The 144,179-nt window shown below is 45.0% G+C and overlaps 3 protein-coding genes and 1 pseudogene across 3 annotated transcripts; all 4 read left to right on the top strand.

The window, feature by feature from the left end:
- Positions 1 to 5,532: 5,532 nt before the first annotated feature.
- Positions 5,533 to 17,899, top strand: ZNF425 (zinc finger protein 425). The gene is given in 4 exon segments (XM_057550584.1): positions 5,533 to 5,667; positions 9,256 to 9,382; positions 12,559 to 12,669; positions 14,918 to 17,899. Coding segments are annotated over 4 exon segments (2,181 nt in total). The 5' UTR covers positions 5,533 to 5,601; the 3' UTR covers positions 16,795 to 17,899.
- Positions 17,900 to 25,952: 8,053 nt separating this feature from the next.
- On the top strand, positions 25,953 to 51,383 carry ZNF786 (zinc finger protein 786). Its single transcript, XM_057550230.1, has 4 exons — positions 25,953 to 26,101; positions 35,419 to 35,545; positions 39,928 to 40,080; positions 41,425 to 51,383. Exons 1-4 carry the CDS (start codon positions 26,084 to 26,086, stop codon positions 43,242 to 43,244), a joined length of 2,118 nt encoding a protein of 705 aa, XP_057406213.1. The 5' UTR covers positions 25,953 to 26,083; the 3' UTR covers positions 43,245 to 51,383.
- Positions 51,384 to 55,074: 3,691 nt separating this feature from the next.
- LOC114238221 (activator of 90 kDa heat shock protein ATPase homolog 2-like) lies at positions 55,075 to 57,483 on the top strand (annotated as a pseudogene).
- Positions 57,484 to 66,214: 8,731 nt separating this feature from the next.
- Positions 66,215 to 84,917, top strand: PDIA4 (protein disulfide isomerase family A member 4). Its single transcript, XM_007184658.2, has 10 exons — positions 66,215 to 66,594; positions 72,721 to 72,904; positions 74,110 to 74,315; positions 76,064 to 76,202; positions 77,148 to 77,353; positions 77,478 to 77,636; positions 80,169 to 80,320; positions 82,282 to 82,438; positions 82,735 to 82,968; positions 83,686 to 84,917. The coding sequence occupies exons 1-10, from the start codon at positions 66,507 to 66,509 to the stop codon at positions 84,099 to 84,101; spliced, it is 1,941 nt and encodes a 646-aa protein (XP_007184720.2). The 5' UTR covers positions 66,215 to 66,506; the 3' UTR covers positions 84,102 to 84,917.
- The last annotated feature ends 59,262 nt before the right edge of the window (positions 84,918 to 144,179 follow it).

Below are 144,179 nucleotides of genomic sequence, written 5' to 3' on the forward strand. Positions count from 1 at the left end.
ACGCCCCCAATACAGGGGGCCAGTGTTCAATCCCTGGTCGGGGAACTAGATCCCACATGCATGCCACAACTAAGAGTCCAAATGCTGCAACTAAGACCTGGAGCAGCCTAAATAAATAAATAGATGTTAAAAAATAAATAAATAAATAATAACTCAAAACTTCAGCCTCGCTTTCTGTGCATTTTGCTATCATCTCTGGGGGACTTTTGGTTCATTGACACTTTCTTTTTTTTTTTTTTAACCTGGGTGGTATGACTTTATTTTCTTTATACTTTTGCATTTATTTACAGAGACCTTCTTTTTTATGATAAAAAATATTTTTTTGTGTGTGGGATATACAGAGTTTTCTGACACACAAAAAACTTTCCTTCTTATATTGTTCCCAAGCAAATTTGCAGACAATTGTAATGCTCTCGGATTAAAGCTTTTGGTAAAACTCATTATGGAAAGTGTCAGTGGTAATCCAGACCCCAAGTCATTTAAAGAGAAGAGTTTTACTTATTCTTTCTAGTCTTGCTTAAAGTGCCAATGTATTTTGATTTTAATATTCTTTCATACAACAAAGATGTGTGTACCTACTCTGTATCAGGTTTTGTACCCTGGCAGTACAGCAGGGAACAAAACAAATTCCTGTCCCTATGGAGAAGGACATCTACATTGATCTCTCTCTTTTTTTTTTATTGGGGTATAGTTGCTTTACAATGTTGTGTTAGTTTCTACTGTACATCAAAGTGAAGTAGCGTTCCCTGTGCTATACAGCAGGTTGACACTTTCACAGCACAAAGCACTTACTAACTTGGCACACTTGTGGGATTCCTCAGCATGGACACTGCAGAGACTACTTTGAGATGCATCAGAGGAAACTCTTGACGTATGTCTGGGGTGCTGCAAGTCCCAGGGGAGCTCACTCTATCATTTCCAAAGTGAGACTATGACACTGGATTTCTCCAGGTTTCATTCCCGAAGAGATAGAAATGGTCACCATCACCAAAACACAGTATAACTGCAACCACAGAACATTTAATTTTGACAAGACAATGAGTAAGCAACAGTGTCCCAAGACTTCCCCATGGCTAGTTCCCCTGAATCCACATTTTATAAATTTATAGATGCCTCCTGGGGATTTATTTCAGGAACTCCCCATCTGTGTCATTGTTACACTTTCTCCAGCTGTTATGGGGGTAGAGAGCCTCGAACATATATTTTTTCCTCAGTTCACTACAGCTCATAGAAACGTTTCCTCAGTGTAAGACTAGGAGGGCCAGATCCTTAGAATGGAAAGGGTGGACTTCCCTGGTGGCACAGTGGTTAAGAATCCGCCTGCCAATGCAGGACACATGGGTTCGAGCCCTGGTCCGGGAAGATCCCACATGCCATGGAGCAACTAAGCCCGTGTGCCACAACTACTGAGCCTGCGCTCTAGAGCCCGTGAACCACAACTACTGAGCTCACGTGCTACAACTACTGGAGCCTGCGCCCCTAGAGCCCACGCTCTGCAACAAGAGAAGCCACTGCAATGAGAAGCCTGCGCACCACAAAGAACAGTAGCTCCTGCTCGCCGCAATCAGAAAAAAGCCCGCGTGCAGCAATGAAGACCCAATGCAGCCAAAAATAAAATAAATAAAATAAAATAAATAAATTTTAAAAAAAAGAAGGGAAAGGGTAATCTGTTAGGTGATGCATTTTGCCCCATACGGCAGGTGGGAGTGGCTAATATGATTCCTAAACAAAATTCTATGCCAGGCATCTGTTAATATGCAGCTGGGGACCAGACTGCCACATTCTCCCGGAATTCCTAGGTTCAATACAGCCTCCCCCATTCATTCTTGCTTGAAAAACAAGATTTTTTTCTCCTGTTTATTAAGGAGGAAACATCAGCGTTTGCTTGTAAATAGTGATTCAAATCAGAGTTCAAACTTGACAAATGCAACTTTACAATCTAAGCTGCAGGTTAGGATATGGTTTCTCTTTGGGGGTTGACAGGCACCTTCCTCCTCATTTCCAGCACCATACCAGAAAAAGAACAGTGAACAGTGAATCCCAGTAATTTAAACAGATCCTGGCTTAGCCCCAGAAAAGAAAAAGTAAAAATAAAACAGAATATTATAGGTAACGTTCTTCTTCCGTGTGTGTGTGTGTGTGATTTTTCAGAATCTTGGGTTTCTCTAACCAGATATTTTAAAAGAGCTGGTTCATATATTTTCATTTAAGTGTATATGATGTTTCTCAGTGAAATGAGAAAGGCAGTTTTCCAGCTGGTTCTGGGATTTTTAGATCTTTTATCTGCTCCTTTTAAAGAAGGTAATAAAAACAGCTGACTTACGTTGCGTGCTTACTATACACCAAGCGCTGCTGGAATAAGCACATCGTAGCTTTTAGTCCTCACAGCGCCCCCATGTGGCAGATACTTCACATCTTGTGTGCCTCCAGTATGTGCTTAGCGGAATGATGGCACTCAACAAGCCTATTGACTGGGGAAAGGTTATAGAGGTTTAATATTAAAGAGGACTAGAGGAGTCCCAACAGTCATGCAGCAATGCTTTCCATTTCCCCACTCATTGCTTCTCCACCTTCAGAGATTCGATGATGATCTCAGAGACAGGATGGTTTGAATGTGCAGACATCTATAACTGGACTTTCCTTTCCTTCCTGCCTCTGGTCTAAGTCACTGGTTCTGAAACATTAGTGTGTATAAGAACTGCTGTACAGAGTTGTATAAAACCATGTGTACAACAATTAGGAGCAAATTGGAAGATGTTTGGGGTAATTTTGACTATATCTGATTTTTGCCTAATATGCTGGCTTTTATGCTGAATTGTTAGCAGGGAAATAACACAGGACTGGGAGATTCAGGCTAGGAGAGAAAAATAAGACTCGAGAGAAGAGAGCCAAGGAGACTTCCAGGTAGGGTGAAGGATGTGCCTCTCCGCATACCAGACAATCTGAGGCCGAGGGAAGTGGGAGAGGGGCGAGGCCAGGAGGAATGACTGCCAGGTACTGTGGTAAAACTGCTTTATTTATGTTCTCTCACTTAGTTTTTTTTTTCCATTTTTATTTTTTAATTTTTTGCTTACATATATTTTATTTTATTTTATTTATTAAAAAAATTTTATTTATTTATTTATTTATTTATGGCTGTGTTGAGTCTTCGTTTCTGTGTGAGGGCTTTCTCTAGTTGCGGCAAGTGGGGACCACTCTTCATCGCGGTGCGCGGGCCTCTCACTATCGCGGCCTCTCTTGTTGCGGAGGACAGGCTCCAGACGCGCAGGCTCAGCAATTGTGGCTCACGGGCTTAATTGCTCTGCGGCATGTGGGATCTTCCCAGACCAGGGCTCGAACCCGTGTTCCCTGCATTGGCAGGCAGATTCTCAACCACTGCACCACCAGGGAAGCCCATATTTTATTTTTTATTTGATTGAAGTATAGTTGATTTACAATGTTGTGTTAGTTTCAGGGGTACAGCAAAGTGATTCAGTTATACATATACATATATTCATTCTTTTTCAGATTCTTCTCCCATATAGGTTATTACAGAATATTGAGTAAAGTTCCCTGTGCTATACAGTACTTCCTTGTTGGTTACCTATTTTATATATAGTAGTGTGTGTATGTTAATCCCAAACTCATAATTTATCCCTATCCAACCCCCCCCCAACATTGCCCCTTTGGTAACCATAAGTTTGTTTTTGAAATCTGTGAGTCTGTTTCTGTTTTGTAAATAAGTTCATTTATATCATTTTAAAAATTGGATTCCACATATGAGTGATATCATATGTTATTTGTCTTTCTCTGACTTACTTTACTTAGTATGGTAATCTTGAGGTCCATCCATGTTGCTGCAAATGGCATTATTTTGTTCTTTTTTTTTATGGCTGAGTAATATTCGATTTTATGTATGTACCACATTTTCTTTATTCATTCCTCTGTCAATGAACATTTAAGTTGCTTCCCACTTAATTATTACAGCAACCCTTCAGATATGGAAACTAAGGTTCCAAGTGTCAAGTGACTTCCTTGGTGTCACAAAGATGGCGGACGGTATAGCCTATATCCAAAGCCAGGTCTTTCTCACTTTAAACTCAAGCTCCTTCCACCATAGCTGGCTTCCTTGTGGAATAGGACTCCCTAAAGTCAGCCAGAAAGAACTCTGGGGAAAATGGAGATGTGCAAAGTTGGTTTGGTATGGCCTAAATCTTGGGGCAGGATTCTTGTGAGCCCATGTATGGAAATACCTTCCTCATTCATGGAGAACAGAAGGGCTGACCTGGTACCAATGGTTTAGGAAGCTAAGCAGAATTTTACAAAAATAGCTGTATTCATGCCTATTTGTGATTTCTTTCCTTCCGTGTAAGAGACATCCAGAGACTGGGCTGCCATTTACACACTAAGTGTGTAATAGATGGGGATGTCCTTCAGGTGCTCACCTTTCTGGTCTCCTGGGAATATCATTTGAATGTCCCAGTAAAAGACATTGTAATCCCAGAAACTTAATTAGGCTGAAAACTGGAATCACTTGAGGAAAATCCATACCCCCAACTTTGAGGCCCCAGCAGCAGCTTTAGGAGAAATAATCACTGCCTAGCACCACAACAGTGACGTGCTCATTGGCAGCAGCAGAGGGACAACAGTGGAGACACTATAAGAGTCACTAAGGAAGTTTGTGAGCCCTCCAGACACACATAAAGAGGAAGGGGTTCCAGTGGCTTTGAAGTCTCAGGAACACTACTAGTTAAGGGCATAAAGCAAATTTCACTGTGATAGAGCAAAGGCTGTCCAAGTAGTACAGATGGATATTAGAATAATAAGAACTACTTTAGATCCATATCTAACACCATAAACTGGATAGTTTTACATAGTTAAAGGGTTTATCAAAATAAATTTGTATTTACTACTCACTGTATATACAGAGAAATTCTAAATACTGAAGTATCAGATTGCATCAAAGACAAAAATAAGTGAATTTTAAAATATACATTTGAAAAATCTGATAAGTCAAGCTACTGAATAAGAAATGTATGAGAAACACCACTGGATTATGTGATGTGACCGTGATGTGATATGGAATTTATATAATTATGTAAGATCATTTTCTAGGATCAAATAGGGAATGAAGAAAGCGTTACAAAGGAGGAAAAACAAATTAATGCCTAGAAAAGCCTATAGCCTCATGGAACTAAATACCCACACACACAAATTAATAGAAGTGAAACATGGGACCTCTCTGCATTATTTCTTATAACTGCATATACAACTACAATTATTTCAATAAATTTTTCAATTAAAAAAGTCTATAGCGTCAATAGTAATTAAAGAAATGTAAATCAGAACAAAGTTAAAATAAGACTATTTGACGTGAAGAGATATTTCACCGAAGAGGGTCTGTGGGTGAAAATGAGGCACATGAAAATGTGCTCGAGGTCCACTGCTGCGGCCGGCACAGCGCGGGCGGCTCCCGCGGCCGGCGTTCGCTCCTCCCAGCCGCAGGGGGCGCTGTGGGGGCGGAGCGGCCGCCAGTCCCAGCGTGCACCGCGCCCGGGCCGGGCCGGCTGGTCTGGGCGGAGCGCGGGACTGCCGTAGGGGAGGTGCCGCGGCGTCGCCTGGATGCCGGGGTGGCTGGGGGGCCGGGGTCGGGCGGGACCGCGAGCGGACATGGCCGAGCCGGCTCCGGTAAGAGGGGCCGTGGAAGATGCGGGCCCCTTCGCGATCTGGAGTGGGCTCCTGGTTCAGGGAGCGAGGCGGTGGGAGCCCCGGCCGGGGATTGTCTGTAAGCAGGACTGCGCTCCGACCCCGGGCCGGAGAAGGCTCGGTCTAGGTGCTCGAGTTGTTGTGAGGTTGATCTGGGAGAAAGGGGCCCCGTGGAGAAACCCAGGGTCTCGCTCGTGGTCCGTTCAGTTCCCCTGCTGTTCCCGTCCTGTGCGGGGGTCTCTGAACGTCCTGGTTTCTCTTGGGCTCACATTCCGAGCTCTGCTGACAAATGGAGTTTCAGAGAAGCACATGTTCATCAGCAAATGAGGAAAAGTTGGAAGAAGACTGGAGACTGCTTCCTCTAGGAAAAGACGGAAAACTTAACCAGTTTGGGTGGTTATCCTAATTCAGATTTACCACGAATACTCTAGTGATTTAATGGAAAATTTGAACACTGGGTTTAGAGTTTGAAAGACATATCCTAAGCCTAATCCAGGAAACTCTACATTCAATTAAGTATAACCTGCCTAAGTATGCAAGTTCTCCTTGTATCTCCACTGAGATTTCCTATCTAATAATCTCACTAATGTAGAGGGCTTCTCACCCCTTTCCCGCAGCATTCCTTGGCAGGTACCAATTCTGTTCAGATTTCTTCAGGCCGCCTCTCTTCAACGTCCTGGAATATATCTCTCAGTTCTGTGAAACTTGGTGGTTTGTAATAGTTCTTCTTTGGCTATAAGTTTGAGTCCACAGAGAAAGCTCAAGTGATGTCAGCTTCTTGGCTGTTGTATTATTGGGGGTAGGCAGGGAGAAATCAGCATTTTCTGGTTGATTTTCCTTTTCACTGGAGCAGTTCAGTGCTAATTGTGAGAATGCTCACAGAAAAGTCTTTTGTAAGTGGAAAGCACGTGGGTGAGTTGCAAGTAAACAGTAGAGGAATTTCTTTGAAAGTCTCACCTTAAATGCAACACCAAGTTTAAAGTTGTTTGTTATACTAGCTGATACTTCAGCTTTGGGCGCCTGTAATAGTTTTGATGATGGAATTTTATCTCTGCAACTCTTCTCTTCAGAAAGTGTCAAGTGGCCCTGGTTGTGGAGTTTCCTAGATTCCTTTATTGGGAGAGTTTACTTTGTAGCATTTGGGACCAACATTTTTCATATGCTTGGGAAGAGCCCGAGCTGTCTTGTGAGTTGCCCAGCACTTGCCTTGGTAGGCTCTCATCTACATTTGTAGCACAGAATTTGAAAGGAGTGAAATGGAATCTTCACAAGCTAAATTATGTATCTTCTTTTCCTTCCCTGTCGTCACAGTGCATCTGTCCTTCGAACCTCCAGGAAGAGCAGTCCTGGTTAGTCAGTCCATACCAGAGGTTGTAGATTAAACGTCCATGAACAAATTGTGGCTCGCAGCTGTGTGTTTTGGGTGTTTGTTTGTTTTTAACCATTCCTTGTTAAAATTGTGAATTTTAGTTGCCAAAATGTAAAAATCAGGAGAGTTCACATAAAACTGTCACATCCAGGGACTTCCCTAGTGGCAGTGGTTAAGACTCCACACTCCCAATGCAGGGGGCCCAGGTTCGATCCCTGGTCAGGGAACTAGATCCCACATGCATGCCACAACTAAGAGTTTGCATGCCACAACGAAGGAGCCCACGTGCCGCAACTAAGGAGCCCTCAAGCCACAACGAAGGAGACTTCGAGCCGCAACTAAAGGAGCCTGTTTGCCACAACTAAGACCCAGCGCAACCAAAATAAATAAATAAATAAATATATATATATATATATATATATATATATATGAACTGTCACATCCAAATGTAAAATGTTAAGCTCTAAGATGACATTGGAGAAAATCTTTGGGACCTAGGGCTTGGTGAAAAGTTCATAGATGTGGCACCAAAAGCACAATCTGCAAAAGAAAAAAATGATGAGTTGGATGTCATCAAAATTAAAAACTTTTGCTCTGGGAAAAATTCTGTTAAGAGGGTGAAAAGACAAGCTACGGATGGAGGAGGGCATATTTGCAAACCACATACCTGACAAAGGACTTATATCTAGAATATATAAAGAACTCTCAAAATTCAACAACAACAACAAAAAAACAGTCCAATTAGAAAATGCGCAAAATACATGAAGAGACAGTTCACCAAAGAGGATATGTGGATGAGAAATAAGCACATGAAAAGATGCTCATCATCATTATTCATTAGAGAAGTGCAAACTCAAATCACAATGAGATCACTGCACAACTATTAGAATAATGAAAATAAAAAATAGCAACATTGGGACTTCCCTAGCAGTCCAGTGGCTAAGACTCCGCCCTTCCAAGGCAGGGGGTGCTGGTTTGATCCCCGGTCGGGGAACAAAGACCCCACATGCTGCACAGTGCGGCCAAAAAAAAAAAAAAGCAACATTACCAAATGCTGGTGAGGATGCTGAGAAATGATCTCTCGTGCATTGCTCGTAGGAATGTAAAAGGGTTCAGCCACTCTGGAAAATAGTTTCTTAGTAAACTAAACATATAATTTCCATATGACCCTGCAGTTGTAGACCTCGGCACTTATCCCAGAAAAATGGAATGCATCCCCACCAAAAACTTGTACATGATTATTTATAGCAGTTTTTTTGGTAACAGCCCAAAACTGGAAACAACTACATTGTCCCTCATTAGGTAAGTGGTTAACCAAACTGTGGTATACCCATACCATTGCCTACTGCTCAGCAATAGAAAGAAATGAAATATTGATAAACAATAAACACAACTTGGATGGATCTCAAGAGCATTATGATGGCTGAAAAATGTCAATTTCAAAAAGTTGCATACTATGACTTTTTTTTTTTTTTTTTTTTTTTGGCCACGTTACATGGCATGCAGTATCCCAGTTCCCTGACCAGGAATCGAACCCGTGCCCCCTGCAGTGGATGCACGGAGTCCTAACCACTGGACCGCCAGTGAATTCCCTGACTTCATGTTTGTAACAGTCTTGAAATGACAAAGTTACAGAGATGGATAATAGATTAGTGGGTGTGATTATGAAAGGGTAGCCCAAAGGAGATCTCTGGCCATGGAATAGTTTTGTTCATGATTGCAGGGTGGTCCTATGAGTCAGCACATGTGATGAAATCACGTAGAATTACACACACACTACCAATGTCAGTTTCACGGTTTTGACAGTGTACTATAATAACGTACCATGTGACCATTGGGGTAAACTGAAGGGTACAAGGAACGCTTCTGTACTACCTTTGAATCTATAATCATTTCAAAATTAAAAAGTTACTTTAAAAATTGACATATCTGGCAACACTGGCCCAGTCTTACGTTGCAGTAGTTGTTTGCTGCTATGTTAAGTATCCTCCTTTAGATGGTACATGTGCTCAAAGGCCTGCTATTCATTCATTCACTTTACTTAGTTCCAGTAGACCTCTGTGACCCCTTTATTATGTTCATGGTACCATCCAGAGATAACTACCTTAATACTGTTCCTCCCTGTCTCTTAAAGACATGGATGTTGAAAAGCACAGTAGCCTTGAAATGAAAATATATGTATGTACTGTTTATGATTTCAGTTACCCATGGCATTTGATGAAGTGGCCTTATACTTTTTGGAGCAAGAGTGGGAAATCCTGGAGAAGTGGCAGAAGGAAATGTATCAGCAAGAAATGAAGACCAATTATGAGACCCTTGATTCCCTGGGTAAGATGGGTTTCTAAGGAATCGCTTTTTGGGACCCAACCTAATACTAATAGGCTTTCTTCCCTTTATTGGCTGTTGGCTGTTGGCTGGTTGAATATGATACTGTGCCCAATTCACATTCAGAATGTCTCTTTAACTTCCTGTAATGGCCTGGGAATTTTGTCTCTTTTTATCCAGTGATATCTGTGCCCCTCAGCCTTGTTAACACTCTGAATTCTCTATCTCCCACTCCAACCCTCCCCCATTTCTCCCACAGTTAGAATTACAAAATAATCTAATTGCCTCTCTCTTTTTTAAGTGTGTTGTTTTATTTCTTTAACTGATACTTTAGTGCCTGCTTATGTTGCCTGAATGAGATACATGCTTATAAGAACTAAGGCTCTCATGAAGGGGACATAGTTATTATATTAGAATAAGCTGAGGACCCAACACATTGCAGAATGTGGATACAACAGGGAAGAAAGTTTCCCTGGTAAAAGGAGAGAGAAGAAAGCAGGGGGATGGGATACTTAGATATCTTCAGGGAAGTACTCAGGAAGTGGATTGGAAGAGAAATTTGGGGAGATTGTACCTCACTGCTTACTCATCTTGCTCTAACTCAGTCTTGTATCATTAAGAATATTTCTCCTCTTATCAATGTAATAGGTGATCTCAGTATACCTGAAGAATTCTTTCTCTCTTTGGGGGTTTATAACTTATTCTGTCTGAGATATGAATGACAAGAGCGAGTCAACCATGTGAAATCAGGGGGAAGAAAATTCTAAGCAGAGAAAGAACTAGTGCAAAGGCCCACAGGTTGGAGTGAATGAGCTCAGTACATTGTGGGAACCTCAGTGAGGCTGTTGTGGCATATGCACGGAGAGTTAGCACAAGAGTGATGGGAGAAGAGGACGGCAAGGGCAGCGATGCCGAATTGTGAAGGGCCTCTAGGCTGAGCTGCAGGGTTGGATTTTATTCTAAAGATAAAGGGAAGATGATAGGGGATTTTTTTTTTTTCTGCCGCACCACACAGCTTGTGGGCTTTTAGTTCCCTCACCAGGGATTGAACCTGCGCCCTCGGTAGTGAAAGCACAGAGTCCTAACCACTGGGCCACCAGGGAATTCCCATAGGGGGATTTAAATAGAGAAGTAATATGATATCTTTTTTTTTTTAATGATTACTTGGGTTGCTATGTGGAAAATAAATTGTAGTGCGTAGAAATAAAGGAGAGAGACCAACCAGGAGCCTTGGCAGTACTGGTGAATCTTTGTGGCAGCTGAACCAGGTATGTAGTAATGAAGACAGAGAGCAGGAGGCAGTCTCCAGATATGTTTTGGAGGTAGCAGCCCAGATTTTGCCAGTTGCTTGCAGAGGAGTCCAGTGAAAGAAGAACCAACTTCTAGATTTTTGGCTTGAGTATCTTGACGGCAGTGTTTTTTGTTTTGTTTTAAAGAGCAATGCCTTTTGTTTTTTAAAATTTATTTTATTTAATTTATTTATTTTTGACTGCGTTGGGTCTTTGTTGCTGCACACAGGCTTTCTCTAGTTGTGGTGAGTGGGGGCTACTCTTCGTTGCGATGCGCAGGCTTCTTATTGCGGTGGCTTCTCTTGTTGCAGAGCATGGCCGCTAGGCACGTGGGCTTCAGTAGTTGTGGCACGCAGGCTCAGTAGTTGTGGCTCGCGGGCTCTAGAGCACAGGCTCAGTTGCTCCACGGCATGTGGGATCTTCCTGGAACAGGGCTTGAACCCATGTCCCCGGCATTAGCAATGCTGATTCCCAACCACTGCACCACCAGGGAAGCCCCGATGGCAGTGGTTTTATTCACTGACATGAGGAAGGCTTGGGAGAGAGCAGGTTTTGGCCACATTAAGTGTGAGATGCTTATTAAACATTTATATGGAAATATAAAGTAGATAATTGAGTATGCGAGACTGGAATTCCAGTGAAGATCAGGACTGGATTCACACATTTGGGGTCATTGTATAAATGACATTTAAACCACAGGGCTAGTTGGGATCATCTAGGGAGAATATGTCAATAGGACAGGACACCCCAGCTGTCCCCAGGACACCCCAACAGTTAGGGTCAAGCTAAGGAGACTGAGGCCAGTAGGGTAGGAGAAACTACAGCCCTGTGCTGATCCAGTGTTGAGTTTTGAGTTATCACAATCCTTGGGCTTGGAGAATCCAGTCTGATTTTCCCAAATTTTAAAAACCAAACAGTATTATTTGCAAATGATTTTCTTTACAGGATGTCCAGATCCTAACTCCAGAGATTAGGATTTAGCAGGTCCAGGCTCAGGCCCAGGAATCTATGTTTTTAACAAGTACTTCAGGTGCTGCTAATGCTGGTGGTAACTAGGTCACTTCGAGAAACACTGATCCAAGGGCTGAGCCATAGGTGACACCACTGCAGGGTATCTGATGCATCTTCTAAAATCCCTCCACTACTTTGTAACAACCCCTCTTCCCTTCAGGCTGATGTCATTAGACACATTACTCTCCATCTCTTCATAATCACTGTCATTTAACAGCCTCCTGGTTCCTTCATTACATTGATCAAGAAAGAATGTGGGCGGGACTTCCCTGGTGGCACAGTGGTAAAGAATCCTCCTTCCAATGCAGGAGGCCCGGGTTCGATCCCTGGTCAGGGAACTAGATCCCACATGCATGCTGCAATTAAGAGTTCGAATGCCACAACTAAGAAACTGGTGAGCCACAACTAAGGAGCCCGCAAGCGGCAACTAAGGAGTCCGCCTGCTGCAACTAAGATGTGTCACAACCAAATAAATAAATAAAATATTAGAAGGAATGTGGGCACCTCAGTAATTAGTTCCTTAGATGTGCAGAGTCTAATCAGAAAAGTTTAGTCATCTGGGTTCCCTTCTTGACCCCCTCTGACTGCTTTTTATTCTACTCACATTGTTCTCATAATGATCCCTTTTGAATACTTTCTGCCTGGATCCTCATCATCCCCAACCTCTCTGTTTCCTTTAATTTTGTGAAATATTGTCGGGAACATTTAACAGTTATTCATGTAATTTCAAGGGTTTCCATTTTTTTTAACGTAACATTGATCTCATGTCTCCAGGAATCAAGGTCAGCCATGAAACTAAAATTAAAATTAAAAACTGAAATTGTTTTTAGTCAAGTACTCAGGAAACCCAGACTGAGTCTGTGTGGACTCTCTCTGCAGGCTGTATTTCTTCAAAGCCAGATTTGATCACCTGGATGGAACAAGGAAGAATGCTGTTAATCAGAGACCAAGGACACTTAGAGAAAACACAAATGACACTTGGCCTTTCTGGTGAGTAGATGGATTTGAGGGCCTGGCTCATTTATTCTCCTAGCCTTGTTTGCTAATCTTTCTGCAGAGTCAGCAGGACGTAGTGAATAAGAAATATTATTTTGATGGAGAATGTTATTTTTTTTCACTCAAGTTGGTAGCAAATATAAGAATGTCTTACTTTTATAAAGAAGGAAGTTGTATATATTTCATTAAAAAAAAAAAAAACAACAGAAAATGAGAACTGCCTTTAAGAGAACAGTAAAGGATCCACTTGTCCAGTCCTGAGGAAAAACCGTCTTCCCCATCACATCATCATGTCCATTTGTGTACAGAGAAATGAGAAGTCTTCCAATTTTGTACAGTATATTCTTTTATTGTTCAGATTTTTAGAACTTGGGATTTTTTTATTCCTTTTGAAGGATTACTTTTTAATTCCTTGTATCATAAGGAAAACATTTTAAATATATTAATACTTTTAAGTATTTAAGAGAATGTGTCATTTTTTAGAGTATGTTAATGCTTTACTAAATGGAGATCTACTAAGTCTCTGGGTATCAAGGACTCTCCTGAAAAAGAGGGAATTTAAACCCAGGGAGTGTGTGACTAGCTCCATCAGAGGATAAAAGAATTCCCCAGGGCTTCATTTCACTGCTACCATCTATTAATTCACCCATCTAATCAGTATTGTCCCTACCATGTTCATAGGACTATGTCACATATTACATAGGCCAGGGGTTGGGAGAAATATATATATATATATTTTTTCCCACTCTAAGAGTTTATTGTCTGTCTTACTGACCTACTGACATGGCAGTTAGGTTAGTCAATTATATTGAACTATTGGATTAGTCTACTATAAAATAAGACCGTATACAACTTATAAATAGTAAGTGGCAATGATAATAAAGCGCTATAGGGATTTAGAGGAGAAAGCAGAGGAGAGACAGCAATATCCCAGAAGGACTTCTAAAGGAATTAGGATTTAAATAGCATAGAATGGGCATATTTGGTAAGGCAAAGAAGATTCAACAGGGGTCATACATGAGCTGAGGCTTAGAGGTGAGAACAAGCCTGTTATATTTAGAAAATGGAAGGCGCTGAGTATAGCTGAATGTTATTTGTGGGACATAGTGGAAGATGGGGGGAGTGGCAGTGGTGGCACATAATTGGTATCAGAGACCAAAAATGCCATGGTGGGAGTTTAATTTCATCCTTTAGAAAGGGCCTGGAAAGGTTTTTGAGTACCAAAGAATGAACGACGTTGGTGGCTGTCCCTAAAAACAAATGTTTCCTTTGTACCAGGTGGTACTCACCCAGTAACACAACTACTCCCCTGCCTGGGATAAACAGTAAGTGATGAGAAATAGGATTCAAGGAGACAGGCAAGTATGCTTTTCTCATGGTCCAGGCAAAAGCTGTGGGTGCTAACTTAGTAAATGATGTCATCTAGTTGGAAACATCTGTGTTGTTGTTGAGATGACCTCAGAGCAGAATCAGAGTCCTGCTCTGGGGCAAGCCTGATAGGTGAGGTTTGCTCCCAGGTTAAGAGATTTTAAAAAGGAGAGCTATGTGACCCACTGCAACAGGATGAGGGAGAAAAAGATGTTCTGGAATATAGCAGCTCAGGTGATTGTCGGGAATTGTCCTCTCCAGGTGTGGCGGGTGAGAATAAGGTGCCAACTCAGCTCCCTCTGTTCCCTGTCATCATGGCTTTTACTTTGGGAACAGCAGTGACTTTCTTATAATTCGGAGTTCCTTGGGAAAGGGAATTACTTCCACAGTGTTCTTTGTGAATTCAGTAAATTGCCATTTGACATTCCTAAGAAAGATACTTCCTATTAGCATTTCTTCAGAAAACTTTTCCTGAAATCTGTGGTGGAAGGGTGCAAGAATACGACCCAAAGCCTTCCTACTTAAATATTGTGCTATTTATTTCACAGATTTAAAGAAATATTATAATGAAATGGTCAGATTCTCAGAGTAACTCATTTTTATTTTCTTCCAAGTTCTGCTTAGCCTCTGAGGGTCCTCATAGGCTCACAAAATGTATTTGCCTGCCATTTTTTTCACGTTAAGCCTTCTGTTAACAAATGATGAAAGGATTTGCACATCCAAGTTAAACTTCAATATAATTCACCTGTGGTAGGCAGATTCACAAAGTCATGGGGACAACGGGAGTCCCTTTCCCACGTTGTCAGTGATGTGAAGACAGTCCTTGACTCCGCAGACCGATCACTGATGAGGGTGGGCCTTTTTGTCTTTCCAGGTGACCAGGAAACTCTCCGGGCAAAAGAGGAGGAATGCCATTTAAATGGTCTCCAAGAGCAGGGCTTCTGTGCTCCCTTATCCAAGGAGGAAAGAAAGATTTTATCAGATCAAAGAGCCGCCTTACAACACCCAAGTCTCCAAGAAACAGAGATTCTAAATAAAAACCTCGACATCACAGCATCTAATCAGGACAAGAATGATCCACGGCATAAGCCAATAGGAACCCCAGATCACCTGGAAATTCCACCAGGGCTGAGACTTTATTCCTGCTTTGTCTGTAGGAATGTCTTCCAGATAAAGAGAGACTTTGTGAAGCACAAAAGGAACCACCGCGAAGGCCAGTCCTGTCAATATCCGAAGCACAAAAACAAGTCCAGGGGGAAGGCGGAGCTCAGGTGGCCCCGGCCGGTCCCGTGTAAGCAGCAGCCTTTCCGGCGCGGCGTGTGCGAGCAGAGCGGCTGTGTCAGGTGCAGCCTGGCCCCGCACCAGGTGGCTCGCCCGGGCCCCGAGTGTGGCAGGCCCTTCCGGTCCAAAACCGCCCTGAACAAGCATGTGTGTTCGCCCAGAGGGGAAAGGCCGTTTTCCTGCCGGGAGTGTGGCCGGGGGTTCACCCAGCAGGACGAGCTGGCCGAGCACCTGCGGGTGCACAGCGGGAGGACGCCCTTCCAGGGTCCGCAGGGCGGCAGAGGACCCTCGGGGGAGGCGGCCGCGGGGACCCACCGGCGGGCACACCGCGGGGAGAAGTCGTTCTCCTGTGACGACTGTGACCGGAAGTTCACCCACCGGAGCAAGCTCACCGAACACGTCTGAGTTCACACGGGGGAGAAGCCCTTCCGGTGTCCCGAGTGCCAGAGAAGCTTCCGCCTCAAGAGCAGCCTGCGGGCCCATCTCTGTCGGCACAGCGGGAGGAAGCCCTTCCGGTGCCCCGAGTGCGGCCGGAGCTTCTGCTGGAGGAACGCCATGAAGGCGCACCAGCGTCTGCACAGCCAAGAGAAGCCCTTCTCCTGCGGGCAGTGCGGCCGGGGGTTCACCCGGCCCTCGAAGCTCGCGCGCCACCGCCGCGTCCACGCCAGGCAGACGGCGTTCCCCTGCGAGCGGTGCGGGAGGACCTTCCCCCGGCGCTCGGGGCTCACGCGGCACCTCCAGGTCCACACCGAGGAGAAGCCCTTCTCCTGCGCCCAGTGCGGCCGGGGCTTCCGCCGCCGCGCGCACCTCGCCGAGCACCGGCGACTCCACGGCGGGGCCGAGCCCTTCAGGTGCCCCGAGTGCAGCCGGAGCTTCTCCTGGAAGGCCTCCCTGAAGCTGCACCGGCGGCGGCACGCGGGCGAGCGGCCCTTCGCGTGCGGCGAGTGCGGCAAGGCCTACGCTCAGCCGTCCCAGCTCGCCGAGCACGCGAGGGTCCACAGCGGGGAGAAGCCCTTCCGATGCCCCGAGTGCGACAGGGGCTTCCGGCTCAGAGGGAACCTGAAGAGCCACCTGCTCCAGCACAGCGGCCGGAAGCCCTTCCCCTGTGCGACGTGTGGCCGAAGCTTCGCTCAGCGGTACAGGCTTACGGAGCACGTGCGCGTCCACAGCGGCGAGAAGCCCTTCCGGTGCCCCGAGTGCGGCAAGAGCTACTGCCTCCGGGGAAGCTTGAAGGCGCACCTGCACACGCACAGCGGCGAGAAGCCCTTCGGGTGTCCCGAGTGCGGCAAGAGCTTCCTACAGAAGAGAAGCCTGGAGACCCATCTGCACCGTCACCGCGGGGAGAGGCCTTTTTCTTGTGCGGAGTGTGGAAGGGGCTTCACCTACCTGGGGGCGCTCAACACCCACATTGCCGTGCACGCCAGGGAGCAGCCCTTCAGTCTCGAGGTCACGCCACTCCAAAAGCAGTGACAGCTCTGCGGTGGGGCCAGTGGCTCTGTTGGCTCTGGCTGAGGCAGGACAAAAAACTCACCCAACATGCTTCAGCCACACTGGCCAGCACGGAGCAGGCGGTCGTGAGGGCTGCTTGACGAAGGTTCCAGATAATCCAGGCACAGCGTCTAGAGACTGGAGGAAAGCAGGCTTTTTGTGAAAGGCACTAGTCATCCTGAGGTGAGAGTCAGGTTAGAGCTCCTCTTTTAGCCTTTTTCTCCTCTTTTTTGTAATAAAGTTTCTTGTGACAAAAGTTCCTTACATCATGGGTGTTTTAGTCTGCTGGGGCTGCCATAGGAAAATGCCACAGACTGGGTGGCTTAAACCACAGAAATTTATTTTCTTATAGTTCTACAGGCTGGAAGTCCAAGATCAAGGTGCCAGCAAGGTTGGTGTCTGGTGAGGGCCTCTTTTCCTGGCTTGCAGATGTCACTTTCCCCGTGTGTCCTCACGTGGCTTTTTTCTGGGCGGGGGTGGGATATCTCTGGTATTTCTTCCTTTAATAAGGACACCAGTCCTATTGGATTAGTGCCCCAACCCTGTGACCTCATTTAACCATAATGAATTAATTTTGGAGAACCTGACCGTGTAGCCCTAGACCTGAACAAAGTGAATGAGGAGGCAGAGACTAGGAATGATGTGCTGGTGGAGCCTCCTCTAAATGGAAAGAAATGCCAAGAATGGGGAAGAAGCGTGCCCCCCACCAAATCCAACAGCCAGCTGTACCTGTCCATTCGCCTGTCTGCCTGGCTCTCCTGAGCCACACCTTGTGCAGCAGTTTCCTCTGTTCTCTGTGAGGTGTTGATGACTTTTAAATCTTTAAATCCATGTTCACATTTCCAGCTTCCTCCTGATTATTTCTGACTTCCACAGACATCTCAAACACAAAATGCCCAGAATAATACTCCTCATCAGTACCAGCCCTCACTCTATACCTCTTTTCTTTACAGTCCCCTGTTTTTCTCACCTCAAAATTATAACTAATCTCCAGAGCTGTAAACTTGATCATGATCCTAGATTTTCCTACACCCAATCTACTAAATTTCTCCCAAATAAAAGCCCTTCTCTATCTCTGCTGCCACCATTTAAGCTCACTTTTGAAAAACTTTTTTTTTTTTTTTTTAGGATTTTCTTATTTATTTATTTATTTATTTATTTATTTATTTTTGGCTGTGTTGGGTCTTCGGTTCGTGCGAGGGCTTTCTCCAGTTGCGGCAAGCGGGGGCCACTCTTCATCGCGGTGCGGGGACCGCTCTTCATCGCGGTGCGCGGGCCTTTCTCTATCGCGGCCCCTCCCGTCACGGGGCACAGGCTCCAGACGCGCAGGCTCAGCAATTGTGGCTCACGGGCCCAGCTGCTCCGCGGCATGTGGGATCTTCCCAGACCAGGGCTCGAACCCGTGTCCCCTGCATTAGCAGGCAGATTCTCAACCACTGCGCCACCAGGGAAGCCCGAAAAACTTTTTTTTTTCAAGTGTTTTTCCTAACAGATTTCCCTGCCTCTGGCTTTTTCCAGTAATACATTATCACTCTTGTGACAAATCGGTTTTTCTAAAATGCAACTCTAATGTTATTCTCAAAAGACATTTTTAAGAAGTTTCCAATTTTGTTGTAAGTGAAAACTCATTTCTCCAAAGAAGACAGGATGGCACATGAAAAGATGCTCAACATTGCTAATTATTAAGAGAAATGCACATCAAAACTATCATGAGGTACCACCTCACACCAGTCAGAATGGCCATAATCAAAAAGTCTACAAATAAATGCTGGAGAGGGTGTGGAGAAAAAGAAACCCTCCTACACTGTTGGTGGGAATGTAAATTGGTGCAGCCACTACGGAGAACAGTATAGAAGTTCCTTAAAGAACTAAAAATAGAGTTATGTGATCCAGGGATCCCACTCCTGGGCGTATATCCAGAGAACACTGTAATTTGAAAAGATACACGCACCCCAGTGTTCATAGCAGCACTACTTACAATAGCCAAGACATGGAAGCCACCTAAGTGTACATCAACAGATGAATGGATAAAGAAAATGTGGTATATATACACAATGGACTGTTACTCAGCCATAAAAAAGAATGAAGTAATGCCATTTGCAGCAACATTGATGGACCTAGAGATTATCATGAAGTAAGTCAGACAGAGAAAGACAACATATGATATTGCTTATATGTGGAATCTAAAAAATGATACAAATGAACTTATTTAAAAAACAGAAATAGACTCACAGACATAGAAAACAAACTTACGCTTACCAAAGGGGGAGGATAAATTTGGAGTTTGGGATTAAAATATAAAATAGATAACCAACAAGGACCTACTGTATAGCACAGGGAAGTACACTAATAAGTATCTTGTAATAACCTATAATGGAAAAGAATATTATATATTTATATTGAGATATATATATCTGAATCACTTTGCTGTACACCTGAAACTAACACATTGTAAACCAACTATTTCAATAAATTTTTTTAAAAATTAAAAATAAATTAGGGACTTCCAGTGATTGGGACTCTGCACTTACACTGCTGGGGCGGGGCATGGGTTCCATCCTTGTTCGGGGAACTAGGATCCCATGTGCCTCGCAGTGCAGCCAAAAAATAAATAAAAATTTAAAAATAAGTGCAAACTCATTAACATGACGTAAAAGAACCTCTGAGCTGAACTGGACCTGCCTTTTCAGCCTAATCTTGTTACCTATTCACAGTATGAATTTCACTCATACCAGATGACTTTCATCTTTCCCAAACGCATCATATCCTCATGACTGCTTCCTCTGGCATGCCTTTCCTCTCTCTTCTTCTGAACTTCTTCATATCCACCATTCACTCTCAACACCAGGAACATTTTAGGCACGTGCTCATCTCTTCATAGCATCCTCTAAATACCTCTCTCTAATAGCACTCCCCACATTCAACTGAAGCCTGCCTGCTTCCCCCACAGACTGAACCCCCGGAGGGCATGGATTTGATCTTGGTTTTGCATTTTCTCCAACCAAACCAAGACATTCTCTGGCTTAATGCGTGGATCTGTGATATACCCAACAACACCGTGGTGGAGAAGCACTGAACCGCTGACAGTACTTGATTGTGGATTTGAGGGTCCCAGGAGAGGACACTGCAAAACAGCTGGACAGGAATAGTTAGCTGTGCACACATCTCACACATACACGGAACTGACTCCCCCCATTCAGAATGATCCTGTAAACCAAAACTGCAAAGACCATGAAGAGATCCAAGTCTGTACAAACCAACAGCAACCAAATCAAGAATTTACTCCAGATAAATTTAAAATAATAGAGAAGTCTGCAAAGTATCTTTAAAACAGTATTTTTTCATGTCCTTTTTATGTTTTAATTATAAAACACTGTCTTTTTAAAGTATAGTTGATGTACAATATTATATTAATTTCAGGTATACAACATGGTGATTAAATATTTTTTTAAAAACTTTTTGATTCACTACAATATAATGAATTGTAACTTTTTTAAAAATTTATTTATTTATTTTTGGCTGTGTTGGGTCTTCGTTTCTGTGCAAGGGCTTTCTCCAGTTGCAGAGAGCGGGGGCCACTCTTCATCGCGGTGCGTGGGCCTCTCACTGTAGCGGCCTCTCCCGTTGCGGAGCACAGGCTCCAGACGCACAGGCTCAGTAGTTGTGGCTCCCGGGCCCAGTTGCTCTGCAGCACGTGGGATCTTCCCAGACCAGGGCGCGAACCCGTGTCCCCTGCATTGGCAGGCGGATTCTCAACCACTGCGCCACCAGGGAAGCCCTGAATTGTAACATTCTAAAATATTAGGAAGGACCTCCCTGGTGACACAGTGGTTAAGAATCCGCCTGCCAATGCAGGGGATGTGGGTTGGATCCCTGGTCCGGGAAGATCCCACACACAGTGGAGCAACTAAGCCTGTGTGCTACAACTACGGAGCCTGCGCTCTAGAGCCCAGGAGCCACAACTACTGAGACCGTGAGCCGCAACTGCTGAAGGCTGTGTGCTGCAACTACTGAAGCCCACGCACCTAGAGCCCTTGCTCCGCAACAAGAGAAGCCACCGCAATGGGAAGCCCGCCTGCCGCCACAAAGAGTAGCCCCCGCTCGCCGCAACTAGAGAAAGCCTGCGGGCAGCAATGAAGACCCAACACAGCAAAAAAAAAAAATAAAAAGGAAATCTTGGAAACTTTAAAAATATACTAAATATCTCGATAGTTTGAAGACAACTCACGATGCAATTTTAGAACTGAAAGGCATTGACATTTCTATATTTCAAATATGTGAGATGAAGTTAGAATGACAGAGATAAATCATATTATGTGTGTATATATGTATATTTTAAAATACATAGTGAAAAAATGAGATTCATGATCAAAAAAAGCTAGGTCAAGGGGAGTTTTTCAGTGAACTTTTCCTCTAGAGGTAGGTAGCCAGTCCTGGCTCTGATGCTCCTATAGCATTTGTATTTTCCTCTGTTAATAGCAATTATCAAATATTATTTTGACATTGTTTCTGTTTACAAGCCTGTGTCCTCCCCGCAAGATAGCAAATAGTGATGACTTGATTAGTTTATTTAAATGTGTCTTGAAACATTCAAACTATTTAAAGGGTGTAAAGGATGTTCACCTGTGTGCCCTTGGCTCAACTTGAGTCGTAAGGCATTAGTAATACTGATGGAGCACCTGTGTGGCCAGCCCTGGTTTCTGTCATCTCCTCTTCACCACTCCTCCCCCACCCCAGTTCCCAGTGGTCACCGCTATCCCAAGTTGGGTGTTTATTCCTGAACATTTCATTATCATTTTCCTGCATATGTATTACTACTAAATAATGTGTAGTGTTGTTTTATATGTCCTAAAGTTTCTATAAATGGTACCATACTGTGTGTAATCTGCAGTATGCTTTTTCACTCAGCATTGTGTTAGTTCTATTCATTCATGCTGCCTTTAGCTCTAGTTCATTAATCTTTACTGCTAGTTTTCAGTGTATATGGAAAAAACCCACAAGATATCCATCCTCTGGGTGATTGGACATTTAAATTATTTTCCTGTTTTTACTTTTAAAACGGTGCTGCTTTAGAGATTCTAGGATATGGCTCTTTGATATGCAAAATAGCTCTGAGATAAGAATTGCTGGATAATAGGGTATGCGCATCTTCATAAACAGATATTGCATTTGCCTGACTAACAATGAGATGGAACATTGTCGTGTGTTTATCGCCTATTCAGTTTTTTTTTTTCCTTTATGTGAATTCATAATTTTGCACATTTTCCTCTAGGGTAGTCTATGATTTTTAGCAGTTATTTATGTTTATTTATATGCTATTCCTTGTTGTAAATATTTTTTCCCAATCTGTGACCTAGTTTTGGCTATTCTATCATGTCTTTTGATCTCAAGTTTTAAATCTTGTTGTTAAATTGAAGTACAGTTGATTTACAATATTATATTAGTTTCAGGTGCACAACATAGTGATTCAATATTTTTATAGGTTATACTCCATTTAAGGTTATTGCAAATTAATGGCTATATTTCCCTGTGCTGTACAATATATACTTGTTGCTTATTTATTTTATACATAGTAGTTTGTACCTCTTAATCCCATTCCCTTATCGTGCCCCTCCCCTCTCCCCTCTTCACACTGGTAACCACTAGTTTGTTCCCTATATCTGTGAGTCCGTTTCTGTTTTGTTATATCGTTCACTTATTTTATTTTTTAGATTCCACATATGACTGATAATATAGAGAGTATTCGTCTTTCTCTGTCTGACTTATTTCACTAAGCATAATACCCGCTAGGCCCATCCACATTGCTGCAAATGGCATATTTTCATTCTTTTTTATGGCTGAGTAACATTACAGTGTGTGTGTGGGGGTGTGGGTGTGGGTGTGTATCACTTCTTCTTTATCCATTTTTCTGTTGATGGACACTTACACTGCTTCCGTATCTTGGCTATTGTAAATAGTGCTGCTGTGAATATTGGGGTTCATGTATCTTCTCCAATTAGTGTTTTCATTTTCTTCTGATACATACCCAATAGTGGAACTGCTGGATTATATGGTAGTTCTATTTTTAGTTTTTTTGAGGAATCTCCATACTGTTTTCCACAGTGGCTGCACCGATTTACATTCCTACCAACAGCGTAAAAGGTTTTCCTTTTTTCCACATCCTCACCAACATTTGCTATTTGTAGACTTTTGGATGATAGCCATTCTGACAGGTGTGAGGTGATATCTCATTGTGGTTTTGATTTGCCTGTCTCTAATAATTAGCGATGTTGAGCATCTCCAGATTTTCTGTCTGGATGATCTGTCCATTGATGCAAGTGGGGTGTTAAAATCCCCTACTATTATTGTATTACTGTCAATTTCTCCCTCTCTGTCTGTTAATATTTGCTTTATATATTTAGGTGCTCCTGTATTGGGTGCATATATGTTAACAAGTATCATATCCTCTTCTTGTATTGATCCCTTTATCATTATATAATATCCTTCTTTGTCTTTTGTTACAGACTTTGTTTGAAAGTATATTTTTTCTGATATTGTTATTGCTACCCCTGCTTTCTTGTCATTTCCATTTGTTTAAAATATCTTTTTCCATCTCCTCACTTTCAGTCTGTGTGTTTCTTTAGCTTTGAGGTTAGTCTCTTGTAAGCAGCATATAGATGGGTCTTGTTTTTTTTGTCCAATCAGCTACCCGATGTCTTTTGATTGGAGCATTTAGTCCATTGACATTTAAAGTAATTATTGATAAGTATGTACTTATTGCCATTTGTTACTTGTTTTACAGTTGTTTCTGTAGTTCTTCTCTGTTCTTCCCTTCTCCTTTTAGTTTCTTCCCTTGTGGTTTGATGATTTTCTTTAGTGGTATGCTTGTGTTCCTTTCTCTCTCCTTTTTTGTGTATCGTAGGTTTTTGATTTGTGGTTACACAGGAGTCATATATGTTTACCTATAATAATATCTATTTGTTTTAACCAGGTAGTTGTTTAAGTTCAAACACATTCTAAAAGATCTCCATTTTTCCTCCCCCCCCCACATTGTGTGGTTTTGATGTCACCTTCTACATCTTCATGTTTATCCCTTTACTGATTATTGTAGTTATAGTCAATTTTACAATTTTTTGTCTTTTAATCTTCATACTAGCTTAAGTGGTTGATCCTCAGCCTGTACTATATATTTGTCTTTACTGGTGGGATTTTTTCTTTCCTCTAGATTCTTGCTTCTTGTTATAGACTCTTCTTTTCCACTTAAAGAGGACCCTTTAACATTTCTTTTAGGGTAGGTTTAGTACTGATGAACTCAGTTTTTGCTTGTCTGAGAAGTTCTTTAACTTTCTTTCAATTCTAAAGGATAATCTTGCTGGGTAGAGTATGCTACGTTGCAGGTTTTTTCCCTTTCAGCAAAGTTTTAAATTTTAATCTAATTTAATGTATTGGTCTATCCTTTGCACTTTGTACTTTTTGTATCTTAAGACTGTGTGTATAAAAATATTCAAGCAATATTATTTACAGCCACAAAATTTTTTAACTGCCACTAAATACTTCACACTACCCTACCTGTTATGGGCTTAATTGTGTTTCCAAAAATTCTTTAAAAATTTTTTTTATTTATTTGACTGCACCAGTTCTTAGTTGCAGCACGCGGGATCTTTGCTGCAGCATGTGGGATCTTTTAGTTGTGGTATGAGGAATCTTTTTAGTTGTGGCACGTGGGATCTAGTTCCTTGACCAGGAATCAAGCCTGAGGCCCCCTGCATTGGGAGCGCAGAGTCTTAGCCACTGGACCACCAGGAAGTCCCCCAAAATTCATTTGTTGAAGTCCTGACCCCCCAGTACCTCAGAATGTGACTATAGAGATAGGACCTTTAAAAAGGTAAGTAAGGTAAAACGAGGTCTTATGGGTGAGCCCTAATCCAATGTGACAGGTGTCCTTATAAGAGGAGATTGGGACCGAGAACACCCAGACCAAGGGACAAACATGGGAGGACGCAGGGAGAAGCGCAGCCATCTGCAAGCCGAGGAGAGAGTCCTCAGAGGAAACAAACACTGCTGACACCTTGATCTTGGACTTCTGGCCTCCAGAACTGTGAGAAAATTAATTTCTGTTGTTTAACCTGCCCAGTCCGTGGTACTTTGGAATGGCAGCCCTAGCAGATTAATATACTACCTTAAATTGCAGCCATTTAAAAGTATAATTATGAGATTATGAGAAATATGGAAAACTTTGATATGGTAAGTGAAAGACAAAAGAAAAAGACAAAAAATTATGTGTGTCTCCGAACCATATAAAAAGAACATGTCTGTGGACAGAGACGAAGTCTATATGAAACAAAATCGAGCATTTACATTAGAATACCAGAATTATGGACAACTTTCACTTCTTTTAAAATTTGCTTTATTGTTGCTAAATTGTATATGTACAATATTGTTCGTTAAAAAAACCTTTAAGTTAGGGATAGCAATTACATATATCTAAGCAGTTCAACCATACTGGCTGCTTAAGAGTGAAAGGCAGAGTAAATTTAAGATCCATTTCATATTTAGGTTATAGACCATTTCTTGAATTTTATAGACTATGAGTCATGTTCCTAATGTAAGTCCATGGGGCCAGCGATGTCATGACTCTGCCTGACTTCCTGAGGATGAATACCCAGCCTCCTCACCCTTGGCAGGACCATTCTGAGGGATGATCTGCACCCTCTGAGTCCCCAGCAGAATGGACTCCCAGTTGCCGACGGGGGGACCTGCTCGTTAATGCTTAATGCCCCTTGATTTCTCACCTCCCTCACTTGGTTCCTGAGATCACCTCACAGATGACCCCTTGAACCTAATCCTTGACTGGGATTGGCTTTGGGGAGGAATCAAACCCCTGCACTCCCTCTCATTGTTTCTATCTCAGTAAATAGCGAGTATCCTATCCATCCATTTGCAGTTGACGCTGCATTTCCCCCCTCTTTCCGTCTGCATCTCCGTCTCCCTCTTCTGGGTCCCCCAAGAGAGTGCGAGGATCGGTCACCCCCGGGCGGCTGCGGCTTGCGACTGACGCCGGTCTGCAAGGCGCGGGCTGCCCCGGCGGACAGCGCTCGCTCCTCCCGGCCGCAGGGGGCGCTGTGGGGCGGAGCGGCCGCGAGTCCCAGCGTGCACCGCGCCTGGGCTGGGCCTGCAGGTCGGCGGGGAGCGAGAGTAGGGGAGCTGCCGCCGCAGGGAAGGTGCCGCGGGCAGCCGGGACGCCTGGCTTGGCCGTAACCCGGTGCGGGGCCTGGTGGGACTGTGAGGGCCCATGGCCGAGCCGGCTCCGGTAAGAGGGGCTCCCCGCGCGGACGTCCGGCTCGGGGATCTGGGCGGGTCCTCGGGTTCCGGCTCGGCGGGCCGGCATCCTGGGGTCCTCCCGGGGCGGAGGCGAACGGGTGGGGCGGGGTCTGAGGGTCGCGCTGAGCGCCTGGTGTGGGGTCTGGACCCTGGACGGAGCCGGTGACCGCCGCCCCTGGGGCTCGTAGATGTCCAAAGCCCTAAACAAAGCCGAGCGTGGAACTGGCGGAGTCTGGGCCGCGGGCGCCTGTGCGTGAGGCGGGCGGATGAGGGAAAGGATCGAAATTGGTCTGGGGCCGGCAATGCGTGTTAACTAGTTCAGCTAGTTTTACATTATAGTTACTGAATTTAGAACAAGTGTTTTAAAAGATTTAAGATTCTGAATTGTTGAAATGATGGTTGGTAGGGACTTAAATGGCAGAATTTAACGCTAACGTGTTGAAGTTTGTGTTGAGTGGGAGGACACGTTGGAAGGAAGGGGGTATAAAAACCTAAGTAGGGTACACATTATTTGATTTTTTAGTGTTTTGTTGAAATTGAGGTTTTATGTTTTTCTCTATTTTATAAGCTTACATATTGAGCACTTTTTCAGATTACTAAGTGAATTCATGAGATTATTACTTTTAATATACCGTTAACAATCTCAACAAAAACCATAATTCCTAGGACTAAATATGTAAAAGATATGTAACACCTTTATAGCAAAAATTATAAATAACAGGCATACCTTGGGGATATTTTGGGTTTGGTTTCAGACTGCTGCAATAAAGCAAGTATCACCGTAAAGGAAGTCACGATTTTTTTTGGTTTCTCAGTGCATATTAAAGTTATGTTTATACTGTACTGTAGCGTGTTAAGTGTGCAGTAGCATTATGTCTTAAAAAACAATGTACAGGGCTTCCCTGGTGGCGCAGTGGTTGAGAATCTGCCTGCCGATGCAGGGGACACGGGTTCGAGCCCTGGTCTGGGAAGATCCCACGTGCCGTGGAGCAACTGGGCCCGTGAGCCACAATTACTGAGCCTGCGCGTCTGGAGCCTGTGCTCCGCAACGAGAGAGGCCGCGATGGTGAGAGGCCCGCGCACCGCGATGAAGAGTGGCCCCCGCTTGCCACAACTGGAGAGAGCCCTCGTACAGAAACGAAGACCCAACACAGCCAAAAAAAAAAAAAAACTAAAATAAATAAACTAAAAATAAAATTAAAAAAAAAAAAAAAAAACAATGTACAAACCTTAATTAAAAATACTCTGGCTAAAAATGCTAATCATTGTCTGAGCCTGGAGCAAGTTGTAATCTTTTTGCTGGTGGAGGGTCTTGGCTCCTTGTTGATGGTTGCTGACTGATCAGGGTGGTGGTTACTGAAGATTGGCATGTGGCAATTTCTTAAAATAAGACAACAGTGCAGTTTGCGGCATCAGTTGACTCTTCAGGAGTTATTTCTCTGTAGCATGCAATGCTGTTTAATAGCATTTTACCCACAGTAGCACTTCTTTCAAAATTGGAGTCAGTCCTCTTGAACCCTGCCACTGCTTTATCAACCAAGTTTATGTAATATTCTAAATCCTTTGTTGTCATTTCAACAATCTAAATGGCATCAGCAGGAGTAGATTCCATCTGGAGAAACCACTGTCTTTGCTCATCCATAAGAAGCAACTCCTCATCTGTTAAAGTTTTATCATGGGGTTACAGCAATTCAATCACACCCTCAGGCTCTGCTTCGAATTCTAGTTCTCTTGCTGTTTCCACCACATCTGCAGTTACTTCCTCTACTGAAGTCTTGACCCCCTCAAAGTCATCCATGAAGGTTGGAATCAACTTCTTCCAAACTCCTGTTAACATTGATATTTCAGCTTCATCCCATGAATGATGAATGTTCTTCGTGGCATCTAGAAGGATAAATCCTTTCCAAAAGATTTTCAATTTACTTTGCCCAGATCCATCAGAGGAATCACTATGTATAGCAGCTATAGTCTTATGAAAGGTATTTCTTTTCTTTTTTTTTTTTTTTAGGATTGTTGTGAGGATCAAATCAGATAAATGTATTGGGTTTTTTTTGTTTGTTTTTTGTTTTTTAAACAGAAACCACCAGGTATTTCGGAGGGAATTTATTTATTTATATTTTTTGGCTCTGTTGGGTCTTCGTTTCTGTGCGAGGGCTTTCTCTAGTTGCGGCAAGCGGGGACCACTCTTCATCGCGGTGCGCGGGCCTCTCACTATCGCGGCCTCTCGTTGCGGAGCACAGGCTCCAGACGCGCGGGCTCAGTAGTTGGGGCTCACGGGCCCAGTTGCTCCGCGGCATGTGGGATCTTCCCAGACCAGGGCTCGAACCCGTGTCCCCTGCATTGGCAGGCAGATTCTCAACCACTGCGCCACCAGGGAAGCCCGAAAGGTATTTCTTAAATAATAAGACTTAAAAGTCGAAATTACTTCTTGGTCCATAGGCTGCAAAATGGATATTGTGTTAGCAGGCGTGAAAACAACATTAATCTTGTACATCTCCTTCAGAGCTCTTGGGTGGTCAAGTGCATTGTCAATGAGCAGTAATATTTTGAAAGGAATCTTTTTCTGAGCAGTAGGTCTCAAGAGTGGGCTTAAAATATTTGGTAAATCATGTTGTAAACAGCTGTGCTGTCACCCAGGCTTTGTTGTTCCATTTCTAGAGCACAGGCAGAGTTGATTTAGCATAATTGTTAAGGGCCCTAGGATTTTTGGAATGGTAAATGAACAGGGGTTTCAACTTATAGTCACCAGCTGCATTTAGCTCCCAACAGAGACTCAGCTTGTCCTTTGAAACTTTGATGCCAGGCATTGATTTTCCTCTCTAGCTATGAAAGTCCTAGAAGATATCTTTCCCCAATATTAGGCTGTTTTGTCTATACTGAAAATCTGTTGTTTAGTATAGCCACCTTCATTAATTATCTTAGCTAGGTCTGGAGAACTTGCTGCAGCTTCTACACCATCACTTGCTGATGCACCTTGCACATTTATGTTTAGGAGATGGCTTCTTTCCTTCAGCCTCATAAACTGTGCTCTGCTGGCTTCACACTTCTTCCGCAGCTTCCTCACACCTCTCAGGCTTCATAGCATTGAAAAGAGTTAGGACCTTGCTCTGCATTAGGCTTTGGATTAGGGCGATGTTGTGGCTGGTTTAATCTTCTCTCTAGACCACTAAAACTTGTTTTGTATCAGCAGTAAGGCTGTTTTGCTTATCATTTGTGTGCTCACCGGAGTAGCACTTTAATTTCCTTCAAGAACTTTTCCTTTGCATTCACAACTTGGCTAACTGACACAAGGGGCTTAGCTTTTGAGCCTGTTTCAGCTTTCCACGTGCCTTCCTCACTAAGCTTAATCATTTCTAGCTTTTGATTTAAAGTGAGAAATGTGTGACTCTTCCTTTTACTTGAACACTTAGAGGCCATTAAGTGTTCACTTGAACACTTAATAATGTAGGGTTATTAAGCGGCCTAATTTCAATATTGTTCTGTCTCAGGGAATAAGGAGGCCCGAGGAGAGGGAGAGAGATGGGCCAGTCCGTGGGGCAGTCAGAACACACACATTTTTTTTAATAACTTTTTTTTAAATAAATGTATTTATTTTTGGCTGTGTTGGGTCTTTGTTGCTGCGCGCAGGCTTTCTCTAGTTGCAGCGAGCAGGGGCTACTCTTGGTTGCAGTGCGTGGGCTTCTCATTAAGGTGGCTTCTCTTATTGCGGAGCATGGGCTCTAGGTGCGTGGGCTTCAGTAGTTGCAGCACACGGGCTCAGTAGTTGTGGCTCATGGGCTCTAGAGCACAGGCTCAGTAGTTGTGGCGCACGGGCTTAGTTGCTCCACAGCATGTGGGATCTTCCCGGACCAGGGCTTGAACCTATGTGCCCTGCATTGGCAGGTGGACTCTTAACCACTGCACCACCAGGGAAGTCCCAGAACACATACATGGATTGATTAAGTTTGCCATCTTACGTGGGCATGGCTCATGGCGCCCAAACACAATTAAAATGGTAACATCAGGGCTTCCATGGTAGCGCAGTGGAGCAGCTAAGCCCGTGCACCACAACTACTGAGCCTGCGCTCTAGAGCCCGCGAGCCACAACCACTGAGCCCACGTGCCACAACTACTGAAGCCTGCGCACCTAGAGCCCGTGCTCCGCAACAAGAGAGGCCAGCACAATGAGAAGCCCACGCACTGCAACCAAGAGTAGCCCCCGCTCGCCACAACTAGGAAAGCCCGCACGCAGCAACGAAGACCCAACACAGTCAAAACTAAATAAATAAATAAATTTTTAAAAAATGGTAACATCAAAGATCACTGATCACAAATCACCATAACAAATACAATAATAATGAAAAACTTTGAAATATTGTGAGAATTACCAAAAAGTGACACGGAGACATGAAGTGAGCAAATGCTGTTGGAAAAATGGCGCCAATAGGCTTGTTCGACACAGGGCTGCCACAGACCTTCAGTTTGTAAAAAATGCAGTATCTGCATTTTTTACAAAGCACAAAGCACAGTAAGATGAGATATGCCTGTAAACAGGAGGTAAATCATGCCCATAAATGGGAAGACTAAATATAATAAAGATGATACTTTCCTTCCAAGTTAATATATAAATTTACTGCAACTTCATCAGAATGGCAGTAAGAGTTTTGTAAATTATATAAACGGATTCTAAATTTCGTTTGGAAAAATATAGGTCAAAATATGATGCTGAAAAAAAGAATAACAGGGGGACTTGCCCTAGCAGATAATAAAATTTACAGTAAATCCATAGAATTAATACAGTACTGTTTTGTGCAGGGGTAGACACATGGAGCAGAGGAAACCCAAAGAGGACCCCAGAGCAGACTGCTGAGTTAAATAGTGTCTCCCCCAATACATGTCCTTCCCAGAACCTCAGATTGTGACCTAAATAGGAGTAGGGTTGCTGCAGATGAAACTCGTTAAGATGAGATCAGACTGGAGTAGGACAGGTTCGTAATCCATCATGAGTGGTGTCTTTATAAGAAGAGGAGCAGAGTCACAGAGACCCAGACACACAAAGGGAGAAGGCCCTGTGACAGTGGAGGCAGAGATGGAACTATGCAGCTTCAAGCTGAGAAATGCCAAGTATCAACAACCACCACCAGAAGCGAAGGGAAAGGCATGGAACAGATTCTCCCCTAAAGGCTTCAGAGAGAGCATAGCTCTGCTGACACTTTGATTTCAGACTTCTAACTACCAGAACTATGAGAGAATAAATATTTATTGTTTAAAGCCGCCAAGTTTGTGGTACTTTGTGACAGCAGCCCTAGGAATCTAATTCGGAGAACTTCAGAAGTGGTGTTGGGACAACTGACTTTTCCATTTGGAAAAAAACACAAAGGTAGATCATTGCTGTATGCCATAAAAAAATTACGTTCCAGATAAATTAAAAATCTAAACATGAAAAGTAAAACTTCAGTCTTTTGGAAGGAAATGTAGGATATCTTCATAATCTTAGTGTAGAAGAAAATTTCTCAAACCACAAAGGGCAAAATGAACTAAGAAAAGATTGATATATTGCATTACAATTGAAAATTTATGTACAGTATAAGACAGCTTAAGTAAAAATAAAAGGTAAGAGATACACTAGGAGAAAGTATTTGTAAACTAATGTAGTCAACAGTTAATACACAAATTATATAAAGAAATCTTAGACATGAAAGGACAAATAACCCAGTAAAAATACAGGCAAAGGATATGAACAGGCAGTTCACAACAGAACTAAAAGCAAATGGTCAATGGATAAAAGAATGAATTAAAAATTGTGACATTCAGACAATGGAACACTATACAAAATTAAATCAGTTCTATGTATATCAAGATGGACAGATCTCAAAATGTTGCATGAAAAATGCAAGTTGCAGTACAATAAAGCATTTGTGTATAAAAGACAAAGCAATACTATATTATTCATAGATACATATGTGTATTAAAAAAAGTAAAAACATGAGCTGAAAACTTACCACATGCATCATCATGTTTGTGTGTCAGAAGGGAGGTGAATAGGACTGAGTAAGAATAAGATTGAAGTGGGGACCAAGGGGGCTTTGAGTTTTACCTGTCAAATTCTATTTCTTTAGAAGGAAATCTGAAGAAAAAATGTTAAATTTGTTAAATCAGTGGTAAATACTCAGATGGTTGTTATAATGTACTCTGTAATTTTCTGGATCTTTCAAACTCCTGAAGATTAAAGAAATAAACAATGAAGGCTTTTTGAGCATTTTTGAAAAACATTTTAAAAGTAATGAATTTAATCAGAAGAGGACAATAAGTATATTTAACACTGAAATTAAAACATGCATTCAGTTCTGCCATCATACATCATATGCATTTCTAAAACTCACAGTGCAATGCAAAATCATGCAGTAAAAACCACAGAGCTTATGGGAGAAATGGGGTTAGGTACACAACACTCAAAAAGTTTGTCAGTGACAAGTTAAAAAGAAAAGATAGAAACATAATAAAAACAGCTCAGTTTTATGCATGTTAAATGATTAAGAAATAATTACCTTAAAAACAGTCTGAAATTTGCTTGTGGAAGTGGGTGTAAGAAGGGATGGAGCTTTTGAGTTATTGTGAAGTAGTGGAAGGAACAGTATCTGAAATTAGATGGAAAGCTGTAACACCAGGTGTGAATAGGTAGGGCTCACCACAGGGTGATCTGAGGCAGCTGGTGCTTGAAGGGTATGCATGTGTGTGCTTTGTATATTCCTATTCAGTTCAGTTCTCATAGTAGCGACCAGAACTCTAAAATCCCTAGGAATGAATCTGTCAAGAATTATATAAGCTCTATATGAAGAAAACAAATTTTACTAAAGAAAATTTAAAAATCTAGGTAAATAAAAGATGTTTCTGGATGGAAAGATCCCATAATTCAGAGACCCACTTCTCTCAAAATTAATTCATATACTTAGTATATTCCTATCAGAATCCCAATAGAATTTATATAAATTTGACAAAATATTTTTCCTGTTTATTTAGAAGAGAAAATAGACAAGGAAGGTCAAGACAGTTTCCTTTAAAAAAATGATCAAGGTGGTGGTAGATGGCCATATCCTCTTAAATAGCAAATCATTTGGTAAAACTTAAGAATTAAACAGTCCAGTATTGGAGCAAGAATAGACAAAATCACCAGTGGAACAAAAATATAACCAAGTATAAATGGAAAACTAGTTTATGAAAAAGCGATCCCAACACAATGGTAAAAGAATAGTCAATAAGTTTTGTGATAATTTAATATCTCTTTGGAAAAAGAATTATGTCCCTTATTGTTATAATATACCAGAATCTTTTATAATTTTAGAATAGGGAAAGTCTTCCAAATCAAGGTACTAAACCCTGAAGCCACAAAAGAGGTTCTAGTAAGTACAACACTATGAGATAAAAGCAGTGTACGTACTTTGAAAAGAGATGGGGAAATTATCTGAGAATTATGATTGTTTCCACCAAAAACTTAATACTATTAGAATTGATAAACAAACATGGTACATTAATTGGATATAAGATAAGTTTACAAAAATCAATTTTTAAAAAATTCTAGTAGGAATGATTTGAAGTGGCAGAGGTGGTCCCATTTATAATTGTTGGGAAAACTACACAATACTAGAAATAAAGTTCATAGAAAAGATTCAGAACATTTATGAAGAAAATCATTAAGTTTATTAAAGGATAGGAAGCAAGATCAAATAAATGGAATGGTAGAACATGTTCCTAGATGAGCTCAATCTTTCCTAAATACACATATAAATTTAATTAAAATTGAATCCCAATGTACTTTTTTTTTTAACTGGACAAAATTATTTTAGAATTTGTAAGGAAGAATAAATATTCCAGAAATTAACAGCAGTAGCTTGACAAAGAATGGGCGTGGGGGGGCACTTATAACATTGCATAGGTACTGTAATCAGATAGGTACAGATAGTATAACAATATGTAGATTCACATACATATGAAAATCTAATATATGCAAAAGTGAAGGTCAGGATTTTAATCTAAGAAAGAGTGGTGCATTTATTAGTGTTCTGTGATTGGCTGTCCATATGTACATAAATAAAGATAAGAATATCATCTGTAGAATTAAGCTGCAAATCTAATTGTGAAAGAAATTCAGTAGAATATTTGTATAATTTTTTGATTGTGACAAATATAAAAAATGAAAGTAAAAGCTGGAAACAATATGGAAAAGACTCAGGTTTTAACTAAATAAAAGGGTCAAAAATGTTCTCTTTGGCAGAAGAGAAAGTCAAAATACAAATGATAAACTAGAAGAAAATGTTTGTTAACTAGTCAAAGGATTATTAACCCTAACGTAAGAAAGTTAATTCAAATTATAGGAGCCCACTAAAACGTTGAACAAAGGATGTGAACAGGCATGCACAAAGATAAGTGGAACCCCCCCTCCCCGCCAAATATGAAAATGTTACTAAGCCTCACAAATGAATGCAAATTAAAATAAGTACAAGGGACTTCCCTGGCGGTCCAGTGGTTAAGACTCCGCGTTCCCAATGCAGGGGGCACAGGTTCAATCCCTGGTGGGGGAACTAAGATCCCACGTGGCTCACAGAGAAGCCTAAAAAATAAATAAATAAAACAGTGAAATAGAATTTTTTACCTATCATGTTGGCCAATAAGCAAACAAATAAATAAGGTTTCAGAACATCCTGTGCTGGCAAAGGTGTAAAGAAATGTCTCTTCTTATTAGCAAGGGTAAAAGTGCTGGATTCTTTTTGGAAGGCAATCTAGGGGTATCTCATGAACTGAAGATGTTTCTATCCTTTGATTTAGTAGTTCTCCTTTTTAGCCTTTTCCTGCAGAAGTAAAACCACTAATATATAAGGAAGCATATCAGAGCATTGTTGGTAATTTATAAAGGAAATGGAAACAATATATGTGTCATCAGTGGAGTATGTGTACCCATGGAATATAATGCAGTTAAGAAAAAAACGATTTTGCCTATGTAAATTGACCTGGAAAGATGACATGTTAAGTGAAAGAAGTTACACAGTGATTTGTTCCCATTTTTGTTTAAAAAAAGAAGAAGAAAAATGAAAGAGTTCCATGCTATACATATGCATATGTAGTTGGAACAGGCATAGAGAAACAAGTGGAAGGGGGTGGTCATGGTCACCAACAGAACCACATGATGGGAGTCAGGGAAGGAGCAGTTCCCAAGGAAGAAGCTGCCTAACGCACAAAAACACTGTCCACTGCAAAACTCTTAAATTGATGAAAAGGAACTGGAGTTTTGAAGCCATTATAACTGTATATGTATTATGCCTATAATTTCAGTTACCTCTGACTTTTGAGGATGTGGCCGTTTATTTCTCCGAGCAAGAATGGCAGAATCTAGAGGCATGGCAGAAGGAGCTTTACAAGCAAGTAATGAGAACCAATTATGAGATTCTTGTTTCTCTAGGTAAGAAGTGTTTAACTGGCTCGGGCATGGAACTGGGTCCTGTTAGGGGTTTCAGTCACTCCATACTCCTGTCTGTCAGGTAGCCAGATTTCTCAGAAATTAACTCAGAAAGGCATTTTTATGCAGAGTCTTTTGTTAATATCTGTAAGCATTGCTAATCCTTACTCAAGGGTAGACGTTGCTACATAAGAATATTTGTGACAGCATGTAATGTAACATGGTCAGAGATGACTAAATATATGTCAGGGCTTTTAATCACTATATACTTACTCACAGGTTGCCATGATTTTTCAACATGGATACATACCTTGCCCATATCCATAAAGTACCCTGTATCTTTAACCTAGGATGTTCCTACCTGTCAGCTTTTACAGTGGTGTCCATATACCTCAAAAAAGCTAATGTTATTTTTCCCTGCAATGAGATTTCGGAAGGCTATACACAGGTGTTTAACCGCAGTTGTTTCTGCATGGTTACGGTAATGGTGTTCTTTTTAGTCTTTTTGCTTAGTCTTTGTATTTTACTACTGAATATGATTTTTAAAAAATCAGTCTGTTTGGAGAAGCATCAAAATGAATGATAAAAGTCTCTTGCCTCACCCCTCACTCAGTTAATTCCCCAAAGGCAACCATGTTAATTATTTCTGTTTTAGTTTTTACTGCAGTTTACTTCAGTCTATTGTGCTTACACCTGTATTTCTTGGTTTATCGAGTTTAACTCCTTACTGTGAAAAATGAGGGTTTCACTCACTTATACTATCCCTCTTCTATCTCCTTTTTCCCCCTTCTTCCGAAATTTTGATAGTTTTTTAAAAATTTTTTTAACTTTAAAAAAAAAATTTTATTATCTGTGTTACAAATATTTCTTTCCAATTTGTTCCATACACACACACACACACACACAGACACATATATTTGTTGTTGTTGTTTTATCTTTTGGCCGCACTGCGTGGCTTGTGGGATCCCAGTTCCCCGACCAGGGATCAAATGCATGCCCCCTGCATTGGCAGTGTGGAGTCTTAACCACTGGACTGCCAGGGAAGCCCCTGATAGTTTTTTAATGCCTCTGTTGGCCACCTTTATAATTTAAATAATAAACTAGATCTAGAAGATCATGTTTCATGAACTTTATATTATATCTCTTTATTCTTTCAGTCTATGAAGGTAATTAGTTCTCCTATATTCCCTCCACTTCTCTTGCCAGCGTCTGACAGCCAAACCACTTCTTTTATATTGCAATGTTTCTAATAATTATGTTCTGTTCCATTACCATAATTAAGATTTCCAGTTTCTATACAGTGTTTCTAAAATATTAATACAAGATATTACATTTTTTTCATTGTTAGCGAAGAACCAATTAAAGTAATTGAATCTATAGAGAAAAGAAAAATAATCTTGTGTCATGAACCCTGTGCCACCCAAAAAGAATGTTCCAAGCATGAAGATCAAATGGATGTGGACTTCAATGGTGGCGCAGTGGTTAAGATTCTGCCTGCCAGTGCAGGGGCCATGGGTATGATCCCTGGTTCAGGAAGATCCCACATGTCGTGGAGCAACTAAGCCCATGCTTCACAACTACTGAGCCTGCACTCTAGAGCCCACGAGCCACAACTACTGAGCCCGCGTGCCACAGCTACTGAAGCCCATGCTGCTAGAGCCCGTGCTCCACAACAAGAGAAGCCACTGCAATGAGAAGCCCGCACACCACAGTGAAGAGTAGCCCCTGCTCGACACAACTAGAGAAAGCCCACGCACAGCAATGAAGACCCAACAAAAGATCAAATAGACGTGAAGTGGTGTATCAATGTGGGTTTGGTTTGCATTTCCTTAATGGCTAATCATGTTGAGCATCTTTTCATTTGTGTATCTTCTTTGGAGAAATGTCTATTCAAATACTTTGCCCATTTTTATAGTGGGCTATTTGTCTTTTTATTGTTGGGTTATAAGTGTTCTCTATTTGTTCTGAATACTGAACCCTTATCAGATACATGATTTGCAGATATTTTCTCCGTTTCTTGGGTTACCTGTTCCCTTTTTGATGGAGTCCTTTGAAGCACAAAAGTTTTAAGTTTTGATGAATTCCAGTTTATTTTTTCTTTTGTTTCTTGAGCTTTTGGTGTCATATCTAAGAAGCCATTGCCTAATTCAGTGTCACAAAGATCCACTCCTATGTTTTCTTCTAAGAGTTTTATAGTTTTAGTGCGTATATTTAGGTCTTTGATCCTTTTTTTTCCTTCTTTGATCCATTTTGAGTTAATTTTTTCACACTGTGTGATATAGGGATCCAGCCTCTTTTGCATATGGATATCCAGTTGTCCCTACACCATTTGTGGAAAAGACTGTTCTTTCCCCCATTGAATTATCTTGGCACCCTTTTGGAAAACCAATTAACCGTAAATGTCGGAGTTTATTTCTGGATTCTCGAGTCTGTTTCATGGATCTATATGTCTAGTCTTATGCCAGTACCACACTGTTTTAATTACCATTGCTTTAGGATCAGTTTGTCAATTTCTGCCAAAAAAAAAAAACAGGCAGATGGGGTTTGGGGAATATTGTCATCTTAATAGTACTAAGTCTTCCAATTCATGAACATGGGATATCATTTCATTTATTTAATACTTTTTTTTTAGGACTTCTAAAATTACTTTCAACAACATTTTATGATTTGTATTGTGCAAGTCTTATGTTTCTTTTATTAAATTTATTCCTAAGTATTTTACTCCTTTTGATGTTCTTATAAATGGACTTGTTTTCTTAATTTTTTTTTGAAAAATAGTTTTATTTTATTTTATTTTATTTATTTTATTTTTTTTTAAATTTTATAGCTACTTTATTTATTTATTTCTTTATTTTTGGCTGTGTTGGGTCTTCGGTTCGTGCGAGGGCTTTCTCTGGTTACGGCAAGTGGGGGCCACTCTTCATCGCGGTGCAGGGACCGCTCTTCATCGCGGTGCGCGGGCCTCTCACTATCGCGGCCCCTCCCGTTGCGGGGCACAGGCTCCAGACGCGCAGGCTCAGTAGTTGTGGCTCACGGGCCCAGCTGCTCCGTGGCATGTGGGATCTTCCCAGACCAGGGCTCGAACCCGTGTCCCCTGCATTAGCAGGCAGATTCTCAACCACTGCGCCACCAGGGAAGCCCTGAAAAATAGTTTTATTTTAAAAGATGCTGAGAGTTCAACCCAGATGAAGACTGAGAATAGGTGTATGGATTTATTTTTTTAATTAATTTTTATTGGAGTATAGTTGCTTTACAGTGTTGTGTTAGTTTCTGCTGTACAGCAAAGTGAATCAGTTATATGTATACATATATCCCCTCTTTTTTAGATTTCCTTCCCATTTAGGTCACCACAGAGCACTGAGTAGAGTTCCCTGTGTTATACAGTAGGTTCTCATTAGTTATCTATTTTATATATAGTAGTGTATATATGTCAATCCCAATATCCCAATTCATCTCACCCCCCCTTCCCCCCTTGGTATCCACATGTTTGTTCTCTACATTTGTGTCTCTATTTCTGCTTTGCAAGTAAGTTCATCTGTACCTTTTTTCTACATTCCATATATAAGCGATATTATATGATATTTGTTTTAGGTGTATGGATTTAAATAAAAGATAGTGATTCCTTTTTTCATGAGAGCAGGCTTGGAATTCTTTTGGGGTTGAAGTCAGATTTCAGAGGGCTAATGTACTATGTCACTCTGACATTTTATCCCTAAAATCCCTCAGCATTGCCCAGCTTATCCTCTTTCTCTGATTTGGACCATCTGCTAATCTCCCTTTAGCAATCCATGAAGCATACTTTTGGTTCTCTTAAATATATATATTACTGAAAGAAAGTTATACTTGAAAATACACAGAGTAAACATTTTTTACAGGGAAATGGGAATCTTGTAATATTTTAATTTGTTCATTTCATTCAGTGCAACCCCCTTCTATTCTAGCAGAACTCAACTGTGTTTTAGGTTGTGATTAGCACTGTCACTGGAAGTACTTCTCAGAATATTTTAGCTGAAGCTCCAGTTCTTATTTTCATATACCCCCTATTCCCAAGATATCTCCAGTTGTCTCAGGGGTTGTCCCACAATTCTCAAAGCACAATACTGGTGCATTTTAAGAAACCTATGACAAAATGCAGCATTGCTAGATATATTGGGACCAAGACAAAATCAAACACAGAGTCATCTAACAGGTCCAGGTAGATTAGGAACCACTGTTATAATATGTGGGCAGTTCTGCTTTTCTTTGTGTAAACCTATAATCTATTTAAAAAAATCTCTTCTCATACATTTTCCCAGGAGTAAATTTGAGAATTTAAAAACAGCTCATTGTGCTTTAAATTTAGTGCTCAAGGAAACCAAACTACCCTGTTTGACTTCTCTGTACAGATGATGGACTTCCCAAACCAGAACTAATATCCTGGCTTGAACAGGGGAGAGAACTCTTCAGGAACTGGGGAGAATCACAGAAATCAGGAAACATAATTTGCTCCTCTGCTGATTTGCATTTGGATCCAGTTATTGAGGGACAACTATTTGGGGGTGAGTATTAAGAAATCAGCGCCCTGTCCTTAAGACATCCCATTCAGGTTTCTTAGTTCCAATTCTCTGACCTTGACTTCCCTGTTTGACTGGACTGAGGCTTAACACCTGGTATATTCTAGAGAAAGGCAGTAAAGCATAGTAGTTAGGATTGTGGGTTCTGGATCCTGAGTCTGGATCTTGCCTTTTCCAGGTGACCTTGGGCAAGTTATTCAACCTCATAGTATTTCAATTTCCTGACCTATAAAATGAAGATAATAAAAGTACCTAAATTATAGGATTAAATGGGTTAATGTATGTAAACTGTTACAAAGATACCTGGCAACACAGTAGGAGTTCAGCAAATATGAAGTATTCTTAGTAGTGGGGGGGGGGGAGGAATAGAGACTCCTCTTTTGTTTCTTGTCATGATGGGAGAGTCTGAGATTTTTGGATTCTTAAGGGTCAGTATTAAAGTATGAAAAAAAGTCAAATGGGAGCATCATTCCAAGAAATGTTGTCAGTAGTTTATTTAATTTTTAGCTGCTTCTTTCAGGAGAGAAAGAGTTTTTCTTCACAAATTATTTCACTTTTTCTGTCTGTTAGCAATTCTTCCAAGAAACCTTTTTACAACGTTGGTAGGAATAGAGACGAGGAGGGAGGAACATCTGGTCTTAGGACAGCTCCTGGAGTATATGGAATCATAGCGTTAGCCAGGGCCTGTCAGTAACACTGCCATCATTATTTTATTTTATCTTTTTTAAAGTCTTTATTGAATTTGTTACATTATTGCTTCTGTTTTTTGTTTTGGTTTTTTGGCGAGGAGGCATGTGAGATCTTAGCTCCCTGACCAGGGATTGAACCCACACCCCCTGCATTGGAAGGTGAAGTCTTAACCACTGGACCACCAGGGAAGTCCCTGTCATTATTTTTTGACTCCAGGAATGTCTGCGCATCCAAATGGGACAAGTCTGGTGGCCCTGTTAACTCATACAGTTCTCACAACAATCTTATGTACTGTTTCCATTTGTACAGGAGAAGGAACTGAAGCCAAAGATGAGTTTGACAAAGTTTGCACAGTGGACAAATGGGATTCGAACCCAGTCTGATTCCAAAGCTTAGGCCCTACATTTGTGACTTACATGTTCTCTTTTCAGTATTATTCTAAGATAGGTCTGTTCAGTTTAGTTTCAGCAGACTCTCACCAAACTCCTGGTCATGAAACTGACCCCCACTGAAAGGAGCTGCCGGTTTAGTTCAGCGGAAGCTGGGCTTCCAGCCCACCTCAGGTCACTGCTACGGCCACATAAGCCTTGGTCATGTCATAGGCTGGGATACTGACTGAAGTTTTCTTTTCAATTTCAGGAAGCCAGCAAGCTGTGAAACCAGGAGAAGCCCACTGCCATTTCCAAGTAGATCCTCTTCAGAGCCAGCGTTCCTCTGAACCCTTTTTAGGAAAAAGTGAAGCTGTTTCCTTCAGGCCTGACCAAGTCGTCGCCCTCCTGAACCCACACAGACATGATACTCGGGCTCTAGGTCCACTAGTCCACAGCTCCAGGGAACCCACCCGAAGAGACAGAATCGTAAGTCCCAGGACCCTCGGTCTCCCAGGCTTCCAGGAAACCTCCGGGGAGGGCCCCCAGCAACCTTGCCCCGTCTGTGGAGAAGGCTTTTGGAAGAACCTCTCAGAGCAGCACCAGGGGAGCCACTCGAAGGACCCGCCACACAGGGCTTGGAATCAATTCCGCAACCAAACCCAGGTACAACAGCCCCTGAGCATCCCTCGGGGACAGAGGCACTTCCGCTGTCCAGGATGTGGGCGGGGCTTCCGCCGGAAGTCGTGTTTGCTTAGACCCCTGGCGATCCACCCCGAGAGCCAGCTGCCGGGCAGCGAGTGTGAAATGTACGCCCACCACCTGCGCGCGGGGCCGAGGCCTTCCCAGTGCCCCGGCTGCGACGAGAGAGGCCCCCGGGGCCCTCCCGGCGTGGAGAGGCCAGGCTCCCGGAGAGAGGGCGCCAGGGCCGCCTCCGAGCAGGCTGAGCTCCCGCGCTCGGGAGAGAAGCCAGGCCTGAGCCCGGCTGGCGAGGAGCGCCCGGAATCTCTCGAGCCCGGTCCCGGCGCGGAGAGGCCGGCCTCCTGCGGCCCGTGCGGCCGGCGCTCCTCCCCGCAGTGCGGGCTTCCAGACCACACCCACGTGCCCAGCGCGGAGCGGCCCTTCCGGTGCGCCGAGTGCGGCCGGGCCTCCCGCCAGCGCGGGCGGCTGCGGCTCCACCGGCAGCTGCATTCAGACGAGCAGCCTTTCGCGTGCCCGGAGTGCGGCCTGGGCTTCCGGCTGAGGAGGCACGGCGGCGAGAGGCCGCTCTCCTGCGGCGAGTGCGGCCGCGGCTTCGCCCACCCGTGCAAGCTGCGCGAGCACCTGCGGGTGCACAGCGGAGAGCGGCCCTTCGGCTGCCCCGAGTGCGGCAAGAGCTTCCGCCTGAAGGGCATCCTGAAGGCGCATGAGCGCACGCACAGCCGCGAGCGGCCCTTCCAGTGCGCGGAGTGCGGCAAGGGCTTCACGCGGCCATCCAAGCTGGCCGAGCACTTCCGCGTGCACAGCGGCGAGCGGCCCTTCGGCTGCCCCGACTGCAGCCGCCGCTTCCGTCTCAAGGGGCAGCTGCGGAGTCACCAGCGCCTGCACACGGGCGAGAGGCCCTTCCCGTGCCCCGACTGCGGCAAGAGCTACCGCGTGAAGGCCGACATGAAGGCGCACCGGCTGCTGCACGGCGGCCGGATGCCCTTCTCCTGCGAGTGTGGCAAAGGCTTCGCCAAGCAGTCCAAGCTCGTGGAGCACATCAGGACGCACACGGGCGAGAAGCCCTTTCAGTGTCCCCAGTGCGACAAGAGCTTCCGCTTGAAGGCGCAGCTGCTCAGCCACCAGGGCCTGCACACCGGTGAGAGGCCTTTCCGCTGTCCCGAGTGCAATAAAAACTTCCGGGAAAGGGGCCACATGCTTCGGCACCAGCGCATCCACAGGCCCGACAGGCCGTTCGCCTGTGCAGACTGCGGCAAGGGCTTCATTTATAAGTCGAAACTCGCCGAACACATCAGAGTGCACACGAAGTCCTGTCGTGCCCCCAGTGAGCCTGACGTTAAGCAAAGGCTCAGCCAACTGTTTGCAATGATCGAGGCCGACTGGAGTTGAGACCGAGTAGGGCGCCCAAAGCGGTCAGCAGAGTCGGTATTGCCAGGGAGTCCACAGCCAGCGCAGCCAAACCCAAAATCTGGTAAGACAGATGGAACAGGGGCCCTTTTTTGAGCAAGAATATAATACAAGTTAGGAATATGAGAAACCACAAAGATTCTCATTTAAAACATCACCAGCTATGTTTTCTATACATTGATAGAAAACAGTGGATAGAAACAATAGATAGGTTTGTTCTTCCCACCATCTTAACGGGTGATTTTCCCCAGCGTGCTAATAAGCTAACTCTGAAATCCCAGCTTGAATTTAGACAGCAGGAAATCCCTCCAGTACTGTTCTCAAAGCTAAAAGGATGGGGTGACTTAAATGTCAACTCTTCTTTTTTTCATAGTATGATGATAAGCAGGGGGTTTAACCCAGCGACTTTTGTTGCAGGCCTGATATGATAGGATTTGGTTTTGACTTACTTGAAGCTAATAGCAACAAAATGAGTTCTCCGACTCATGGTTTGTCTGTGTGAATGCTGAAGTTTCACAGCAGGTTTCATAGTGATTATGCATGGTTACCCTTAAGGAAAAGCGGATAATTCAAGCAAAATTTGATTAATCTGGGTTGAAGAAAATAAAAGCGAAGGTGCTAAGTTGTATGGGACTAGAGTTTTGTTTTTTTAAATTGAAGTATAGTTGATTTACAATGTGTTAGTTTTAGGTGTACAGCAAAGTGATTCAGTTATACATACATATATACATATTTTTTTTCAGATTCTTTTCCCATACAGGTTATTATAAAATACTGAGTATAGTTCCCTGTGCTATACAGTAGGTCCTTGTTGATTATCTATTTTACATATAGTGTCCCAAACTCCTAATTTATCCCACCCCACGGAGGGGGGTAGCTAGAGTTTAGATAAGAGATTGGGACAGGAGGTAGATTTGGGCGTTCCAGAACACAGGTGCTGTTTGCAACTAAGAGAGTGAATGAGATTCCCAAGAGTGACTTTCTAGGCAGATGACTAAAGTCTGAGTTAAGACAAAATAACAAAGCTAAACAGCTTTATTAGGGAGCCTGACAGGCAACAACAGTTTCGTGTAGAGAGTTTTCAAGCAAACGTTCAAAGTAAACATACAAAGAGAAGTCAAGGAAAATACCCCATTTGTTACACTAGGTGAAGGCTGTGTGAGCACAGAATGTTTATACCCCAGGGACAGAGTTGTACTCCATCCAGAGAATTCCTGACTTTCAGAGGGTTTATGCTTCATTTAAAAGAATGGCTGACCTGAAATTCTAGGGATGATAGAAAATGAGATGTCAGTAAACTGTAATAGACATTACTATGAAGCAATAGTTCACAGATGATTTTCTCTGGAACACTAGCTTCAAATAAATAAGTTAAACAGTTCCCCCCCCTACACACACACAGAGTCTATGACTCTCAAGAGGAAGACATAATAGTATATTCTGAATATATTTGACCTTTTTTGACCTTGGGATTCCTTTCTGTCTTCCCCTCCCCCCCAAAAAAAACCACTATGATCTTGTGGACATCAATAGAATTCTACAGGACTCATTCTGGAAAATATTACCGAAGAATAGTCCTGGCTCCAGCCAAGTAGCCCTTAGTCTAAGACAGAATATCAGGGGATGAACGCCCTCAGTTTTAGGTGACAAAACAGAACTTTAAGTCAGAATAAATCTTTAATTGGTTTTAGAGCACCCCTTTTTCTCATGTGATAGGACACTAACAGAGGTGACTGATGGTATTAAGAGGTGATATGATTTAGGCAGGTTTATAATCACTAGACACACATGGTTATGTCTGCTGCGTTCACGAGGCAGCTGACCTCACAATGCATGAGGAAAGAAGGGGCAGCGGCCCCTGCTGCAGATGAGGGCCCGTGGTGAGGGAGCAGGAGGACGAGGAGGAGCTGGAGGAGAAGGGGGTCTGTGGTGGGGGAAGGGGAGGAGGAGGAGGTGGCAGTGAATCATGTAGAGGCTTTGAGGGAGACTGAAGGCCCGGGCCTCTAGTTCGGTGTTCTCACATATTTCCTGTTATAATTGGAGGATCTCAGAGATAGTAAAAGATCCAGAGTGTTTGAATTTTGTTAGAAACTGGAAGGGTTTTGGAGGAAGTTGAGAAAAAGGGCACGACCCAACTAAACCCCAGTACCCTAGGCTGCCCACACTACAAATGAAAAAGATACCAGAGTGGTGTTTAACAAGTAGAGGGATTTCTGGGAAAGAAGGTATTATAAGCACAGGTTCCTAAAACTTCTCTTCCTTTCCTGCCCAAAATTCCTAAAAAAAAAAAAAAATCACTGCTGAGATATCCTGGTGAAATCCCTGAACTTCCAAAAAAAAAGAAGGAAAAAAAAATGTATCCTGTCACCTACAAAGGAATAAGAACTCTGATTGGTGCAACAATGAAGATCATATTAAAGGGACAGAATGGTTTAAAAAAGAAATCCATTTAAGTCAAGAAGACAAGGTCTCTGCTGAGCCATTATTTAACATTATAGAATACATCATATTACTGTGTACCTGGAACATCCAAGAGAATCAGCTAGGTAACTACTATGAGTAAGAAAAATGACCCTATTCACAAAAGTCCAGTTACTGTCTTGATTCAAGATAGGAATTAAGCACACTCTTATGTTTGTGTCTTCTGCCTCTCAGTATCCCATTGAAATTATAGTAAAGGGATTTTTCTTCAAAGGCTGTAAATCCACCACAAAGAACAGAATTCCGAGGAGACCATCACCAGATGAGAAATTTCAAGAGATTTCAGAAAGTTATTAAAGAATGGTATCTAATGAAGAGGATCAGAGGACTGAGCTGAGGGGACTATTGATTTGCTCAGAAGCAGCTCAACCTGGGGAGCCAGGCAGGATGGAGGCTGGAAACCAGAGCGTTAACTGAAAGTCTGTTACAGTGAATAGTCCAGCCCCACTCCATCCCTACCACTACCAACACCAGAAGCAGGAAGTATGTCTGGCAGCGAGGTATTTACCTTGTAAGGGAAAAAAGGAAATGAACAAAGCATCTGGGGATAACTAGAATATGGATGTTGTCTGAGATAAAAGCCCTCCTCATTCTAGCATGACTCCTAAGCAGTCAGTCACCTTGGAGTAAACTGTCATACAAGACCCACCCATGGACACAAAGATCCTAATTGACTTGTCTACTGTTGCATTCTCAAATATGGACAGGCAAGATTATCAAACATTTGGAAAAAACTTTTACATGAAAGAGAAAGACCAAGACAAGCAAGAAAAAAAGTACGTCAGACAAACCATAGCCAATTCAGGAACTAAAAGCTATATTTTAAAATCTCTAATAAAAATATTCAGAAAAATTGGAGAACACTTATTATAAAACAAGAACATAATGTTATGAAAAGGGAAGCATCTGAAAAACAAATTCTAGGAAGTTTAAAAAAAAGTGATTGCTAAAATAAAAAGATCTCAGGAATTCCCTGGCAGTCCTGTGGTTAGGACTCGGCACTTTCACTGCCAGGGCCCCGGGGTTCAATCCCTGGTCGGGGAATTAAGATCCCGCAAGCTGGGCAGCACAGCCAAAACAAAACCCAAAACAAAACAAAACAAAACAAAATCTCATAGTAGTATTAAAGAAATCTCAGAGAAAACAGAACCAAGTTTCAACAGATAGAAAATAAGAGTAATGGGAGAAAATGAATTGTGCAAATACTAGCCTCTGCCCATTTTTCTGTAGAAGAAAATGCATATCTATACATATTATCTTAATCATATATACATATATGACATAGAGGTAGGAGGGGAAGAGAGTGGGAGAAAGAAGCAAATAAAGGGGGGAAAGTACACCAAAAAGCCCCTCATGTGTGATTATCTTCACGCATCTATATAAAAATGTATGTGATTACAAGGAAACTTCGAAATTTTAAAAAGTAGTAATATGAAAATAAAATATAAAACTCAGTCCTAAAGGAGGGCTGGACACTCCTTTTAATTCTTTTTAGAATTTTAGAGTTTTAAATTTCCAATCTCTAATATTACAGGGAAGGAAACCAAAGCCACAGTAAGTGTCTAATCCACAATCTCATACCTATTTAGTGGCAGGGCTGAGACCTTGTGGGTCTCTTGAGTCCAGGGCAGGGATCCTTCCACCACACTTAATTGGAAATCCAGGAAATGCATGTTCTGTGGATAAGAAATACTAACTGCTTAAACAAACAAAACCAGCACAGTTACCTAAAACAGGGAAGGAAGATTACAGAGAAAGAGAACAGAGAAAACCACAGGTATTCAGTGTAAAAAATCACATAGGCAAAGGGAGATTATTAGCAGCATCTTGGAAAAGACCAAAAGATTAATGAAAGGGATTCTTTTTTTAAATAGGGAAGAAAAGCCATCGGAATGAATGGAAACCCTTTATGATTTTAGGGACAAAGAGATTATTTAGGAATAAAATAGAATCTTCTTTCTGACAACGTAATTCACTACTTCACTCTTGACCAAGATAGTTCTGGGGGGAGGTTTCCATCAACCTAAAATGTGAAGCTTGGAGTTATTAAATAACTAAAAATCCAGAAACTTTTAGTTATAATTGACAAAATAAAGGGGAGTTTGTCATCAGAAGTTTTAAAATAAGTTAGGAACAAACCAATCACTCTCATGGCAACTAGAGGGCTTTTTAACTGTGACCCCACTCTATAACCTCCCCCCCACCTGGAAACCAGTGTGATTATATCCTGATGAGAGTCACCTGGTAAAAAGTACAGAAAAGGATGCGCTCACCAAACACTTAAGTTGTTGAGGGAGAGGCAACAGTTTCTATTATGCCTGTGTGGTGTATCAAGGGAATAAAAGGATAGCTTCTCACGACATCCACTTGGATGTCTAAAAGACTTCTCAAATTCGACATTTCCAAAACCAAACTTCTAATTTTCCTCCCTTATCCTGTTCCTTCTGTAGTCCTTTCCATCTCAGTAAATGGAAACTCCACCTTCTAGTTTCTTAGGTAAAAAATCTTGATATTGTCTTTGACTTCTCTCTCTCAAAAATCTCACCTAATCCATCAACATGTCCTGAGAGTTCCATCTTCAAAATAAATCTAGACTCTTAAGTCTTCTCACCACCTCCTCTAAGACAACCTGGCTCAAGCTGCCATCACCTGGTGCCTGATTATTTCAATAGCCTCCTCACTGATCTTCCTGTTTCCACCATTGCCTGCCCAGTCTGTTCTCCAGAGAGCAGCCAGAGTGATCCTTTAAAAATAAAAGTCAGATCATGTCATTTTCCTGGTTAAAACCCCCAATAATTTGAGGGTCAACAGATTTGAAGAAGCAAGAGAGACCAAAAAGGAGAGAACAGTGAGGTGAGAGGGATCCCATGAGAACATGGTGTCTCACTAGCCAAGCAAGGAGAGTGTTCCAAGAAGCAGGTCTGCTGCTAAGGAGTACAATGAGAACAGGGAAATGGCCAGTAGAATTGGCAACATTGAGATAAATGTTGACCTAATCAAGAACAGTTTCATTGGGAGCTGTTGGGGCAGAAAGGCAAAACTTGGTTGATTGGTGCAGGAGTGTGAATAAGGAATTGGAGACAGGCTACACAGAAAACTCAAGTTTGAAAGAAGTTTGGTCATGAAGGGGAAAAGAGAATTTGGCCGTAGTGGGAAAAGTTATTGATACTGGAGCATGTTTGCATGCTAATGGAGGAGGATTCTGAAAGAGGAGGAAATTGATGTCGAGGGGAAAGATAATAGAGGAAGTGGAGGAATTGGCTTTTGATGAGGGAGGGACATTTTCCCCACAGTAACTGGAGGATAGGAAAAGAGGAGGAGAGGGACTCTGTCCCTTTGAACCACTACCGTCTCCCTTTTAGTGTGCATTGTGCATCTGCATTACATATACATTAACTATATCCTCTTAGAAGACACAGTAATGCCTACTCGCCAAAAAAAAACCACCTCACCCAATTTCCTCCTGGCACCGGCAGGGTAACTGCTTAGAAGTTAATATTCCTTTCTCAATCCTGTAAGAGGTCACAATAACGCACTACTTGCCTCGTTGGACTATGTAAACTGTCAATACAGTACTTTGATGTATAACCCTTTGTCTCAAAAATCTATATAACTGTGCTTTGCCTTCTGATAGGTGGAACAGTCTTCAGAGCTTTCTGCAAGACTGTCTCCCCTGTAATAATCCTCAGGTTGGCTCAAATAACAATTTCCATATCTTTATGAGACTGACTATTAATTTTTTTCACTGTCGAGGAGAAGTTTGGTGTACCAAAAATTCAGGCAAAAAAAGGCAACCTTACACATGATCCAATTCCCTGATTTATATGCCCATCAATTTTAGGTCCAACCTTGTGTAACCCCCAAAAGAGGAAGGGGCGGGACTTCCCTGGTGGTCCAGCGGTAAGGAATCCGCCTTCCAATGCAGGGGACTCAGGTTCGATCCCTGGTCGGGGAACTGGGATCCCACGTGCCACGGGGCAACTAATCCTCCGCACCACAACTACTGAGCTCGCATGCCTCAACTAGAGAGCCCGCGTGCCACAACTACAGAGCCCACACGCCCTGGAGCCAGCGTGCCACAACTAGAGAAGAGAAAACCCACAGGCCACAACTGGAGAGGAGACTGCGCACCACAACGAAGAGCCCACGTGCCTCAACGAGAGGCCACATGCCCCAACAAAGATCCCGTGTGCCACAAGTAAGATGTGACGTAGCCATTAAAAAAAAACGGTTGGGGGGGCAGAGTTTAAATTCCAGTCCTCCCAGAGCCTGGGAGATATGGACCGGATGCGCAGCGCTACGACCTGCCTCTGGAGACTCTTGGCTCCTCCTGCCTGCAGGCGGCGCCGTAGGAGCCCAGTCCCCGCGCCAGAAAGGCAACGTTCCCAGGATGCCTTGCGTGTCCCCATGGCAACGGCCCCCGCTGAGCGGGGCTGACGGGCGCAGGCCCCACCCCTGAGCGGCCAGTAAGATTGTCTGGTCGTCCGCCGCAGCACCAGCGGGGCATTCGAAAAGGGTACCCCGCGCCCAACCGAGGCCTGGAATCCGGCCGGGGACCATCCCGGGGGTGGGCTCAGCGGCCGCGCCCCGGGTCTCGGGCTACGCAGACTCTGCAAGTGTCAGCGGTGACCTCTCGGCCCGGCAGAGGGGGCGGTCCGCGGTGGCATGAAGAAAAGCCTGCTCGGGCGGTAGCCGGGCCTGGAGGAGGCGCGGTCCGGGATGCTCGGACTGACTGTGAAATCTGCAGCCCTAGCCCAGCAGTCTAACCCGAGCTCGCGCGTTGGAGTCCAGAGGGGGCCGTGCAGGGAAATCGTGCTCTCAGCCGTGGATACTAAGTTCCTCGAAGCAGTGACTGATGTTTTTCTTAATCTTTGTTACCCATGCAGAGTGTTTCCCCAGTGGGCGCTCTACAAACACTTGTTGAATCAGTGAATTAACGAATGAAAGAGATCTACACATAGCCACTGATTTTACAGTCAGCCCAGGGCTTTCTGAGTGTTCCTGTTTCTCTGAAGCTCAGCTTGTGTGCTGGGAGTACTGTTAGTAAGGTACAGAGTGGGAGAAAGAACAGGGAATTACGGCTGAGAAAAGGAAAGGAGTCCCATAGGGGAACATAGAGTATAATACTAAATTACAATGATAGGGACTGTCACTTTAACATGTAGTTCTTTAGAAAATGATAATGACGGTTGCAACTCTTATTTTAGTTTCATGTCTTTCAGAGATTCTCAGGGGTGACAGTAACTCAGTTTCCTGATACTTAGCTTAAATTGAAACAATGTTTCCCAAGAAACATGACAATTAATTTCTTACTGCCTTTTCCCTAACACACTCACACAAAATGGTATTCAGAATAGAATCTTTAGGGGTCATAATCCAACTCCCTCACTTTACAGATGAGTAAAGTGAGTTACAGAGAGGTTGAAGTGACTTGCTCTAGGTCATATAGCTAGTGACTGAGAATACCGCCTAGGTTTCTTGAGTTCCAGTTCTATGCTCTCCCTCCTTCCTTTCAACACATATTTATTGGAACTTCTTCAATAAATATTAATACAGTATTGTTTCTCTTGGGTTGTGGCTGCTTAGTCAAGCTTCTGTTCTACATATTCCAAGTTATCAGGAAGCTATAGGGCATTTCCTTATTCCCCTTTGTCATCTTCTACAGAAAGTGGTTTGTTTTTCTGGTGCAAATGGTCTTGAAAAAGATCACTGATGATTTATCATTTCCGACATTTGTAACATGATCTTGGGGCAAATAGTTTTCATTTCAATGGAGTCAAACTACCAATTGTAGAAGTCTCTGTAAATGCAACTTTGTGTTTCTTTCTTAAAAACACATGAATGGGTTTAAAGATATCTCACAGGAAATGCTGAAGACAGTTCTATGCATACTTTATCACACAGTATTTTAACACATTTAAACGACTGTGTCCTACGGTAGGTACTTCCATGACTGTGTCTTATGCTATGTGCTCAAATGGCTTTTTATTTTTATTTTTGACTGCGTCACGCGGCTTGTAGGATCTTAGTTCCCCAACCATGGATCGAACGTGGGCCCCTGGCAGTGAGAGCGCTGAGTCCTAACCACCGGACTGCCAGGGAATTCCCTCAAATGTCCTTTTAATTGAATCAAACTATTTGTTTCAGGTCAAGTTTCTTCAGTTAGAAATGAGTGTCTGTGGCAGTTTCAATGACTGACTTCTTTATGAGCTCCCCTCACCCCCGCTACTGTTCCTGTAAAACAAGGGCCTGTACATTCAGTATTCCACTTTTGTCAGGGTATAAATCTGCTTTGTTGCCAGCAACTGTTGTTTTGGAAAGAGGACCAGCAAAACCATCACAAGCTCTTCTTGGAATTATATCATCCAAACCTTGCCCATTTTACACATTGAAAAGTCTGGCTTTTCAAGATCCATGTCGTAACTTCTCGCCTGATACGAACAAAGGTAGGAGGCTTTTAAACATTACTGATGAGAAGTGTGAAGCCATCCTGAGACAGAAGGAAATGCGTTTGGGGGTCCAGATGGCAGTGCCCTTTGATGACGTGGTCATCTGTTTCTGAGCCCAGGAGTAGGAGAATCCGGGTAAGCATCAGAACGAATGCTTGTGGTGCACGTGCTTTACATGCCAGTGATGAGGGGTATGGATGAGCCTGCTCTCTCTAGGCATGAGATGTTTCTGTTGAAAATTTGAGAGGAATTCATGAAATCAAAGGCTAAGCAAGTCTCAGCAGGTCATCCGTACTTTGTTTGCTACTTGGTCAGCCTTTAACGAGACAGCAAACTTGACATACCCATCCAGTCTCTTTTAAAGTCACAGATACTTATATTTAAGTCACTTTTGCAGTTGAAGATTCAGCAGTGATTCAGCGAGTCATCCACATAGTGGTGAAAGTGTAACTGGATAGAAAATCATGCCCTTGGAGTGTTCATGCTGACGGTGCTGATGCTGAAAAGTAGTAGAGGGCGTCCCTGGTGGCGCAGTGGTTGAGAATCTGCCTGCCAATGCAGGGGACACGGGTTCGAGCCCTGGTCTGGGAAGATCCCACATGCCGCGGAGCAACTAGGCCCGTGAGCCACAATTACTGAGCCTGTGCGTCTGGAGCCTGTGCTCCGCAACAAGAGAGGCCACGATAATGAGAGGCCCGCGCACCGCGATGAAGAGTGGCCTCCGCCTGCCGGAACTAGAGAAAGCCCTCGCACAGAAACGAAGACCCAACACAGCCAAAAATAAATAAATAAAAATTTAAAAAGATACTCGCATTATTAAAAAAAAAAAAGAAATGAAGACCCAACACAGCCATAAATAAATAAATAAAATTTTTTAAAAAACCAGAAAAGTAGTAGAAAATGCCACCTATGAGAGAAGAAAACTACCTGTACTTTTGCCATTTGAAAATTATGTCGTAACTTCCTTATTCTATGAGAATGACTTACAGAGGGGAAAGAAACACACTCCTTCCTGATGGATATGAATGAGGAAGGATGCAACCCTAAGAAATGCTAAACCAACACATAGAAGCGAAACCTTGTCCTGGTAACATTGTTTGAACCCCGCATTAAGCGGTCCCTGAACTTATCCTACACGACTCTTCACGTATGTGAACCAGTAACATTTTCTTACTGTTTAAAATGTTTTGGAATTGCATTTCCTCTTACAAAACAGAGTCCTAAAAGACATAGAAATTGTTAACAGAATGAGGGTTTGTGAGTAACAGATCCTAAGGCATGAAATTGGCTGCACAGAAAAAGTAGAATGGGAGGAGTAATGACTGTCCTGGTCTGAGAAGGTGACAGTCTTTGTTAGGCAGTAACTGTCACCTCTTGTATCTTGGGATTCAGACCGTGTACATACTAATATGAAGCATTAGGGACTTGGTAGGGAGAAAAAAATTCAGATGTTGCAGCTTGCTTGTTTTCAGCCCTCAATAAGTTTCTAAAAAACAGAAACCGTCTTAGGCTGTCAAGACCTTGATACTTTTCAAGGTTACAGGGCAGTTATTTTGTAGAACGTCCCTCAATCTAGCTGTACCTGATGTGTCTTCATGAGTAGGCTCAGTTTATTTGCCTTCAGAGGGTTAGCCAAGATGTGGTGCTGTGGTTATCTCATTGCATCTTATCGGGTGGCACATGATTTCAATTCGCTCCATTACTGAGGATGGTCATGGTGATCACTTCAGGTAGTGTCTGCCAGACTTCACTATGAAGTTGCTTTCCCCCTCTTTGTAATTAACAAGCATTTCATGATTTTGTGGGAAGGTACTTTGAAGTCATGTAAATATCCCATTCCTCATCAAATTTTCCATTCGTTTAGCCACATATTTTGTATCTGTATAGACTCATAATAGTTTCCTATTTTTATGCCTATTTTGTCCAGTGGGTTATAATTCTATCAGTATTTATTTTGATGCTCTCATTGTCCTAAATTTGACCAGTGGGAGCCCCCTTACACAGACAGGCTTCTGTGTCCTTTTGACTTGTTCTCATCATTCTTGAGCAACTTCCTTGCTATCTCTGTCACAAGTTGTTCCAGGTGTGTCTTCTATTTACCCTGTTCCAGCGCTGCAGTTGGTCATTTCTCCCAGGACCCTTGGTTCCTTGTAACGGAGAGTGGGTTAGAAGCCAAGATCTGGCACTAGTTGTGCCCTTTGCTATTTGAGGATTGCTACTCCCAGACCCTCTCAGTGGACAGAGCTAGGACATACATACATATAACACGTACACATGTTTACATTTACACTTATTTCCATATCTATTTTTATGAATGATTCCACACCAATACCACTACCATACCAGTGTCCGTTCTAGTTTTGTCCCTTCCCATATCGGCAATTCTCATCTCCAGCAGTGAGCTTTGCTCCCATTATCTGTAATATATTTATTTATCTGATCAGTCCTCCTGTGAGTAAGCCACCTCATGGGGCCACTGCCACCCCTTCCCCCGAGCAGAGCCCCACTGGGGCTCTGACATACTGCTCTGGGCCACCCCACCCCCTCCCATCCCCACCTGGTGTAGATGCTTACCTTACTCAGCTCTACTTAATGATTTTGGAACTGAATTGTTCAGGAAAGGAAGGGAGGAGAAAGAGGAAGGAAAAGAAAGAGGAGAAGGGAAGGAAAAGATGGTGACACTATTAATGGAAATGGTTTAGTTGACAAAATGAATCAGTGTAGAAGTGAAAAAGATCAACAGAGGTGATAAATTTAATATGTGAGTGGTTGGTTATATGACTGATATTAACCCCCAAACTGAATCTAGTACAGATTTGAAAGTCATTTAAATAAAAGTGATTCTAATGCTATAAAATTAGGAGTAATTTACTAAGATCATAAACATCAACAGCCAATTGCAGATGGCCATGGGCTGAGGTTTGGAAAGCACACCCAATCCAAGGGCAGCACCAGGAGGAAGAGCAGTCCCAGTCATTCAGCAAATGTCAATGTGGCTGGGTATTGTCCCTGCCCTCGAGAAGCTCACAGTCAAATGGAGAGAAAGACGAATAATGGGCAGGTATAGGAAAGTGGAATAAGTGCCAGGCGAGAGGGAAAGCAGACGCGTGAGGATAGCACCCAGGAAGGGCACTTAACCCACATTCAAGGGGTCAGGGAAGTTGTCCCAGAGAAATGACACCTCAACTCAGTCTTGACCAATGAGAAGCAGGTTGCACCTGCCCAAGAGGTAAACTTGAAGTTGATTAAAATGCAGGTTAGATAGTCTAACGAGAACCAAGGAGCAAAGAAATGCATGTTTTTGATGAAAGGGCTTCATGTGTGGTCTATGATAGAAGGCAGATTCCAGTCATTGGAAGGAGGCAATTAAGACTAACACATGTTGAGAACATCCAGCCCTTGGATGATAGGAGATGTTGCCCACAGTCCTACAGAGGGAAGCCAGGAGGGGAACAAGAGGAGAAGCAGGTTCAGGGATGTGGCAGTGAGCCAGGGCTTGACAGAGCGGGATGCCACCAGCTGGTCCAAGGGGAAGCTCTGTGAGCTCCTGGTGGGCATCGCTGTGGAGAATGAGGCTGGCGGTTGCGAGATCAGTGAGCTGAGCCAGGTGGAAGGTGAGGCTTCCTGCAGCCGCCGCAAAGGAAAGCTGATTTTCTTCTATGAGTGGAACATCAAATTGGGCTGGAAAGGTATAATTAAAGAATCTGGTGCGAAGCACAAGGGGTTGATTGAAATACCCAACCTGTCTTAAGAAAATGAAGTAGATGACACTGAAGTGAACGTGAGTAAAAAGAAAGGAGATGGGGATATACTTGAAAGATCTTATGAAAACTGCAGACACCGCCAAGGTCAGGGAAGCCCTTGGAGATTACCTGAAGGCACTTAAGATGGAATTTACAATGGGAATGATTTTACCAACCAAAGCTATGGCAACCCAGGAATTGACTGTTAAAAGGAAACTGAGTGAGAATACCTTGCAGATTCAGGCCTCCTCTCCAGTGGCACTGGGTGTAGGGATTCCCACTGCGGCACTGTACATGATGGAACTGTTTGACACAGCTATCGAGCAGCTGTACAGAATCTTCACTGTGAAAGATTTGGTGCAAAATTTTTCTAAATCTCCTGCTGTATTAGAAGCTGAAAAGGGAGGGAAACTCCAAATGTTTGATAGGAACATCACCGGTAAATATATAGAATTGTTAACACATAAAAAGATCATCATGGGGGCTTCCCTGGTGGCGCAGTGGTTGAGAATCTGCCTGCCAATGCAGGGGACACGGGTTCGAGCCCTGGTCTGGGAAGATCCCACATGCTGCGGAGCAACTAAGCCCGTGTGCCACAACTACTGAGCCTGCGCATCTGGAGCCTGTGCTCCGCAACAAGAGAGGCCGCAATAGTGAGAGACCCGTGCACCGCGATGAAGAGTGGCCCCCACTTGCCGCAACTAGAGAAAGCCCTCGCACAGAAACGAAGACCCAACACAGCCAAAAATAAATAAATAAATAAATTAATTAAAAAAAAATCATGCCTCAGGGTAGCATCAGGGACTGTAGTTTGTCCAACCAACCTCCCTGTTGTACATCTTTGAAGATAAAAAAAAAAAAGATCATCATGGAATGGAGATGCAGGAACTGGCCAGAAGAACACTATGCAATAGTTGCACTGAATTTTGTGCCTACTCTAGGGCAGACGGAATTACAATTGGAACTGTGAAGGAGCTCCTGTCTGTGAAGAAGAGAAATTGAAATTCTGTTGGCAGAAGAAGCATTTTGAAGAAATAAAAGGTTTACTGCAGCTGAGAAGATTTTATAAGGGCATTACTTTTTGTAAGCAGAAAAAGTGTAACATTTACCTCTTCCCTCTATCATTCCTTTAAAAAAAGAAAACAAATACTCTTAATTTATACTGGATTAAATCCATGAATTTATAACAGAATAGAGAAAAAAACACTACCATGTGGGACAGCTATACCCCTCCAACCGCCCCGCTCCCGGACCACATGCCAGGTTCCCCGCTGTCTTCTGGCATCTGCTTCCTAAACTACAACCAGCCACCTGCTCTGCTTTTTTCTTGGACCATGTTGTCCAGGCCCTTAGAGAACAGTTGGAACAGCCCTTTGGTTCTGAGCAGCCCAGCCCTATTATCTGGGTTAGATGCTGATGAGAACTCTTACCTGCAATATTCCTGACATCGTTTCTCCTGGAGTACTGTTTCTACTACTATCAGAAAATAGACACCTCACTGGGCTTTTTAGTCATGTGAGAAGTGTGGTAAGATGGGTACCCCAGTTCCAAATAAAGCTTACAGTGCTGGAGTGGGGATGGTTTTATTTCCCCTTCCTGGCATTGAAGGGTCCTCAGGTTTTTTGGGTTTTGTTTTGATTTTCTCTCTCCCAGTATCTTGTACCTTTAGTAAAATATGGGAATTTTGGCACCCCTGGACGTGCTTTCAGACATAAAGCTCAAGGAAACGAATCCACCTCATTGTGACCTTTCTAGGTGAGAAAACGACACTATTCCCAAACCAGGCTCAATATCCCAGATTGAAATGGGACAAGAGCTGCTCACTCTTCCAGGACAGAGGGGAAAGGGAGAAGACAGAAAGGGCAGTTACCCCCGTGCTGGGAGGCTTGGATTTGAAGAGCATCAAAGTGTGGCTGTTTTAGGGTAAGAAAGAGTTGGAGCACTGACATTTGAGTCTGCGCATTGAGATTACATAAATTCCTTTTCTTAAGTCTTGTCATAGTGGCAGCATGTAGAATTCTGTAATTCCAGCCTGTAAGACGAGGCCCTTCTTTAATAAAAATTCAGCAAGTTCCAGAAGAGCCACGATAATAGCACAGATCACTTGCTACTTCAACATCTAACTCAGTTTCACCTCTCTTTTTTTAAATGTTGTTTTCATCTCTTGACATCTGTTAGTCTGAGAATGCCCCTGGCTGTATCCAGATATCACGTGCCTCAGCCAATACTGGCTTCCTTGGGAAGTGGAGCAGTTTCTCAGTGAACTCCCTTCACTCAAGAAGCTCCTTTACCCTTTTACTAGACTCCTCTCCCTCAGTTCTGTCCTCTCTTAAGAAAACTTTCTTGTGTTCGGTTATGAAATGTAGAATGAACCTGATCCCACAGTCTCCCTTTGACACCTTTAAAAAGAAGATTTTTTTCCTATTTTTCTCTAAAATGGGTTTCCTTTCCAAAAAAAGAAAATAATATCTTGTCTCTATTTTTGTATTTTATCCAATTATTTTAAAGTACCTACAAAAGTGGGAAAATGCTTCAAATATGTTAATGGAAAAAGAAAAACAAACAGCACCCAAGACTGGGTACATAGTATCTCAGTTTGTAAAAGAAAATGTGGGTGTATGTACTGCATATGCACACTGATAGAAAAAAAGATTGGAAGGCGATGAACTACAACATTCACAGTAGTAATCTTTGGGATTTTTTTCCTTCTTATATTTCTTTAGACCTTTCTGTACTTTCCAAATATTCCACAAATAACATTAAACTCTTTTTAACAATAAAAAAAACCTATTTTTAAGTACGTCATGGAAAGCGCATATTATTCTCTGTTGATAAATCTAATATACATTGTTGTTGTTCCTTGTCTTCTTGTTCTCTCTTCCATGAAATTTTTCTCATTTGCAGCAAAGTGATCACTCTTACCTCTCTTGTATCCTCTGACAATCCCTAAAATGTTGCTTTCCAAACTTTCATCCTCTACTTTCTTCTCACTCAACACCCTCTCCATGGGTGATTTCATCCATTCACAGCTCACTTACCCATCACATACTGGCATTTCTCCTAAGCTCAAAACCCACGTTTACACCTGCCTACTGTAGCTCTCTTCTTGGATGCTTCACAGGCATCATAAACTCAACACACCCCAAACTGAAATCATTCCCGGCTTCACTCCTCCTCTCGTCCCTGCCTGACAGTAACATGTTCCTCCTTGTCTGTTCCCCATCTCATTGAAAGGCACTACTAGCTGCCCTACTGACCCTTCATTCCTCTTCCCCATATGTCTTGGTCAATCACCAATTTTTACACTGATTCCAGTTCCTTATTATCACTTTAATATTCCTGTGTTGCTTCATCCCCACTATCACCACCACCTCTCACCTGGATTAGCACGAGACCATCTCCTCATGGATAGAGCGTCTCCTCATGGATAGAGCGTCTCCTCATGGATAGAGCGTCTCCTCATGGATAGAGCGTCTCCTCATGGATAGACCGTCTCCTCATGGATAGAGCGTCTCCTCATGGATAGACCGTCTCCTCATGGATAGAGCGTCTCCACATGGATAGAGCGTCTCCTCATGGATAGACCGTCTCCTCATGGATAGAGCGTCTCCTCATGGATAGAGCGTCTCCTCATGGATAGACCGTCTCCTCATGGATAGAGCGTCTCCTCATGGATAGACCGTCTCCTCATGGATAGAGCGTCTCCTCATGGATAGACCGTCTCCTCATGGATAGACTGTCTCCTCATGGATAGACCGTCTCCTCATGGATAGACCGTCTCCTCATGGATAGACCATCTCCTCTCCAGTGTTCCTGACTCCAGTCAACTTCCACTGCCACATGCCCACCAGAGTGATCTTTATAAAATGCAAATAATTCCATGCCACTCCCCTACTTAAAATTTTTCACTGCCTTCTTATTGCCCTCAGGCTAAAGGCTTTTATTTTCTGGGCCCCTGTCTCCAGCTTCATCCCTTGTTGCACCTCCTCCCACTATATCTCAGGTTTACTAAATAACCTGCCTTTCTCCAAATTCTCCATGTTTTGGTTATTTGCATGGGCCTCCCTTACATAGAATATCTCTCACTATAGATTCAAGCTATATTATGTTTTCCATCCTTCATGTTCCAATTCTTTGCATGGACTCCCCTATATCCACCATCTCCACCTGTCTAATTCAAGGTATAAAGCCACACTTAGGGGGAAGTTTATGCCTACATTAGAAGATAAGAAAGGTCACAAATCAATTACCTCAGCTTCCATTTTAAGAAACTAGGGGAAAAAAGAGTAAGTGAAACCTAAAGTAATCAGAAGGGACATCCGTGGTGGCACAGTGGTTAGGAATCCGCCTGCCAGTGCAGGGGACATGGGTTCGATCCCTGGTCCGGGAGGATCCCACATGCCGTGGAGGAACTGACCCCATGTGCCACAACGACTGAGCCTGTGCTCTAGAGCCCGCAAGCCACAACTACTGAGCCTGCGTGCTGCAACTACTGAAGTCTGCGCACCTAGAGCCTGTGCTCCGCAGCAGGAGAAGCCAATGCAATGAGAAGCCCACGCACAGCAACAAATAGTAGACCCTGCTTGACACAACCAGAGAAAACCTGTGTGCAGCAACAAACACCCAATGCAGCCAAAAATAAATAATTAATAAATAAATTTATTTTTTAAAAAAAGTAATCAGAAGAAAGGAAATAAAGATTAGAGTTGAAATCAATGAAATAGAAAACAGAAAAACAATAAGGAAAATCAATGAAACCAAAAGCTGGCTCTTTGACCAGTTAAAAAAAAATGATAAACCTCTAGCCAGACTAATCATAAAAAAGAAAAGACAAAAATCGTCAATATTATGCTTCTCTGGTGGTGCAGTGGTTAAGAATCCTCTTGCCAATGCAGGGGACACAGGTTTTTTTTTTTTTTTTTTAATTTTATTTATTTATTTATTTTATGGCTGTGTTGGGTCTTCGTTTCTGTGCGAGGGCCCTCTCCAGTTGCGACAAGCGGGGGCCACTCTTCATCGCGGTGCGCGGGCCCCCCACTATCGCGGCCTCTCTCGCTGTGGAGCACAGGCTCCAGACGCGCAGGCTCAGTAATTGTGGCTCACGGGCCCAGCCGCTCCACGGCATGTGGGATCCTCCCAGACCAGGGCCCGAACCCGTGTTCCCCGCATTAGCAGGCAGACTCTCAACCACTGCGCCACCAGGGAAGCCCGGGACACAGGTTTGAGCCCTGATCCGGGAATCCCACATGCCACAGAGCAACTAAGCCCGTGCGCCACAACTACTGAGCCTGTGCTCTAGAGCCTGCGAGCCACATCTACTGAGCCTGCGTGCCACAACTACTGAAGCCCACGCACCTACAGCCTGTGCTCTGCAACAGGAGAAGCCACCACAATGAGAAGCCCGCGCACTGCAAGGAAGAGTAGCCCCCGCTTGCAGCAACTAGAGAAAGCCTGCGTGCAGCAATGAAGACCCAACGCAGCCTAAATAAATAAATAAATAAATAAATAAATAAATAAATAAAATTTATTTTTTAAAAAATTATCAATATCAGCAGTAAGAGAAGTGACCTCACTACAGAGTCTACAGTTATTTAAAACATAAAAAAGAATATTATTAACAACTTTATGACAATGAATTTGACAACTTATGGGAAATGGACAAATTCCCACTAATTACCAAAGCTCCCTTGAGAAGAAGTAGATAAACTGAATAGCCTTAATATTTATTAAAGAAATTGAATTTATAGTTAAGATCTTTCCCACAAAGAAAATTTCACTAGAGAATTTTACCAATTCTCTAGTGAATTGGTAAACTATTCCAGAAAACTGAGAAAGAGAGGATACTTCCCAACTCATTCTGTGAGGTCAGCATTACTGATTTATCAAAGCCAGATAAAAATATAACAAGAGAAGAAAATTAAAGACCAATATTTTTATACATAGATATATAAACTCTTAACAAAATTTTGGTAAATCAAATCCAACAATATATAAAAATGATAATACGTCATGACCAAGTGCAGTTTGTCTCAGGAATGCAAGGTTGGTTTAACTTTTAAAAACCAACCAATATATTAATCTATATGAACAAACTAAAAAAGAAAAACAATATGATGTATTCATGATTTAAAAAAAAAAATCTCTCAGAAAACTATGAATTAGAAGGGAACCTCCTCAACCTCAAAAGTGCATCTGCTAAAAACCTGTAGCTAACATCAAATAATGGGAAAGACTGAATTCTTCCCCTGATATCTAGAACAAAGCAAGGATATCTTCTCTCACGACTTCTCTTCAGCATTGTACTGGAGATTCTGGCCAGTGAAATAAGGAAAGTAAAAGAAGTGAAGGGCATCCGTAACAAAAAGGAAGTAAACTGTCTTTATTTGCAGATGACATGATTTATGTAGAAGATCCAATGGAATCTAAACAAAGCTACGAAAACTGCTGTGAGTTTAGTAAGGTTGCAGCAGACAAGGTCAATATACAAAAATCAATTGTATTCTACATACTTTCAATGAACAATAGGAATTTGAAATTTCTAATTTCAAGTGAAATTTAAAGAGTCACTTAAAATAGGATAAAATAGGGACTTCCCTGGTGGTCCAGTAGTAAAGAATCCGCCTTACAATGCAGGGGACACAGGTTTGACCCCTGGTTGGGGGAACTAAGATCCCAGATGCCACGGGGCAACTAAGCCCGCACAAGCCAAAACTACTGAGCTTGTGTGCCTCAACTAGAGAAGAGAAAACCCGCACACCCCAACTGGAGAGAAGCCCGCCCACTACAATGAAGAGCCCACGTGCCACAGTGAAAAATCCCATGTGCCTCAATGAAGATCCCGTGTGCCTCAATGAAGATCCTGTGTGCCACAACTAAGACCCAATGCAGCCAAAAATAAATTAAATAAATAAAAAATAAATCTTTTAAAAAATAGCAAAAATACGTCAAAATATATGCAAGATTGCACACTGAAAATCACTAGTCACATAGTAGGTACCCAATAAATACTGAATGAGTAAAAAGTTGGTAGGGTCTAAACTCAAGGCTGTGAAGTCTCACTCCAGAGCCTCTCCTCTTAACCTTTCACAGCAAACACAGTAAATATTTTTTGTTTGTAATATAAAAGTATTCTGTCTTTAAGTTTTACTATTTAATTTCCACAAGGGCATTGGTCTCTTTCGTAACAGCTACCAAATGTCTGGAACCTAGCATTTGGTGACAATAATACTAAAATAACCTCAGTTTGAGTCTTAAAACATCTTCTTAAGAATTCTTTCACCGTAGAACAATGAGAAATGGTGGCCAAGACCACTGGCTTAACAAACAAACAAAATGGCTGTGCAAGTTACCTATATTTGCAAACTTGGAAAGAATGTCTTATCACAGACAATCTCCTGCAAAAATGCTGGCTTAGTCTTACTCTCAATGTTTGGCCACATCTGTAGTGTGAACATTTTGCTGTTTTGAATCACATCAAAGGCAGTAAATACTCCAAGCTATTGGAAGATTCCATAAAAGTTGCAGTAGCTGAATATCATTACATCCTAAAAGGTAAGGATAGAGTCTGAGTACCATGTCTCAGCTATGAACAGGATGGAGTTAACGAACATGGTAGGCATTCTCAGGCAGCTGCCTGAGCAGCTAAAGGAGGTCTGAGTGTGAGTGTGTGCATGGGACCTCATTTCAGTCTCTCATCTTCATGAGTCAAGGTGGACCCTTCAAGGGAGAGCTCAATTCCTTCAGAAGACAATGTAAGAGCGTGAGAAAATGAGTATGATGTGATTTTAAGTTAAAAATGTAAGCTAGAAAAGTACATGCAGATTGTATCTCTGGCTACAATAATGTTTGCCTGAAGAGGCAGAGTTTTTTTGTTTTTTGTTTTTGGCTGCGTGGCTCTTCGTTGCTGTGCGCGGGCTTTCTCTAGTTTGGGTGAGCGGGGGCTACTCTTTGTTGCGGTGTGCGGGCTTCTCATTGCGGTGGCTTCTCTTTGTTGCTGAGCACGGGGTCTAGGTGTGTGGGCTTCAGTAGTTGTGGCTCACGGGCTCTAGAGCGCAGGCTCAGTAATTGTGGCGCACGGTCTTAGTTGCTCCGTGGCATGTGGGATCTTCCTCGACCAGGACTCAAACCCGTGTCCCTTGCACTGGCAGGCGGATTCTTAAACCACTGCACCACCAGGGAAGCCCCGAGGCAGAGATTTCTGGAAACGAATCCCTTTATTTCCGAAAACTTCAGCTTTTCCTTCCCCTTTCTACTGAAGGGGACTATATCAGAACCATGGGAAAGACAGTCAGGACCATTCCTGAGTTCTCCAGCACATAGAAGAAATGGTTTCATCCCACAGGGTTTACTTCCCCAAAAAGATTGATCATAAGCCTCAGGCATTCAGGGCATGCAGATGTGCAGCTGCCCGGTTTCAGTTTACAGTTTTCTGACCATATATTGTTGGCTTGTGAAAATTGACATAAGTGCCAAGATGGGTAATGATATTGTCACAGATCTACCTGGAGACTATCTAAATGGGGAAGATTATTTCCCCGTAGGCTGCTTCTCTAGAGAGTGCTGTTTGGGAGAAGAGGGAAGCACATGTTCAAATTGATCTATAAACATAACCTAACAGTGTTAAATGGCAGCCCTGAGGACTAGCCAGGGGCCAGTTCTGTCTTAAAGGCAGCGTCCTATGTTCACAACTAGTTATGAAGATCTTGGAGATAATCACAAACATATCTCTCTCCATTCTGACCCTGAACACAGTGGTCTCCAGCCTACTTGTACCCATATAACCAAATCTGGTGATATTTGGGGATAAAGAAAAAATGAGGAGCTTTTCAACTTGATAAAACTAATGTTTTGCTGTTGAATGAACTGTTCATTCATTGTTCATTGCTCTAAATGTTTTTTAAAAAGAAAATATTACTTTAATTTCACAATATGATACTGATTTCATATATATGTGTGTGTATACATACATATATACTGCATTTTGAGAGGTTTCCTCTCATACCTTGGATCAACAAAGGGTCTTAGTGAAATTGGTTGTACTTGTCCCACATTTGGGCAAATGGTATTCTCAATCCTCAGTTTAATAAGGATTCAGAGGAAACTACCAAGAAAGATAAAAATTTTGGCTGGGCACACTATCTTTTTGAAGAGTTTCTTAAAATGATATTCAACTGTTTGATATTCTACATTCAGAGCATTCTGATAAATCACTTAGTGCATACTCACCCTGTCGTTACAGTTAATTGAATAATGTCTTCCTGCCCTACAGAACTGAGGGGAGTACCATCAGATTCAGTAGTTCAATAGAAATTTATTAAATTTAATAAATCAAATAAAAAACTTTCTAATTACTAAAGCCTGTGAGTAGTTAGCTTTCTTTCTTCCTGACAATCTGTATACACAGAAAAATACTTCTGGACCCTCGAGTTTTGTTAATTTGACCTATATGTCCTCCGTAGCTCTTTAGGCATACGAATCCCCAGGTGTTAAAGAAATCTCAAACCCTAAGACACATCACGGCTTGACGTACAAAAATCATTATCTATCTTAACCTAGTTTTTTTCCTCCTAAATTGTCAAGAGGGAAAACCTCAAGCCTATATTTAGACTTGTGTAAACCTTTAGATTGCGTGATATTTCACTTTTGCAGAAAATCAGGAGAAATTGATAACATGAAGCAAAGTTTAGACACGCACCTGATGGCCTGCTCACAGATGAAACCCTAGAGAGAAGCTTCCCCAAATCCTAGTTCTAGATTCACTTTTACTGCATGAGACCCCCGTCCCCAAGGCCAATTTGTGTTTTAATCCAGGAAAGAAACGCCAACTTTCATTCGCGCAGGCAGAAACCAAAAAGACCACGAACATGAAGCCGAGTCGGGAGTCCCGTTCTCTCTCTTTCCCACCAACAGACTAGTTCGGGCCCCTCCGCCGCTTCGCTCTTGAGCCCCCCCCAGCGTCCCCCAAGGGCTGCGCACACGTACCCTCTCACCAACGTTCTGCTAAGGACACGTGTTCTTCCTGCCCAGATCAGCAGCCTGGAGCCCCGCCCGCCTCGCATTTCCAAGGCCCCGCCCACCGCTCCACCGGCCAATCGCTCCCGAGGCGTAGCCCGACCCCGCCCCTCTGGCCCCTGCCCGCCGCCTTTGTTCTCCCCCGCTCCCTCTCTCAGCCTGTGCGCTCCAGGCAAACCGAGTGGCAGCCGCTGATTGGAGACCGCGGCGCAGCCAATCAGAAGGGGGCACCTCACGTTAGCGCTCTGATCTTTAAACGCCGGAGCCGCGGGGCCTGCGGAGGAGGCCAGGGAGGAGGGTCTGCGCGGCGGCTCTCGGTGCTGCGGTGCTCGGTGCTGCGGAGCTCGGACGCGCACTTCGGCGCACGCGGCCCGCGCCCCCGGTCGGGCTGGGATTGGCCGGTCCGCGGCTTCCCCCGCCCCCAGTCAATTGCCGGCTAGGTCTTCCGGGAGGGGCGGTTTCTTTCCTTACCTCTCGTTTCCCTTCGCGAGACCGGAGCCTGAGGTTCGGGATCGCCCAGCGGCCGCCGGCGCGAGGAGACCAAGCTCCGCACAGCCGTGATGAGGCCCCGGAAAGCCTGGCTGCTCGTTCTGCTCTTAGCCCTGGCGCAGTTGCTGGCAGCGGCGAGCGCCGAGGGCCCGGATGAAGGTGAGCGGCGGCGGGCCGGGCCTGTGGGCCGGGGGCGCCGCGCGGACCGCCGACGTGCTGCAGTTTGAGGGCGGTAGCGGGGGACAGGATCGCTTGGGAGATCCGGGAGAGGAGGGCAGCGAAGCGGCCGGGGCTGCCACCGAGGCTTGAACGCGGAGAGGATGTAAAGTGCCTTCTTTGCATGCTGGCTCCTTCGCCCTGATTCTGCTCAGATTTTCCACGAGTCCAGGCTGACTGCCCGCTCCTGGGAAGGGGAGCTTGGGAACTGGTTCAGCATTTGAGGCTAACACGCCCAGGGAGTGTGAAGGGAGAGGGGCCTCTGGTTTCAAAACAGATTTTAGAGAAGGGGTGAGGGCATGAAGCCCCAAGTAGGAGCTCTCGGGACAACCGCGGGCAGCAAGCATTTTACGTCTCAAAACTGTAGTTTGTAGGTTTGGATATAAGTAACTCAAGGGTTCTGGTCTGAGGGAGAAAGTGATGGATTGGTTTGCATCTTTTGGAAACCGGAGATAGCATTCCTTGTGCGAGCATTTATTCAGCACCTACTGTGTGTGTCAGTCACTGCGCTGGGTTGTGGGCGTTCAGGATGAGTGTGGCCCCTGCCCATAAAGCGCCCGCTCTGGGAGGAAGGTTCGCAGCTACTAGTCATCACTCCTGCATTTTTCTTTGAAATCGGCTAGCTAAAAACAAATGGTGTAAGAGAACTTGGAAAATTAGAAAGTTTTAGTCAAGAAAAGAATGCTAATTTCTAGAGAACAAGGCATCTCATTACTGGTCTTAAACTTCTTTCTCTCTGGCTTTTCTCTAGGTGACTAGAGTTTTTTCCTGTTGAGTTTGTTCCAATATAAATAAACCCCTTTTTCTAATGTTAGTGTGTAAAGGAACTGTGAACTTTATACTCTTTTAAACAGCTTGAGTAACTTTGATGCAAGTCAGTGATTCAAGAGTCTTTACCCACATAGAAAGGGAAGTTTAAAACCAGCGATTGGTGAGAAGAACACCTACCTGCCAACAGGAACTAGAGAGTAGTGTCACCTACAAGTGTCTTAGGACCTTTATCCAAATCACCTGGTGCTTATTTAAATACAGAGTCCCAAAATACACTCAAGCGGACTGCAGCGGTGGGCCCTCAAATCTGCATGTTAAACATTTCATTGATTCGTGGGCAAAGTAAACTTTGGGAGGCACATTAAAGTTTGAGGACCAGTGGAGATGGAGGGTAGTTTTTGGAACGTAGCCAAAGAGCAAACTAGCTTTGTCTTGGTTCTGATCCAGTGATTCTGTTTTGCGGGGATTCTTAAGAGGCCTGGAAGGGTGGCAAACATGGGTGGACACCAAGGGCTATTAGGAAGAGTGAGTCTGTCATTTGGGTTCCAGGTCACTAATGCACTGGAGACCCTGGGAAGCAGTCGCCTCTGGGGTGAGCCCGGGAATCTCTGCGGTTGGGTAGGGTGGGGCTTCTAGTAGTTACCTTGACTCTTTCCCATCCCTGGCTCTTCACGTTCAGCTTCTATCACAGATAACCCATCCCGTGGATTTATTTTAGGGCCACACTTCCCTCTACCCCAGATGGTCCCAGTCCTTAGGGGGTTTTCCCCTTTTTTGCCTCTCGTGCTTTTTACCATTTTTTTTTTTTTTTTTGCCGCACTGCGGGGCATGCGGGATCTTAGTTATTTTATTATTTATTTATTTATTTGTTTGGCTGCACCGGGTCTTAGTTGCAGCATGCGGGATCTTCGTTGCGGCCTGTGAGCTCTTGTAGTTGCGGCATGTGGACTCTTAGTTGCAGCATGCGGGATGGAGCCCGGGGCCCCCTGCATTGGGAGTGCAGAATCTTAACCGCTGGACCACCAGGGAAGTCCCTTGCTTGCTTTTATTTGGGATTGGTTTAGATTTTAAAGTAAGTGGAAATTCACTTGGGTACAGTGCTGAGGAACTGTCCAGTTGCCCCTCTCTTTTCGTTTCTGGGAAGTAATTATCAAACGAGTCCATGTAAAACTTGGGGCATCCTGGGAAGAAAATCCTATGTGTCAACATGGCATAGCAGCTGAGCGGTCAGGACCCTCCACTCAGTAGCCTTGTGCCTTTGGGCAGGTGACTAAAGCTCTCTGTTTCTTCCTCTGTAAAGTGCATGTAATGTGTTTCCCTCGGGGGTTGAGATAGTGTGCTTACGTGCTCAGCACGGTGCCTGGAACATAAACAATATCAGTTAAATGATGTTATATCTGATAACAAATTTCTTTTTTTCTATTCAGTATTGACCTAATGGTAAGATTTACCCAACTTTTGGGCTTCCCTGGTGGCGCAGTGGTTGGGAGTCTGCCTGCCAATGCAGGGGACACGGGTTCGAGCCCTGGTCTGGGAGGATCCCACATGCCACAGAGCAGCTGGGCCCGTGAGCCACAGCTACGGAGCCTACGCGTCTGGAGCCTGTGCTCTGAAACAAGAGAGGCCGCGACAGTGAGAGGCCCGCGCACCGCGATGAAGAGTGGCCCCTGCTTGCCGCAACTAGAGAAAGCCCTCGCATAGAAACGAAGACCCAACACAGCCATAAATAAATAAATACTTAAAAAAAAAAAGGTTTTTTTTTTAAAAAAGATTTACCCCACTTTTATGGGCACCTCCCTGGTGGGGACTGGAAGACCGGCCAGCTGAGGAGGCAGATGAGGACGTGCTGTAGGAGCCGCTGGTGTCCAGCCTGGGCAGCATCCCGTGTTGTCACATGTCCTGCTGGGAGTGGGCAGGGGTTGCAGTGACCTGGTTAGAGGAGGGGCCTACATTTCAGGAGTGGCCTTACTGGGTGGGCTAAGCAGTGTGTGGAGATGATGCAAGAGGCTTCACTGACTACACGCTAAGGAGGATGGCACCCTTCCAGAAGGTGCTGGAAGGCTTTGGATATATTCCTATCCTAGAATGTCCAACTTTAAAAGTGAAGCCCAGTGAAGAGTGGTCTCCCTATTAAACTGAGATATTTTCCTTGTCCGGATGTGTGGGGTTTTAGTCCGTGGGAATATAGAGCCAGCACCTTCTCCAACTGCAGAGGAGTCAACCCTGGGGATTGTCTGCAACTTGGGGAGGAATGGAAAGGGGGAGGCCATGCCTTAATGCTGTTGAGGATCCTTAATTATGTAGGGAATGTTCTGCCATTTTGTTGATCCTTAAAAATATAAACTCAAAGTCAGTTTTTTAAAAAGTATCAAGAAATGAGTTCCCTGTTAGGAGCTCTGTCCCAGGATAACTCACGGACCCCCATTTAATCGTGAGAGCCCATCACGAGTAGTGCTTACAGACCACTTCGGGCTGGATGTAGGTAGGAAAGCATCTCTGCGTTTCCGTTTTGTAAAATTCACCTTATCCCTGTGTATTGAGCAGACAGCCGAGTCCCGCTTCCTCCCCGAGCTGTGTTTCCTAGCCTGAAGAGAGCATGGAGCTCTCCCGAGCCTTCTTCCCAACCTTCCTCCAGTCTTTCCGTCCGCCCGCAAGTGAACTTGATTCCTGGATTGAGCCGAGCAGGCAGGCGGTGAGAGTGGAGATGCCCTGCCTGGGGCCTACCCGCCTGCCCACAGCAGGCCTCTGGGCCGTGGGAGCAGCCAGAGCTGGGGCAAGGCGTGTGGCGTTTCCTAGGCCCCCGACAGGAGAAGAGGACCTGCACGACATCCCCACATTAAGCCCCCGGGTTTGCAGCCCCGATGTGGGTCATTTTGGGTGGGACTTTCAAGTGAGGGGCGGTCAGACTAGCCTTTTGAAAGCCACTGTGACCAGGGTTCTGCAGGCCGGCATGGGTCAGCTAGTACTTGTCCTGCAAGTTTGTTGTAGGCAATGTTCCTAGAAGTACCGGGAGCCCCTAGCCGGCCGGTGTAAACACGGAGGTTCTCAAGCGGCGTTAGGTCCTAGGCTTCCCGAGGACCTGGGTGTACAGTGTTGGCTGCCAGTCACCAGTGGAAGGGGATTCAGTGTGACGTGAGTGTAAGGAAACGAGCTGAGGCCACAGCCCTGAGCGGCGGCACTGGGGTTGAGCCCAGGTTGTCTTCCTCTGGGTCCTGCCCCCTCTGCGTCCAGGGAGCCTGGCTCTCACCGCTCTCCCCAAGCCTCCTGCTGACTGTGCTGGGGGCCTGGGGCTTCTGCAGGCCCTCCCACCCCGCAGGGTCCCTGACGTGGAGCAGGGAGGTGGCGAGGTGGCTGGGGAGCTCGGGGAGGGCGGGAGGATAACCGCGGGCAGGGCCGGTAACCTGCCCCAAGAAACATGGGAGCTTGCTGGGTATGTACTCCTCAAATTGCTGGGTGTTCTTTTTGGATTTTAGAGCCGTTTCTCCTGCCCGCGCAATGGAGGAACTTCTGCCTTAAGTTGGAGAGGGGGATGTGAAAGGAAAAAGCAGTGGGTGTTTGAAGGGACAAGTGTGGAGGAAAGTGGGGCTCAGCGGGGTGGGGTGGGTTTTTGGTTTGCTTTTAACAATTAGTGTGCAGATTGGTAGATTTTCATGATAACGAGCAAAGCTGCCACCCTGCCCAGACCAGCTCCTGGCTTTTCTGAGCGGCTGCAGAGCCAGCACTGGATCAGTTCAGGGGCGGCGAAGATTGGGCAAGTCCCGGGGGTTTCCGGGTCCCGAGGGCAGGTTTTCAAGCCCTGACCTCAGTCCCTCTGTCATTGTTGGTTTCTCTCCTGGGAAGCATCTCCAGAAATAAATAATTGGCCCTGAAACATTCTGCCTTTGGAGTTGATGAAATCGTGCTGGCTGCACTTCTGTTTACTGACTTGGTAGCAGCTGGGGAACCTGGGTAATGAGAACTGCCATTCAGGATTTCTGGTACCTGTAGTTCAGCAACAAATTCAGTTGAACCTTGATAACAAGATGTGCTCATATTCTTGCGTTCTGGAAAGAGTACTTTGCTTCCAGGCAGCGTGTCCTACAAAGGTACGAACAGGAAACAAGTACTGGTTCTCAACTTTTCATTCTGGAGGATGGAATCCTAATCCATTTCTGAAAGGGGTGGCATTTTTACCTCATACACATAAAAAATAGCCCCACAGGTGTTATAATCCTTCAGCAAAAGGTTGAAATGTGAAGGGAAGAGTGTGGGGAATCATATTTTACTTATAAAGTCAGCCCGAGTAACCTCCAGGGTGGAAAAGTTGAGAACCAGTACTTGTTTCCTGTTTGTACTGATCTGGGGACCAGGCAGTCAGTCATTCATTCCGGGGGGCGGGTTGGGATTAGATGCAGTCCTTCCTGCCTGTGGAAGCAGAGAGGGTGAGGAAGAGGAACACGTCTGTGAAAGTTAGCCTGGCCCTTGCGCACAGACATGGGGGACCCACAAAGTGAGGAGCCTGAAACGCACAGCATGGATGTGTGGGTGAGGAGCCTTGCCGCGGGGCAGCCCCGAGGGGTGGGTCAGATCTGTGCGTGGGGAGCAGGAGGGACGGTTCTCTGTGCCTGGGCTGGAGGCATGCAGAGCAAGGCTGCGGAGGGAGTGCTTCATCTGGAGAGGGGGCTGGTCCTGCCCTCCGAGTCCTGCTGCAGTTTTTAGACTTTAAATTCTAGGCCTGTAGTTAGTTTTCAACCATCTTTTAGGCATGACCTCCCTTTAAGTGAAATCTTAAGTGGCCACCCAATATGCAAATTCCTGGGGTCCGGGAGGCCCGAGGTCGCGTGATGGTGGCCCCCAGGGACCACGCAGGACTCATGACCATTTTGAGGGTTTTCGGTTCTAGGGAGTTTTTTGTTTTTTTTTTTTAAATGAATTTATTTATTTGTTTGTTTATGGCTGCGTTGGGTCTTCGTTGCTGCGCGTGGGCTTTCTCTAGTTGCGGCGAGCGGGGGCTACTCTTCATGGCGGTGCGCGGGCTTCTCATTGCAGTGGCTTCTCTTGTTGCAGAGCACAGGCTCTAGGTGCGCGGACTCCAGTAGTTGTGGTTCTCGGACTCTAGAGCACAGGCTCAGTAGTTGTGGTGCATGGGCTTAGTTGCTCCACGGCCTGTGGGATCTTCCCAGACCAGGGCTCGAACCCGTGTCCCCTGCATTGGCAGGCGGATTCTTAACCACCGTGCCACCAGGGAAGTCCCTCTAGGAAGATTTTTAAGGAGGCGGGTCACCAGTTTCCTAACCAGTCTGGGTATTTTCTGCACAGATTCTTCTAATAAAGAGGATGCCATTGAGGGGGAAGACGAGGAGGAGGAAGATGAGGAGGAGGAGGACGACGGCGACGACTTGGAAGTTAAGGAAGAAAACGGTGTCTTGGTCCTAAATGACGCGAACTTTGATAACTTTGTGGCTGACAAAGACACGGTGCTGCTGGAGTTCTACGCTCCGTGGTGAGGACCCACGCTCCGCCCCCCTCAGCCAGGTGGACCAGGGGTTCCTCTGTGTCCCAGGCTTGACCCCTCAGAGTCATCCAGACCCCGCAGGGTGGGAGTGTCCGGGGGCAGGAACCCAGACTCCTGGTTCGGGAGCGCCAGGAGCTCAGCATTCTGCCAGTTTGCATCGAGCGTCCAACGAGCCAGCCCTCGTGCACCACGGGCCCTGCTCGTTTCAGATCCAGTGCTTAAAAATGTGAACACGTCCTCTGCTAGTTACAGCTGGGGGCGGCTAACGAGCTGTGATGACACACAGACGTGCGTGGGTGACAGACGCATCCCTCGTTACAGATTCAGCCCTCCACCCCCTCCTCCTGCCGGAGTCTGGCAGCTGCCCAGTGCAGCCCGTGGGGCCTCCCATAGGAAAGGTGCATGGGCCCTGTGGGAGCAGCCCCTCTTTTCCCATCTTTCACCCTCACGGTGCAGCCAGTCATGACTCTTGGGCTCCTTCCCCCCACCTCTCTTCTGCTGTTTTTTCCATCTCATAATCCCGTCTTCTTTTTCCCCTTTCTCCTGCCCTCCTTGGTTCACTTCGGAGACAAAATAGTCAAAATAGTCAAGATATTCTTATGTTGTTTGTCTAGCATAGTGTGAGATGCTTCGTAAAAGTATCTAAACAGTCCTTAGGACAGGCCTGTGAGGTTACATCATTCCTGGTTTATAGATCAGCCGTTCTCAAACATTTTGTTCTCAGGACCCCTTAACACTTAAAAACTGAGGATCTCAAATAGCTGGTTATGTGGGTCACGTTTATCAGTAGTTACCATATCGGAAGTTAAAACTGAGAAGTAGAAAAAGCCATCTTTAAATAACAGTAGCCCTCTTACATGTTAACATCAGAATGCTGACATCATCGTCGGTCACGTAGCCTCTGGAAAACCCCACCATATGCTTCTGAGAGGAGTGGAAAAGACAGCATCTTTCAGGAAGAGTTTTCTCCTCACACTGGGGTGTAGAGATGTTGAATGCATGTTCCCTCAGCCGAGCTGGGTTTCGAACCTGGATCTGTTTGACTTTCAGCCGCCTTTGCCTCCCCTGTTTTGTGTTTCTTGTTAACTGCAAACATTTTTGGTCCCAGTGCCCCCGTTTGTGTGCACGTTGCTGGATTTAAGTCTCCATGGGTACAGTTAACCTGCTGCTTCTTCCCAAAATCTAATTCTCAGGTGCGGGCATTGCAAGCAGTTTGCTCCAGAATATGAAAAAATCGCCACTACCTTGAAGGAGAATGACCCTCCCATTGCTGTTGCCAAGATCGACGCGACCTCGGAATCGGCACTGGCCAGCAGGTTTGATGTGAGTGGCTATCCCACCATCAAGATCCTTAAGAAGGGGCAGGCTGTCGACTACGAGGGCTCCAGGACCCAGGAAGGTGAGCGGCTCCTGAGCTGCTGGTGGAAGTCGGGGCCAGGGTTCCCTCCCCCTGGAAGGGAAAGTGGAGGGGGTGATGGGAGGGGAATTTGGATATTAGAAAGGAAGCCAAGTTGAGTGGACGGGGAGTGATCCCTGATGGAATGTTCGCGGAAACTTGGATTAACATAAACTTGTCCTTGCACGGGAGGGGGTATCTTCTTCCATTGACGACCATGAAACTCAAGGTCTGGAGCCGGTGTGTTACAGGTCATGGGTCTTGGTAGTGTGCTGGAGCAGTGCTTCTGAATGTCTAGCTTGCATCCGACTCACGGGGGGTGGGGTGGGGTGGGGTGGGGTTGAGGGGGCTCGTTAAGACAGACTGTCGAGCCCCAGCCCAGAGCTTCTGATTCACTAAGTTTCAGGTCTGGCCCAATAACCTGCGTTTCTTGTGAGCGCCAAGGGCTTGCCGAACCTGTGGGTCCAGAGCCCCACATTGGAACCACTGGTGTGCGGAGCCAGCCAGTGTTTCTAAAACCAGGCCCGATGGATCCCTGCCTGGCTCACATCAGACACTAAATAAGTTTCATTAAATGAATGAGAAAATAACATTGTGGTAGCCTTTAGCATATCTCTTAATCACTTAAGAAAAAAAGATTGCTTTGTGCTGCATTTTCCATTCCCAGTATAGCATAGTAGAAATAGCACTGAATAGGTTTGGGGTCTTTATTGCCATCACGTAGCCCTGTGTCCCCCCACAAAGGCCTCCCTTGCTGGGCCTTGGGCTCCTCATCACTGAGTGTGAGGTCATGTGGACTTGATCTCAAGGTTCCCTTTGAATTGGTACGAGAGTCTGTCCCGTGACAGACTTGTATATTTGGAGGTCTGCGCTTGACACCTGACAGCTAGGGATGTGGCCCAGTTTGGAATCTTGAGAGCAGAGTTTGCCTAAGTGGCCTCCCCAGGCACCAGCCCTCCCAGTGCGTCTTAATAATGGGGCTCGCCCGCGTTGACGGCCCCAGGGCCTCGGCTCTGCCTGCACCGGCAGGTGCTGCTGTGCGCGCTCCAGCCTGAAAGCTCGTGCTTTGCGGCTGTGGGTCTCAGACCTGGCTCCTTGGTAGATTCTATGGCAAAAAAGGAGAGAAAAAGTTTGCAGCCACTGCTCCTAAGAACCCCTTGGAAAGTGCTTTGCGAGAATATATTCAGTGTCCCAGGCCTGGCGTTGAATCCATCTCCGGGGAAGCAGGCCACAGGTGGGCCTTTTGCGGTCTGTGCAGCCTGAGCGGTGTGGGAGCTGCTACTCCTCTTTTCATTTTTCTCCAGTTTGGTTACATTTTATGATGTGTGTAACGTGCCAGTGCTAGATGTGCATGTCTAAATACATATGTATTTGTACGAGTTAAGAGGATGCCCCCAAAACCATTAATAGGCACGTGTGGTCAAACACTAGGAGATGACCTCTCGGGGTTCGAGTGCAGTTAGAACCCCGGCGTGGTAGGAGCGGAAGTCTCGTTCGTTGGGTTGGGCTTGGCCTGTCTCGAGCAGTCTGCAGGGGGTGCGTGTGCCAATGGACATGTGACGGATGGCTGTTGGGGACAGTGGGCCTCTGGCTCTTAATTGTGCAGAGTGGTGCTGGCTGTAGACGTGATTGGATTTCAGGAAATCAGATGGGTCCTGTTCTGTGGCCCCGCTCTCTCTCTTCGCCCCTCACCACCTGCCACCCCTGGAGCGGGGGCCTGCATGTGCTCAGTCTTGTGTTGTTTATTCCAGAAATTGTGGCCAAGGTCAAAGAGATCTCCCAGCCCACCTGGACACCTCCACCGGAAGTCACGCTCGTGCTGACCAAAGATAACTTCGATGAGGTGGTGAATGAGTCGGACATCATTCTGGTGGAGTTTTATGCCCCGTGGTAAGATGGCGTCTCTCTCCTGTTATCGGGTACTGGTCAGGCCCGTCCTGTATTCGGTACAGGCACAGGCCGGGGGTGGCAGGGACAGACCCCCGCACGTGAGGCAGGGCTAGCCGAAGAGCAGGCGGGTGCAAAGTCCCCACCGTGCACAAGTGGGCAGAGTGGCACGCTGCGTGTTCCGAGAGAGGTGGTTTCACAGAGTCTTTCCCGGGGGATGGGATGAGGCTAAAATGTAGGCCTGCAGCGTGGAGCCTGCCGGGGAGAGTAAGCCACGTGGGCCACATAGGGGGGCCACCCAACGATCTGGGGCCCCTGGGAGCTGGAGGACACGGCCGTGCGCCGGGCAGTGCCCGCTGTCCCCCGAGCCTCGCTGCCTCCCTCCTGAGGTGTTTGAACCCTGGTTTTCTCTGTCTTCGTCTCTGCCCTTGACTGTTCTGGAGTGAATCTTGGAAGTTGACCCTGACCCTTGCTTTACACTCAAGACGTGTTCCCTTCTTGTGCCGGAGCCCCAGGGTCCCTACAGTTTCCTGCCTTTTGTCCCCTCCCCTCACCCCCCCTTCACAGGCTTGCATCCACTTCCTGCCCATCCCTCGTGTCCCAGCTCACCCTCACGTCCTGTGTGAAGTCACCACTGACTGGTATCCTTACCTGCCCCAGCTCTCCAACCAAGAAAATTGTCTTGCCTTTCCCACGACTTACCCCATGTCACGGTTATGCCCCTGTCCACCCATGTCTCGTGTGTGTGTGTGTGGTGTGCGTCCCCCCACCCCACATCCTGCTGGCCCCTGGGGAAGGCCTGGGCCCTGCCCTCACCCGGGGGCATCCCGAGGTTGGCCGGATCTCTCCAGTCGCCCGGGAGCGCAGGCTGGGTCTCTGCGCTTCACTTACCTGGCAGGTGGCACCCACACCAGAACAGGCCCCTGACAGAACTGCTTCCTCTCGCAGGTGTGGACATTGCAAGAAACTGGCCCCCGAGTACGAGAAGGCCGCCAAGGGGCTGAGCAAGCGCTCTCCCCCGATCCCTCTGGCGAAGGTCGACGCCACCGCGGAGACAGACCTGGCCAAGAGGTTCGACGTCTCCGGCTATCCCACCCTGAAAATCTTCCGCAAGGGAAAGCCCTTTGATTACAACGGCCCACGGGAAAAATACGGTATTGCCGCCTCGTCTGGCCTCAGTGGGGAGGGAAACTCCTGGCGCGTGTGGGCGCCGGCAGAGCTGTGGGGACAGCGCCCTGCAGCCCCAAGCGGCCCCTCAGGCGTGTGCTCTGCTCCCAGGGATCGTCGACTACATGATCGAGCAGTCCGGGCCGCCCTCCAAGCAGATCCTGGCCCTGAAGCAGGTCCAGGAGTTCCTGAAGGATGGAGACGACGTCATCATCGTTGGGGTCTTTAAGGCGGAGAGCGACCCAGCCTACCAGAAGTACCAGGACGCTGGTAAGGATTGGCCCTCTGGGCGGGGCAGAGTGCCCGTGCCTGGGCCGTCTGAGGTTGCTGGGGAGTCTGCTGCTTTTGTATAAAACTCCTGGGCATTGATTTAGGGGGTGGCTTGATGGAAGAATTGAGATTGCATATGTGGGAACAGGCTTTCCTTTCTGGGCTTGGGGGTTGGTTCCCTGTTGCTTTAATTGCACATGGGTGATATGTTCTCTTACTAAATAGATGAGAGGGCTGCGCAGTCCCCCTCCTGGCCTCTGAGAGGAGGGGAGGGGCAAAGTCAAGTTCATCCAAGGTCATTGTCTACCTCCCGCCCCTTCCAGGGGCCCCTTCCCAGAGCCAGTCCCTCTGCCAGGGGTAGGGTCTTGACCGGAAAGCGGGGGTTTCTGCATCAGACCTGGGTTCGAGTCCTGGCTCTGCCAGTGGTTAGAACACTGTGACCACAGTCAGTGACTTGATCAGCTCGGAGATCTCCCATCCAGCACGGTGACCTGTCCTACGTGGAAGGTTGTTACGTTAGTTGAGATAAAGTGGAGGAAGTGCTTAGCAAAGTGCCTGGGGATGCCGATTGCACAGTGAATGCTGGTCTTGCTGGTCTGGGAGGCAAAGTTTATCACCAGCAGCTGTCAGTGGTGTCCCGTGGGGGCCGGCGTCCTCGCTCCCCGGATGGTCCCTGGGTTGTGAACAAAAGATGGTTCTTCAGGGACGGTCAGGATCCTCTTGGTCCGCATCAGCTCCTCCTGAGTGCCCTCCACCCCTCACCCCACGTCGCACACGCCAAAACAGTTTGGTCTTCTGCTTCGAAGGAGTAATCATGATCTGCTTGCCACTTAGTGCTAATCTCTGTGCTGCGCAGTCACGGTCGTGCGTTTGTCAAATGCAGATTAACGTTGTAAAACTTACAGTAGAGCTAAACTCTGTTTGTGCTTCCTCAGTCTTCACTGATTCAGTCAGTAACCTTGTCACCCAGTTGTGCTAGAAACTTGCAGAGGGGCCCCCTAGCCCACCCAGGGCCACAGGCAACCATGGAGTCCCCAAACCTACACGTTTATGTGCACGCAGATCCCCGGGGATCTTGTCAGAATGTGGGTTCTGGTACTGTACATCTGGGTGGGCCCGGGTGCTGCCTGTCCAGCTGCCTCACTTCCAGTCTGACGTAAGTGTGACTCCACGTGGCCGGTCGGGTTAGGCTCAGGCAAGGGTGACGGTCACTGGGCTTGGGGTGTAGACTGCGGGGAAGGAGCCAGAGACAGTCCTGGGGATGCAGCGCGGACGACGGGGAAGCTGATGGGGCAGGAGCAGGGGGGAGGCTGGCGGGAGGAAGGGGTCTGTGAGCGTGGAGGGCGGGCAGGAAGTTCTTGAGTCGATTCTGTCTCTCCACCCAGGGCCACCTGATAACAAACACCCGGGGCGCCTGGCGGCTTAGCACGGGTGTGCCTTCTGGGTGGGCCACCTTGTTTCATTGTTACAGTGGTCTGAGAGGTGCCCTGTCCTGTTTCTGCAGAGGAGGGACTGGGGCTCGGGGAGGTGAGTAAGTGGCAGGCCTGAAGTCACACAGTTGGCAGGTCGAAAATTACGATTTCAGTCTAAGTCTGTCTTAGCTTCCAAAAGCTGTGAGCTTGTCCAGGTTGCCCCCTGCCTCCTGCAAGACACGCGCTGTGCCCTCAGCCGCCTGTTCCTATAACCAGTCGGAGGCTGCCCTCGGGGGTGGGGCGACACCTCACCCAGTGCTGGGACCACACGCTCCGCTCAGGGTGGGTCTGGATGGCTCAGCGAGGACAGAGCAGAGGGACTGAGGCGGTCCCCCTGTGGGGTCCAGGGCAGGGGTTGACAAGCTGGCCCACGGGCCAGATCCGGTCCTCACCTGGTTTTGTAAGTTCCGTTAGAGCACAGCACACTGGATGGTTTGCACGCTGATCAGCACAGAGCTGAGTCGTCGTGACCGTGGGGTCCACAAAGCCAAGATAGTTCCTGTCTGGTCCTTTCCACGAAAGATTGCCAGCCCCTGTTCTAGAGTATCCTCAGACGGTGGGGTTGCATTTGGGAGTTTCCCAAGATTTAAAGTGTGTGTAGCAGAAGAACCACAGCCCACAAACAGGCCACCCAGCAACTCGAGGAGGAGCAGTCAAACCCCTGTGAAGGGTGCTGGGTGTGAAAACTTGTGGGGATGGAGGGTTCTTGTGACGGACACAGGAGGATTTGGGCTGTCTGTCTAGGGTTACGTGCTTCTCAGCATCAGAGGCCACAGTCGACCGTAGCGCCTGACAAATTAGCTCTAAGTTTTTCTGTGAAGATTGTTTATTTTTAAAATAAATTCCAAGATATACAGATTTTAAGGCATTAAATCTATACCAAGTTTTAAAATCCAGACTCCTTTCAAGTGTTTAAGCTCTGGGTATTGTCCACACAGCGTTCGTGGTTAATAACACTATTTTCTGGGCGTTTGCTTTGACTGATGTGGGTAGTGAGTTGAATCTAGATCATTTAAGCAATTTAGTAAATTGTGTATTTGTTGTTGTGTTAATTTTTCAGCTAACAACCTGAGAGAGGATTACAAGTTCCACCACACTTTCAGCACTGAAATAGCAAAGTTCTTGAAAGTCTCCCCGGGGAAGTTGGTCATCATGCAGCCTGAGAAATTCCAGTCCAAATATGAGCCCAAGAGCCACGTGATGGACATCCAGGTGGGTGAGGGATGCCAGCCCCGGGGCATCCGATCGGCATGAAGGTCTCTTGGTCAGGGTTCGTGGGAGGGACGGTGGTCGGGGGATGGGGTCTCACATACCTGGTGGGTCGTGGGGCCTTGGCCCCTGGCAAAGCTCCACCTGCTTTTGCCAGAAGGGTTCCCCTGGTCTCTATAGCTCCTGGCAGGCCAGCAGCGGCCTGCGTGGCTGGTGTGGCCCCTGGCCGGGACGTGCTGGCTGCTGGGTCTGAGCCGAGCCTCACTTGCCGCCAGGTGGCTTGGGCGCTGAGGCCTACGAAGTGATGACGGGCCTCTCTGTTCACTGGGTGACGCTGTGGGACATGGCATGTGGACTTGGCCTTTCTTTCCTCTGTGTCCCCCCCACTCTCGGTCTTCCTCAGGGGGTGACACACTCACCTCTAGAGGGGCGGAGGGAGTTCCCAGCCCAGGGTGAGCCTGGGTCCAGCTCGGTGTTCCGAGTGCTTCACAGGGGCCCTGCACTCCACTGAACAGATCTTCAGGTTTGGGAAAAACCTTACATCTTGAATCCAAATATTTTATTTGATAGAAAGATGCAGAGAAGTGAGCTAACAGACTGGAGATCCCACAACCAGTTAGGAGCAGACTAAGGGGAAAATGCAGATGTGCTCCGTCCCCAGCCAGGACACATGGGGGTGGTCTCATCTCGCCCCTTGCCCTCCAGCTTCTCTTTGTAGCATCCGGAGATACTGACTCTGGGTCCACAGAGGGGCCCTGATGGCACGGTTCTGTGTGGTGTGCGTGCTCCTGGGGAAGGGTGCTGTCTGCAGCTTTCAGTAGATTCTTGAAGGGGTCCTTGACCTGAAGAGGTTGAGATCCACAGTCTGTTGTACACATCACTGCTACTTTGCTCTTTTGGTATTATTTATATACCGTCTTTGTTGCAGAAATTATTTCAGGCTGCTTTGTAAAAAATTGACACAACAGATAAAATGCAATATTAAAAAAATGGATTTAAAAATTAGGACAAAGGGAAGACCAGGGCAGGACAGGTAAGATGAAGCCAGGTGTAAAATCAGCACAAGCAGCACTGTGCTGAGGGGATAGCCTGTTTGCCGCAGACGTAAGCGAGGAGGGCTCTGGCCTTGAGTTCAGATTCGGGCCCGCAGGTGCCAGGTGCTCAGCTCGGGAGCACATTTGTCCTGGGTCCCTCGGCTTTGAGCTCACCTCCTGAGTGACGGTTGGTCCAGGGGCCGTCCAGATGAAAGACACCCCACAGCCCGGCTGCCCTCTGCCTTGTCCCTGCTGCCTCCTCCCACCTGGCCCGGCCTGCCATTTTTCAGCGCCACCTGGGACCACCTCCCTGACCATCCCTGCAGATGGGATGTGGGCCCTAGGGGGAGAGAGCAGTGGTTATCCATCACTTCCTGCTGGGCAGGCAGCCTCACCTCATTGGGCCTCGGTTTCCTCACCTGTAGAGTGGGTGGCCATGCCGCCCTCACGTGCAGCTGTGTGGCCCCATGGTCTTCCTGAGAGACACTGCCCGCACCCCTGCCCCCGGCTTTGGTGTAGCGGCTAGTCAGGGGCAGGCTTTCTTCAGGCGGAGCTCGGAGCCCAGGCGGCGCTTCACATCACGGCACCGTGTTTCTCGTCCGTGCAGTGCCCCTGACAGGCTGCTGTGAGGATCAGACCAGGGGAAGGTGGGACCCTGTGCCCAGTTTAGCCCATGTTAGCGCCGCTGTCATCTGGGAGCCGGGCCTTCCCCCAGCAGAACCTGATTGACCTGGACCGCAAGCCCCCACCCAGAGGGAAGGGCACGCGGCCTCTGCGGTTGCCCGAGAGGCTCACTTCGGGTTCCCTGGAGGAGGGGCCCCAGCATCACTGGGTGGACTGGAGTGGGGCCCCTGTGCCCGTCTCTTGGAGCAGATGTCTTTTCCCGTCGACAGCAACGGACAGCTGCACCTCACCTGCCCCCTTTTGCAGGACTCCACGGAGAGCTCGGCCATCAAGGAGCACGTGTTGAGGCACACGCTGCCCCTTGTCGGCCACCGCAAGTCTTCCAACGAGGCCAAGCGCTACTCGCGGCGCCCCCTGGTGGTCGTGTACTATGGCGTGGACTTCAGCTTCGACTACCGCGTCGGTGAGGCCCGGGTTGGCGGCTGGGGTGTGTGGTTACTTATGGCTTCAGGGGCTTTTTCCTCCCGGGCTGTGTCGCTACCCCCTTCCCTCTCTGCTTGAGCAGGAGGGGAGCTTCGAGTCGAGTTGGGCCCTCTTAGATTAGAGACGCGGGGGCGATCGGGCGAGACCAGCCCCCAACCCCGACCCGCCTGCGGGCAGGGGCCCTGGGCTGCGGCCCGAGGCTGGTCCGAGATCTGTGCCCGGCATCTGGAGCCTCAGCCGCTGCGGCCCGGCTCACGGCCCTCGGTGCCCTTTCAGCCACTCAGTTCTGGCGGAACAAGGTCCTGGAGGTGGCCAAGGACTTCCCCGAGTACACCTTTGCCGTGGCCGACGAGGACGACTTCGCCACGGAGGTGAAGGACCTGGGGCTGAGTGAGAGTGGGGAGGAGGTGAACGCGGCCATCCTGGACGAGGGCGGCCGCAGGTTCGCCATGGAGCCCGACGACTTCGACGCCGACGCTCTCCGCGCCTTCGTCAGCGCCTTCAAGAAAGGTGGGCCCCCCATCCCATCCCCCCCATCCTCCACCTCCGCGGCCCCGCCGGCTTGTTGTCGGGGGCCTGGCCCAGGCTTTCTCCTGGACCCGAGGGATGGGAAGATGGGGATGGAGAATCCCCGTTCCTTTGCTTTCTCTCTCTTTTTTTTTTTTTTCGTAATAGAAAAAAAGGCAGGTGTCTTGGAAATCTCAAGAAGCCTTATTTTTAAAATATGTAAAGTACAACAGGCTTTTGGACTTAGACGTAAGTTTCACGTATGAGGGAAACTTGCTTTGGCATCAAGCCGAGTGTCTTTCTGATCTGGCTGAGCACGTGGCCGCAGGTCCCCAGCGCTGGCGGCTGGCGGGCAGACCTTGTCCGTCCCTGCTCAGTCTGCTCCCCACCGTGGCTTCCAGCCCGCGGCACCCACCCTCCTAGTAACCCCTCTGCATTGGCAGCATCTCTTGTGACGGCCTCACTGAACAGGACCCAGTGTCTGCTAGGCCTTGTGGGGCACCACCTGCACCCTCTCTGGCCTTTGCAGGGACTGGGAAAGTAGAGGATGTCAGAGAACTGGGGGTGGGCTTCTGGAGACAAGGCCCTGCCTGGCCCTGGCAGCATCTGACTTGCCCTGTCCTGAACGTCAGGCCAGCCTCACTGCCTGGTCCAGTCAGAGCCGCCAGGGTCCGGGCCTTTCAGCTCTCACAGTCCTCTCCTGCTTGCTTTCCTCGGCAGGAAAACTGAAGCCAGTTGTCAAATCCCAGCCAGTGCCCAAGAACAACAAGGGGCCGGTCAAGGTCGTGGTGGGGAAGACCTTCGACTCCATCGTGATGGACCCTAAGAAGGACGTCCTCATCGAGTTCTACGCGCCCTGGTGCGGACATTGCAAGCAGCTGGAGCCCGTGTACACAGCCCTGGGCAAGAAGTACAAGGGACACAAGAATCTGGTCATCGCCAAGATGGACGCCACGGCCAACGATGTCACCAACGACCGCTACAAAGTCGAGGGCTTCCCCACCATCTACTTCTCCCCCAGCGGGGACAAAAAGAACCCAATTAAATTTGAGGACGGAAACAGAGATCTGGAGCATTTGAGCAAGTTTATAGAAGAACATGCCACAAAACTGAGCAGGGCCAGGGAAGAACTTTGAGGGCCTTGAGGGTCTGCTCAGGGCAAGTGCGGCAGGGACCAGACAGCAAAGCTTCCAGCACTCGGCAGTGGAGCCTGAGCCAGCTGCGAGCCCGGTGGGCTTGCTCAAAGGCAGTCTCTCAAGGTGTTTTTGGTTTGTCTTGTGTTTTAATTTTTTATACTTTGGTATTTCACCTCATGCTCTGAATACTGAATTAGATATGAATGACTCAGTAGATTAGTCCAGAATTTTACAGAGGATACATCTATTTTTATCATTATTTGGGGTTTGATTTTTTTTTTTTAACCTTTCACCTTCTTTAATATATTTCTTCAAAGCAGACAAGTTGAATCTCTTCTGTGTGAATTTTTTTTCTCTTTTTAATTTAAAATTTAAGAAGCCTTTGCCAAATCACGTCGACTTTTCCTTTTTATTTTATTGTCATCTGAGGAATGGTTAGCTGAAGACGGGACTGTTGGTGTTTGGTTTTTATTCTTCCTGTTGTGGCACAAAGTGAGAACTGTCGCCAAGCACCCTGCCGAGGACGTCATTTCAGCCCGACTCTGATCCGCCACCCGGTCCAGGGAGAAGCGGCATCTCTGCAGGCCTGGGCGTCACCGTGCCTTCTCCCAAAGCGAGGACCGCAGGCGGGAGCATTTCCCAGGTGCTCCCAGACCCTTGGAGCCAGGTTCCGAGGCTCAGCCTCCGGGAGGCTGCCTGCCTCTTCAGAACCGCCGTGGCCGAGGAGAGATGAGCTAGGGCACAGGTGGAGACTTTAGGGTGATAGGGGGATAGGGTAGGCTGTTGTGATGGAATAAAGAAAGGATTGAAAATGAACCTCCATCACCGTCCTAGAGCACATGGTCCCGCCCTGGAGCCTCAGCGTGCTGGAGATGGAGAGGCCGGGCCTGGAGGGGAGGCTCCCTGCCCGGCCTGCAGAGTGCAGGTGGCCTCACTCCACCCCGAACACCCAGGGGTGGGGTGGCATCCCAACCCGGGTAGGGGCATCGATGGGCTCTGCTCTTGGTTGTTTGTGGGTGGGCAGTGGTGCATTCTTTCGGGAGGGGGCAGGGATGGAGGGCAAGGCCCTGAGCACTTCTGGGGGCTGGGAGGAGGGGACAGGACAGGACGGGAAGCTGGACCGGCCCTCAGGGTTCTGGGCGATTTGTGTGATGTGAGCTTCCTTCCGGGAGTTCATTCACCAAGATATGCCATCCCCGCTCGACTGTTCCTAATTTTGCTGAAACAGAAATCGTGAGCTGGGGGCATCTCTTCGGGCAGTGGCTGGTGGGTTTGCTGCAGGGGTTGCGGGGGGCAAGAAGCAGCCCCACGGGAAGGGGCAGCCGGGGTGGGCCTTTCTAGATGACCTGCTTTCAAGTTGAGTCTGGCCAGGGTGGGCGGGGGTGTCTGGTAAGTCCTCAGAATCCCCAGTGTGGCAGGAAGTCCTCTGCACCCTCCTGGATGCCCGCTTCCCTCCGGAGGACAAGCAGGCCCCCCTCAGAGACTTTGTGCCAGAAGCTCACAGGAGTAAATGTGGGTGTGGGGCTTGGAGGCTTTTTTTTCAACCCAGAGGCACACCCCTCCAGCACCGCCTGGGGCTCCCGTGCTGGTCTGGGAGACCTCACGCAGCACACGTGAGGCCTGGGCTCTAGGAGGGGATCAGTGTGGTCTCATTGGAAGTGAGGTGTCGGGAAAGCCCTTTTTGAAGTGATGTTTGAGCTGAGACCCAAGGATGAGTTGGCTGGAGCCCGGCTGAGGTTGGGAGTGAGTCATTTCTCAGTGTGTCCCGGGACCTGCGGCGTTGACACTACTTGGATGTTTGTCAGAAATGCATGGTCTCGGGCTGGGCCCCAGACCTGCTGAGTCAGAATGCATCTTAAGAAGATCCCAGGAGACTCATGCCTAGTGAATGCAAAGGCCCTGAGGCAGAAGTCAAAATGTATCCTCTTCTGAAATACAGTCTGGAAACCAAGTTGCCCAATGGAGTGTCAGGTAAACTCACCCTATATTGACTGTAGAGAGTAGGCCCCTGGGAGAGGATCTACCCAAGGCTGGTTAGGGAGCTGATAGGCTGCTAAAGGAGACAGGTGAGTCAGCCGATGGCAGTCCAGTGCAATCAGTGCCAGGGTGAAGATGTGCCCGCCGTGGGAGCCCAGAGAGCAGGCACTGGCCCAGCCTGGGAGCCTGGGCAGCCCTTCAGAGAGGCTGACCCGGGAGCCACAAGGAGGAGGTGAACTTTCCAGGTTGAGGCATAGCAGGTGCAAAGGGACAGAGGCGAGGGAGGGAAGCAGTGATGCGAAAGGAGGTGGAGCAGGGGCTGGAAGAGGTGGGTGCCCTGAGTCAGGAGTTTGACCTTGTTCTAGAACTTTGCAAGGAACCACTGACGGTTTTAAGCAGGGAAGTGCTGTGATCAGATTGAAAGATTAATAATGGGAGTAACAGGTAACATTTATTGGGCATTTAGCAAAAGCCAGACCCTGTGTCCAGCAGTTTGCCCGATTATCCCAGTGTAAGTGATCTGCAAGGTAGGTGCTCTTGTGCTCACTTTACAGCTGAAGAAAGGAAGGGGGCACGTGTCTGCAAATGCGAAGCTGGGGTGTGCTTCCCCCCCACCCCAGTTGTGCCATTGCATCTCCCTTGTAGACAACCCAGTCTAGAAGCAGGGGAGCCAGCGCCGGCTGCAAGGAGGGTGGGCTGCATTTTGAGTACTGAGTGGGCTTTAGCAGTTAAGGGGTCTGCAGCAGCCGGTGCTGATGAGAGGTTGAGGGTGGGTGAGTGGATGCAAGAAGACTGGTATCATCACATCCAGTGTCTGAATCAACTTTTTGTTATTTAATTATGAAACATCTCAAGCATCCACAAAAACGGAGAGAATTGGCTACTCGATGCCCTTTACTCATCATTTACCGAAAACAATTACCAAAATTTTGCTACATTTTCGTATCCCCCCCTTTTTTGGCCACACCCACTGCATGTGGGGTCTTAGTTCCCCAACCAGGGATCGAACCTGTGTCCCCTGCATTAGAAGCACAGAGTCTTAAACACTGGACCGCTGGGGGAAGTCCCTCATGTCCCCCCCCCACCACCACAATGACAGCCAAGATGTCGTTTCACCCCTGCCTGGAGAACGCATTGTCCTACAGGGCCTCAGTGCCTTTTCACAGCCACCAAAATAAGCCATAATTCATCTAGTACCCAGTCCAGATCCCCCAACTTTCTCAAACATCATTTTGCAGTTGGTCCGTTTGAATCATCAGCACTGCCTGCCTTTTAGTTTTGTCTCTTAAATCTCAGCTAGAGCAGTTCTGTCACCTCTTTTTCCCCCACAACTGTCCCAGTTTCAGAAAAAAAAAAAAACGAGAGATCTCTTGGGTCACTTGTGTTTTGCACGAGTTTGAGGAATGTTCGATGGTCACTGTCTTGGTGATGTGTGTAGTAAGTGTGGAAACTGGCGAGGTCCGGACAGAGGAAACAGTAGCAAGTCTTATAAGACTGATGATCGGTGCCTTCGCCGTGTGCCTGCTAGGTGCCCAGGACCCAGCATCCATTCTGAGTCATCAAAGCTGCAACCCAGGCTGACTTTACTCTCAGGCTGTGTGGCTTTGCATAAGTTACTTAACTCCTCTCAGAGTTTGTTTTCCTGTCTGTAAGGCAGAGACACAGCCTCCTTCGCAGGGTATTCGTAAGGACCGAATGCCGTAATGTGTGCACGGGTTTCCGCACAGAATATCAGCCACCCTGAAATGCTGAATCTGAGGCCTCTCCCCTTTTTGTTGGGACTGCTTATCTCTTTGTCTCTCCCGCCTATTCTGATGGGCCAGGATGGAGCCATAGATCAGACACAGGTAGACCCCAAATGGAAGGTGCGGGTCTGTGTGTGTATAAAACAGATTCCTGAACCCTAATTCTGGCCTAGGGAATCAGATCGGCAGGGTTGCTGCGTACTTTCTGATTTCAAAAACTTCCAAATATGATCACATTTCACCTGAAATATAGGCAGGTCAGGTATTACGACCTCCATCACATAATAAAGGAAGCGGAGATCAGAGAGACAATGATTTGCCCAAAGTCACACAGGAAACTGAGAAGCCAGAACGAGAACTCAGAACCAGTGTTGTTTCTACAGCACCAGCATCCCCCAAGATGTGTTGGCAGAACACTCATAAAGGAGACTAATACATGCTTCATTAACATTGGAGTCTGTTGGTAATTTGGCTTGGGAAATACTGGAACTGAAAGATGCTTCAATGGGGTTCTTGTTGAAGAAGCTTGGAGCCTGTAAGGCACCAGCGTGCTGGAGACTCCAGGAGCAGACGGGACTTGCCCTGGCTCCTCTCCTGCGCAGATCCTCAGGGCCCCACCATGACGCGCTCTCCTGGTGCCAAGCCTCGTTAGTGCATTTTGCGAGAACACATGAGCCCTTGGCTCCTTCCCCAGGCCCCGAGGAAGTACTGGTGCCTTCCTTCTCTTCTGTATCCATCCCCCTCAATGTGGACCCGCCCTAGGGTGGGGGATGTGGGCCAGGAAGTGCTCCAGGAGCCCAAGGACAAGCCTGATCCTTGAGCCCATCTCGGTGCACTTCAGTAGCAACGTTACAGGTGTATTTCCCCCGTCTTCAGAAGAGCCTTCAGCTGGAGCAAAGGAATTAAACCCTGAGGTTACTGTGACTCCTTGATTCCTATTATGATGAATCAGAGGTATTGAAAATGCATTCTCTGGCACCTGTACTAAGGTAAAACATCGCTCCTACTGTAAGTCTGTCCTGTTACCCACATGGCACTTGGCCAGCTGTGCTAAGCGCCGGACTTGGGAAAGCTGAAGTGAGATTTGGGAGCCCCCAGGGCCGAGCACAGAATGAAACACCATTTGAATGAACCGGTGGAGAACCTCAGATCCTTGGGTCCACAGACTTGAGGGCCGGGCAGGGAAGGGCTCCGCTGCCCTTACCTCCCCCTTCGGAGTCCCCCTCAGCTGCCACCACTCACTGCACTCTTCACGTGGCTCAGCCCCAGACAGAATGAGCACGGTTCTCACATTCGTCGTGTTCCCACCTAAGATTACGGAGATACTGGGGCAGAGAGAGGAGGACAAAGGACCACTTGTTGGCAAAGACTGAGAGAGGGCCTTTTAGAAAGCAGTGGCTGTGGCTTGGAGAAGAAATGTGGAAAACGAGCTTCTGTCTATTCCTTCTGGCTTTTCTCAAAAAAAGAAGTGTGAGCTCAGCTCAGGTTGGATTGAAAACTGATGCCTCTAGAGACTTAAAAGGCCTTCAAGCTCAGAGGTTGAAAAGTCCAGTGTTCAAGGGCCCTGGGTGGTAAGTTACGTGCATGAAGCGGCTGGATGCGGGCGATAGGGAGTGGTGGTGATCAGGGCACACCTGAGAGCCTGTGTCTCACCTGAAGGGGGCACTTGCTGCCTGTAGAACTCTGGGCCTGGTGTTGCTATTCTGATTTTTCAAGAAAAGCCAGACATTTTAAACGTGAAATCCCCTAATTTTTAAGTGTTGAATCTAATTCAGATTATTGTATCAATACTGTGTGGGCCAAAGAAAAGGCATCTGAGGGCTGGGCTTGGTTAGAAACTGCAGATCTAAATAAATCCTACTCCCCCCACACTTTTTTTTTCCTGATTGTTTTATAATCACAAGAATTCACTAGCACGGAGGATGCCCTGAGTGTAACAAAGGCTTAAGAATTGAGTTCTTTTAGAAAAGCTGAAGAGTTGAGTCTGGTGTTGGAATTTGGGCTGAGTTCTTAGGGTTTGGGTGGATTGCCAGGTGCACAACATGGTCTGTGCTTCAACGGCATTTGAACATGAGAATGGCCACCTGGCCGGGCAGAAGTGCTCCCTTTCATGGGTTACGTCAACACGTGCCCAGCGCAGCTGTACTTGTCAAAGTCCTTCCTATTATTTCTCTGACCCGCCCTGGGAGCACACCCAACTGCCTTTTGGTCACCCCAAGGCTGATTTAGGTCAGGGAAGGTCCCTGGGGGCGGGGTTAGCTGGAGGCAAGCCCACCCACAACTGCTGTTCCTACCAGAGCCTTGGCACTTCTAACTCCTGCCTTTTTAGGAAACTGAGGCCCAGAGAAGAGGCGGGCCTGGCCTAGGGCACTTCCAATCATTCAAAACTGCGAAGGGTCCGGAGCTGCCATCAGTGATTCTGTTTCAGCGCCTTGCGATGTCATTGCTGAATTAGCCCAGTCTCAGGCTCCGGATGCTCTGACCTCGTGGCTGCCAGGCTCCGCCCCCTCATGGGGCCCTGCAGACTGAAGGATCTGATCAGACTGGGGTCTCCGCCTCCCCCTCAGCCCCTCCTTCCTGGCTCACCTCCTCTGGGTTTGAAAACCACAGGTGTGAAGAAGGAGCCTGTTGCTTTCAGAAAGGGGCTTTTACAATCACACTTGCCACATAGGAGGTCAGAGAAAGGTGGGCCTGGCTCTTCGGAAAGGCTTTGAGAAAACTTCCCCAATGGAGGCGAGATGGTATGGGCGGGGCCAGGCTGGAGGGAGGGCAGTGACCTCCCATGAACCTCTCAAGGGGGCCCCGTTCATCCAGGCTGACACCTGTGGCCCTTCCCTCCAGCCCTATGAGGCTCTGTTTTTAAGGAAGACATATGCGGGGACAAAGGAGAGGGCCTTCCTATGAAAAGGATGAAACGGGTGAGGGAGAGAAGACTCAGAAGCCGGGGTTGTGAAAAGGAGGTGTTTAAGGCCAGCCCGAGTCCATTCAAATCCCAGAGAAGTCTAAGGAGGGCTATTTTTATGGGTTTTTAATTCTCCTGTGTGAGTTAGGAAGGGCTGCCTGAGATGGAGGGCAGGTACAGCGTCCTAGGGAGCACCAGGGAGTCACTGAAGTCGCTGAAAATTCCTATCCCCGTGCCCACCAGTGTCACCAGGTTGGCAGGTGGCAGCACCTTGAGTAGGACTGGGGGGAAAGCAGGCCCTTCATGTTTTGAGGGATTAAGAGGAAAGCTGCCAACCCATGGACACAGATTCTCGGGTAGGAAGGGCCCCCTGGTCGGGACCCAGTGTTCCAGCTCTAGCCTGGGAGTGTCAGTTACGTGCCCTGAGGGGCTGAGGGCTGCAATCTCAGGGGCCTGAGCAGGGAGCAGCCGGATGGGCCCATCCCCACTCCTGGGACCACGCCAGCCTTTACAGCTATCTGGACAGAAAAAGCAAATCCAAGTGGATACCGGTGTTACGGATTGAATGTTTCCCACCGACATCTATATGTTGAAACCCTACCTCCCAATGTGATGGCATTTGGGAGTGGGGCCTTTGGGAGGTAATTAGGTTTAGATGTGGTCCTGAGGGTGCGGCCTCCATGGTGGGATTAGTGTCCTCATAAGAAGAGAAAGAGAGGCCAGAGCCTCCTCTCCATGTGCGCTCACCAAAGAAAGGCCACGTAAGGACATAGCAAGAAGGTGGCCGTCTACAAGCCAGGAAGGGAGTCCTCACCAGGAACTGAATTGGTTAGCACTTTGATCTTGGACCTCCAGCCTCCAGACTGTGAGTCATACCTGTCTGTTGTTTAAGCACCCAGGCTGTGGTGTTTTCTTATAGCTCCTGAGCCAACTAAGACAACCAGTATTATTGGTCTGACTGTGCACAATCCTCGTGCAGTGGGCCACTCAGACCCCAGGAGCTCATCAGATGGGTGCAAAGTCAGACGGACCCCCCCATGGGACTGTGGAAACCCTGCCTGGGGTGTCTTCTATTTCATTAAAAAAAAATTGTTATTTAGTTTTATTTTCACAATTCAAAGGCAGAAGGGGCTAAAGAAGGGAGACATTTGATTTTCAGCTAACTCCCCAGGTGAATGTCGGTGAGTCAGGAGACACATTATTTCTCTCTACCCAAGTTTCTGGTATTCATACAATTTTAAGTGTCATTTCCAGAGGTTTTTTTGTTTGTTTGTTCTGGTTCCCTGTCTATTTCCCTATGATCCAGGGCTGTAACATGTGAGCAGGGTGAGAGCAGCTCAGACACGAGGGTCGATGCTGTGCCCTCCCTGAACTCTGAGGCCCAGTGAGGGAGGTCTCCTGACCTCCGTGCCCCAGGTTTGGGGCTTTGAAAAACCAGGAACCTGGGAAGGTGTGTGGTGGTGACCACAGACTCCCGACTACTTGCCTGTTGGGACAAATAATCTTTCTGGATGTTGGGCCCCATCTTGGGAAATGAGGGGGGAGGGAAAGAGATGTGGCAAAGATGGGACCCACCACAGATAGATTTTGAGTGAAGGGAGGGAAGAAAAGTTTGAGAGAATTCACCTGGCCTGGGAGGGCACATAGATGGGGAAAAAAAGAAAAGAAAGAAAGACAGGAAAAAGAGAAAATCCTGCTTTCATAAAGTACTTTAGGACTGTTTGGAGAGGCATCTTTGATAAAATCAGGGCAAACTCTCTTCTCTTTGCCATAACTTAATTGATTAGAACTTCAAGACAGACACAGTCAAAAAGGTTTTCAACAAAGTACCTCCACTGTCTACTTTAACATTAAGAAGCAACCCTGCATCACCCTCGCGGATGCGCCCCTGCAGGTGGGCCCTCCCTGGTCCAGCCCGCGGACACGGCCTCCTGGGAAGGAAGGGCCTGCAGGCTGCATTGTGTGCACCTCATGTGGTTGACCAGGCCCACAAGTCCCAGGGTTAAGGGGGCACGAACCCTGGCAGACAGCCCGCAAGCCGCCTCCGCCTTCTGCAGGGCTGTCCGCCAGGGCCACGGGAGCCCCAGGGGAGGGTTCTGAGCCAGCTGGGCCAGGGGAGCCAGGGTCCCCTCGACACTGGGGTGACAGGAAGCAGGGAGTACGATGGACATTGGGGGTCGAGCTGGCCCTGGAATCGGAGACTCCCCCCCTCCAGACTTGTGTGGGACCACTGAGCTTACTAACAGGGCAAACTCCCGATCCACTTCCAGCCCCATTTTTCTCAGCTATAAAACTAGAAAAGGGGGCTTCCCTGGTGGCGCGGTGGCTGAGAGTCTGCCTGCCAATGCAGGGGACACGGGTTCGAGCCCTGGTCTGGGAAGATCCCACATGCCGCGGAGCAACTGGGCCCGTGAGCCACAACTACTGAGCCTGCGCGTCTGGAGCCTGTGCCCCGCAACGGGAGGGGCCGCGATAGTGAAAAGGCCCGCGCACCGCGATGAAGAGTGGCCCCCACTTGCCGCAACTAGAGAAAGCCCACACACGAAAACTAAGAGACCCAACACAGTCATAAATAAATAAATAAATAAAATAAATAAAGTATTAAAAACTATTAAAAAAAAAAAAAACTAGAAAAAATATTGTCAGTCCTATTCCCTTCACAGGATTGTCACGAAGACCAAAGCTAATGGGATACTGTTAGTTGAAAGCATTTTTGCAAAGTCAAGAAAGTGTGAGGAAATGTATGTCACCACCTCGGTCACTTTCCCCTGGGTACAGTCTAGTTTGCCAATGTCTTTTTAAAAACAGAGCCCTGGGATTAAGAGGTACAAATTATTAGGTATAAAATAAGCTACAAGGATATACTGTACAACAGGGGGAATATAGCCAATATTTTATAATAAATATCAATGGAGTATAACCTTTAAAAATTGTGAATCACTATACTGTACACCTGTAACATATAATATTGTACATCAAATATACTTCAATTTAAAAAATAAAAACTAAATTAAAAAAAAATGAGCCCTGGGCTCTGGGTACCACCTGACAGAGCATACCGCAGGGGGACACTCGGATTTGCATTTTTACCATGTGAGATTCTCTTATCTGGTACCTGCTCAGATTTTCTTTTTGTTTTTAACTGAGAAGGGAAACTTCAGCTGTTAATTTGCATCTGTTGTCTTGTTAGTTTGTATCTATTAGTTTCTCATTAGATTGTATCTGTTCAGCCTGGGAAAATGTTTCTGAACATTGAGAGCTAACCTTCTTACAGGACTTTTTAATGTGCCAGAGTGAACTCTCTCCATGGCTTCTCACGTATCCTCCCAACCTCCTACAAGATAGATACTCTGATTATGCCCATTTTAAAGGTGGAGAAACTGATGCTCAAGCAAGGTAAGCAACTTGCCCAAAGACACATGGCTAGTAGGTGGTGAAAACTAGGACTCAAGCCCAGATAATGTGATATGAGCCCACGCTGTCAATCTCTGGTGCCTTCCTGATTCTTACAGCATATCACCTAATGTGTCCTCAGTAAAGTTGAATAGCTGCCTTTGGTGTTTCATTCATGTGAATGATGAAAACAGGTTAGACAGGGTCTGGCCAAGAAACAGCCCCATGGGACAGCACCAGAGACCCCCCCACCCCTCCCAGGATGGCCTCAGTCCCCAGCAGCAGCCTCTGAGCCTGTTGTTGAGTGGACTTCCAGCCCACGACGTAAAGGCAGAAGAAGAGATGGGAACAATTTAGTCAAGTCAAGCCGTGCAATTAGAAACAAAAAGAAATTAAGTAATTTTGATGTGTGACTTTTTCCTGTTAATTTCAAATTGGCTCCCAATATACATCCACCTCCTAAATAACCCATTCTAGAATTTTACTGGAGAGCAACATCTATTTAGAGATTGTAATTTATGAACATTTTACTCTCATTTTTCCCCTCTTGAAAATTAGGACATTTGCTTGTGTCTGGTTTTCTGGGATTGTTCATTTTCCTTCATCTCTTTCACTCACTCACTCATTCACTCAACACATTTATTGAGCACCTGCCATGTGCCAGGCGCTGGGCTAGGCACGAGGGGGAACCAGACAGGCAGCCAGCAATTCTGCTTTCACATCACGGGTAACAGGTGCGTTTGGTCTGGGCCTGGAGATGTGAACTCCCAAAGGGGCAGCTGCCTGCCCTCCTGCTGTGGGCTTCCTGCTGAGAACTCTGCTGCCCCTCTGCCCCGGAATATTCCTGACCTGGCTGCCCCAGACACAGCCCTGCAGGCCTTTTGCTATTCTTTGCATTGGGGGTGAACCTCAGGTCTCTCTGAGCTTTATCTCTCTGATGCTTTTACAGAAATCTGTTCCTCTTGCCTTCACTTAAAGTCACCTTCCTTTCTGACTTCCGGCTTCTGTCTTTTGTCTCTTTAAATTTTGAAATTCTCAGAAGCATCCAAGATGTTTGAGTGTTTCAGATGACTCATCTTCCCGTTCCTGTGGTGGGTTCTGTTTTTTATCAGTTGGGATTTAAGGAGGAGGAGAAGATCTTGAGCAATGAGGAGGCACCTCTGCCCTTCTGAAGGGAGCAGACTCCAAGATGTGAGAGCGCAGCTTCCAGGGTGTGGGGCTCTGCCGGGGTTTACAGATGTGGAGAAGCACAAGACTTTATCTGCTCTAGCTCACAGAATTTTCTCCAGACCTCACTGAGCTGTCTCGAGGGTCACATGTGGTAAATAGACAAAGGAGGTCAGCGCTGAACGGACAGCTCTCCCGGATCCTGCGCCTGCGAAGCCTCTCCAGACAAACCGGACTGAGGAGAGACGCCCTAGTGACGAGATGCTAATTTTGCATGTCTCTTTCCCAGGATGCTCAGCAGTGCTTCTGATTCTTGTTAAATACATTTATGCTATTTATTGATAAATAGATGCCTGGGGGGGAATCGTTAGAGGATGCATGTCATACATACTGTAAATGTTGTCATTCATAAACGCCAAGTGGAATATCACTGTAAGGTAAAAATGAACAAATACTTGAGCTATAAATACTGTACGCAGCTACTTTTAGTCTTGGCTGGTCCGAAGGTAGTGAGTTATCTCAATTGATTGTTCACAGTCAGTTACAGATCGAACTCCTCGTTCTACTCTTTCCCCCCTTCTCACTACTGCACTTGACTAGTCTTTTGTAGAGCTGCCCCCCTTATAGGTATTAAATATGTTGCTCTTGTTTTTATCTTAATGTGAAAAATTTGAAAGTTAACACTATTTTATCACTGAGATAAGAGCTGGAAATACAAAAAAAGAATTTTAGAATAGCCCTTTCTCTCCAGAAGCTAACAATAAATTTGGGGAAACCCATCACAGAACCCTCCTCTGCCCCAACACACACACACATATATAGATATGGTAAAGATAGTATATATTCTAAGAGGTCAAGGAAAGGAAATGGGGTAATGGGGTGGGGAGTGAATAAGGATTTTATTTTTCCCACTTTTTAGTGGAGTGGGGTTTTATTTAATTTTTACATTCTTTAAATCATTTGCAAAAAAAAAGGAAATCATCTTTAAAGATATGTAAGGATTTTTAAATGTTTTGAATATCAACAGGATGAGAGATTAATATTTGATAATACAACACTTAATAGACAAAATTAGGAGACATTTCAAAGTCAACAATACTGTTAAGTTCTGAAGATAGAGATATGAACATTCTCAAAACATATTGGAGGAGGAAAAACCAAGTCCAAGAGTCTGGAAATAGAGAAGAGAATGGGAGAAGGGCAGAGTATATTGTGGGACTCCTGGGTGGGGCCTTGGAGCCACTTTCTCATCTTGGTTCTGCCTTTACTCTCTCGTGTAACCTTGAGAAAGCCATTCAGCCAGCTTCTTCCATCTGAAACTGGGGGTCATAACAGTGATCTTCCTAGCCCTTTGCTAGATGGAAATGAAAATTCCTAACAGCATCGGAAGCAAGGCGTAGTATTGTGTAACTGTCACAGATGTGTGTATAATAAAGGAGACTATTTGGTTTGTCCTTATAGGTGCAGGCGACCCAAGGTGTGTTGAGAACACCTTGGATTTCCCTGGCGCTTCCACTAAAACCATCTTGTTTAGTTGACCTCACAGAGAGGTAAGGCGGGGTTAGGAGTACCACCGTCAGGAAGCCAGGGTTCCCTGTGTGGGTTCTATGTCTGTATCCTGTGCCCTTTCTTGTGCACCCGACTGCTTCCTCGGTAATGGGCATACCCTTAGAAGGCGAACCACCTTCATCACAGTGGACTGTTCAAGCCAATTGATGATGCTATGATCATACACCAGAAGTTGACACACGACTGTTGTATCTGAGGAATAATGATAATAAGCGATCCTGCAAGAGAATAACAGCCGATGGCCACAGTCAATGTTCTGTATGTGCCAAAGAAAACCCTTACGTTTGTTTTGTATTTTATAAGGTGCAAGGTATTTTCAAATATTATTTGTTTTATTTAATATTCTTTGCAACCCAGTCAGGAGAGTATGGCAGACATTATCATTTTACAAATGAGGAAACTGAATTTCTGAGAGGTCACACGGGCAGCTCAAGGTCAGCCAGAGTTCATAGTTCATGACTTGCAGGACCAGAAAATCCTATCTTTCTTCTTCAAGAGTTCTCCCTGCTACCGCACGATGAAAAACGGACAACAAAACAATGGCAATAAATCCATGAAACCAATTGCTGTGGTGTCCTGGTCAATAGAAGCACTGCAAAAAAATGAAAAATTAAAAAAAAGATAGGTAGATAGATGGACAGATGATAAATGAGACAGACGGACGAGGAGAGAGGGAGAGAGATAAGTACTTGATGGAATAGTGTGACATGGACATTGAGAAACTAAGAAACTTAAGAGCAGGGTCAGTTCCTCCGACCTTAGGAAGTGCTCATTCCACAGGTGAGGGGACTCCACAATCCCATCAGTCTTGATGACATATGTATCCTGTCTCCAGGAGATTCCTAACCAGGTGATAATAACTGCAAAGCAATAATGAATGGCCAACGAAACCATGAGGCCAGCCTAGATTCATACAATAACTCGAGAAAAGAAAGAGTTTGGGGTTAGTTCTTTCGTAAGACTTGTGTGACTAAGATAGGGTTGCCAGATAAAATACAAGATGCCTAGTCAAATTTGAATTTCAGATAACAAGTCTTAGTATATAAGTATACCCCCAGTATTGCAGGGTATATCCTGCTATCATTGCAGACACCACAGTTTGAAGCCAAAATATCCTTGATTTGCAAAAGCCCGCATTTCCCCCCCCCCCAATACCCAAATCTTTACGTTTTATTAGAAAAGCAAAGCTTAGTGGACCCAGGGCTTAAGCCAGTACAATGAACCTCTTGCTCTCTCTCCTTCACACCTAGGGCACCCAAACCTCTGGCTCTCCTTTTTCTCAAGGAACAATCCGGAGGCAAGGGGACCTCCTTTCCGGCGTCCTCCGTGCAGACTCATGAACGGGGCATCTGCTGCGGTCCATTAGTCATCCTCGCCGGCAGGCGGGCGTGCACAGTGCATTTTCTGGTGTGTTTAAGAAACGTACTTAGTACTTAGCTGTCCTGTAGGATAAAAAAAACAAAGAGAAAAAGAAAATCTTTTAAGACTAATTCTCCATTTCCCCCAGGCGGTAAAAGGCTAGTCAAGTGAAGCAGTGGGAGTGGAGAAGGAACAAAGAAATCTGTAACTGGCTGTGATCAATTAATTGTAAACACCACTGCACGCGGACCAGCCGAAGTAAAACAGCACACCGCTGCTTATATAAAGCTCTAGAATTCCATCTCTTCTACGCTTACGGTGATTACCTATAGGCGGGGGTTTCTTTTTAAACGCACAAACATACACCTCATATATCAACCGTATATTTAAAACATAAAACCATTAAGCATATGAACTTTGTCAAGAAAGGAGGCTTTTCCTCTTCAGTGGAATGCAAACAGCTCCAGGCAGCCCTGCTAGAGCATTGTGGGTCATTTGCATGCAAAACGAGCCGCGGCCAAGGCGGCGAACCGCGAAGGTGGGTCCTGGCGGGTCTGTGAAGCGTGGGGAGCTCCCCGGTTTGTCTTAAGTCTCAAAGGGCCGGGGCGTTTGCGTGGGGCGGCCTCGCGCGGGGTTCCCGGACCCCACGCCCCGGACCCGGTCCTCTTCCCGGACCCCACGCCCCGCGTCTCGGGCTGGGATACAGGGAAATCGCCCGGGACGCGCTGCGGGGCTTCACCCTCCCGAGCCGGGGTCTTCGGCCAGGAAGCCGAGCCGCCCCGGGCTCCCGACCTCCTGCCCGGGCGGCGGGGAGCTCCCGGCGCGCTGCGCCCCGCAGTTTCCGTGGTCCTTGCCTCCTGTTCTCCGCAAGCGCTTTTGTTTTTAGAACTGGGGACTGTCTGCTCTCCTGGAGGGAGAGGAGGGTCCTCCCTGTCCTCACAGAAAGGGAAACAGTGAATTTCGTCCCCGGCGGCTAAAACAAAAAATGTGTTTAATTAGCAGTGAGTTTTAAAAAATGATGCCTGGGAGAAATAAGGCGCGTGGTAACTGCGGGCAGAAGACCGGGGCTGGGAACTTGCCTGGCTTTTCTCCCGCAGCGCGGCCCCAGGGTCCTGGACCTCCAGCCCCGCACCACTGGCTGCACGGTCTTTTCAAAGTGCAAGTCCTTTTCCCCGTAGCTTTGAGGAGGGCGGGAGGGGGTCTTGTCGTACAGAAGCGAACAGTGAGAGCTGGGCGCGCAAGGCAGCTTTGGGGCAAGTCACTGTCAGGTTCAGTATCAGGGACCAACTACTGGACCCCCGGAGCGGGTCATTTTGAACACTTCTCTCTGTGCGTCAAAATTATTTTCAGTAATACTCATGTAATAATCAGTTATAATCACAGTTTCCTCTATTCGTCCTTTAGTTGTAAAACAAGCAATTAACAATTTGAAAAAAGGAAGAAATGTCCATTTTAAAGATTTTGCCAAACTCAGTAAGATAAGTTCATGTATGAATTAAGATTTGCACTTACCAAATACAAATATTATACGGTGCAGTTCCCGCTGTGTCCCTGTTTTAAATAGTGTGTTTAAAATTTTATATTAAACAAATTCAAAACCAATTTAAATCAGTTTATTTGAAATTAAACTTTAAAATTTATTTAAATTAATTTAATTTTCAATTAAACTTTAAATAAATGAGAATTCCAAGTGGTGATATACAATGAAGTAACTCAAGTAATGTATTTTTTTCTGAAGAATCACTGTTCTCTGGTGTTTTGGGGTTTTTTCCCCCCTTTTTAAAATAGACTTTATTTTTAGGGCAGTTTTAAGTTCACAGCAAAATTGAGCAGTATATACAGAGATTTCCCATGGACTGGCTGCGACCACATAGGTACAGCCTCCCAACACTATCAACATCCTGAACCAGAGTGGTACATTTGTTACAACCCACAAATTTACACATCATTATCGCCCATGGTCCATAGTTTGCATTAGGGTTCACTCTTGGTGTTGTATGTTCTATGGGTTGGGATAAATGTTTAATGACATGTATCAATCATTATAATATACAGAGTCGTTTCACTGCCCTAAAAATCCTCTGTGCTCCAGTATTCATCCCTCCCTCCCGCCTAACTCCTGGCAACCAGTGATCCTTTTACTGTCTCCATAGTCTTGCCTTTCCAGAATGACGTATAGTTGGAATTATACAGCATATAGACTTTCACATTGGCTTCTCTCACTTAGTAATATGCCTTTAAGTTTCTTCCATGGCTTTTCATGGCTTGATAGCTTATTTCTTTTCAGTGCTGACTAATATTTCATTGTTTGAATATGCCATAGTTTATCCATTTACCTACAGAGGAACATTTTCCAAGTTTTGGCAATTATGAATAAAGCTGCTATAAACATCTGTGTGCAGGTTTTTGTGTGGACATAAGTTTTCAGCTCCTTTGGGTAAATACCAAGGAGCATGATGTTGGGTCACATAGTTAGAGTATGTTTATTTTTGTAAGAAATTGCCAAACTCTTCCAAAGTTGATGAACCATTTTGCATTCCCACCAGCAGTGAATGAGAGTTCCTGTTGCTTCACAGCCTCACCAGCATTTGGTGTTGTCAGTGTTTTGGATTTGGACCATTCTAACAGGTGTGTAGTAGTGTCTTGCTGTTTTAATTTGCAATTCTCTAATGACGTATGATGTTGAACATCTTTTCATATATGCTTATTTGCCATGTGTATATCTTCTTTGGTGAGGTGTCTGTTTGGGTCTTTTGCCCATTTAAAAATTGAATTGTTTGCTTTCTTATTGTTGCACTTTAAGAGTTGGACTTTGGATAGCAGTCCTTTCTCAGATGAATGTCTTTTGCAAATATTTTCTCCTAGCCTATGGCTGGTCTCCTCATTCTCTTGATAGTGTCTTTCCCAGAGCAGAAGTTTTTAATTTTAATGAAGTCCGGCTTATCAATGATTTGTTTCATGGATCATGCCTTTGATGTTGTGTCTAAAAAGTCATCACCATCCTTAAGGTCACCTAGATTATTTTCCTGTGTTATCTTCTAGGAGTTTTATAGTTTTGCATTTTACATTTAGCTCTATGATCCTTTCTTTAAAAAATTGAAGTGTAGTTGATTTACAATGTTGTGTTAGTTTCTGGTATACAGCAAAGTGATTCATATATATATTAGATTCTTTTCCATTGTTATATATTACAAGGTACTGAATATAGTTCCCTGTGCTATACAGTAGGACCTTGTTGTTTGTCTTTTTTATATATAGTAGTATGTATCTGCTAATCCCAAACTCCTGATTTATCCCTCACCCCTCTTTCCCCTTTGGTAACCATAAGTTTGTTTTTTATGTCTGTGAGTCTGTTTCTGTTTTGTAAATAGTTCATTTGTATCAGTTTTTTTAGGCTCCACATGTAAGTGATATCATATGATATTTGTCTTTCTCTGTCTTGCTTCACTTAGTATGATCATCTCTAGGTCCATCTAGGATCCATTTTGAGCTAATTTTTGGGAAGGGCATAAACTGTGTCTAGATTTATTTTTTCGCATATGGATGGATGTCCAGTTGTCCCAGTACCGTTTGTTAAAAAGGCTGTTTTTCTCTATTGTATTGCCTTTGCTCCTTATTCAAAAATCTGTTGACTATATTTATGTGGGTCTATTTCTGGGCTCTCTATTCTGTTCCATTGATCTATTTGTTCATTCTTTTGCCACTCTCACACTATCTTGATTACTACAGCTTTATAGTAAGTCTTGAAGTCAGGTAGTGTCAGTTCTGACTTTGTTCTCCTCCTTTAATATTGTGTTGGCTATTCTGGGTCTTCTGCCTCTCTAAATAAACTTTAGAATTAGTTTGTTGATATCCACAAAATAACTGGCTGCAGTTTTCATGGGATTGTGTTAAATCTGTATATCAAGTTGTAAAGAACTGACATCTTGGCAATACTGAGTCTTCCTATCCATGAACATAAAATATCTTTCCATTTATTTAGTTCTTTGATTTCTTTCATCAGAGTTTTATAGTTTTCTTCATATAGATATTGTACATACTTTGTTATATTTATAACTAAGTATTTCATTTTGGGGGGTGCTAATGTAAATGGTATTATGTTTTTAATTTCAAATTCCACTTATTCATTGCTGATAAATAGGAAAGTGATTGACTTCTGTATATTAACTTGGTATCCTGCAACCTTTCTAAAATCGCTTATTTGTTCCAGGAGTTTTTTTTGTTGATTCTTTCAGATTTTCTACATAGATGATCATATAATCTGTGAACAAAGGCAATTTTATTTCTTTTTTCCCAATCTGTATGTTTTATTTCTTGTCTTGTCTTATTGTATTAGGACTCCCACTATAATATTAAAAAGGACTAGTGAGGGCTTCCCTAGTGGTCCAGTGGTTAAGAATCCACCTGCCAATGCAGGGGACACGGGTTCGAGCCCTGGTCTGGGAAAATCCCATGTGCCGCGGAGCAACTAAGGCCGTGTGCCACAACTACTGAGCCTGTGCTTTAGAGCCCCCGAGCCACAGTTACTGAGCCCGCGCGCCTTGAGCCCGTGCTCCGCAACAAGAGGAGGCACCGCAGTGAGAAGCCCCCGCTGCCTACAACTAGAGAAAGCCCGGGCACAGCAGGCACAGCAACAAAGACCCAACACAACCAGAAATAATGAAAATAAATAAATTAAAAAAAAAAAAAAAAGGACTAGTGAGAGGAAACATCCTTGTTTTGTTCCTGATCTTAGCAGGAAAGCTTCAAGTTTCTCACCATTAAGTATGATGTTAACTGTACGTTTCTTGTAGCTGTTCTTTATCAAGTTGATGAAATCCCCCTCCTCTATTTCTAGATTGCTGAAAGTTTTTATCATGAATGGATGATGGATTTTGTTAAATGCTTTTTCTGCATCTATTGATATAATCATGTGACTTTTCTTCTTTAGCCTAAGATTACGTTAACTGATTTTCAAATGTTGAACCAGCCTCTCATACATAGAATAAATCCCACTTGGTCATGGTGTTTAATTATTTTTATACATTGTTGGATTCAATCTGCTAATATTTTGTTGAAGTATTTTGTATCTGTGTTCATAAGAGATGTTGGTTTGTAGTTTTCTCTTCTTGTGATATCTTTGGTTTTGGTATTAGGGCAATGCTGGTCTCATAGAATGACTTACAAAGTATTCTCTCTACTTCTATCTTCTGGAAGAGATTATAGAGAATTGGTGTAATTTCTTCTTTAAATGTTTGGTATGGTAGAATTCACCAGTGAACCCATTTGGGCCTGGTGCTTTCTGTTTCAAAAGGTTACTAATTATTGATTCAATTTATTTAAAAGATATAGGCCTATTCAGATTGTCTGTTTCTTGTATGAGTTTTGGCAGATTGTGTCTTTGAAGGAATTGGTCCATTTCATCTAGGTTATCAAACTGTGGACATAGAGTTGTTTACAATACTCCTTTTAATGTCCGTAGGCTCTGTAATGATGTCCCCTGTTTCATTTTTGATATAAGTAATTTACATCTCCTCTCTTTTTTTCTTAGTTAGCCTTGCTAAAGGCTTATTGATTTTATTTATCTTTTCAAAGAACCAGCTTTTGGTTTTGCTGATATTCTCTATTGATTTCCTATTTTCAATTTCAGTGATTTCTGCTTTAATATTTATTATTTCTTTTCTTTTGCTTACTTTGGATTTAATTTACTCTTCTTTTTTTAGTTTCCTAAGGTGGAAGCTTCGTTGATTGATTTTAGATCTTTCTTCTTTTCTAATATATACATTCAATGCTATAAATTTCCCTCTAAACACTGCTTTCCCTGCATCTCACCTAAGCTCCCACCTGGCCTGTGGCGTGGCCAAAATAAATAAATAAAAGCTTAAAAAAAAAACACTTAAAACAAGGGCCATGGCAGCCATCGGTGGACTAGAAGGATGGATGGAATGACCTCTTGATCTCTAATGTCATCTGTTGGAAGTAGAGTCAAAAGCTTTGGCTCTCACATGGGAAGTCTACAGCAGCGGTCCCCAACCTTTTTGGCACCACGGACCGGTTTCATGGAAGACAGTTTTTCCATGGATTGGGGAGGGGGTGGTTCAGGCAGTAATGCAAGTGATGGGGAGCAATGGGGAGCGGCAGAGCTCGCTCTCCCGCTACTCACCTCCTGCTGTATGGTCTGGTTCCTAACAGGCCTCGGACCAGGTGGACCGGGGGTTGGGGACCCCTGGTCTACAGGAGCTGATTCAGCCAAAACAAGCTGTGGGCTGGCCTTGGTTGTGCCAACACCTGCCTCTCTCAGAGACTCTGAGAAAGTCATAGGAGACAGTCCCTGGAAGCTTCAGATGGAGAATTGATGAAAGTCCCGTGTGCCCGATGCCCACAAACATAGTGCCGGCGTAAGGTTGGGGGAGGTGGACAGAGGCAGGGAGATGTTCATCTGGGGCATTTCCAAAGAAGCTGGGGTGTGAGATATTTATTAGGAATCAATACTTGTGAAAGGAACGGGAGAGAACAGGATTGGGTAGAGGGAGAACTTGAACTACAATACAGACCCAACAGCCAGCAAGCAAGTACTGAGCTCTGGAGCAAATCGTGCCCATTAGAGTCAAACTAATATTAAATCTTTAAAAGTAGAGGAATACTCGAATAGATATTTGTACACCCTGTTCATAGCTGCATTATTCGCAATAGCCAGAGGGTGGAAACCCCTCAAGTATCCTTTGATGGATGAATGGATAAACAAAATGTGGTATATATGTACAGTGGAACAATGATCAGCCATAGAAAGGAAGGAAATTCTGACACGTTACAATATGCATGAACCTTGAGGACAGTCTGCTGAGTGAAATAAGCCAGTCACAAAAGGATGATACTATATGATTCCACTTATACGAGGTCCCTAGAGTTGTCAAAATCATAGAGACAGAAAGTAGAATGGTGGTTGCCAGGGGCCTGGGGGAGAGGGGAATGAGGGGTTGTTGTTTAATGGGTATGGAGTTTTAGTTTTGCACGATTGGTTGCACAACAATGTGAATATAGGTAACACTACTCAACTGTACACTTAAAAATAGTTAACCTATGTATATCTTACCACAATTAAAAAAAAAACAAAAAACAAAGAAGTAAAGAAATGCGTGTGACAGGATGTCTAGAGACTATAATAGTTTCCAGGTATGGTCTGGGCAGGGCCCTTGCTCAGTTTCTCTGGACTTTTCTTAGTTCTGCTTCATGTGTCGGCCTTGTCCTCAGGCAGGCTTCCCTCTTTGGCTACTGGGACAACAGGCTTAATTGTTCCCATCCGGCAGGAGGGAGGTGCCTCCCCTGGCCATGGGGCAGAAATCTTTCTTGTCAATAGGATGGGATCATGGGCCCAGCTCACAATCAACACCAGACCCAGGTCAAGGCCACGCACTGATGGTCTGAGTCCCTGAACCAGTTCCTGGTAAGGGAGTTGGAATTACCATATTGGAGTGGTCTAAATAAAATCAACCCTAAAGCTGGGAGGCGCTGCTTTCCCCAGGTGAGTGGACTCCAGTGAGGGAGACATGGAGAGCTGAGTGAGGTCTCTGTTAGGGACAAGGGCAGGGGTGGGGGAGGCGTAACTGATAACCTAGGGCATCCACAAAACCACCTCACAATCCTAATAGGAACATCTTCTCTTCCCTACACCCCACCCTATGCCAGCCTTTCGTTTATTCAGATATTTTGAAATCACTGTAAACAATGAGTTTCCCCGCCTGGCCCCCAGCAGGTGTCCAGTATAGACTCCTTGATTATTGGACTCAAATGTTAGGCCCTTAATAGATACATGTATACATATGACTGAATCACTTTGCTGTACACCTGAAACTATCACAACATTGTTAATCAACTAGACTCCAATATGAAATAAAAAGTTAAAAAAAACAAAGCCAAAAACAAATGTTATGCCCTTGTGGGGATAAGGTCCTCAGGTCCTCAGGTCCTCAGGGAGCCTTGTAATCTTATCTAACCTGTAGCAAGTTTTCCTCAATGAAGTGGTGGTTTGCTCTCGCCTTCCGCTCTTAAGATTCTAGATGAAAGGAATTTTAGAACTGGGGAGGCCTTGGAGAAGATTGCTCCAAGGTTAACAAAATCAGTGCCATTTTAGCTGGAAGAGAGTTCTCTCCATAAATCCCAATTTCCAGGGTTAATTGCCTCAGTGATTCCCCTGGCATTCCAGCTCAGCTTCCGATGCTCCCAGCAGCAACAGTAGAGAAATCGCCAAAGCTGTAGGTCACGGCCCCTGGGTCTGCAGTGGAGGATTGGTCAAGGTGACCTTGGGCCAGACCTCCCGTGTCATGGGGGGAGGGGTGGGCCACTGCAGGGGTTTCGAAGCTGTTGCTCCTTCAACAGAAGGGGGAGGAGGTCTTGAATGGCAGGAGACCCTTTTCTTTATCCCCATCTTTGGTGGTCTTTTTTTTTTTTTAATGCATTTATTTTTGGCTGCGTTGGTTGCTGCGCGCGGGCTTTCTCTAGTTGCGGCGAGCAGGGGCTGCTCTTCCTTGTGGTGGCTTCTCTTGTTTGCGGAGCACGGGCTTTGGAGCTCAGGCGTCAGTAGTTGTGGCTCGCGGACTCTAGAGCACAGGCTCCTTAGTTGTGGCGCACGGGCTTAGTTGCTCCCGCATGTGGGATCTTCCTGGACCAAGGCTCGAACCCATGTTCCCTGTACTGGCAGGCGATTCTTAACCACTGCGCCTGGTGGTCTTTCTTGTCTCCTCATTTCCCTCCTTCGGTCTCTCCTTTTTCTGTAACTTTGTCTTTACTGGCCTAGAAATGGGATTAAAGTATCCTTTAACATGTTTATGGTATTGATTAATTTAATACGGTTCTGTGTTTCTGACGGTTTATTCTTTTTAAAGTGCATGAGCTGAAGGTCTTACATTTATCTCTAACCAGTGAGCCGGTGTAGTTACTGGAGAGAATATCGGAAGGGAGCCAGCTGATGGGTTTTACATTCTAACAACTCAATATCCTAACTTCCTGGGAGATGGGGGTATATAACTGCGATAAATATGGCAGAACTTCAAGAGTATATTAAAACTGCACTTTAAATTGTGAGATGTAATTTGCTGTGAGGACCATCTCCTGGATACACCGGTAGCCACTTATATGTAATTGGGACCCTCACAAAAACACCTTCTCCCTAACAATTTAATCACAAGGCAGCAATCAACATATTGTGATTGTTGGCAATCAATCAGCTGCTTTAGAACCTTATTTTCCTCTAAATGTAAAAGGAGGAATTGGTCTAGAGCCCTCTAAAATGCATCTCTAAAGTTATGTGATTCCGATATGATTTAAAAGTCTTCATTATGGCTTTACTGACATATTCGCACACCATAAAATTCATCCTTTTAATGTGTACTTTCAGGCCATTGTAGTGTATTCATGGAGTTACACAACATCGCCACTATCTAATTTTAGAACACATCATTATCCACCCTCCCCCCAAAACCCCCCATATTTACTAGTGGTCACTCCTCATCCCCTTCCCCCTACTCCCTGGCAACCATGAATCTACTGTCTCTATAGATTTGCCTATTCTGAACATTCATATAAATGTAATCATACAATATATAGGCTTTTGTGTCTGGCTTCTTTCACTGTTTTCAGGGTTCTGCCATGCTGTATCAGGCATTGGCAATCCGTTCCTTTCTATGGCAGAATGATATTCCACTGTATGGACATACCACATTTTGTTTCTGTATTCAGCAGTTGATGGACATTTGGGTTTTACTGTTATACTAATACTGCTGTGAACACCTATGTAGAAGTTTCCAGTGTGAATTTAAGTGGTTCTTTATTTTGGCAGACCTTGATATGCTTTGTGGGTCAGTAGATTGCAGGAGATAAAAGATTTTCCACGTCTGCTCTTCAAAATAAGAGAAGGATAGCCCACGGGGAGGCATAGACTGAAATACTGATAACTATTTGTTGACTGATTGAAAACAAAGATGTAGTGCAAAAGAATCAAATGATGGTAAATGGTCAGACTGCCCTCCTCCTCAGGTGTGGATGATCCAAATAGAGTCCATACCAGATGGGTAAATCATTAAATTTTAATAACCCATGAGTACCATGAATCGAAAAAAGGAAGAGAGAATGAGGAAAGTGTTCAGAAAAACTCCCTGTTTCATGCGCAATTTATGGGAGGTCCAGAGCCCCATAGTATAACTCCTGGAGCATCTCAGTATAGTCTATACTATAGTCTCTGTATGAATGGCACCCCCTGGAGTTGTGCAGTGCACAGCCTGCCCAGCCATACACTGTGGCCATGGGGAAGGTCATCCTGGAAAGGCTCGCATTCTCAGTGGGCTCTCCCTGTTTGCCACGCCTGCACAGCAAGAACCTAAAAAGCATAGGGCCAATACCAAGGGTTACATTTTATATTTTAATTAAAATATGACTTCCCTGTAGTCTGATTTCTTTCATATCCTATGTACCTTTGCTCCTTTGCATAGTGTAATCTAACCTTGCTCTGAAATGACATCTTGCCATTCCTCAACTTTCAGATTTTCAACCAAGACGATATTGTATATATGTATATGCATGTATATATATTTTCCACTAAGAATGTATAATATAATATAGAATATAGAATGTTATAATAGATTATATAGAATATAAGATATAATATGAAACATATAACAAAATATATTCTATATAATATATTATACTTACCTATAAATGTATAAATATTTAAATACATTTATGAATATATTATTATATATTAGATATTATATGTACTGTACTACATAATAATTAGAATCTAATATATTCTAGTAAGAAGCAAGATGTAATTACTTTAATTAATCATACTCATAAGCCCACCTTAGTGCTACAAGGAAAGAATGATCATTTACTTCAAGGGTACATTGTACATATTCCTGTCCAATAGGAGGAAATCACTAAGTACAGCATGAAACTAATCTTTCTACAAGTTCATTTAAAAAATTCAAATATTGTAATTAGAACATTGCCCAGGGATCCACTTTAAACTTAATGATACTTGCTAGCAGGCTCTGATGTTTTAACTGAGGTGATAATTACGCTGCAGACGATTGATGTGCTAATTAGCTGCTACATGTGTCACAGCTGATAGCACTAAACAAACCAAACAAACCTTCCTCAGCAACTCACAGCCTCATCACCCCAGGTCGCGGAAACTTGCCATGACCTTGCGTCATGAGGATATTCATTGAAAGTGCAATACAGACTTACTGGCAAGACGCAAGAGCAAGCTGTGCACAGGAAAGGAGAAAGAGCATGGAAGAGGTGTCTGTGGCATCAAACAGAGAGGGTGTGGGTGGGAGGTGCTGTGTGTGTGCAGACGTGGGTTGTTATCACCAAGGGAAGTCAGGCCGCCAGGCCGATGTAAGGATTAAAATATAAACAGCATTCAGAAATGTGCCCACTCGATTTTCCACCGGAGAGGACAGTATGGAAAGGGAGAGGAAGAAAGGGTAACTTTCCCATGGAGATGCCTGACAAACCCGACCTCCATCAAGTGATCAAGGTTAAATCAACAGTGATAAGTCATAGTGATAGTACGTGACGGTGATACAGTGTAATGACAGCACATCACTTCTGAGGTCTTTCTCCAAAAACTCGTAACCCTGATCTAATCATGAGAAAAACATCAGACAAATCCCAATGAAGGGACATTCTACAAAACACCTGCTCAGCAATCCTCAAATCTGCTGAGGTCATCAAAAACAGGGACACTGAGAAACTGTTACAGCCAAGGGGAGCCCAAGGAGACATGACGACTACATGTAATGGGGTGTCCTGGATGGAACCCTGGACCAGAAGAAGGGTGTTAGGGGAAAACTGAGTAATGTAGGAGCTTTAGTCGATAAGAATGTATCAATATTGGTTCACTAATTGTGACACCTGTACCCTACCAATGTAAGATGTTAATAATAGGGGACCCTGGGTGCGGGGTATCTGGAAACTCTCTGTACTATCTTCACAATAAGTCTGTAAATCTCAAACTGTTCTAAAAAGTTTATCTCTTTATTTAAAACAAAGAAACAAACAAAAAAACAGGCCCACTCAAAGTTGACCACTTTCGGTATAAAATGACTTGTGAGTGCGTATCACACAAGTCATCCTCTTGCAGTTAAGAAACCAAGGCATTTTGAATAAGGGATTTGCTCAGAGTTTCAACCGGAGCAAAGACGATAAAGCTCGCTGTCCGCAGGGTCCTGGCTGCAAAGCTGGTTTCCTTGAAAAAGCCAGCCGTTCGCCATGCATGTGATATTGACACTGATCTTCCGTCTGTCAACTGTAGAGTTATGGATGTCAGTGGTACCTAGGGGTAACAGTGAGGTGTCTTCTAAACTCTTGGAAGGAGGGAAGTCAGAGAAAATCACCCAATTAGAAATTAACCCATCAATTAGCATAAACTAAGGAACTATCTTATAGTATGATGGAAAAATTCGAGTGTCCACTTAGGGCAGCAGAACCAGGCTGTGGTTATAATGAGCTGAGTGGAATCTTGTGCCTCTGTCCTCTTCCTTGTTTGGGGAAAGACTGTGATTGGATCGGAGCCTAACAGAGGAGCCCAGAGTGGGCAGTGAATCTCCAAGGGCTGACCAGCAGAGGACGCCTGGCCACCAGACCTCTGTATTTGTCATTCAGCAACTTTACTTGCTTGGGGCTCCTGGTTCCCCGTTATGGGTTGAAATGTGTCCCCACCACAAATAATATGTTGAAGTCCTAACCCCAGTACCTGTGAATGTGACCTTATTTGCAAACAGGGTCATTGCAGATGTAATTAGTCTAGTTAAGATGAGGTCGAACTGGAGTTGGGTTGGCCCTTAATCCAATATGACTGGTGTCCTGATAAGAAGTGGGGACAACACCCTATGAAGACCAGACACACATGGGGCGGCCACCATGCAATGACAGACAGAGACTGGAGAGGGGCAGCTGCAGGCAGGGAAGGCCAGGGTCAACTGACCAACCAGCACCAGAAGCCAGGAAGAGGCGAGGAAGGACCCTCCTCTATGGGACTTATCGGGAGCCCAGCCCTGCTCACATCTTCTGGACTTCCAGTCTCCAGAACTTTTGAGACAGTAAATTTCTGTTGTTTTAGTGCACCCCGTGTGTGGCACTTTGATGGCAGCCCTAGGAGACTAGTGCACTCACCACGAGTGCATCATTTTGGTGTTGCTGTGATAGTTAATGGCATTCTGGTCCGAGTGACCTCTGGAGTTCCCATGGTTGATGGAACTCTTGGCATTCTGGCTCACATGCTCGGCTCAGGGAGCACCGTTATTGCTTTCCTCTCCAGGAACTGACAAAAATGTTCCTGAACCTGTGAGGATGAAAAAGAGCCCTGGGCTGTGGTGAAGTCAAGAGGAAAACCTGAGCTTTTCTGCCAACACAGCAGCCTCACCCGTGCTTTCACTCAGCCCCAACCAGGAGTAACGTGCCAAGAAAAGAAACCAGGATGAAAGATGCCAAAGACTTTGAGCTTGATTGTGCATGATTTTTTTGTTTGTTTTTACTTAAAACAAACAAACACCTTTCCAGTTTTTTTTTTCTATAATGTATGTGTATTGTTTTTGTAATCAGAAAACTCCCACAAATCTCTTATTTCTTGGTGGGAGGTATGTTTCAAGTGTATTTCCCTTGCATTTGTAGCGAGGTGGTCCCTGACTCCACGGGTCCCCCCACTTACCCCCCACCTGTGTGCGTCCTCAACCGCCCCCAACCCCTGCCACCGGCAGACACGCATGGTCTTCCCCACCTTGTAAAATGACGATCACCTTGGGTCCTCCCAACTCCACAGGCTGATTCCTAAATCCCTCCACTCACCGCCTAACCTCTGACACTTGGAGACAGGCCACACTAGGAATTTCAAGCAGAAGGACTTTAACCCAGGGAGCTGGGAAGGTCTGGACAGCACAGGAAGGGAGTGGGACCACTGCTGCCTTCAGGTTCACGGCCATAGTCGTGATCCAGAAAGCCAGGAATGCCAAGCTACCTAGAGGTCAGTGCGTGGCTGCTCAAAGCACAGCCGTCCAACTTGGCGTTTGCTACCCCCATTGCAGGAGGCAAAGAGCTTCTACCTCCTGTATGATTTCCAGATCCCATTCCAGTCCATCTCAGGCAGAAACCAAACTACACCTGGACCACTGCTGGCATAGGAGGCTGTGAAGTGCGCTTTCCTGGTGTCCAGCCTTGGTGGTACTGGAGTAAGATAGAAGAGGGATGGAAATGTGCACTGACTGTCCGTCACTAGATAAAATCCAGGACAGATTCCCTCCTTAACTTTCTCCAAACCCCCCTCCTCTCTCCAGGGTCTCCAGTTCCTTGTCTTGACAAATCCAATGGCTGTCTCAATTCTTACTCTCCGTAACCCAACCCGATTGTGTGGCACCTTTAGCCGGGACTCCCTCCTCATCCTCCCTGGCTCTGGGCTGCCTGCCTTAACTCCCCCTCCATCCTCTCCTATTCCTTCCTCCAGCCCTTTGAGTATCTGTCTCTCCCTTGACAAATCTCTTCACATCCTTCTCTTCATACTCCCGGCTTCAGCCATGCCCGCCTGTGATGCCTGGATATTCCCACACAGAGGTCTCACTCTAACCTCAAACCACCTTCCCGGCCCCCACCCCATCATCCTGATCTTCTCTCTTCAGAACTGTCTCCCTCATCCAGCTTCCCTGTTTTTAGTCAAGGAATGACCATTCTCTCTGCCCCTGGTTTGAATCCTGAGAGTTCATGTTTCCCGCACCCTGTCAATCACTTGCAGTGTCTGAATTGTTCTTCAAAAATGTGTCCTTTATTCCTCATTTCTAATCATGTTCAGCTGATTCTCTCTCATCAAATTGTAGCCACAGATCCTTTCTGATCTTTGTGACTCTTGTTTATTTATCCCCTGCCCTCACCCTGAGTCTGTCCTGACATCTGCTGCCTTCTCAATATCTTCTTTTTTAATTGAAGTAGAGTTGACTTACCATGTTGTGTTACCTTCTGCTGTACAGCAAAGTGATTCAGTTATACATACATATATATATATATATATTCTTTTTCATACTCTTTTCCATTATGGTTTATCATAGGTATTGAGTATAGTTCACTGTGCTGTACAGTAGGACCTTGTTGTTTATCCATCCTACATATAAAAGCTTACATCTGCTAAGCCCGACCTCCCACTCCATCCCTCCCCTGACCCCCTCCCCCTTGGCAGCCACAAGTCTGTTCTCTATGCCCGTGAGTCTGTTTCTGTTTCGTAGATAGGTTTATTTGTGTCATATTTTAGATTCCACATATAAGTGATATCATATGGAATTTGTCCTCTTTCTGACTTATTTCACTTAGTATGATAATTTCTAGTTGCATCCATGTTGCTGCAAATGGCATTAGTTTGTTCTTTTTTATGGCCGAGTAGTATTCCATTGTATATATGTATCACATCTTCTTTATCCATTCATCTGTCGATGGACTTTTAGGTTGTTTTCATGGCTTCACTATTGTGAATAGTGCTGCTATGAACACAGGGGTGAGTGTATCTTTTTGAATTAGAGTTTTGTCTGGCTATATGCCCAGGAGTGGGATTACTGGATCATATGGTAATTCTATTTTTAGTTTTCTGGGGAACTTCCATACTGTTGTCCATAGTGGCTGCACCAACTTACATTCTCACCCACAGTGTAGGAGGGTTCGGTTTTCTCCACATCCTCTCCTCTGTTGCTGTTTCTAATCTTATTCCTTCAACACCATTTCACCAAATAACACCTCAATCAGAAATTAATAATGCTCTCTGAATGCCATAATTTATGCTCTTCTGCCAGATTTTAAGGTCCTCCAGAATCTGGACCCATTCTACCTTTCCCACATTTATAGTAGATTTTTAAACACATAGTTTATAATTATGCTACCAAAAAAAAAAAAAAAAGCCAACCAACCAACTCTCACTGATGAGCTTTGGAGAATGCTTGTGAACAAACTCATTATTTTCAAAACTGTAAATAGAGGAAAAGACTCAAACATTTATCCTGCTTTTACTCAGTACGCTGCACCTCAGAGTAACTCATAGTTGCTGAAGGAAAGTTTCTCTTCGTAGAGTCATGCCAACTCACAGATGAGAAGGGAAGATTGAGTTAAAACCGCACCGTTGTGCGACCTCGGGTGAATTAATGGATCTGGGCAACAGTTACCAACAGCTGTTAATGCCTCGAAAAGAGAGAATCCTACATCATGTGCTTCTTTACAGACGTTCACAACACCAGGAATGCCTCCCCAATCCAACTTGAATCTGATCAAGACTCCAGACCTCACTATCCATTTACAGGAGATACAGAACAAAGGAACTCTGTAAACTACACCCCAGGGAGGCAATCTGGGAAATCCAACCTGTGCAAACTCTGAAGTCGAATGACCCAGTTTCCTCAACAAGTAAATTGCATAAGACGGAAAGAGGAGAAGCCTACAGATTAAAAGAGAATTAAGAGACAGAAGGTAGATGAGTGGTTGCCGGGGACCGAGGTGGGAGGGGAAAAATGGGAGTGTTTGTTGATGGATATGGGGTGAAGAAAATGTTCTGGTATTTGATGGCAGTGATGGTTGCATAACCTTGTGAATATGCTAAAAAGGACTCAATTGTGTACTTTAGGAAGTTGAATCTTATGTGAATTATATCTTAATTAAAAAAAAAATTTTACAGAGACATGCTAACCCATTAAGGTGTATGGATCTTATTTGGATCCAAATTCAAAATACAAGCTGGAAAAAATTATGAGACAATCAGGAAAATACCAAGGCTGCATATTTGATGACATTAAGGAATTATTGTTAAGTTTTTAGGTAAGTGATAGTATTGTGGTTATGTTTTTAAAAAGAGTTTTCAAAAGAGTCATTTTCCTTTGTAATTTTATGTTGAAATATTTGCAGTTGAAGAAAATATGATGTCTGGGATTTGCTTCAAAATAATCTGAGGAGGGAATGGATGAAACAGGATTGGATGAAATCCTGGGATGGATGAATGGATGAAACAGGATTGGTCTGCTGTGGGGCGGGGCTAGGGGCTGGTCGCGGCTACACAGAGCCAATCAAATGTTCTTCAGGCTACTGTCTCGGGATCTTTTTTAGTGGTGACCATGATTGGGCCTGCTCCCAGCTCCTGGGGAGGTGTCCTCTGTCCCCTGGGGCCGGGACAGAAGAATCCAGCTTTCTGGAGCCGCCTTTATCTCTTTCCAGTGCAACCTCTGTTGTTAACTCCTTGGTGCGCTGGGAAGCAAACGATTCCGTTCTGTAGAGACAGAAGCAAAGAAGGAAAAGAACTGGTTCTGAAAGAAGGCTGTTGAGAGCTTAACTGAGAAGTGTCCTGCAGAGCCTCCATGGAACAGCAGAGCTGAAAATTAAAGCACACACAAACTTTCTGAGTGGCTTTTATTCTGGAGATAAAGTGCAATGCATATAATGAGTAAATGTGAGAGCGGTGGACACAGGGCTGTTGAATGAACCCCTCTGTGCAAAGGTGCAACTCACAACGTGAACAGGGGCGTCTTTCTGGAAATGGCCCCCGACTGAGGCTCTGGGCCGATAGGAAACAGTGTCGGGGCCTGCCACCCGCTTCCAGAAGGTGGGAAGAACCGGTGAAGGTGCTTCTGCACTGCTGCTGATTAGCGTGGGGTCAGGAGGAGGGCTTTGTGTACACACCTCTGATCGCTACAGCCCCAAAGCCTGGGGAGAGAGCGCCAGGCATCCCCAGTGCGTTGTCTTCGGCAGCGTCAGTTTCCGTTCTGTCCTTTCCTTGCCAGCCCCTAAATCTCATTATTCGCCAACACCTTCTACCACCTGCTCCAGCTCCCAGAGGGGCCCTTCCACTTACTTCGCCCACCCATTAGGAATAAACGGACTTCTAGACCAAGGCCTGGAAAATTTTGTATATTACAGTCAGTAATTTTAAATAACTGCTTATTCACTCAATTTTTCAGTCATTCCCAAAACACTCATTGTGTACCTGTGAAGAGGGGGTTTGTGTGCTAGGCAGAAGGAAGGCACGGATGAAAGAACTCAGGACACTCTCCCTCTCTAGTTGGGGAGCCAGAAAAGGGGATGGAAAATGAGAATACGAGGCAATAGTAGCTGCATGAAGGCAGCATGGGGGACTCTGCCTGGAGGGGAAGGTAGGGTGTTTTTTGCCAAAGGCAGTGGGTAGGGGCTTAGAGATGGGGCAGGGGAATCAGAGAGGTGGGCCCTACAGGCATAGTCTCTCCAAGGGATCAATTTCCATTCTGCCCCTGGAGAGCAAGACATTTGATGTCCAGGTCAACACAATTATTAGTCCTCAGTGGACCATGCAGAGGAGAAGCACTGTGGATGCTACGGTCACATTTCACCCCAGGTCCCGGAGGCATGCACACCGCTCTTGCTGCGCTGGTCTCTGGGACGCTCATCCTACACACACACCCACACACCCAGGAGCAGAGGCCATGATCCAGGCAACTGAGAAAACACTAGTCGGATACAAGGGGCAAAGGGTTGGGGGAGCAATGGGAAAGCTGCCTCAATTATCCGTATTTGCTTTAATTCTTTGTTTCCTGTAACTTTGTCTATCAGTTGAAATCATGATGGGGTTTGGACTAGAGATCATCTAAAGGGGTGTTTCTGGAGACTCAGGCTATTTCTGTTTCAGTGACTCAACCGCCAACCATCGCCCTTCTTCCCCACTGCAGAAAAAAGAAAAAGATATATGTACTATTTCCTCCATAATCAGGAGCTTTGGGGAATGATATCACCCTTGTTATTTTCTTCGCTTTGCTCTGATGGCCAGTCTCATTCTCTAGAAAGGACAGATTATGCTGGTTTTATTATTTTAAAAAAATGATCATTACTATTTTGAACTAAAGCAAATATAATAGAAAGGGTCAAGGAAAGGATTGTGGATTTCTCCTTTTTGCCCTGCACCTTAGCTCTTATCCCTAAATTCCTCTGAACACAGTGGTTAGGCCTGAGCTACTGAGAGATGCTTACAGAGCTTCATCGTTGACAAGGGTTTGCAGCTCAAACAATAGATAACCATGACGGCAAGGAGAGCCTTGGTCCTCAGAGGAGACAATCAGATCTGATTGTACCGGGTCCCTTGAAAACTCCTCCCTTCTGAGCAAAAAGGCACCCTGGACATGCTGCCAGGGAAGCTTAACCCTTGGCAGTGACACTGCACCTGCCCCATCTCCAAGGGCTACTACATGAGAAGTGTGCTCTGACCCAAAAGCCATAGGAAACTGCCATTCAGGTTAAGTACAAATGAAAGGCTCAAACCTGCAAAAGGCCATTTCTGGTAAAAAAAAAAAAAAAATGCACTTGTTATGAAACTTAGAAAAAGAACGGTCTTTAGTTCCTAGTTGTTATAAGTGCACTTTTTTAAGATTGTTTTTCCTCAAAAATGAATATTTTGCAAAGTTATTTTTTTTAATTGGATACAAACTCAAAAGGTAAAAAGCTAGTCAAATTTAGCAGTGGGGGGTTGTATACCAACTTTAGTGACACTAACGTTAATAAGTTCTGGTAACCCACTACCATCGGACCAGCCAAGAGAACCACTTTCACTTTCATTATATAAATCTCTTAAGTAACTACTCTAAATAACTTAGGATGAGTTGTTTTAATAATTTTCAAAAACTTTTAATGTTATATGAGCCATACAATATAGTGCTACAGAAAGCAATGCATTTCCTGATGATTTTCCCTAGATTTTAAACAGCTTAACACAAACTGATATTCAAAATGAATATAGTTGCATGATGGGAAATAGAAACAAATTACCAGATGGAAGCCTCTTGTCCTTCACAAATATTTTAGGACATCCAGGGATCACAGAAAAAAGAATAATGAACATATTTGTGCCAAATGTTTAGCCAAAAAAAAAAATTAATGTCAACAAAATGAGCTTTGATTTTTTTTTTTTTTAATCGTCTTTCTGTCTATGATCTGCAAAATGCCTTCCTGACTCAGGGCAGCAGCAGAGGGCAGTACTACACAGAAGATTCACTTTCCATCTAGAGCTTTGACTAGAGAACTTCTCGTCCACGAATACATTTTGGGTTTTTTTTTGAATTTTTGAATTTTAATTATTTTTTTAGACAGCAGGTTCTTATTTGTTATCCATTTTATACATATTAGTGTATATATGTCAATCCCAATCTCCCAGTTCATCCACGAATACATTTAATGTTCATACTTGTTATATTCTAGACTTCTTCTTCTTTTCTTAATAATCCCTGATAGTTATAATAAGTTAAATAGTTAGGCCAAGTTTAATATGACCATATCCTTCACCTTTAAGAAAGACTGCTGCTGTGATGTAGAAGTTGCCATAAAATGCTGAAAATGGTCTTTTGCCAATGGTTTTGTTCTTGGGGCCAAATCCCACTCAATGATTAGATATAAGCACCCTCACCAAAATCCAGGTAAGAAATTCCACATTAATCAGAAGAAAATGAATGAAAATGATTAGAAAATGATCAATAAATCTTAGTTATTATCTTTGCCTGTCAAATCTTAATTTTCCTGCTTTAAATCATTTGTATTTTAAAATATTAAATGTTAAAGTGAATTGAAATTTTCAAGGATGGAAGAAAACGTGTGAAGATTATGATTAATATGAATGCTTAGGAAATGCCACTTTGTAAGGCATAACATTTGCTGACTTCATCTTCATTGAGCTTAGTCAGTAACAGAAAGTTCTTTTAAGTAATTGGAATAAGAATTATGAAATTTCCTTGGGATCTGGGGCTGAGAGAAGTGAAGGGCTGAGCCTTCTGGAGGATGAAGAATAGAGAGAAGATACAGTCTCTATCCTCGTCTTTATAATCTCTCAGGCTGTGATTGGGACCACTTGCCAAAGTAGGCTAGTTGGGATTTCCTGGAAGCCTGACCAGTCCAAAATTACTTTCATCTCTCCCACATTTGAAAGATTCTTCAGTTCATTTGGATGGAAGGTCATTCTGGTCTCAGACATCTCTTACCAACATATAAGCATTCAACTTCTGTTTAACATGGTAGCCTGAACACATGCATTTGTCTGAATTCCTTCTCTAATCCCACTAAAACTAGCGTGAAACAACAGAAAAGGGGGAAAGAGAAGAGAGAGAAGACATACTTCACCCCTTCCTCCTGCCTGGAATGGGGATTGGTACCTGGAGTGGGAAAAGCCACCCTGAAACCTTGAGTACAGAGGCCCTCCCAAAGGATGGCATAAGATAAAGAGAAAAGATCTTGGAGTATTGATGACATGGTGGGGCATTGCTCCAGCCCTGGACACTGCCTAGCTCCACACTTCTTGTGATCTGATGACAATAAGTCTGCAAGGGTTCAGGCCACTGTTATCTGGCTTTCCTGTTACATGCAGCTCAACACATTCCTAACTGGTAGAAAGAGGATACCCAAAGCATGGGATATATATCACCAGATCATGGTGAGGTATGAGAAACTTTAGGTAGCACTGTACACGGACTTAAATAGCATTGACCCCTATAATGAGAAAAGTTATTTCTTTCCAACTTTCTTTCAATCCTTATGATTACATCAAGGAGGGAAAATCTTAGTCTGATGATATGTCACTAATACCTCCCATTTGCTAAGCTTATTTTTTAAGCAAAAGGAAAGTACCTCTTGCTGCAACAGTATCTCACTAGAATTTTAAAACATTACTTTGTTTCCATAGTATTCATATTTATGGTTCCTTTTACTTATGGAAATTGATACTGATTTTCTAATTTTACTGGAGATGTAAAGTTTTCTTGAAGAATGTATTTTTGGAAAGTTACGTGGGAATAAAAGGGAAAAACTACTAATAGATGCAACAACATGAATGAATCTCAAGAACAATAATGAAAAAAAGAATCCAGATACAGCAGTGTACAAAAAGTATGATTTCATTCACATGAAATTCTAGAAAAGAGAAAACTAATCTACGATAATAGAAGCAGATCTGCAGTTGCATAGAATGGGGGTTAAGGATGGGGGACTGTGCAAAGGGCCATGAAGGAACTTTATGTGGTGATGGGACAATTCTACATCTTGGTTGTGATTTCACGTATGTATACATTTGTCAAAACTCCTTGAACAGCACGATTAAAATGGGTGCATCTTACTGTATACAAATTATACCTCAATAAAGATAAAAAACAAAGAAGTATCTATGTAAAACAAATTAATTTATTTAAAGAAAAATATTGTGTAAATAACCATTAAAGTGATACTTGAATTTCACAAAACCCAGGAAGTGAGTTTCAAATGGCTGAGATGAGGAATATATGTAACTTCAGTAGGCATTTAACAGATGCTGAGGTCAAGGTCCTAAAACTTCATCCAGGAGATGCTGCTGGGGCTGGAGGTGAGCACTGGTAAGAACCAGGGGGCAGCCAGGAAGGAGGTCTGAAGAGGAGGTGGGAGGGACAGACGTCACGATTAATCTGTTTCACAGCTGTGCTATGACCTGCTTGGAAAAATAGCCATTCTTCAGGAAGGTGTGCCGTTTGGTCACAGGGCTCCCAGTGAAGAACCCTTTTTTTCATGTGCTAACCTGTGCTTTTCTTCAGAATATGCTGGAAACCATTCCATGGCACCCCGCTGCCTTTGATGACATTTAAATTCCCTAATTTCTCTGGGGTCTGTCCTCCACAGGCATGAGCCGCCCCCACCCCAAGGCCCAAGACCTCTGCTCTCCAACCAGACCCAAGAACTGCTCGTGGCTCTGTGCCCTCCCCTCTCCCTTTCAGCCTGATTTATAACTACAGCCGTCTAAGGCAGGGAAGGGAAGGAGACCATTATTTAAGCGGAATCTTTCTGTGGCCAAAAGCATTTTTAGCCAGCTCCGTCTAAGCAGTTCTCTGATAGGATTCCTCTCTTTAAAAATCTCTGTGCGCAGGATATAAACAGATGTCTCTTCTAAAATGCAGGAGGAGAACACGACTACGTAAACTACAGTCACGCAGGAGGTGATGAAGCTACAGGTGAAGCCACAGAGGTAGCAGTTTTGTTCTTTTTTTTAAAATAATTTTTTGGAAATATAGTTGATTTACAATGTCGTAGGTATTTTTTGTTTTTTGGGCTGCATTGGGTCTTTGTAATGCACGGGCTTCTCACTGTGGTGGCTTCTCTTAGTGCGGAGCACAGGATCTAGGCACAGGCTTCAGTAGTTGTGGCACGTGGGCTCAGTAGTTGTGGCTCACAGGCTGTAGAGCTCAGGATCAGTAGTTGTGGCGCACGGACGGATCTTCCCCAACCAGGGCTCGAACCCATGTCCCCTGCACTGGCAGGCAGATTCTCAACCACTGCACCACCAGGGAAGTCCTTCATTGGGGTTTTGTTTTTAAGTGATACATCTTAAACTCCTTCGCCCCGACCTACCTCCCCTCTTTATTCCACACTCCCCCATTTACTTGATCTGCCCTCCACATCTCACCACATCAAACAACACCCCACATGCTTCCCTAAAAGTATCTTTGAGGCTTCATCTCTTCCAGCAAGACTGCCTCCCTTGTTTCTCTTTTCCCCTCAATCTGAAGGAATCTTTTCTCCTCTGAATGCCAATCTAATTTTATTCACATGCCCCAGTCATAGCACTTTTCAGTTTCTTAAATGTGTCATAATTATGGAGGTGTATTATTATTACAAGTTGCCTGTGATCTTCAGTCCCCAAGGCACACACCCGTGTGTCATCCCCCAATGCTCTCCTTCCGATGCATCTTTGGGGATGGCAGAAGCTTAGCAATTCAAAGGAGCTTGGCCCTTTGAATCTTTTCTCTCAAACCCAGTGGTTCTTAAAATCTTTTAAAAATCATTATGTTATTTGGGACTCTGATGAAAGTTATGCATCTATGTCCACAAAATTGCACACATTTGCATATGTACAAACATTCTGTGTACAGTGTCAGGGTGTTATGGATCTCCAAGCCCAATCATGAACCCAGGTTAAGAAAGTCTGATCTAAACCTGAGGAACGCAGATGGCTAACTGCAAAACCAGGACACGTTTGTCTACTTCCTCCATCCTTATCTCCACTCTCTTCTACATCCCCTTGTCCCACCCAGAGCTGCCCTTGGGAAGCAGTGCCCAAAATTACCCCTTCCTCCCAGTCATAGAAACCCTTATTCCCCCAGAGCACACCCAAGAATAGGAAATGTTTTAAGTATATTTTTATACATCTATTTGAGAGATGGAAAGTTATGCAGATTTAAAACAGAGAATTATTAAGACTGAGTAGTACAAAGGAAACTTACACATACAGTTCAGCAGGAGAACAAAACAAAATCATACTGTGCTCATACCTATTGGAGAATTATATGGGAATAAACAAAGAAAACTGAAAATCGTAAGTGTGATCTATTGGGACAGTGTCTGTTTTTCCTTTGTTATATCTATATATTTACTAGATAGTATTATAGTGCTGCTTACATAAGAATTAGGAATCTCATTCCTTCCTTACAGCCAGCTCAACTAGTTAGAATAAAAGAGGCTGAGTGACAGAGAGAGACAAACACTGTATGATATCGCTTATATATGGAATCTAAAAAACACAACAAACTAGTGAATTAATTAAACAAAGAAGAAGCAGACTCACAGATAGAGAGAACAAACTAGTGGTTACCAGTGGGGAGAGGGAAGGGAGATGGGCAATATAGGGATAGGGGATTAAAAACGTGTTATTATGTGATTATATGAAATCATGTGTGTGAAACTTTTGAAAATTGTAAAGCACTATAGAATTTAAAGACTTTCATTCAATTAAAAAAAAAAGGCTGAGTAAACAAATTCCCACATGGTGTAGATAACACCATATAAACCCCTATATCTGATCTAGATGGGATTCCCCCAACCCGAAATGACCCTGAAAAGGGACTTTATCTAAGCAACCAGAGCGTCCTGGCCTTCTGCAAAGAAGCTGCAGGTTTCTTAACATTTTTTTCCAGCTTGAAAGAGGAAAAGATCCATTGAAATATTTTTCCCAGTGTTTCTTCCAAGACTCCTGCGGAGGCGTGTGTGTGTTGCTTCTTTTATTTGCAATATTTATTTATTTTTAGCTTAATACATCTTGGGACTCTTAGTCAATATATAGAGATTACCTCATCCTTTTTTTAAAGCTTTTTTTAATTTTATATTGGAGTATAGGTGATTAACAATGTTGTATTAGTTGCAAGGCTTGCTTTTTGAAGGCGGCACTTGTTATTCACAGTCGGGGGGAGGGGGCATCAGCCTGGGGAATCCTCCAGAAGGCCCATCTGTGGCTAAGGTGGGCTAGGAGACGGGCAAGTCGGGCTCTGCAACTCCGGGGAAGGGCAGGTGGGACGGCTTTGCGGTGCTTAAACCGGCCTCCTCGGGTGCCAGCGTCCAGAGGCTTCTCCTTGAAGAGGTTCCACCTGGACCTCGCGGGGCTGGGCAGGCGGGCCAGCGCCGAGAGGGCGGTGCAGGCGGGAGGCGCGGGGCCGCGGGCCGCAGGGAACAGCCGGCTTTGTGCGGCGGCCGCGCTCATCCGGACCCGGGAGGTGACCCATTCGGCGGAATCGTCCGGTGTCAGGTGAGGCAGCCGGACCGCCGCAGACCCAAACAGGAGCGCTTTGTGTGTTCTGGTTTGGCAGGTGGACCCCGGCTGGAACTTTTTTCCTTTTTAAAAATCTTCTTTCTCCTCGGTGCTAGTTTCTTTCTCTCTGCCCAAACCTGTGTTCCTCGGACACACCTCTCCCGTGGAAGGTTCCCGCTTGCAGGCGCCCGCGGTGGGGCGGGAGGGACCGAGGCTTCGGGATCTGGGCTTGTCCCCGCCCTGCCGCTCCTTGCCGGGCAAGCGTTTGTCCCTCGCGTCTCGCCTTCCTCCTTCGTGACAAGGGATGCGAGCGCCTCCCGGCCCAAATGATGGAGGGGGCGGCCGTCGGGGGAGCGGTTCCCACCGCTGCTGCGCTGGCCGCGCTGGCTCGCTGTGGCCCCGGTCGTTCCTCATCTGTCACCTTGAGGCTTCAAAGCCAGCTGGAATGGCCTTGTTCAAAGGCCGTGAGTACTGTATTGTTAAGGGTCGCTGCTGGAAGTTTTAAGTATATTTTGGGGGGCATTTATGTGGACACTGCGTTCCAAGGATAATCCTTGACTCCGACCCTCTGGTCCAGGGTGGGGTGCGCTGGTTGGAGGTGAGTTTTTGCTTACTCAGGGCATTTGCCAGGCAGAGGCCTCAGGACTGGACGGTGAAACCGCCGGATTAGGCGGGTCGCAGGCCCAGAGCTGGCTGGAGGAAAGCAGAGTTGGTGGGTGAAACGCCAAGGCTGGCCAGGTGTGGAGGATCTGACGGGAGAATAGACTTGGGAGCAATGAGGAGCAGGTGAACAGAATCTGGCAGAGCGATAAGGCTGGCCCCACCTGGTACCTGGGCTCTCAGATTACGTAGAAGTTCCTTATCTGTCTCTAGGATCATCAAAGCAGAGTCAGATAATATTATTTAAAACATTTAATTTACACCAGAACAATGGTCATTGCTGCAATATAGAAAAATATCATGTCTATGAAATAAAGAACAGGGAATAATAATCATCATTATAGTAGTGAAAGAGCACTAATTGAGCTCTTGCTGTTTGGGACCGTGCTAAATGCAGTCTCTAACCTTCCTGATCATTCTATGAGGTAGTACTATTATTATATCCATTTTTTTCTATTTTTTAAAAATTGAGGTGTAATTGACACATAACATTATTTTCAGGTGTACAACATAATGATTTGATATTAGTATATATTGCAAAATGATCACCACTCTTAAGTCTAGTTCACATTTTTCAACACACAGTTACTAATTTTTTTGTCCCATGAAAACTTTTAGAATTTACTCTTAGCAACTTTCAAATATGCGACACAGTATTATTAACCAGAGTCACGGTGCTGCGCATCAGAACCCCAGGACTAATTTATTTTACAACTGGAAGTTTGTACTTTTTGACCCCCTTCACCCATTTTGCCTGCCCTCCACACTCCCACCCCCTGAAACCACCTGTTCTCTGTATCTATGAGTTCTTATTTCTTTTTTAAGATTCCACATATAAGTGATATCATACAGTATTTGTCTTTGTCTGACATATTTCACTTAGCATAATGCCCTCAAGGACCATCCACGTTGTCACAAATGGCAAGATTTCATTCTTTTCTATGGCTGAATAATATTTTCTTTACCCATTCACCTTTTGGTGGGCACTCAGATTGTTTCTATGTCTTGGCTATTATAAACACTGCTGCAGTGAACATGGGGGTGCAGATATGTGTGTGGGGGGGTTTTTTTTTTTTTTTTTTTTTGGCTGCGTTGGGTTTTTGCTGCTGTGAGCTGGCTTTCTCTAGTTGCCGTGAGCAGGGGCTAGTCTTTGTTGCGGTGCGCGGGCTTCTCATTGCGGTGGCTTCTCTTGTTGTGGAGCATGGGCTCTAGGCGTGCGGGCTTCAGTAGTTGTGGCGCATGGGCTCAGTTGCTCTGTGGCATGTGGGACCTTCCTGGATCAGGGCTCGAACCCATGTCCCCTGCGTTGGCGGGCGATTCTTAACCACTGTACCACCAGGGTAGTTCTGCAGATATCTTTTTAAATTAGTTTTTCATTTTCTTCAGATAAATGCCCAGAGTGGGATTGCTGGGTCATATTGGTAGTTCTACTTTTAATTTTTTGAAGAATCTCCATATTGTTTTCCATAGTGGCTGCACCAATTTACATTCCCACCAACAGTGTACAAGCATTCCCTTTTCTCTACATCCTTCCCAACACTTGCTATTTCTTGTCATTTTGATAGTAGCCATTCTAACAGGTGTGAGGTGATACCTCATTGTGGTTTTAATTTGCATTTTCCTGATGATTAGTGATGTTGAGCACCTTTTCCTATACCTGTTGGTCGTCTGTATGTCTTCTTTGGAAAAATGTCTGTTCAGATCTGCTGCCCATTTTTCAGTTGGATTGTTTATATTTTTACTACTGAGTTGTATGAGTTCTTTATATAGTTTGGATATTAACTACTTATCGTATATATGATTTACAAATATTTTTTCCCATTCAGTAGGTTGCCTTTTCATTTTGTTGATGGTTTCCTTTGCTTTTTTTTTTTTTTTAATTTTTATTTATTTATTTATGGTTGTGTTGGGTTTTCGTTTCTGTATGAGGGCTTTCTCCAGTTGCGGCAAGAGGGGGTCACTCTTCATCGCGGTGCGCGGGCCACTCACTATCGCGGCCTCTCTTGTTGCGGAGCACAGGCTCCAGACGCGCAGGCTCAGCAATTGTGGCTCACGGACCTAGTTGCTCCGCAGCATGTGGGATCTTCCCAGACCAGGGCTCGAACCCGTGTTCCCTGCATTGGCAGGCAGATTCTCAACCACTGCGCCACCAGGGAAGCCCTCCTTTGCTTTTTTATTTGATGTAGTCCCACTTGTTTATTTTTGCTTTTATTGCCTTTGCTTTTGGTGTCAACTCCAAAAAAAGATTGATTTGGAGGTGCTTACCACCTATGTTTTATTATACTCATTTTAACAATGAGATAATTGAGCCTCAAAATACTAACTTGTGCATGATCACACTCCTAGTAAATGGCAAAAATGGAATGTGATGAGGCGTGTCTCAGGCTGCAATAACAAACTATCAAAGACTGGATGGCTTAGACAACATTTATTTCTCACAGTTCTGGAGGATGGAAGTCCAACATCTGGGTGCTGCAGATTTGATTCCTGGTGTGGGCTCTCTTCCTGGTTTGCAGATGTCTTCTCACTGTGTCCTCAGATGGTGGGGGGAGAGATCATCTCTCATGTTTTTGCTTAGAGGGCACTAATCCCATTCATGAGGGCTCCACCCTCATGACCTAATCACCTTCCAAAGGCATGGCCTCCAAATACCATCACATTGGGTGTTGGGGACTCAACATATGGATTTGGGGGGGTACACAAATATTCAGTCAATACCAAGTGGCAACAGCCTTTCGTTTTAACTTATCAACCTTCCCTAGCGCTCAGAACTTTTCTCTGTATGTGACATTTAGACCAAGACATCAGCAGTTAAGTCATCTGAACATGACTGCACCTATGCTGTAGAATGTGGTTTTCATTTAATCGAAAATATCCATTGAGTACATACTGCAAGCAGGAAGATACAGGCATGTGACCTCACCCCTGCTAATTACCTCCTAAAGGAGCAAATGGAAATGACAAGTTATTTCAAGGAAAGCAACACTAAAGTGGGACTTGTTGCCAGATGCTCCAGCTATCTGTTCTTGGTGCGGAAGTGACTGTGTGTGGTCTCACAGAGATCACTGTCCCCTGCTGTTGGGGCGGGGTCCCCCCTTCCCACTGCAGCTTCCTCCTACCAACCTATAAGCCTTGAGCACATCCTACTGAGCCTGATAGCAGCACAGGACAGTGGCATGGATTTCCCATCAGCAGTTGTTGACCAAAAATTGCCTATGTTCTTTTTTTGGAAATATATTCTTTCGCCCTTAGCATTCTTTACTAAATATATTACTACAATTTTATGTAAGTTTCTTTTTCTTTAGTCATTTGCACGAACTGAATAACCTACTTGTAAATTGGATTATGCTTATAATTTTCTTTAAAATGCAATAAAAGTTCTTTATCCAAGCCGTGAATTGTCTCGCTCTTTCCTTGAACATTCCTCAGGCTGAATGTATATTTCTACATATCCATCCACATTTGGGACAGGGGCATTGGGCTTGGCATCAGAAAACCAGAGTTGAGTCATGGTTGGGTCATTTTGCAGCTGTGCATCTCTGGGTGAGCCGCCCAACCTCTCCAGTCTGAAGTTCCTTGTCTGTAAACTGTGCTTCGGGAACCTTACATCATACTTTGGTGTTACCTTGTACAGGTAAATCACATACATTATTTACTTGGCTACTTAAGGACAGAGGTTGTTTCTCTTGTGTGTCTCTGGCCACAGAGCTTGCCAATAGCAGGGGCCAGTGAATATTTTTTGACAGTCTCCTTATTAAAATGATGGTGTTTATGCCTCCATATAAAGGATGGAAAAAGAGGAGAAAAGGAGGGTTACCTCATGGATACACAGAATCCTTTCTGAATTCAAGTTCTTAGGGATTACAAAATGTGCACTGGAATCACAGAAAGTTCTTGAGGGTAATTATTTACATTGCTAAATAATGCACAAAGGTATATAAGTCAAGTAACTATTCTTAAACAATAGTTTCCAATAACGAGTAGTCTGGAAACTCATCAAAGTGGTCAAGTTCACTACCATTACTTAGTCCTGCTGAGTTTCGTTGATATTCCTAGCAGTTTGGAATCTTTAAAAAGTTGGCTGCAGCAGCTTGAAGAGCAGAAACTGGGCATCTTCTGGTGCTCGCATGACTTGGGAAGCCAACCTAGATCCTGTCTGTCTATAGCTAATAACATGGCTCCTTGGAAATGGAAACAGTTCATTCATTTTAAAAAATAAGCATTAAGTATTTTTAAAAATAAGCAGTGCCTGTGTTCCAGACATTGTGAGGCTAATGGAACCAACACAGTTGCATAACCACCCCGAAAAGGGTTCTAATCTACCTGGGGACAAATTTACAAATTATTGTAAGACAACAAAGGATCTGCTGAGTGGCGACACAAAATAAAGCTATAAACAAGGGTCTTTGGTGGTTCGCAGGAAGGAGGAACAGACTGAAGGGAGAGACGCGTTCCAGGAAACCAAATCAGAAAGGACGCTTCCCTTGGTTATAGCTAGAGGAGATACACTCAGCTGGACACCCTCAGAGACCAAAGAAGAAAAAGAAAAGGGAGGCTTATCAGTAAAGGAACCTTCTCTGAAGTAACCCAGCAGTCGTCAAGACAGGGTGGCTGCCGCAAAAGCCCTCTTCTCAGAAGCCAGACTCCAAATCTGGTGTGAGCTTGGCCAGCGTTTCCGTCAGAAACATCACACGCGAATGCGTGGAAAGTTCTACCCAAAGTCTGATATGTTACTAATTTTTTAAAAAAATTGTCAGGTTTTACGTAAAGACCAAAATCTTAATTTGCTCTTTCGAACTTGCACCTTCCTAAATTTGACCAAAGACAGATGTTCTGGTTTCTTTTAAGGGAAAAGAAACCTTTCTTTTTACAGGAGAACGTATGAAGGTTTCTTCTTACAGGAGAATGTATGAAGGAACGTCAATTTGGTACCTTGTACGTTTCCTAAGCCCATCAAATTGGAATATTATCTGAGTAGAGGTGAAATTTTATTACGATGAATAAGAATCTGACTCTGCTTTGTTATTGTCTTGACCCTGTTACGGTGTGAGATCCAACTAGAACACAGAGTGAATGAACGGAAGCAGGACAGCAAAGACCTGAGCCAGACCCTGCCCAGATTCCACTCCTGCTCTGCCTCTTACTCTGTGTGCCTCAGGCAAGTTCTCTCTGCCTCAGTTTCCTCGGCTATAAAAAAGATAATAGCACCTACCGCACAGAGTAATTATTGGGAGGAAGTGTCATGTTTGTTAGATACTAAATAAATAAACACAGCACAACTCTTTCACTGAGTAATCTGTGCATTAAATATACAAAGTAAGTATCATCCCTTTCAAAATAATCACCTTGGAAGAATTATTCCAGGGATGTAGCCATTGGTCAGAATGTATCTGAAGCCAAGTGAAATTGTCTTCAGAAGCCGTGGCATATTCGTTTTTAGTATTCCTTGTGGCAGTGACTCTTCCTCTTTGGAAGGCAGATTTGCTTTTTAAAACAGCCCCAAGTCTGTCAAAGTCAAGGATGGTGAATGTGATGAGAACAAGGCTGGAAGGATGTTCCTGGCAAACACGAGGTGTAATTAAAGTAACGCAGTCCATCTTCGTGTGTGGCTCACACTTGGACCCTGAAGGCAACTTTCAAAACAGAAGGGCTCCAAAGATGCTTAAGCAATGGCAGCACTTTTAGTAAAGGACACGTATTAGTTATCTATGGCTGTATAACAGATTAACCCCAAACGCAGCAATCTAAGACAACTAACATTCTTCTTACACTATCCATGGGTCAGAAATCCGGGCACGGTTAGCTGGCACTCAGGCTGAGGGTCTCTCTCCAGGCTGCACCGGAGGTGTTAGCCAGGGCCGTGTTCGTCTCAGCGTTCCACTGGGGAGACATCTACTTCCAAGCCCTCTGCATGGCTGTGGGCTCACTCACATGTCCTCAGGCCTGAATGACTGTTGACTGCAAACACCCTTCCTTGCCTCTCCATAGGGCTGCTCTGTACAGGGCATCTGGCTTCCCCCAGAGCAATTGCGGGGGTAGAGATGGGGCTGGGGGAGACAGAATCCTAGTAGAATCTACAGTTATTTTTGAAACGAATCTTGAAGGTGACACCCTATAATTTTGCCCTATTCTTTTCCTTAGAAATGAATCAATAAGTTCAGGTCTCACTCCTGGAGAGGTGATTACACAGGAATGAATACCAGGAGGCAGAATCATTGCATAAATCCCTGAAGTGAGATGGCAGGGTTGAAAGATAACACTCATTTCAATAAGATCTCTCTCTCTCTCTCTGTCTCTCTCTCTCTATATACACACACACACACACACACACACACATACATATGTATCTCCAATTGTTTTTTTAAATTTGTTTTGTAGGGATGCTACATTTTTTTCCCGTGATACAGATATTTTTGTGGAAAAATTATCTGACACTAAGAACATGGTCGTAATAATTGTCATCTTGGCCCTGGGTCATGGGTTGAAATTATATAAGGAAAAGGTTAGCTCTAGTCCATTTCCCTCATAATGGACCTCACCTCTGAGAGATTTTTTTAGTCATCTGAAATAGATATGGAACTGCCTATCAGGATTATAACACTGAACAAGATTCTGGTATTCTAACATTTCTAGACTACCAGTCGGCTTAATGCTTTTAAATTCAGAAATTAACTTAATATTAAGTTCAGCAAGGCTGACTGACACAAAGCACCCGTTTTTAACAAGCTGCCACCAGCCTGAGAGTGTGAGCTAGGCGTGTTCTCCAGCTGAGAACCATCCTTACTAACAAATGATGCCCTTTTCATCTATCAAGATTTAGTAAACATAGAACCTTCTCTCCAACTTTTTTCATGATTTTTTTCCCAAACAAATTTACAGCAGAGGGTGCATATTAATCAACAGAGCAGTCAAGTTTCATTGCTAATGAGGAAAGCCAGTGTGTTGGAACCTGTTGCTTGAATCTGACTATAAACTCTAACTCATTACAACAATTGAAGCAAAGAGATGACATCTGCTGGCTGACAACCGCAGACAGAAATGATGGACGACGTGGAGTCAGGAAGTCTTGCCATAGAGCAGAAACTGACTTACACCTCCTTTCCCACCTGGTGTTAAATTGGGTATCCATCTGGGTCTGTGAACATATGTACTTTATATTTGTTGTGAAACAAACAATCCAAAGTTCATTATCTACTCATTCACAGACACCTACAAATATACTGCATTTTTGGCAACAAACGTTCTGTACCTTTTTTTCATTCTGAAAGTTTCTTTAAATGCCCTCACCTGAAATCCCACTCCTTAGAGTTATATAATCACTGTTAATAATGTGTACCTTCCAGGTTTTTTCTGTCCATCTACAAACACACACATATTTATATACACATACACAGACATACGAGATCATGCCATATGCAGCTTTGAAAGGAAGCTTCTTTAATTGGTTTTCCCCTCCTTTTTCCTGATTTATAAGAAATACATTGCTGTTTAACCGTGAATTAACGATTTTCAGTATAAGATTTCTAAAAACCGATACATTCTTTGGTAAGTTTAAAGCTAATTAAAACAAAGTTGCTTTTTTTGCGTTAGTTTTTTTTTTTTTCCAGGCACTTTGAAAGTGAATGCATAAATACTGCTGGAAAGTTAACTTTACAAAAAAAACACTTGTAACCAAGCAGCCTATTTTATTTTATTTTTTTCATATTCTTTTCCATTATGGCTTATTACAGGATAGTGAATATAGTTCCCCTGTGCTATACAGTAGAACCTTGTCGTTTATCCATAATAATATATCGTTTGCATCTGCTAACCTCAAACTCCCAGTCTCCCCTTCCCTCCCCCTGCTTCCCCTTGCCAATCACAAGTCTATTCTCTATGTCTGTGAGTCCCGAGCAAGCTATTCTTACAAAGTCTTTTCCTTTTTAGATCATAAACTAAAAATTTCCTTAAATTTGCATTTTGGTTAATTTATGTAAACACTACCAATTACTGCTTCTTGATTAAAGCAAAACACAGAGTCAGTCAGACGTAGTTGTGGCGTGAAACCACGTCAAACAGATTAATGATAACCCACAACTTTTGGACCAACTGTGGGCAGGAATAGGTCTCCGATTATTTATAGTTCCTTCCCAGAGACTTTTCTAAGTAAGGAGACTTTTCATGGCCCATGTCACAACCATGAAAAATAAGATGCGTTCAACTTCCCGATTAAATACGATGTAAAAAAAACCCAAATCGCTCTTTTTAAAAGTAGTGTTTGTAAGGATTATGTTAACCACTAACCTCTTTTGCATTTCATTTTTACAAATGCATTGTGGGTAGCGCCTAGCTAAATATGAAAGTAAACCCGGGCGGGCGGCTGCCAGCCACGCGGGCTCTGGGAGCGGCGGGTTCGCCTGGGTGAGGACAGCCCACCTGGCTGGGAGCCCACGCCCCGCCCGACCGGGTGGGCCGCGCGGAATGACGAGGAAACCAAGTCACGCGCTTGCCTGGGGCCCCAGTGCCGGGCGCGCCCTGGCAGGCCGTCCTGTCAGTGTCGTGTCAGTTTCAGGAGCACGCGGCGGGTCTGGACCGCGCGGTCGCCCAGCGCGCCGAGGCCAGGCAGGCAGGTAGGGGGCGCCGGTCTGCTGGTCCCTCTCCCGGCGCTGGCGGGTACCACCTTCCGGCTCATCATTAGGAACCCCTTCCCCCAGAAATCCCGATGTCTACATCCCGGTCTCTACTGGTTAGGGATTAAAAGTGAGTCAACAGCAGTCCAACAGATGGTTCCAGCAAGACTTCCTCTTTCCCTCGGGTAAAGATACCACCCAGGAAACTCCGTGTGTGCTAAACTCCTATTCTGGGAGTTCTTCAATGGTTTACATCACCCATAAATTACTCGCCTTTTCTCAACCTACCATGGGGGCGGGGGTATTTATTTCCAACAACTGATTGGGAAAATGCAAACCACTGGTGAACTTTCGAAGCTTTAAATATTTATAATGGAAGTCGAAGGACAAACTGAGAGATTACCCACACTTAAGTGTTTTGCACATAAAAAACATTGCCAACAAAAACATGAAGTTATTTTCCTTAAGGGAGAGGGTTTCGGCTGAGGAAGTGGGACTGAACCTCGGTTTTATGTGTCAGATATGAATTATACCCAGAAACTAAAATATGAACTAGATTTAAGAAATAAGCCCTTTGGAATATTGGCATCATCTGAATCCTTTCTAAGGATAGTTTTGCTTTTTTTGGTTGTCGTTGTTAAAAAAAAATTCCTTTTGGGGCAACTTTGATAGATTTCTTGCATTTACTCAAAATAAAGTTCTTATTCAACATATTTCTTAGGGTTTTCCTAGTAACTTACTGTTCTTTCTTCCTGTAAAGACAAAACCAGGAAATTGTTCAGAAAAAGGCCCAAGCTGACTTCCTAATTACCTATTATGATTAGTGAGAAAAATTTGGGAAATTGGGAATATTGGGGCTGGGTTGAGAATTTCAGAAAGATGGAGAAATCGTCAAATTTAAGACAAGATATTGAAAAATTGTCCTAGAGAAAATGATGGTACAAGAAGCTTAGAGATTTCCAAAGTCTAAGCTAGCTGACTCAATGATTTTTAAAAATACATATAATCTAGGAAAGGCTAATAGATTAAGAAAGACATTAGGAATGCTGTCAAATGCTCTATTTTAGATGTGGATAATTGCTCTAGTGACACCCTTATAAATTTGGGGGTTTTTGTCTTTTGACTGAGGTGGGAATTTACATAATAGTAATCATTGCCGTTTGTATAATCATTTATACTTTTCTTTATATTATCTCATTTATATTATAGTACTCGTGTCTTTATCTTTAGTAACTGGTTTGCACACATCAGCTTTTCCCCCCTTTTGTTATACTTATCAGACCTGAAGGGAATCAGGATATGCTACTTCGGCATAAAATTATTTTGAGCTGAGGACAATTGAGAGTCAACAGACGAAGAAAGAAGCCGTTTCGGAGTTTCCCTTATCTGACCCAAAGCGGCAACTTCGGGGAAATAAGGCTGCCATAAATTCCCTCTTTGGGGCAGGTCTACTCATAAATGTCCTATCCGGGGGAGTTTTATGGCCCTGAAGAAGAGAGAAAGACTACTCAAACTCATATAGACAAACATTATCACAAATTTCCTTCTCTCCTGTTTGTTCTCCTGTTTGCCTTTCCTAAATAAACCCTTCTGTTCTTCCCATAGTAGCCTTTTCTTTCCCCTCCCTTCCCCCTACTAAGTTAGGTGTATAAACTCCAAATTCTAACTACCCCTTTGAGTTACTCCTCATTGATTACTCCTGCATGTATGAGCGCTACACACATAAGGAAACTCTCCTTTCTTCCCCCTTACTGTCCTGTCTTTTGTTGGGCTTAATTCACAGGCCCCCAGAAACTGAACATGAAAGACTAGAGGAAAACTTTTTCCTTCCCCTGCTGACCTAAAGGAAATACCGTGAAATATCAGTACTGATCAAAGAGGTTAATGAGGTGCATGGGGGAGAGGAGTATACCTTAGATCTTTATAGAAATGGTCTTAGACCTAGATCTGCAGAACCCAACTTAAGTTGGCTCTCTTTAATATTTTATTGAGATTTACCTCCCTGCCAAGCACTGTGCTAAGAGCTTTAACTAGGATTATCTCATTTCACCCTCGAAACAACTCCATCAGGTAGTTAAATCAGAGAAAGTAAATAACTTCCTCCAGGGCCAAATCCCGTAAAAGGTAGAACAGGCGCCTAAATGCTGCTTCTTACCCCAGGCATCTTTCTCTCCCTCAAAGATGTTACTGCAGGTGTCAAAGGCATGTAATCTAATGATTGGCATGTGTCATGCACACTCAGTAAAAGTTCACTTAAATTCATTAATTAATAACCATCAAGTTTGATTCTCAAGAGTTATAATTTTGATAACTGACCAACATTGCATCTGTGCCCTCTTTTCCTTTCTTGTCATCGAAAGCATTTGTATTTTCCTGGACTTATGCTAATGATACCTTCTTTTCTTTTTAAGCTACTTAGTGGGATATAGCCAGTTATGTTTACATGTAGAGAAAGAAGTCCTGAATCGGCCAGGTGGCCCACACCCAGTTTAATTTTCCGTTGTCACATCTTTTCCTATATGGTTTCTTCCATTGCTTTTAAGTTTAAAGTCCTTCCTGTTGATAATTCAGTTAAATATTCCCCTATGTTTTCTTCTAGGTTTTGCTCTTATTTTTCATTTAACTCTTTAATCAATTTTATTTCAGTGTGAGTGATGAAAGACCAGCTTCTCATCTTCCTTGCCTGGCTCTTCCCTCTTATCTTAATTAAGATTTCTAATTTCTATGGTATTTCTTGGCTTTAAAACCCCGGCAGGGAGTGTTAAAAAAAAGTTAAATTTTACTATGTTGTAGGTTATTTTCTGAGGACAAACTGCACTCTTTCAAGAACTAACATGCTAGATGACTTTCGGTCATTGTTTTCACCTCTCTGGGCCTCAGAATCTTCTGTAAAATGAGGGACTTGGACTGGATCTGCTTTTCCCCCGAGTATTCTGAGGAGTACAATCTTGTTGGGCTAAATGAGAAAGGAATCCTGTAGACAGTTATGTTCAGGAAGTTCTGTGTTATATAGAGTGTGAAAGGGCTTTTTCTTTTATCTTACCTTTAATATTATTATTTATTCAGAAGCGTTTATTGAGTGACTCATGATCACAAGAGGTAGGGCCCCTAAGCCCAGACACAATCTCTGCAGTGGAATTCATACTGTGCAGAAGACAGACTTGAGCAAACCCTGGTCAGTTACAGAGAAGTTGCAAAGGGGTGTCAGGAACGCATGGCAGGGGGAGCCCACAAAGAGTGCTGAGAGTTGAAGGGTGAGCAGGAGCTGCCCAGGGTAAGGGTGGGGAGTGGCAGAGAAAAAAGCACATGTTCCTAACTGACAGTGTGTGGAACTTCCGAGAAACTGGTGAGAATCCAGCCTGAAGCCAGATCACTATGGACCTCTGAAGCCTTTTGGGGAGATTTGGGACTTTATCCCAGGGGAGCAAAAAGCTACTGAAGATTTTAATTAGGGGTGTGATGTTTCCATTTTGCAGAGATCCATTCTTCTGGCTGCTTTGGAGAGAATAGGTTAATGGAGACAGAACCGTTAGGGGTCTGCAGTGTTTTAGAGAGGAGATGCTGGTGATGTTGGATGATGGCAGTGAAAACGGGGCCAAAGTGGGCAGATTGGAGAAAAAAATTGGAGATGTCATTGAAAGAAATCAGGGAAAGAGAGGAGTCAGAAGTGATACCCAGGTTTCTGGTTTGTGCCATTGAGGGATACTGGTACTAGTGCCTGGAATGCGGAGCGAGTGATATTGACGTGGAGAGTATTTATGAGGTGAGGGTGACAGGGACGTGTGGAGACCAGTGAGCTCCGTTTGGGAGCTGATATCTCAAACCCCTAAAATCAACAGTATGAAGCATCTGTCATAATCCATAACCCGTAATCCATTTCTTCTTGGTAGAACATCTCTTGGGGCCAGGGTTCCATGGAACACACTTTGATAAATGCTGGACTAGCTACTCTCAGAGGTCCCTGCCAGCTCACATGTGATCTTTTCCCGTAATGCTTATTATAACCAGAAAGTAAATTGCATCGCCTGATGTTTTAAATAAACCTGTAAATTCAAGCGTAAGATACAGAAGGTGCACAACGGATGCATTTATACACGATGAGCACACGCATGTGAACACCGCCTAGAACAACACAGAACACATCGCAGAAGCCTCCCGCGTGGTCTGATGTTTGAGTCTGTGAATCAAACACTGGGCGGTCCCAGGCTGCGGGGGCATGCTGCTCAGCGGAGCCATCGCTTCTGTCTGTCCTCTGGGATAGCCTCCTCCTCAGAACTCAGGGGTACAGGGGGGCCTCCACGTTGGCTCGCCCGTGGCTCTGCACCCTGAGCGCACCACCCGTTAGCACTTGGCCTCTTCCCTTGAAAAGCGTATTAGTGACCAGTTAATCAAGTCAAGGGCCTTCATTCCAGAGTTGGCCTCACCTGCCAAGTAACCTTCGCATGAACATCTCAGGAAGAAAGGAAAGGTTCTTTTTTTTTTTTTTTTTTTAATTTTTATTTATTATTTATTTATTATGTTTATTTTTTTGGCTGTGTTGGGTCTTCGTTTCTGTGCGAGGGCTTTCTCCAGTTGCGGCGAGTGGGGGCCACTCTTCATCGCGGTGCGCGGGCCTCTCACTATCGCGGCCTCTCTTGTTGTGGAGCAGAGGCTCCAGACGCGCAGGCTCAGTAGTTGTGGCTCACGGGCCCAGTTGCTCCGCGGCATGTGGGATCTTCCCAGACCAGGGCTCGAACCCGTGTCCCCTGCATTGGCAGGCAGATTCTCAACCACTGAGCCACCAGGGAAGCCCAGAAAGGAAAGGTTCTTATCCATTTGCCAAACAACCTCTGGCAGCTGATGATTCCCTAGGTTAACAGTGGCACAGCGTGGGGATCAATCAATATTTACAGGTTAATGAGTACGTGAATATCAACCAATGCTTCCTGCCCAGGGAAGAGGCTGCAGACGCCAATGCCTCCAAGAAAGCAGAAGTTCAGCATCACACCATGAATGAATGAGTGAATGAATGAATGACTTCATTTTCTGGGCTGAAATGCTCCTCCGTACCCCTTTCTACGGCTGCTTCTCCTAACTGCTGGCCCTAATTTCAATGCCGCGCCCTCGGAGAAGCTATACCCGACCCCCAGACTAGGTCAGGCCGTTCTACCTCTTCCTAACATGCAGCACCACTGCTGTTGGCGACGGAAAGGCCTCCGGCCTGCGAGGAGGCTGAATGAGGCAGCCTCAGAGGATAGCCACCCAACTCAGACTTGCCGGGTTCAAGTCTCTGCTCCATTTACTACTTACAAGCTTTGTGACCTTGGGTAAATTTCTTAACTTCTCTGTGCAGCACGTTACCAGCTGGATGAGGATCATCGCAGCACGCACGTCAGAGCCCCCACGTGAAGATTAGAGAGAATAGCCTCGCGAAGTGGTTAGTGCAGTAAGGTGCTCAGAAAACACGTGCTGAGTGATGAACGCTGAGTACATCTTATGGGGCTGTTCTGACTGAGGGGTGGTGGAAGGTTCTATGAGTCTGGGTGTCCGAGGAGGGAGGTGGAAAAGCCAGCAGGTGGGTGGGGAGAGTGGTGGCAACAAAGGCGAGGCTGGGGTTTTAATAAATGTTTCCTTTTAAGACAGGGCCTGACTTGCCTTTACCCTATTAATGCTTCTTAGCATTTGCCCAAATTAGAATGAACCTGGCCTTGGTGATAAGAAGCCATTGTTTTAATAGAAATGACACAGCGGTCTGTCTCTTCTGCTGGCTTCTGTCATGGGAACTTGTGGTAGGGTCAACTCAGTTGAGCAGATTTGGCTCCTGGCGGCTACCCGGCTAACCCCATCTGATAACCTAGTGACCAAAGGAGAGGAAAGGGTGGGGCTGGCCTCAGAGTATTTACACGTGATTCCTACGAATGTGCATAGTAAGGGAAATAATCATGGATCGTAGCACTGGAAAGTTCTTCCCAATTCCCTTTTGAAATTTACATGTTTATGGCTTGGTCTCACTCAACGTGAAAATCTTTTTACATTTTGGGGAGGTGGAAGCAGGAAGGCACTTTGGAACAAATACATTTGGTCATTTATTTTCTGGCCTAGTTAAGATGCGGTTTTTGAAGACAGCGGGGATCTGTCAGCTCTATGATCTGGCAGTTTTCTAGATCACTTCCAGCCCTGTAATTCTATGATCTAATAGAATTTATAACATTATGTATTCCAGTAGTGACTTGCAAAGATTGCTTTGAAGGGATTACAGATGGTTCTGTTAAGTATATACTTTTAGAAGAATATAATGCAATTTGCTTCCTAGCCCAAAGCCCCAAAAATAATTAGGTAGGAGTTCAGACAAGTGTTGAGGCAGTTGTTTCTGGTGAATCCAAATGTTTTTTTAAAAATCAATTTCATTTATCATCAGAGGAGGGCTTGCATTTCAGAATTCTTATGGTTTGTTGAATAGGAAAGCAAAACGACCACGCTAGCATTACAAAAGTCAGCAATGAGAGAAATCAGTGCAACATTCCAAACGCAAATTAAGTATAACAGAGTGAGGAGAAGGAATTTCAGAATGTGAGGAGACTCAAGTGTCTGCCTTTGGGGATTCTTACTTGGTCACATTGGCGACTTTAACACATCTCCCATCTGACTACATCTGTAGCCCCTCATGCCTTGGAATTGCCCCGGCCCATCTGGTTTTCTTTCGTGGGATCCGGGGGAGACTTTCCCACTGAAGTGTGGGTCAGAGTTTAGGCTCGGTCTGTGCAGAGTGGGGTGGGGATGGTCCAGAGGGAAGAGAGGACAGTGGGGGCCACACTATGGAGGGCCTTCCTATAGGCAAGAGGGAACCATTTGGAAGTTTTATCTTTAATAAATTTTTATAATAAGAGAATATACCTTTAATGTAGAAAAATCAGAAAAAAAGCCCAGAAAGGTATAAAGAAGGAGATAAACATCACTCATAATCTTGTCTTTCAGAGCCATTGTGATTTTCTTTCTTTCTTTTTTTTTTTTTGTTGGAGAGAAGCGTTATCAAAGTGCTATTTTTAGGAAAATTAACATGACAGGCAGTCTAGGATGTACTGGGAAAGAACTAAGTCAGGGAGACTATTTAGGAAGCTAATTAATGGGTCTCTGGACAAAACGGTGGTGATAGCTGTGACCAAAGGAAGAAGGGGTAGATTTGAGGCCGTCGGAAGTGAGTGATCCGTAAGTCTGGATGAATTAAGATGTGGGGAGCGAGAATTGAGATGGAGGAGTTAAAGGTGGCGTGGAAAGTTCCACTGGATGAACATTATCCATTCATTCATTTAACAGAAATGTATCAAGTACCTCCATTAAATCATCATCCATTCATTCAACAGAAATGTATCAAGTACCTACTACTATTATGGAACTTACAGTCTAACGGTGGGAGGACAGACAAAAAAGTAAAATAAATAACTACAAGACATAGCATGTTAGGTGGTAGTAAGTGTTACGGGGAAAAATGAAGCAAGGAGGCAGCTAGGGTGTGTGGCAGGTGCAGTTGTAAGCAGGGTAGTTAGGGAAGATATCACAGAGGGAGGATTTGTAAATAAACACCTGGGGATTCCCTGGTGGCGCAGTGGTTAAGAATCCGCCTGCCAATGCAGGGGACACGGGTTCGAGCCCTGGTCCGGGAAGATCCCACGTGCCGCGGAGCAACTAAGCCCGTGCGCCACAACTACTGAGCCCGCGTGCCACAACTACTGAAGCCCGCGCACCTAGAGCCCGAGCTTCACAACAAGAGAAGCCACCGCAATGAGAAGCCCGCTCACCGCAACGAAGAGTAGCCTCCGCTTGCCACAACTAGAGAAAGCCTGCACGCAGCAATGAAGACCCAATGCAGCCAAAAATAAATAATAAATTAAAAAACAAAACAAAACAAAAAAACACCTGAAGGGCATGAGAAAATGAGCCATCTGGTTACCTGGACGTGGAAGTGTGCTTCTCTAAAAAGCAGGGAGTGATGGGGAAAGGACCATCAGGGGCTTCCAGCAGAAGAACGACTCTGACTCTGGCTGTTATGTTAGGAGTAGACTCAAGAGCGACAAAAGTAAGAAGCCAGGAGAAATAGGGAGGTGTATTCAATGTACCCACTTGCTGGGACCGCTGGAACGAATTACCACCGACTGGTGGCTTATAAGAACGGAAGTGTCTTCTCTGCAGCTCTGGAGGCCAGAAGTCTGCAATCAGGGTGTCGGCAGGGTTGGTTCCTTTTGGAGGCTCTGAGGGAGGATCCGTCTCATGTCTGTCTCCTGGCAGCTGCCAGCAGCCCTTGGTGTTCCTTGGTTTGTAGGCACATTGCCGCAGTCTATGCCTCCATCCTCACGTTACCTCTCCTCTCGTATAAGGATACTTGTCACTGGATTTAGGGCTCATCCTAGTCCAGGAAGATCTCATCTTGAGCTTCTTAATTACATCGCTAAACACCCTTTCCCCAAATAAGTCACATCTCACAGGAGACGTCATTCCGGACCACCATTTGGCCACTACAGGAGGTCAGGAGGAGGAGGGGGATTTTGGAGAAAGGTGATATGTTGACACAGTCAGGACCTAGGAAGACTCAGTGATTCTCCCAGTTTCACAGGCAAGTGCTGCCTCATTCTCCCCCAAATCTATATACATCTCCTTAGCTTCCCTCAGCAATGCAGTGTTGAATACAACTTGACAAAAAAAAAGCCAAGGTCATAATCTCGAACCATAGTTCAACCACTTCATTTTCTCAAGAAGCCTTGGCTCTGCAGGTGCCTTCTCATCTTGTGATCTGCCCTGATAAAGGACTGATCCTGGAGAACGCTTCATGTCCCCGTCACCTTTATTCTAATGAGTGAAGGGATGAACAGCCAGTTTCAGTCTGACTTCTGGCCAGTGTTGAAATTCAGAAGCGATTCTAATAGTTCAAGTCAGTAGTTCTTATCCTTTTGTTGAGGAGTCAAGCATGCCCTTCAGAAACAGTAGACAATTACGGGTCTCCCTCCCCATGAAACTATGCTTATTCTCATGATACACAGTTCCCAGGGATTCACGGGTGGAGAGCCGACCGACCCCTGAGGAGGTGGCCCAAAGAGTCCCCAAAGATGTGGCCATATTTTTCTCACGAGAACTGGATGGTACCTCAAACCTTCAGCCCAGGAAACCGCCCAGCTCACTTCATCTCATATGGCATGACCAACCAGATTTGGGCTGGAAGTGTTCAAGGGTACCAGGCTGCCAGAGAGCTTAGAGCAGGGAAGACTCCGAGCCTAAGGGTCTGGTCAGGAGATAGTAGGTACCATGCCGGGGAGAGGCTGTGAGGTAAGGCTGTTGGCTCTGGGGAAGGAAAAGAAGGTTGAAGCCAACACACATTTGGGAAGTGCACTGGTGATGGGCTGCGTGCAGACGGCAAAGGAAAGAGGATTTTGTTTGGTTGGTTGGTTCTGGCCGCACCACATGGCTTGGGGGATCTTAGTTCCCTGACCAGGGATCGAACCCGGGTCCACAGCAGTGAAAGCCCAAGTCTTAACCACTGGACTGCCAGGGAGTTCCCAGGATACAGGAGTTTAAAAGGACCCCAGCTTGCAAGCCTACAGACAAGGGAGAGAGGCATGATGACCTCAAGTCAAGGAGGCTATTTTGATGACAAGTTCAATTTGTAGCATTTACTTATCTGTCTGTCTGTCTGTCTGTCTGTCTATCTATCTATCTATCTATCTATCTATCTATCTATCTATCTATCTATCTTACCACGCAGGATCTTAGTTCCCCAACCAGTCCTAACCACTGGACCACCAGGGAATTCCCTCAATTTGTAGCTTTTAGACTCTTCAGAAAGTCCATACTCAGTTTGGAAACTTTTAACTCTAATCGCTGAACTTGTGGACATGATAGCACTGGTTGATATAACATTCATGAGTGTTTCGGACTTTGCTGTCATAGGAAATGTGGACTTGAATTGCTGTTGGCTTTAAGGTACAGCTTACCTTTTCTCTGTGACATCCAATTTCATTTGTCATAGGACCTGTATTATATTGTATATAATTGTGTAATGAAAGTGTCCTAAACTTAAAACTGCTTTTATATGGCAGTTACACATAGTTTCTACGGAACCCCCAACCGAATTCCTAAAAGTGCAAAAGTCATAGAGCATGATGTGAAGATCTTGTATTGTGAAAATTTCAGATTGTGTATGTAGGATGCAAGCCAGCCTCCCTCTGAGACTCTGGGTAGAATCCGTCCTTGCCTCTTCCAGCTTCTGGTGGTGGCCGGCCGCCCTTGGCATTCCTTGGCACGTGGACGCCTCACTCCCTCTCCTTCCTCCAGTCTCCGCCTTTACGGCCACATGGCCTTCCCTTGTGTGTCTGTCTTCACATGGGCTTCTTCCTCTTCTCGTAAGGACGCCATCCTATAGGCTTAAAACCTCATAAATTGAGTGAATATGTGTAAGTGTGTGTGTGTGAGTGTGTGTTTTGTGTATATGTGTATGTGTGTTTGCATCAGTGTGTTAGTGCGTGCTGAGTGTGTAGGTGAGGTCGAGGTTTAGGTGTCATGCTGTCAGTTGACTGTCTTGAGATATCACAGATGCTCCTTGTTAAGGGATGCCTTGGAACCTAAAGCCTGTAAATTTGGATATTATGGCAAATTAGATGGCAGTGATTTAAGTGGTTTTCTTCTTTTTTAGTGACTAGTGGAACTCAGGAATCCCCCACTGCCCCCTCCTGCCGACATACCCACTGGACATAGACATTTGGCTATAAAATTTGAGCGTAGAAAGAAGAACAGAGAAAGCTAGAGAAATTCTAGGCTCTCACTGCCATCTGGGGCTAGATGAAGGAAGGAAAGACTTCTTAAATAGAGGGGAGGGAGGGGGAAGAGATGAGAGAGAGACAGACAGACAGATAGAAGCAGAAAGCAAATAGGCCAGTGTCCCCAGGGCCTGACATCAAAAGCAGAGTTGGGTGGATTAAAAGATTGTCTTTTAAATAAAGGTCTGGGATAAGAGTAGATTTAGCATAAAGACTGTTATGGGAAAAGTTCAGAACTAGTAGAAAAGGTTCAGTTGTGTATTGTAGAGTTAATTTCAAATTTTGTCCAAAAGGCATGTCATCTTAAACTCAGCACTTCCAGTAGTTTTACACATATCTGTATAGACAGGAATGTACTTGCTATCAGACTGTGTGC

Source organism: Balaenoptera acutorostrata, chromosome 7, assembly GCF_949987535.1.
Source record: "Balaenoptera acutorostrata chromosome 7, mBalAcu1.1, whole genome shotgun sequence".
In the NCBI taxonomy this organism is placed as follows: domain Eukaryota; kingdom Metazoa; phylum Chordata; class Mammalia; order Artiodactyla; family Balaenopteridae; genus Balaenoptera; species Balaenoptera acutorostrata.

Bases quoted from the DNA above. Each gene is read 5' to 3' on its own strand.
- ZNF786 (XM_057550230.1), top strand. The intron at 35,546-39,927 runs GTAAGAAGTGTT...TTCTCTGTACAG, and splicing joins TGAGATTCTTGTTTCTCTAG to ATGATGGACTTCCCAAACCA. The intron at 40,081-41,424 runs GTGAGTATTAAG...TTTCAATTTCAG, and splicing joins TGAGGGACAACTATTTGGGG to GAAGCCAGCAAGCTGTGAAA.
- PDIA4 (XM_007184658.2), top strand. From the start codon at position 66,507: ATGAGGCCCCGGAAAGCCTGGCTGCTCGTTCTGCTCTTAGCCCTGGCG. The intron at 77,354-77,477 runs GTATTGCCGCCT...CTCTGCTCCCAG, and splicing joins CGGCCCACGGGAAAAATACG to GGATCGTCGACTACATGATC. The intron at 77,637-80,168 runs GTAAGGATTGGC...TTAATTTTTCAG, and splicing joins CCAGAAGTACCAGGACGCTG to CTAACAACCTGAGAGAGGAT.